General features: G+C 51.1%; 2 protein-coding genes across 2 annotated transcripts in view; both read right to left on the bottom strand.

Moving 5' to 3' along the window:
• The window catches only part of P4HTM (prolyl 4-hydroxylase, transmembrane), a 54491-nt gene extending 46983 nt beyond the window's left edge, over nt 1–7508 (bottom strand). Inside the window, exon 1 of the mRNA XM_075321497.1 lies at nt 7103–7508. Within this exon, the coding sequence (XP_075177612.1) occupies nt 7103–7423 (321 nt within the window). The 5' untranslated portion in view covers nt 7424–7508. The remainder of the gene's footprint in view (nt 1–7102) is intronic.
• Nucleotides 7509–26168: 18660 nt separating this feature from the next.
• ARIH2 (ariadne RBR E3 ubiquitin protein ligase 2) lies at nt 26169–100915 on the bottom strand. The gene is made up of 15 exons (XM_075320737.1): nt 100774–100915; nt 90017–90381; nt 77089–77156; nt 75213–75276; nt 74240–74387; nt 74011–74132; nt 41591–41700; nt 40093–40210; nt 39264–39314; nt 30865–30886; nt 30494–30645; nt 30239–30382; nt 29204–29272; nt 29033–29116; nt 26169–26801 (listed from the first exon to the last, which is right to left on the bottom strand). Exons 2-15 carry the CDS (start codon nt 90266–90268, stop codon nt 26730–26732), a joined length of 1476 nt encoding a protein of 491 aa, XP_075176852.1. The 5' UTR covers nt 90269–90381; nt 100774–100915; the 3' UTR covers nt 26169–26729.
• Nucleotides 100916–144179: the final 43264 nt, after the last annotated feature.

The raw sequence follows: 144179 nt of genomic DNA, 5'->3' as shown, positions 1-144179 counted from the left end.
TTAGAAGGGGTTGTCCTACTTTAGGGACAATTTTCTTTGTTACTTAAATGCATGTATTTTTAGCTAAAAATCACTTTGGTTATTGGTTTTTTTTATTGTAGACTGATTCTACAAACTTTGGCTGCAAAATGAGTTAACTGAGAATCCGTCAGCAAGCTCCTTCTGACGGTCCCATTAGAGAGTTTCTAACTTTTGTATGTTTTTTTCTGACCTTCTGATTTAAAGGGAATCTGTCACCAGATGTTTGCCTCCTAATCTGAGAGCAGCATAATGCAGGAGCAAAAACCCTGATTCCAGCGTTGTGTCACTTACTGGGCTGTATACAGTGCCTACAAGTAGTATTCAACCCCCTGCAGATTTAGCAGGTTTGATAAGATGCAAATAAGTTAGAGCCTGCAATCTTCAAACAAGAGCAGGATTTATTAACAGATGCATAAATCTTACAAACCAACAAGTTTTGTTGCTCAGTTAAATTTTAATAAATTTTCAACATAAAAGTGTGGGTCAATTATTATTCAACCCCTAGGTTTAATATTTTGTGGAATAACCCTTGTTTGCAATTACAGCTAATAATCGTCTTTTATAAGACCTGATCAGGCCGGCACAGGTCTCTGGAGTTATCTTGGCCCACTCCTCCATGCAGATCTTCTCCAAGTTATCTAGGTTCTTTGGGTGTCTCATGTGGACTTTAATCTTGAGCTCCTTCCACAAGTTTTCAATTGGGTTAAGGTCAGGAGACTGACTAGGCCACTGCAACACCTTGATTTTTTTCCCTCTTGAACCAGGCCTTGGTTTTCTTGGCTGTGTGCTTTGGGTCGTTGTCTTGTTGGAAGATGAAATGACGACCCATCTTAAGATCCTTGATGGAGGAGCGGAGGTTCTTGGCCAAAATCTCCAGGTAGGCCGTGCTATCCATCTTCCCATGGATGCGGACCAGATAGCCAGGCCCCTTGGCTGAGAAACAGCCCCACAGCATGATGCTGCCACCACCATGCTTGACTATAGGGATGGTATTCTTGGGGTCGTATGCAGTGCCATCCAGTCTCCAAACGTCATGTGTGTGGTTGGCACCAAAGATCTCGATCTTGGTCTCATCAGACCAGAGAACCTTGAACCAGTCTGTCTCAGAGTCCTCCAAGTGATCATGAGCAAACTGTAGACGAGCCTTGACATGACGCTTTGAAAGTAAAGGTACCTTACGGTCTCGTCTGGAACGGAGACCATTGCGGTGGAGTACGTTACTTATGGTATTGACTGTAACCAATGTCCCCACTGCCATGAGATCTTCCCGGAGCTCCTTCCTTGTTGTCCTTGGGTTAGCCTTGACTCTTCGGACAAGCCTGGCCTCGGCACGGGAGGAAACTTTCAAAGGCTGTCCAGGCCGTGGAAGGCTAACAGTAGTTCCATAAGCCTTCCACTTCCGGATGATGCTCCCAACAGTGGAGACAGGTAGGCCCAACTCCTTGGAAAGGGTTTTGTACCCCTTGCCAGCCTTGTGACCCTCCACGATCTTGTCTCTGATGGCCTTGGAATGCTCCTTTGTCTTTCCCATGTTGACCAAGTATGAGTGCTGTTCACAAGTTTGGGGAGGGTCTTAATTAGTCAGAAAAGGCTGGAAAAAGATAATTAATCCAAACATGTGAAGCTCATTGTTCTTTGTGCCTGAAATACTTCTTAATACTTTAGGGGAACCAAACAGAATTCTGGTGGTTTGAGGGGTTGAATAATAAATGACCCTCTGAATAAACTTTTCACAATTTAAAAAAAAAAAATAAAAAAAGAAATAACATTCTTTTTGCTGCATTTCACACTTCCAGGCTGATCTACAGTCCAAATGTCACAATGCCAAGTTACTTCCGAATGTGTAAACCTGCTAAATCTGCAGGGGGTTGAATACTACTTGTAGGCACTGTAGTGTAGTTTTGATAAAATCACTGATTAATTATCAGGAGATTATCATTACAGGACTACTTGGAATGCTGCAGGTAGTCCAGCATATTCATGAGCTCTGTATAACTGCTAGATCTGCAGCAGAGAAAACACTTATTTTATCAAAATGACAGCAAACAGCTCAGTAAGTGACACATCGATGGAATTAGGGTACTCTGTCTCTACATTATGCTGCTCTCAGATGAGGGGGGAGCAAAAACCTGGAGACAGATCCACATCAAAGCAAAATGTGCAGAAAAACAACCTGTGAAAGCCAAACTGGGCAACATTATTAATGAAACCAAAATGGAAAAATTATTTTTTTTTTTAGCTCCAAATACAAGCATTTACATAATGAGAAGTTAAAAAAAATTGTCCCCAGAGGTAGACGACCAATGACTCATCTGTATGTACGATACTGCTGGATATCATCTATTGCTCCCTGTTATCAGCCATTTCAGGATATATTCGTAAGTGGAAGTAATGGCTATTGGTCAAAAGCCAAGTTTTTGGCACCTTCATTCCCAAGATCAGTGGTTATATACTTAAAGCCCAGGTGCACATAAACATTAAAATTATGGGGACGGTAACGTCCATGGATGGCTCTGGCGCCCCTCTGCATTGCTGCTGGGCGCAGGATTACATGCACCGCTCTCATCCGTTTAACGGATGGGAATAGCGCACCTTGCGATTTTCCCCGCGGACTTTAGATCCATGTAGTACAACGCTCATGGGCACTTTTACATTGGCTCGCAGAGCGTTGACTAAAATAAATACAACTGTAGCAAAACCTCAGCTCTGACTAGTCCATCTGTTTGGATCTTTTGGTGTTACCACGAAATACACATAACCACTGCCTCAATGCAAATAGTGTACGGATATACCCTAAAAAAAAAAGGTGACTTCCCATGTTTACAGTGAAAGTTGCAGCACAATCCATGCATAACTGTTACAAAAAGCGCCTATGAACAGATGAAAGGCAGAAAACTGTTCACAAAAGTCATCACACCATGAAGTAAGAATATAAAAATGTGTGTTTTATTAGAATTTTATTTCTTTTTTTTTTTAAAAAGTTTCAATCTTACAATTCTTCCATCATTATTACTGGGAACAAAAGGTGCTTAAAAAGACAGGGTTACTCCAAGAAGGCAAGAACGAGGGAGAGGAAGTCTAAAGGTTGCTTTACACGCTGCGACATCGCTAACGATATATCGTCGAGGTCACGGTGGTTGTGACGCACATCCGGCGCCGGTAGCGACATCGCAGCGTGTGACAGATAGGAGCAACGATTGGAAAAACGGCAAAAATCGTTGATCGTTGCCACGTCGCTCCTTTTCCAAATGTCGTTGCTGCTGCATGCCGCTGGTTGTTCCTCATTCCTGCGGCAGCACACATCGCTGTGTGTGACACTGCAGGAACGACGGCCATCTCCTTACCTGTGTCCACCAGCAATGCGGAAGGAAGGAGGTGGGCGGGATGTTACGGCCGCTCATCTCCGCCCCTCCTCTGCTATTGGGCGGCCGCTTAGTGACGCCGAATGAATCTCCCCCTTGAAGGAGAGATTGTTCGGCGGTCACAGCGACGTCGCTGACCAGGTATGTGCGTGTGACGCTGCCGTAGCAGTAATGTTCGCTACGGCAGCAATCACCACATATCGCACATACGACGGGGGCGGGTGCTATCGCGCACGACATCGCTAGCGATGTCGCAGCATGTAAAGCACCCTTAACGCAACACGAAACGCGCGTCGGGCTGAAGGCTGACGAGTTCCACAGACCCTGTTCTAGGTATTTACCATTCCTTCCCATTGTTTCACTTTGTGACCTCTGGTGCAGTGCCTCTGCATGAGGCATCTAACTGAGCCATATTGCACCTAATTATTACACTGACACTCCCAATCGGAGCCCACATATCAGAATATACCTTGCATCTAATTATTATTCAAGTATTTTGTTTTTTTTCCATATTTCCTGCTCATTGTCATTTTCCATGTTATCATTGCCTTCAGTGATCTCTCTGGTATTTATCTCCCTCGTTCTTGCCTTCTTGGATTAAACGTCACTTAAATACATCACGCGGTATTATCGATTTTTCTTCCTGGTGATTTTTTCTTCTTGGAGTAACCCTGTCTTTTTAAGCACAATTGTTCTCAGTATTAATGATGGAAGAATTGTAATATTAAAACTTTTTACATTTTTTTTTCTAATAAAATACACATTTTTATATTCTTACTTCATGGCGTTATGACTTTTGTGAACAGTTTTACGCCTTTCGTTTGTTCATAGGAGCTTTTTGAGACAGTCAGTATTTTTGGGCACCTTATTAGGGGATCTTTTTGATTATGCAATCCATGGATAGGATCACTTTTGGATTTTGGCATGGAATCACTTTGGGTTTCATCCATTATGTCTGGATGTAGTGGTGTTTGAGTTTACATTCTCTGGATATGAACAAGAAAAGTTTCCATCCACTGACAGCAAGCAATGATCTCCCCATGATAAAAAAAAAAACTGGACAAACCCTTTTAGCTCTGAAACTAAAGGCCAGATGTGGGGCGTTATAACAATTTATTATCAGAAATAGGTCAGGCTAAGAATATGCAGAGCCCTGTGGATACGGCGTATACTGGGGCAGAGACAGCAGCTGCGTCATCCCCCAGCAATACTCTAATGGGGGACAACGCGGCAGTGTCCGCAGCCGCCAAAGTAACAGAAGGGAGACATGAGCGGAGAGTGGGGGAGGCTGCTGTGATAGATGGGGGCGCCATCATTTATACAACTGGAGTTGAGATCATGATACTCGCGGATTGTACAGACGCCATAAAGGGGGTCCCCTGCTCAGGTCTCCAAAAAAGCGGTTCCCGTTCTGAAGGGCTCAAACCATGGACGTCCATTCATCCTATCAGTTGCCATGTAATACTGCATTTCCCCTACAGAGGCTGATATTCTGTAGTTTTCCAACAGTGCCAGTTGTGGGACCTGGTTACCTGCTCTAATGCCTCCATCTGCTGCAGAACTACAACTCTCAGCATGCCCCACGCCTGGAGCGCTTACTATAGAGCAGGATCATATGCACCCAGAGGCTGACCGTGTGCTGCAGACTTGTTACAGTGTAGCAGGGCTCCCCTACATACGCACTTACGTCAATTGTGGGATTTTCAGTTTCTGGGATTGCTTCAATACAGAGGAACTGAACTCCAAGCAGAACAGGCGAGTCTGCTGAAAATACTGCATAGAGCACTTGAGGGGCTTACTGGACCCATGGGGAGGGGGGAAGCTAGAACATATTCTCCATTCCAAAAATAGGGCTGCATGACAACTGTCCTGAATTTTAAATAACTGTATTAATAAAAAATGTTAAACAAAAGAAATCATTATATATATATATCTCTATCGAGTGAGAGGGGGACAGAGAGGGGGACAGAGAGGGGGACAGAGAGGGGGACAGAGAGGGGGACAGAGAGGGGGACAGAGAGGGGGACAGAGAGGGGGACAGAGAGGGGGACAGAGAGGGGGACAGAGAGGGGGACAGAGAGGGGGACAGAGAGGGGGACAGAGAGGGGGACAGAGAGGGGGGCAGAGAGGGGGGCAGAGAGACCCTGGAGCCGAGGACATGAACCTGCAGCTGGGAATAGACACTGGATAGGACCCTGGGGCCAAGAATAGACCCTGGAGCCGGGAATAGACCCTGGACAGGACCCTGGAGCCGGGAATAGACCCTGGACAGGACCCTGGAGTCGGGGCAGGACCCCGGAGCCGGGAAGAGACCCTGGACGGGACCCCGGAGCCGGGAAGAGACCCTGGACGGGACCCCGGAGCCGGGAAGAGACCCTGGACGGGACCCCGGAGCCGGGAAGAGACCCTGGACGGGACCCCGGAGCCGGGAAGAGACCCTGGACGGGACCCCAGAGCCGGGAAGAGACCCTGGACGGGACCCCGGAGCCGGGAAGAGACCCTGGACGGGACCCCGGAGCCCGGAGTAGACCCTGGAGCTGGGAATAGACCCTGGACAGGACCCTGGAACTGGGAATGGACCCCGGAGCCGGGAAGAGACCCTGGACGGGACCCCGGAGCCGGGAAGAGACCCTGGACGGGACCCCGGAGCCCGGAGTAGACCCTGGAGCTGGGAATAGACCCTGGACAGGACCCTGGAACTGGGAATGGACCCCGGAGCCGGGAATAGACGCTGGACAGGACCCTGGAGCCGGGAATAGACCCTGGACAGGACCCTGGAACTGGGAATGGACCCTGGACAGGACCCCGGAGCCGGCAATAGACCCTGGACAGGACCCTGCAGCCCGGAATAGACCCTGGAGCTGGGAATAGACCCTGGACATGACCCTGGAACTGGGAATGGACCCCGGAGCCGGGAATAGACCCTGGACAGGACCCTGGAGCCGGGAATAGACCCCGGACAGGACCCTGGAGCCGGGACTAGACCCCGGACAGGACCCTGGAGCCGGGAATAGACCCCGGACAGGACCCCGGAGCCGGGAATAGACCCTGGACAGGACCCTGGAGCCGGGAATAGACCCTGGACAGGACCCTGCAGCCCGGAATAGACACTGGACAGGACCCTGGAGCAGGGAATAGACCCCGGACAGGACCCTAGAGCCGGGAATAGACCCCGGACAGGACCCTGGAGCAGGGAATAGACCCCGGACAGGACCCTGCAGCCCGGAATAGACACTGGACAGGACCCTGCAGCCCGGAATAGACACTGGACAGGACCCTGCAGCCCGGAATAGACACTGGACAGGACCCTGGAGCCGGGAATAGACCCGGACAGGACCCTGGAGCCGGGAATAGACACTGGACAGGACCCTGGAGCCGGGAGTTGCACCTCCCTAGTTTTTGTAAGTAGGGGGTACAGCTCCCGTTCCACTCTCTTCTCTGGGGACCCCCAGCCATTTATCACTTCACCTTAGTGTGTAACACTTACCAGGGGCCACAGGTGTCAGTCATAAGGGGGCGCATTCACGCATCTAAACTAGCTACCTAATAGCAACCAATCAACAGACTGCTTTCATTTTGCAGGCAGCCTGGTGGTAAGTAAGTAACGTTCTGATTGGTCGATATCGGTAACTCCTCCCCTATGCGTCCCACTTTTTAGCCTTTGCAGCAAAAGCCACGTGACCTCCCCGACCACTGACAGCTGCAGTCACGTGACCCACCTTGATGCCCTCCAGCCGGGGCAGGTAGCTGTACGGTCCGCTGCCGTCCTCCTGCCGGAGCGGCGCTCTGTGCTCCGGGGCCGGGGTGGCGGGGCTCGGTCCTCCTGCGGTGTCCTCTCCGTTCCCGCTGCCGTTGCTGTAGTAGACGTAGAGCAGCAGCGCGATGACATTCAGGATGTAGACGTGCACGAACACCATCACCACCACGAAGTAGGAGCGCGAGCACACGCTGTTCCCCTTCTGGATGCCGGCGAGCCGGTCCCTGATCGGCGGCTCCTCGTCGGGTTCCGGGGAGCTGCCCCCGAGCCCCGCGGCCTCCATCCCGGCCTGACCGACACGAGCCGGGGCCGCGCGTCACCCGGGCAACCGCGCGTGCTACCTGCTAGCGACACCTGGAGGCGGAGCCGATGACGTCACGCAAGGACCAGGAGGGCGGTTGCTAGGAGACGGAGGATTCCACTGGTGATTGACACGTTCTAATTTTCCCGGAATAGAACTTCACCAATTTTTCACTAATATCAAGACACTTTATTTTTCCTTCCTTAAATTTTAAGCTAAATTTATTTTTTTGCAATTAGATTTAATCCAAAACGTTATACCATTTGCTGCTATAGCCTTATTGCTGGCTACAGCTCGAGTTAACTGAGAATCCATCAGTAAGCTCATGCAAAGTCTTTCTGAGCTCTTCACAGCTAATTTGTCCACTGATCCCAGCAAAGTTGAATATATAATGCTAGCGCCTGTAAACCCCAACATTTTAATTGAAAAATTGCAATTTATATTTTTTTTTTTAGCCCTAAATACATTCATTTAAGAAAAAAAAGGTCCCTTTTAGGCCTAGAAACTTTTTGGGGTTAAGGTTACTAATGTTGGAGGGTTGTAAACTTCATACTAAATGTAGTGCTTATAAATAAAAGCAATTTATCACTTATGAGAATGGTCAGCCATTCTGGAGATATTAACACCTTTCTTTTGATATAGCTCGTTGCCTTGGAAACCGACCACCGCTGCTCAGCAGCAAAACATGTGCAGCACTTAGGCTATGTGCGCACTAGAAAGTGACTTTTTAAGAAAAATCCAGACTCTCTTAAAGAATCCCGCACCCGTGGTAAAAAAAACGCAACGAAATCCGCATGCAGTTTTGCTGTAGATTTACTGCAGGTTGGTCCCTGCGGATTTTTACTATTATCTATGGCAAAAACCGCAGATACCTGCAGAAAAGAAGGGACATGCTCATTAATTCTGCAGGGGGGGAGGGGCAGTGTGCGCACAGCATTTTCTAAAACCCATAGGATTTGCTGCGGAATGACTGCAGCAATGTTAGACACATTTTCTGCATCAAAATCTGCTGTAAATCCGCAGCGTGCGCACAGGGCCTTGCAGCTCTTTATCTAGTAGGCAGTTTTGAACCTGCCAGGATCGGTAAAGTACATTATCTCCTAATCCCAGCCAGATTCAGCACATTATTTACAAGCTATTCGCTACATCGGTAGTTGGTTTCATAGGCAATAAGGTGAAAGAAAAAGGGTTACTATCTCAAGAATGGATGCAAATTTTAATAAACAAATGACAAAAGTGCTCATTTCTACAAGCTCTGACCCTTTCCTGCAAAGATGGGAATAAGCCTTCAAAATCTCATGCATATTGCCATATTGATGGTCACCCAACTTTCCAGGATCCCTGATTGGTAATACAAGCTCTGCTCTCACATTACTTAATCAATCCCCTTAGAGATATAAGGCTGTGTGTCCACGGGAGAAAATACCTGTGGATATGTCTGCAGGTTTCCCGCAGCAGCTCCCTGGATTCCAGAGAATATTTGCGGTAAACCTGCAGACATTCATGCGACTTAGCTTCGGAAGTCCCACCCTGTATCTCCATAGTGGAGAGGCGGGATTTCCGCAGCTATTTCCGGAGGAATAATTGACATGCTGTGGGACATCCGCAGCCGCACATACCGCAGCATTGATACAGCACTCCCCAAATCCCATAGGATAACATGAGGAGTGTCTGTACTTGTATAAACCTGCGGCTTTATCTGGAAAATCCACAGGTATTTTCTCCTGTGGCCACATAGCCTTAAGGGGGTGTTACACGCAGCGATATCGCTGGTGAAAGCAGCCCCCGTCGTTTGTGCGTCACGGGCAAATCGCTGCCTGTGGCGCACAAAATAGTTTGGAGCCATCACATGGACTTACCTGCCTAGCGACGTCGCTGTTGCCGGTGAACCGCCTCCTTTCGAAGGGGGCAGTTTGTGCGGCGTCACAGCGACATCACTACGTGGCCGCCCAATAGAAGCGGAGGGGCGGAGATGAGCGGGATGTAACATCCCGCCCACCACCTTCCTTCCGCATTGCCGGCGGCCGCAGGTAAGCTGTAGTTCGTCGTTCCCGAGGTGTCACACGTAGCGATGTATGCTGCCTCAGGAACGACGAACAACCTGCGTCCTCAACAATCACCGATATTTTAAAAAGGAACGATGTGTCAACGATTGACGATAAGGTGAGTATTTTCCATCATTAACGCTCGTTCTTTGCTGTCACACGCAACAATGTCAGATGTGCGTCACGGAATCCGTGACCCCGGCGATATATCGTTTATGGAATCGGTGGTTGGATTGTTAGCAGCTCTAGCATGTGTCACTTACGACTTTCCCAGACTCCAGAACGGCACATTTGCAGAAACAAACCTTGCGGATGAGGCTACACATTACTTCCACATAGAGAATCTTGTGGAAAGTCACCCAGCTTTTCCAGATGCAGATATAACTTGGAAAAGGACGGACGGGGCATAAGCTGCATCCAAAAATATCTGCTCGCCCAGGAAGAAACGCATTCCCCCCTGAGATAACAGAGCGAGGAGCTGGTTTTTGTCAAATCCCACACAGTTTTCATCTTGGCGGTGGCACGACCCTCTGGGTATTTATAGCCACACATTCGGAGATATGTCGTACGCCCCCCTCCTAATCCCAGCGCCTTCAGCGGGGCAGACGTCTCATTCATCTACAATAAGACTGGCACAGAGCGGCTGGAGGCATGCGGTTGTTATTAGAAGTGGGGCACTGGCACCAAGGAGTGAGACCAAAGTGGTAAGACCTGTGATAAATAGCGGACCAGATTAACCTTCTGGGACGGTGCTGCGTAAGGGGGACGGTTTGTATACACAAAAATGGAGGGTGTCTCGGGACTGTGAGTGCGTTACTTCAGCAACTGATGGTCTTAATCCAGAAACTTGGAAAGGATCTGGTAGATCAGAAGTGATCGGGGTTCTCTATGCCTCCTAAGCCGCCCCCATAACAAGTCATGCCCCAAACGGTTATTCACATGACGGCTTTTATTGCTCGTTATTATCTATCTTTTTGTCACAGTCTCCCTCACTATCTAATCAGGCCCCCCTGGGTGTCAGTGACATTCTCCAGCCTGTCTTCTGTCAGGAAGAGACATCTTGACTTCATTGTTTCATCCCCTGCCGCAGGCTGGGCAGGACAATACGTCTCTATTGTGCCTTCATGGGCACGCACAAGGCGCAGATAGAAGCCCGGGAGAATTCACCCGCAGGGATCAATGCAACATTTAGCATTACATGAGAGCAGACGTGGAGAATGCCCGTCACACCCAGGGAGCTGGGATTAGGGAGGTGGAAGCGATTATGCAGCATGTGACGACTTAGACTAAGTTCACATTTCCGTTGTTTTGTATCAGACGCATGTGACTGATGCGTTGTACAACGGATGACAATGAAAAGAATTTCACTGTCGGACTCCGTTGTGCGTGGGAGGGGGCGGAGTCGAGCGGGGGCGGAGCCAGGCGCTGAGGATGTCAGTGGCAGTGCTGCGGTCTGCATGGCTGGGGACAGGTGAGTGTGTGTATACATGCGGAGTGCCGGAGCCGAGCGGGGGGAGGAGCCGAGCGGGGAGAGGCGCTGAGGATGTCAGTGGCAGTGCTGCGGTCTGCAGGGCTGGGGACAGGTGAGTGTGTGTACACACATTTGCGGAGTGCGGGAGGGGGCGGGGCCGAGCGGGGAAGTGTCGGCTCCCTGCACACGTAACCAGACTAAATATCGGGTAAAGCAAAGCACCCGATGTTTACCTTGGTTACACGCGTACACCGCTTAGCGCTGGCTCCTTGCACCGTAACCAGGGTAAATATCGGGTAACCAAGCAAAGCTGGTGACGTGTGCAGGGAGCCAGAGAGCATGCGCAGCGAAATCCGATGGATTGCACTGCTCAAAAAAATGTTACAGGCTGCGTTCCTCCCGCCCGGCGGTCAGTCGTTCCGGGCGGAGGGTACAACGCAGCATCATCAGTCACAATCCGCCGCTCATACAAGTCTATGGGAACAACGGAATCCGCTAAACGGATTCCGTTGTTTACCAGAGCAGCGGATTGTGACTGATACAATTTAACAGAAGTGTGAACCTAGCCTTATAAGGCCCCTTTCACACATCAGTTTTTTGCCATCAGTCACACTTCGTCAAATTTTGAAAAAAACAGATCCAACGACTGATGCCACTGGATCCTTTTTTTTCCTCATTGACTTGTATTAGTAACGGATTGCGACAGATGGCCTCACGTTTCATCCTTCGTTCGACGGATCCGTCGTAAAATGTTTGTCCATTGGACGGACACGATGTCCACCTGAACGTTTTTTGGGTACGTCGAAAAAAAAACGGACAGCAACGGATCAGTCGCCGTCCGTCGTTTGGTAGAATGGAAGCCTATGGGCGCAGGATCAGTCGTCCTCCGTCAAATGACGGATTCCGTTTTTTTTTTTTAACTGAGCATGCTCCAAATATTATTTAACCCCCAGCTAGTTGGATCTGTCGAAAAACGGATCCGTCTTGCCACAATCTGCTACGGAGCCATCGAAAGAACAGATTGTGACTGATGGCAAAAAACTGATGTGTGAAAGGGGCCTTCATGTGCACAGGTTCTGGGGAGCTACATGGCGGTCTTGGGTCACATCCAGGAACTGGTCACATCCAGGGACTGGTCACAGGTCTCCCAATCCGCATTAGACAGTTTCATGTGAGGTGGTCGCAGCCGGTCCCTCCTGCATCACAGCCCCATGACACAAATCCATTACAAAGTGTATTATCACCTCAAAGTGGTTTTCAGGAACATAAAAGTTGGTTGCTGGATGAATGCGAAATTCCACAACTTCCTATAAAGACTTGTTTCAATTCGTCACCATTTTCAAGTTGATTGTTTGCTGTCAGTGAATGAGAACACTTTCCATTCAGAGGGAGCAATCCTGGATATAGCTGAGACCAGCTCAAATGCTGAACCGCTGTGACCCCTGTTTTCGTAACTGATGAGAGCTCCAGTGATAAGCCCCCCCTTTCTCCAAAGATATAGCGGTTATCACCTATCCTATACGGTCTATAAATCGCCCTTTAAAAGGGAACCTGTCAGCAGATTTGGGGACTAGAAGCTGCGGATACCACCAGTGAGCTCTTATATACAGTATTCTAGAATGCTGTATATTAGAGCCCAGGCCGCTGTGTAGAGCGTAAAGAAGGGAATTTTGTTACTTACCGTAAATTCCTTTTCTTCTAGCTCTTATTGGGAGACCCAGACGATTGGGTGTATAGCTACTGCCTCCGGAGGCCACACAAAGCATTACACTAAAAAGTGTAAGGCCCCTCCCCTTCTGGCTATACACCCCCCGTGGGATCACGGGCTGCTCAGTTTTAGTGCTAAAGCAAGAAGGAGGAAAGCCAATAACTGGTTTAAACAAATTCACTCCGAGTAACATCGGAGAACTGAAAACCGTTCAACATGAACAACATGTGTACCCGCAAACAAACCAAAAATCCCGAAGGACAACAGGGCGGGTGCTGGGTCTCCCAATAAGAGCTAGAAGAAAAGGAATTTACGGTAAGTAACAAAATTCCCTTCTTCTTCGGCGCTCTATTGGGAGACCCAGACGATTGGGACGTCCAAAAGCAGTCCCTGGGTGGGTAACAAAATACCTCAAGTTAGAGCTGCAAGACAGCCCTCCTCTACGAGGAGGCCACTGCCGCCTGCAGGACTCTTCTACCTAGGCTGGCGTCCGCCGAAGCATAGGTATGCACCTGATAATGTTTGGTGAAAGTGTGCAAACTCGACCAGGTAGCTGCCTGGCACACTTGTTGAGCCGAAGCCTGGTGTCGTAATGCCCAGGACGCACCCACGGCTCTGGTTGAATGGGCCTTCAGCCCTGAAGGAACCGGAAGCCCCGCAGAACGGTAGGCTTCCAGAATTGGTTCTTTGATCCATCGAGCCAGGGTGGCTTTAGAAGCCTGCGACCCCTTGCGCTGGCCAGCGACAAGGACAAAGAGTGCATCAGAGCGGCGCAGGGGCGCCGTGCGGGAAATGTAGATTCTGAGTGCTCTCACCAGATCTAACAAATGTAAATCCTTTTCATACCGGTGAACCGGATGAGGACAAAAGGAAGGTAAGGAGATATCCTGATTAATATGAAACGAGGATACTACCTTAGGGAGAAACTCCTGAATGGGGCGCAGCACTACCTTGTCCTGGTGGACCACCAGGAAGGGAGCCTTGGATGACAGCGCTGCTAGCTCAGACACTCTCCGAAGAGACGTGATCGCTACCAGAAAGGCCACTTTCCGTGATAGTCGAGAGAGTGAAACATCCGTCAGAGACTCGAAAGGCGGCTTCTGGAGAGCAACTAGTACCCTGTTCAGATCCCATGGATCTAACGGCCGCTCGTACGGGGGGACGATATGACAAACCCCCTGCAGGAACGTGCGTACCTGCGGACGTCGTGCTAGACGCTTCTGAAAAAACACCAATAGCGCCGAGACTTGCCCTTTAAAGGGAGCCGAGCGACAAGCCCTTTTCCAACCCAGATTGCAGGAAGGAAAGAAAAGTAGGCAATGCCAATGGCCAGGGGGACACGCCTTGTACAGAGCACCAGTAAAAGAAAATCTTCCACTTCCGTGGTAGATCTTAGCAGACGTGTGCTTCATAGCCTGTCTCATGGTGGCAACGACCCCTTGGGATAATCCTGAGGACACTAGGATCTAGGACGCAATGGCCACACAGTAGGTTCAGGGCCGTAGAATTCAGATGGAAAAACGGCCCTTGGGACAGTAAGTCTGGCCGGTCTGGTAGTGCCCACGGTTGACCGACCGTGAGATGCCTGTCGCCAGAGCTCTTTGATCGTCATGAAAACCGGGACCTTGCTGTTGTGCCGATTCGTGAAACCCGTCCGGGTGCAGAGACCATTCTCCTGCGTCCACGCCCTGGTGACTGAGGAAGTCTGCTTCCCAGTTTTCTACGCCCGGGATGTGAACTGCGGATATGGTGTGTGCTCTGTCTTCCACCCCTAGCAGAATCCGGCGGACTTCCTGGGAGGCTCGCCGACTGCGTAGTCCGCCTTGGTGGTTGATGTATGCCACCGCTGTGGATTGTCCGACTGAATTCGGATCTGTTTGCCTTCCAGCCACTGCAGGAAGTCTTGCAGGGCAATATACACTGCCCAGAGCTCCAGACAATTGATCTGAAGAGTGGACTCCTCTGAAGAGAGTCCTTGATCGTCTGAGAAAGGGGGACGTTCCTGTGTAGGGACATCGACTTCCCCTCCCATTAGCGAAGAATGTTCTATTGAAGTGGACGCAGATGAAACTGCGTGAAAGGGACTGCCTCTGGATGAGGTGTCTCCTTGAAGGAGAGACTGCACCCCCGTCTGTAGTGACCGCTGTTTGTCCAGTGGAAGCTTCACCATCGCTGAGAGAGTGTGAAACCCCAAGCTAAGATATGCCAGCGATTGGGTTTAACTTTGAAAAGTTGAGGACCCACCCGAAACTCTGGGAAGTCTCCAGCGTCATGTTCAGGCTGTGTTCGCATGCCTCTTAAAAGAGTGCCTTGACAAGTAGATGGTCTAAGTAAGGGATCACAGGGTGACCCTGAGAGTGCGGGAGTGGTCCCACTGCTGCCATGAACTTGGTGAAAACCCGTGGGGCTGTCGCCAGACCGAAGGGTAGGGCTACGAACCAAAGATGCTCGTCTTTAATAACGAATCGTAGCAAACGCCGGTGCTCTGGAGCAATCGGCACGTGGAGATAAGCATCCTGATGTCTATTGATGCTAGGAAATCTCCTTGAGACATTGAGGCAATGACGGAGCGGAGGGATTCCATCTGGAACCGCCTGGTTTTCACGTGCTTGTTGAGCAGTTTAAGGTCCAGAACGGAACGGAAGGAGTCGTCCTATTTTGTCACCCCGACCAGATCGGAGTAAAAAGTGTCTCTTGTTCCTGAGGAGGAACCGGGATTACGACTCCTACTGCCTGCAGAAGAGCCTCGGCTCGGCCGGTGAGGAAGTTTTTGCGACAAACTGTCTCTCACCCACCGGCCATTGACCTGTGGCAGTTAAATGTCGCTAAAGCGGGGGAGTCTGCCACCGACCGCGGACGCGGAGAGAGAGGGCTGAAAGTCATGAGGAAACCGCCTTGGTAGCGGTTCCTCCGGCTGCCTTCTCCGGGCGTGATTGAGCCCGCCAGGAACCTGCGCCCCTCTGAGCCTTTTGAGTCCTGTTGGACGAGGGCAATTGGGACGTGCCCGAGCCTGGGAAGGACCGAAACCTCGACTGTCCCTTCTCCTGATGGGTCTTGTTTGATAGCTGGGGTAAGGAAGAATCCGTACCCTTGGACAGTTGAATGATTTAATCCAACCGCTCACGAAACAGTCTGTCACCAGATAAAGGCAATCTGGTTAAGCACTTTTGTGGAAGCAGCATCTGCTCCAATCCCTTAGGAGCGTAACAACACGGAGTTGGCGGACGCCACTGACGTACGGCTCGTAGAGTCCAGGACAGCATAAACAGCTTGAGTCGCAATGCCGACATTGCGAGGTGAAGGACGCTACTGCGGCCAAGATGTACATGTGACCGCGTCCCTCTGCGCAATACTAGCTGAAATAGCTTGGAGTGCCTCTATGGCTGCGAATGCCGGGGCAACCGACCCGCCGATAGCTTCATAGACAGATTGCAACCAGAGGGCTATCTGTCTGTCAATGGCATCTTTAAGTGAAGTCCCATCTTCCACTGCAACTATAGATCTAGCCGCAAGCCTGGAGATTGGGGGATCCACCCTTGGAGCGCTTGAGCACGTCAGGGGGGGAAGAGACAACGCGTATCCTCAATACGGTTGGAGAAACGCTTATCGGGATAAGCGTGGTGTTCCTGGACTGCTTCTCTGGAGTCAGAGTGACCAGAAAAGTACTCAATATACGCTTGAGATACCGAAATAGGGATTTCTTCTGCTGTGAAGCTGACCCCTCCACTGGAGGAGTTGAGGGAGAAATACCCAACCTTCCATTGATGGACGCTATAAGATTATTCACTATAGCGTCACCATCCGGTGTATCCGGATTGAGAGCGGTCTCAGGATCAGAGTCCTGAACAGCTACGTCTGCATCATCATACAGAGAGTACTGTGATGAAGTCGAGGGCCGTTCTTAGGGAGCTCGCTTAGGCCGTCTGGGACTGTCGTCCGTGTCAGAGCCTGCACCCTGGGATGCATGGGACCCTCCTGGAGCCATGATTTGTTTCGAAATCAGGGTGGCCAGGGGCATTGAATCAACATTGCCCAAGGTCTGTCTGGACTGCAAAGTCTGTAAGATGTTAGTCATAGTCACAGACAATATATCAGCGGAAACTGCAACTCCGTCCCTGTCCCTGGACAGGGATCACAGGTGGTTCTTTTGGCCACCTGTAGCAGAGACCCCGTTGAGTAATTGCACACACTGGGGGTCCTGGAACAGTATCGCATGCAGTACAAGCAGCATAGAAAGCCTGTGCCTTGGCACCCATGCTTTTTTTTTTTTTTTTTTGCTGTTGCTGTCTAGCCATCTAGGAGCATTAGCCAAGAATAGCGACCGTACAGTGCAATGTATAGCATACAAGCATGAAGTACAATAAACACTTCAGCACATGCAGTACAAGGAGCATAGAAAGCCTGTGCCTTGGCACCTTTGCTTTTCTGCTGCCGTTGTCTAGTTATTCAGGAGCATTAGCCAAGAAAAGCGACATACAGTGAATGTATAGCATACAAGCATGAAAATAACCACTGCAGCACATGCAATCCAAGCAGCATTGAAAGCTTGTGCCTTAGCACCCTTGCTTTTCTGCTGCTGTTGTCTAGTCATCAAGGAGCATTAGCCAAGAATAGCGACATGCAGTGAATGTACAAGCATGAAAACAAACTCTGCAGTACATGCAATCCAAGCAGCATTGAAAGCTTGTGCCTTAGCACCATTGCTGTTTGCTGCCGCTGTCTAGCAATCTAGGCGGGTAGACAGCCAAGAATAGCCCTTACAGTGCAATGTAAAGCATACAAGCATAAAGGACACATGACACTGCAGCACATGCAAGACAAGCAGCATATAGAGTCTGTGCTTTAGCACCCCTGATCTTTTGCTGCTGTTTCTAGGTCTGCATCCTGAATAGCGACCGTACAAAAGTACAACAGGACACTTCGGCATTAGTGGGTCAGCACTTTAGTTGCCGCTTACCGCCCGCACAAAAGCGGGCGTGTGGCGCCGGAATCCTGTGCTTCAGCGCTTGTCTCAGTTTTCCCGCTCTGCGTGCCGGAATGGCTGCCGGCGTCCAGAGGAGAGGGGCGGGCCGAGGGCGTGCCCGAGACAAGAGCGGGAACCCGGCGCCCACTGTGTCTAGTGAAGGGGGCTGGAGAATGCAAATAAGGCTCCAGCCCTCGGCGCTGCTATAGAACAGCATCTCTCCCTTTCCCTGAGTGACAGGGTGGGGGCGGGAACGAAGCGGTGCCAGGCTGCAAAAGCCGGGGACCAAAGTTAGAAGCGCCGCCGCCGTAAAAGCGCGGTCGGCGCGTCCCCGGCGCACTACAAGTCGCAGCTGCGCCGCCGCTCCAGGGGCGGTCGGCGCGGCGGTCCCCACACGTAAAGTCCCCCAGTAATCTGCAGGGACTATAAGCCCAGCGCACAGCGCTACAGTCCCCGGCGCACTAGCACACCCAGCAAGCCTGGAGTGTGCGTGGCCTGCCATACGGGGACACAGAGTACCTGAAAGTTGCAGGGCCTTGTCCCTGAACGGCACTCCCGCTCCACATCCAGCAGGTTCTATGGGTCTGTGGATGGAGCCCGGCCTCAGGGCTTGGTGGCCGGAAAGATCCCACTTCCTCAGAGCCCCTCAGGGGGATGGGGAAGGAAAACAGCATGTGGGCTCCAGCCTCCGTACCAGCAATAGGTACCTCAACCTTACAAACCGCAAGTGGGGTGAGAAGGGAGCATGCTGGGGGCCCTAGTATGGGCCCTCTTTTCTTCCATCCGATATAGTCAGCAGCTACTGCTGACTAAACAGTGGAGCTTATGCATGGATGTGTGCCTCCTTCGCACAAAGCTTGAAAACTGAGCAGCCCGTGATCCCACGGGGGGTGTATAGCCAGAAGGGGAGGGGCCTTACACTTTTTAGTGTAATGCTTTGTGTGGCCTCCGGAGGCAGTAGCTATACACCCAATCGTCTGGGTCTCCCAATAGAGCGCCGAAGAAACACACCTTTATAATACTCACCTAGCGAGGGCGGTCCGGTCCAATGGGCATTGCTGCTCTCCAGTCCGGCACCTCCTCTCTACAGTCCAATGGGCATTGCTTCTCTCCACTGTCCAATGGGCATTGCTGCTCTCCAGTCCGGCACCTCCTCTCCACTGTCCAATGGGCATTGCTGCTCTCCACTGTCCAATGGGCATTGCTGCTATCCGGTCTGGCACCTCCTCTCTACAGTCCAATGGGCATTGCTTCTCTCCACTGTCCAATGGGCGTTGCTGCTCTCCGGTCTGGCGCCTCCTCTCTACGGTCCAATGGGCGTTGCTGCTCTCCATTCCGGCGCCTCCTCTCTACGGTCCAATGGGCGTTGCTGCTCTCCAGTCCGGCACCTCCTCTCCACTGTCCAATGGGCATTGCTGCTCTCCGGTCTGGCGCCTCCTCTCTATGGTCCAATGGGCGTTGCTGCTCTCCATTCCGGCGCCTCCTCTCTCCGGTCCAATGGGCGTTGCTGCTCTCCATTCCGGCGCCTCCTCTCTACGGTCCAATGGGCGTTGCTGCTCTCCATTCCGGCGCCTCCTCTCTACGGTCCAATGGGCATTGCTGCTCTCCATTCCGGCGCCTCCTCTCTACGGTCCAATGGGCATTGCTGCTCTCCATTCCGGCGCCTCCTCTCTACGGTCCAATGGGCGTTGCTGCTCTCCGGTCCGGCGTCTCCTCTCTGCAGCAATCTCAGTCTTCCTTCTTCTGAGGTCCATGTGCATGACACGTTCTTGTCAGCTACACAGGCCGCCATTACAGTTCTGCGCAGGCGCACCTTGATCTGCCCTACTCAGGGCAGATCAAAGTAATGTAGTGCACATGTGCAGGCGGTCTTTAACGTTTCCAAGCATATCAAGGTGCGCCTGCGCAGGCCTGCAATGCCGGCCTGTGTAGATGACATAGAACACATCATCCACACGAGGCTGAGTAGGAGGAGGAGGATGGAGATTGCAACAGAGAGGAGGCGCCGGATAGGAGAGCAGAGACACCCATCCGATTGTCCCCTAGGTGAGTATAATCAAAGTGTTTACGTTATACTGAGCAGCCTGGGCTCTTATATACAGTATTCTGGAATGTTGTATCTAAGAGCTCAGTGGTGGTGCCACAGCTTATAGTTGCCAAATCTGGTGACAGGTTCCCTTTAAGAGTGAATTCACACATAGCAGGTCTGTTCCTGAAATCTTTATGACTGGGTCTTGCATAGATCTATGCGCATGCTGCAGAACCATCCCCAGCCAGGTAAACGCAACCAATTTGATGCTGAAATATTCCCTAATATTACTTACAGCTGAGCATTTGCTTCAATGATCTTTCAAAAAGCTTCAGCGGGGACTGGAGCCGAAACCACCAGGTACCCGGGGACTGGAGCCGAAACCACCAGGTACCCGGGGACTGGAGCCGAAACCACCAGGTACCCGGGGACTGGAGCCGAAACCACCAGGTACCCGGGGACTGGAGCCGAAACCACCAGGTACCCGGGGACTGGAGCCGAAACCACCAGGTACCCGGGGACTGGAGCCGAAACCACCAGGTACCCGGGGACTGGAGCCGAAACCACCAGGTTCTGCAGCCGAAACCACCAGGTACCCGGGGACTGCAGCCGAAACCACCGGGGACTGCAGCCGAAACCACCGGGGACTGCAGCCGAAACCACCGGGGACTGCAGCCGAAACCACCAGGTACCCGGGGGACTGCAGCCGAAACCACCGGGGACTGCAGTCGAAATCAGATACCTGGACTGATCCAGGAAGGGACAGCGGAAAGACGTGTGCTCCTGAACCTGTGTATTATTATTCTTGTGAATGGACAGTCTAGGAAAAGAAGACTCCATATTGCAGGGTACATAGACCGAAAGCAAAAAATGTAAATAAAAAAAGAAGGGAATTTTGTTTACTTACCGTAAATTCCTTTTCTTCTAGCTCCAATTGGGAGACCCAGACAATTGGGTGTATAGCTACTGCCTCCGGAGGCCACACAAAGTATTACACTTAAAAGTGTAAACCCCTCCCCTCTGCCTATACACCCTCCCGTGCATCACGGGCTCCTCAGTTTTGGTGCAAAAGCAGGAAGGAGGAAACTTATAAATTGGTCTAAGGTAAATTCAATCCGAAGGATGTTCGGAGAACTGAAACCATGACCAAGAACAATTCAATCTGAACAACATGTGTACACAAGAAATAATAGCCCGAAGGGAACAGGGGCGGGTGCTGGGTCTCCCAATTGGAGCTAGAAGAAAAGGAATTTACGGTAAGTAAACAAAATTCCCTTCTTCTTTGTCGCTCCATTGGGAGACCCAGACAATTGGGACGTCCAAAAGCAGTCCCTGGGTGGGTAAAAGAATACCTCGGTAAAAGCCGTAAAAAGGCTCCTTCCTACAGGTGGACAACCGCCGCCTGAAGGACTCGCCTACCTAAGCTGGCATCTGCCGAGCGTAGGTATGCACTAGATAGTGCTCCGTGAAGGCGTGCAGACTCAACCAGGTAGTCGCCTGACACACCTGCTGAGCCGTAGCCTGGTGCAGTAACGCCCAGGACGCACCCACGGCTCTGGCAGAATGGGCCTTCAGCCTTGAAGGAACCGGAAGCCCAGCAGAACGGTAGGCTTCAAGAATTGATTCCTTGCTCCACCGAGCCAAGTTGACTTGGGAGCTTGCGACCCTTTACGCTGGCCAGCGACAAGGACAAAGAGCGCATCCGAGCGGCGCAGGGGCGCCGTACGAGAAATGTAGAGTCTGAGTGCTCTCACCAGACCTAACAAGTGCAAATCCTTTTCACATTGGTGAACCGGATGAGAACAAAAAGAAGGTAAGAAGATATCCTGATTGAGATGAACAGAGGATACCACCTTCGGGAGAAATTCCGGAACCGGACGCAGAACCACCTTGTCCTGGTGAAACACCAGGAAGGGGGGCTTTGCATGGCAGCGCTGCTATGTCAGACACTCTGCGGAGTGACGTGACTGCCACTAGGAAGACCACCTTCTGCGAAGTCGTGGAAAAGAATATCAATCATTGGCTCGAAGGGTGGTTTCTGAAGAGCCGGTATCACCCTGTTCCGATCCCAGGGTTCTAGCCGACGCTTGTAAGGAGGGACTATGTGGCAAACCCCCTGCAGGAACGTGCGTACCTGAGGGAGTTTGGCTAGACGCTTTTGGACACAACACAAAGCGCCGAAACTTGTCCCTTGAGGGAACCGAGAGACAACCCCTTTTCCATTCCGGATTGAAGGAAGGACAGAAAGTGGGCAAGGCGAATGGCCAGAGAGTAAAACTCTGATCAGAGCACCAGGATAAGAAGATCTTCCACGTCCTGTGGTAGATCTTGGCGGACGTTGGTTTCCTGGCTTGTCTCATAGCGGCAATGACCTCTTGAGATAACCCTGAAGACGCTAGGATCCAGGACTCAATGGCTACGCAGTCAGGTTGAGGCTAATGCGTCTGCCGCCAGAGCTCTGTGATCTTGAGAACGTGCCATGAATGCCGGGACCTTGTTGTTGTGCCGGGACGCCAATAGGTCGACGTCCGGCTTCCCCCAGCGGCAACAAATCTCTTGAAACACGTCCGGTCGAAGAGACCATTCCCCTGCGTCCATGCCCTGGCGACTGAGAAAGTCTGCTTCCCAGTTTTCTACGCCCGGGATGTGAACTGCGGAGATGGTGGAGGCTGTGGCTTCCACCCACAGCAGAATCCGCCGGACTTGCTGGAAGGCTTGCCGACTGGTTGTGCCGCCTTGGTGGTTGATGTATGCCACCGCCGTGGCGTTGTCCGACTGAATTCGGATCTGCCTGCCTTCCAGCCATGGCTGGAACGCTTTTAGGGCTAGAACACTGCCCTTACCTCCAGAACATTGATCTGGAGGGAGGACTCTGCTGAGTCCATGTACCCTGAGCCCTGTGGCGGAGGAAGACTCCCTGACAGACTCGCGTCCGCCGTGACCACAGCCCAGGATGTGGGCAGGAAGGATTTTTCCTTCGACAAGAGTGGGAAGAAGCCACCACTGAAGGGAGGCCATGGCTGCCCGAGAAGGAGCAACGTTCTTGTCGAGGGACGTCGATTTGCTGTCCCATGTGCGGAGACAGTCCCAATAAAGTGGGCGCAGATGAATCTGCGCAAACGGAGCTGCCTCCATTGCTGCCACCAACTTCTCTAGGAAGTGCATGAGGCGCCTCAAAGGGTGTGACTGGGCTCGAAGGAACGATTGCACCCCTGTCTGTAGTGAACGCTGTTTGTCCAGCGGAAGCTTCACTATCGCTGAGAGAGTATGAAACTCCCTCCGAGATATGTCAGTGATTGGGCCGGTGTCAATTTTGACTTTAGGAAAAATTGATGAACCACCCGAATCTCTGGAGAGTCTCTAGGGCAATGTTCAGGCTGTGTTGGAATGCCACCCGAGAGGGGGCCTTGACCAGCAGATTGCCTGAGAGAGTAGGACCGCTACCACCGTTGTCATGACCTTGGTGAAGGCCCGTAGGGCTGTCACCAGGCCGGCAGTTAGTGCCACGAACTGAAAGTGTTCGTTCCCTATGGCGAAGCGCAGGAAGCGCTGATATTCTGGTACAATCGGCACGTGGAGATAAACATCCCTGATGTCGATTGATGCTAGGAAGCCTCCTTGGGCCATCAAAGGCGATGGCAAGCGGAGAGATTCCATCCGGAACCGTCAGGTTCTCTGTCCGTTGAGCAGTGTGAAGTCCAGAACAGGGCGGAGTGATCCGTCCTATCTGGTACCACGAACAAGCTGGAGTAAAAAGCCGCGACTACGTTCTTGAATGGGAACGAGGATCGCAACTCCTCCTGCCTTCGGAGTGTTCACCGCCTGGAAACGTGCATCGGCTCGTTCGGGGGACGGAGATGCTCTGAAGCAACGAGTCGGAGGACGAGAACTGAGCTCTATCCTGTGACCGTAAGACAGAATGTCTCCCCTGACCTGGACCGCCATGCAGAAAAGGTTCTCTGTGCACGGCGGAGGATGAAAATACCACCGCCTGAGACGTCAAAGACGCTATTGCGAAGCACAGGATGACCGCATTGATCTGAGCAGAGCAGCTGAAATAGCCTGGAGTGCCCACCCCTGCAAAGGCTGGGGCAACGGACGCGCCTATGGCTTCATAGATGGATCTCATTAGGAATTCTGTCTGTCTGTGGCATTCTTGAGCGTGGGCCCGCCAGCCACTGCTACTACAGATCTAGCCGCCGGTCAAGAGACTGGAGGGCACTTTATGACACTGAGCCCAAACCTGAACAACGTCAGAGGGGAAGGGACAACGTGTGTTATAAGGCGTTCTGTGCTTCTGGACAGTATCTGTGAAGCCTTGAGAGCCACGTCCGGACAGAGTCCTGGATTGCGACCTCCGCCCCATCCTCTAGAGGGTCCTCAAGCTGAGACCCTTGAAGAAGTCGGGGAAGATTCCAAGCAAGGCTGCTTAGCCGGACTGGGACTGCGGTTCGTGCTGGAGTTCACCACGTAAAAACTAGAGGCCACCCCAGGAACACGCTTCGTCGCAGACCGATAGAGGCCTGGGGCGATCCCGCAGTGCCCGGGGCCTGTGTAAGGGGCCGGGCTTGACTGCAAACTCCTAGTCTCTTAGCCGACCATTTGTCCATAGCCTGAGACATGGATAGTGAAAATGACCCAGAGAGTTTCTCAGCAAGCTGTAACTCTGTCCCTGCCGCCTGGACAGGGAACGCCGGCGAAGCTCCACAGTGCCCCCGACACCGGCTGAGCGAGAGCCACATGGCCCGAGCAATGTTCACAGTGATCACTGAGGATACATATGTACCGCCGAACTGTGAAACTGCATACAAACATTATATATCCATATATACAGTGCATCACATATACAGTTCATCACTCTAGGGGGCCCAGCATCGAGAAGAAGCCCCCTGGTGTACCGACCCTGAAGCATGAAAACATGGCTGTCGGCGTACAGTGGATGGGAGAGCCGTGGGCGTAACCCCAAAAGTGCGGGAATCTGGTGCCCTGAGTGAAACGTGAGGGAGGCGGAGGACAGCCAAGTGTGCTCCAGCCGTCACTGCTAGCCTCCGACTGACCGTCCCGCCCTTCCCCCTAACTGGCAGGGCCAGGGGCGGGAGTTTAAGGCGCTAGGCCGCAAAAGCCGGGATCTAAAGTTACAGACCGCGGCCGGCAAGCAGGCGCGGTCGGCGCGGTAGTCGCCAAGTCTGAGGCGAAGGTGCTCTCTGCACCGTCCCCAAGGGGACACTGAGTACCTTGCGGGGATCAGTGCCGTAGCGTGAATAGTGAGGGGGGCGGAGGACAGCGAAGTGTGCTCCGGCCCTCACTGTCGGCGTCAACCCGACTGTCCCGCCCTTCCCCCTGACTGGCAGGTCCGGGGGCGGTAATGATTGAACAGTGCCCGGGAGGACTGTAAGGCTTCTCCTGGAGTAGCCAAAATTCAACAGTGCGACCATACATGTACAGCATACAAGCATATATATATAGATATGTGTGATCACCAGAATCCCTGCCTGGGCCTCCCTGGTGTCTCTCCTCTCCAGCGTCAGAAGTGCTGACAGTAATGGCTGCCGGCGTTCTGTGGGGAGGAGGGGGCCGTGGGCGTGCCCTAGAAAGTGCGGGAATCCAGTGCCCCACTGTGCTGAGTGAGGGGGGAGGAGGATACAGAGTATGCTCCAGCCCTCAGCGCTGACGTCCTGTGCAGCGTCCCGCCCTTCCCCTGACTGGCAGGCCTGTGGGCGGGAATATGCGATACTAGGCCGCAAAAGCCGGGGACTAAATTTATAAGCGCGGCCCGCAAATAAGCGCGGCCGGCGCGGTAGTCCCCGGCGCACTAACACACCCAGCAGTGCTGCAGTGTGTATGGCACAAGCGCTCCATGCGCGGTCCCCACGGGGACACAGAGTACCTCACAGCGTGGCCGGCGTGGTGGTCCCCCGGCGCACTAACACACCCAGCAGTGCTGCAGTGTATATGGCACCAGCGCTCCATGCGCGGTCCCCACGGGGACACAGAGTACCTCACAGTAGCAGGGCCTTGTCCCTGACGATACCCGGCTCCTGTCCAGCAGATTCCCCAGGGGCTGCGGAGGGAGCACGGTCCCCTGTGCCTGGAGACCGATTAGGATCCCACTTCACCCAGAGCCCTAAAGGGATGGGGAAGGAAAACAGCATGTGGGCTCCAGCCTCTGTACCCGCAATGGGTACCTCAACCTTAACACCGCCGACCAGAGTGGGGTGAGAAGGGAGCATGCTGGGGGCCCTAATATGGGCCCTCTTTTCTTCCATCCGACATAGTCAGCAGCTGCTGCTGACTAAGATGTGGAGCTATGCGTGCATGTGTGCCTCCTTCGCACAAAGCATAAAAACTGAGGAGCCCGTGATGCACGGGAGGGTGTATAGCAGAGGGGAGGGGTTTACACTTTTAAGTGTAATACTTTGTGTGGCCTCCGGAGGCAGTAGCTATACACCCAATTGTCTGGGTCTCCCAATGGAGCGACAAAGAAATATATAATAATAATTCTGAAACTGAATGTTTTTAAAAAGTGTTTTGTTTTTTTTGTAATTCTATTTTTTTTCTGTATAATTGTACAACAGTTCAAAATGACAGTTTTGCATAATAATCTAATTCTATTAACAGCCATTCAAAAAATTGAACTACTTTTCCAACACTTGCCATCCGGAACAAAAAGGAGAAAAGAAAAAGAAAAAGAAAAAAAAAGAAAAGAAAAAATAATGAAGATCAACCCTTTCACTGCCTACACAATTCTCTGCAGGTTGGTGGAGCGCTGAAAGGGTTAAACAAGAAAAAAGCAAAAAAAATAAAAACAAACATGGAAAAGAGCAAAGTCTGGAACGATCTGCCTCTTATGGCATCTACTAGGAGAAAGGAAGGAGCCTGGGACTTAAGAAAAACGTATTAAAAGGAGGAGGAAAAAATACGAACGGGCCACGTTCCAAAATTAACGAGCGGGGTATTAAAAGTGGATTCTCTGATTTTCTTCACATTCTTCAGAGCTACTGGGTTTCTTTGCAGCATCGGTTCCTCCTCGCTCCACAACATGCGCTCACTCCTGCGGACAACGCGTCACCGTTTATGTATCATGGAAGTCCTTTAACAAAGTTCTTCTTCGCTGCTCGGCTATATGCATCTGATTCTCCAGGTCCTGCGGAAGAACAGATAGGGCTGAATTATTAAAGAAAAAGATGGCAAGTTTCCCCCTAACAGTGCCATCTGTCTATAGAATGTGTCTCGCATTACAGCTCATCTACATTGAAATGAATGGGGATTAAAGCAATACCAGACATGACCTCTGGACAGGTGTGGCACTGTCTTTCTAGAAGGAAACCTTTCTAATATTTTGCGACCACATACAAAGTCCACCCTTGAAAACGTCTGTCCAAATTATGTTTTTTTTTTAATGCAAATCACCCACAGTGCCTAGATCCACCACTAGGGGGAGCTTAATGTTTACTACTTATATATTGAGCTTATAGAATGTTTTTCCTAATTTCTAAGGGGATTTACGTTTTCATGAAAGTTGTGTTCCCAGGCGCAGTTGTTTAAAGGGGGAGGGGGGGGGGGGAAGAGTTACGAGCCGCTGAGCTCCCCGATTGGCAGCAGCATTGACAAGATGTCAGCGCTACAGACACCAGGAAGGGCAGGGGAGAATAGTGTGTGTATATATGTGTGTGTGTGTGTATATATGTGTGTGTATATATGTGTGTGTATATGTGTGTGTGTATATAATATATATATATATATATATATATATGTATGTGTGTGTATGTGTGTGTGTATGTGTGTGTGTGTGTGTGTGTGTGTGTGTGTATGTGTATATATATATATATATATATATATATATATATATACACATATACATACGTGTATGTATATATATATACACACACACATATATATACATATATATATACATACATATATGTATATTTTTTTTAATCTGGGGACACAATTTGTTATCCATGCCAATTTTATTATAGAATAGTTTTACTAAGTGGCTAGAAGGACCTGTGCTGATGTCATACCCATGTGACCAGAAGGGGCAGGGCCTCAGCCAACAGTCAAATAACGTTGCTTCCAGATTTCAGCTATGGTGGCTGAGGCCCCGCCCCTTCTGGTCACATGGGTATGATATCAGCACAGGTCCTAACCACTTAGCAAAACTATTCTATAATAGAATTAGCATAAATACCAGATAAGGGGAGGACAGACAGGCAGGTGGGCGGGAATCACTATCAAAACCCCACCCCAGCTATCAGCAGTTGTGGTCATTCAAAAAGCTGCTCATTTTACAAACTTTACTTTACTTGTGTTTCAAAACCTATTCAACCTAGCTGACAACTAAGGCTGCTTTCACACCTCCGGTTTTAGCAGAGCCGGCCAATCCGGCTCTAAAACCTATGCAACGGATGCGGCGACAATACCGCATCCTTTGCATACGTTTTTGACATGCGGCCCGTCCAGTTTTTGCCGCTTGCGGCACGCTACTGAACATGCGGAGTGGAAAAAAACTGCATGCGGCAGCCGGATGCAATGTTTGCCGCAGGACGCCGCATGCGGCGTCCATAGGCATGCATTGCAAATTGCGCCGCATCGGTCGGATACGGCGCGATGCAGTTTTTTTTGGCGGACAAAAAAGGTGCCAGGCAGCGTTCCATCCGGCCGCCGTATCGGCTAAATCTGCCGCATGCGGCAAAAACCGGACTGAACGCAAGTCCATGCGGCACAATCCGGCACTAATGAAAGTCTATGCAAAAAAAACGCAACCGGCAGCAAAAACCAAAAACGGTTGCGTTTTTTCTGCAAAGAGCCGGATTGTGCCTCACAGCAAAAACCGGATGTGTGAAAGCAGCCTAAAGGTATATATAGAATCAGGCTGTATAGCACTGGCTTTAGTTTATATAAGAAAATCCTGGTGATTGGTGCGCTTTAATACATTTATAACAGGTGTAGATACACCGTAAATCTCTGATCAATGGGACCTACATCTGTCTCTAGTATGGCGGCACCCAACTCCCCCATCCCATCTCAAGACCACCATGAATAAAGAGGCAGCCATCCACATCTATGAGAGATCAGGCATGCTGGTCTGTTTTTGAAACTCCCATAGAAGTGAATGGGGGAACAAAACACATGCACATCCTCTCCATTAATAGTGACCTCAAGAAGGGGAATAGAGTCCCAGAGGTGTGATATACATTAATTTAGATGAGTCATTATGAAGGGATCCTAAATCTACTGTTTTAAGACGCCGTTCTGTAAAACATTCCCTAAACACTGGAAATCCGCACATAAAACAGCCGTCACTCCAACTGCATCGCAAACCTTATGGTTCCCATGTAAATTGAAGAGTTGGAAATAAAAGCCAATACTCACCCCCCTGTCGTAGCTGTCGGCCCTTTCCACCTTCCAGGAAAGGTTCTCGATCTCTGCCTCCAGCTGGGCCTGCTGATACTCAAACTAAGGGAGGAAATCAGCAATATGTGAACACGGGCGTACATATGGTACCATATAAGACTAAAGATCGGACCGCGCGTGGGAACTTACCAGCTTCTTGCGTGGGCCGGACTCCATGTAGTAAGCGTAGGGATATGTGTATTGCAGAGTGTATCGGCACTGAATGTAGAGGGAAGAGAAAAACAAAAACTGGCATCAATGTTGGCAATAACCCTTTAAATCTGCCCGAAGCAACTTCCTATGGCACATTAGTGAATACATTGTCTCCTGCAGCCTGCCTGCTCAGATCTGTAAAGGTCTCAGGCAAGTGCTAGGATTGACCTGCCCAGGAACCTGTATAGGAAATACAGAGTGAGAACCATCGTATTTTTTGAATTTTTAAAATGCACTTTTCTTCCCAAAAATTTGGGAGGAAAATGAAGGGTGTGTCTTATAAGCCAAATGTAGCTTACCAGGAGGTGGTGGAGAGGGGTCACAGTAAGCAGGGCTGATGCTACGGGCGCTGCCATCCTGAAATGTCGGCGGTGCAGACTTAAAAAAAAAAAAGGCGCCCGGAGTCTGCGTGTGTGCAGATGGCGTTCTCGGCTCAAGATCTCATCTGCGCACGCGCTGCTTCAGCCCACTGATCTCCCAGGAGCGGATGTAAGAAAAATCGCGCCCGGAGGTGGCGCGTGTGCGCAGATATGATCTCGGCTTGTCATTGAGCCGATAGCTCAACCTGCGCCATTTCTTTGAAGCCCGCACCGCCGACAGTCTCTGGAAGTTCCTCCTGCCTCACAGCGCCCGCATCGACCATCTGGGACACCGCCGCAGCATCGCCCCTGTCTCCTGTAACTCTGCTCCAACACCGCTGCTGCCCCCCGGTAAGACACCACCGGATTATAAGACGGACCCTTTTTTCTTTTCTCTAAAGTTGGGGTGCGTCTTATAAAACGAAAAATACAGTATTTCCTATTTAGGCTCCTGGGAGGGTGATAACCACTGCTGGAAAGAAGAAAATGGTGGAAGAACAATGGGAAGAATAAAGTGAGCGGAGGCGAAAAACGGAAAAAATGGGCACCATACTGTGCAGCCAGTGACTGAGGTCTGACCCGTGCATCGGCTAATCAGGCCGGAACGTCTCACCTTTGCCAGCAGCTTTGCAGCATTTTGCAGGTACTGCCAATCAATCCAGGTGCCGAGGTTGTTCATTACCCGTTCCTGAATCTTCTCCTGAATTTGCTGGTAGGTCTGAGCTTCCAATTGCAGACTCTTATTATGATTTTCCCACTGCCGGACAATCAAACAAGAGAGGATACATTATAAGCTTTCTTTATACGAGCATCCCTACGATAGGCGGTTACGCTTTTTTGGAAATCACTGTCTTTCGGCGGATCTTACCCTCTCAAAGTAAAAGAGGTATTTCTTGAGGGCCTCTCTGGCCTGAGCCTGCTGACTCTGGTTTACAATATCGGGGTTTTCTTTATATCGGCTGCACTCGTAGTATTCGCTTCCATGTGTTTTCCAGTCACCAAGGCACATCCAGCAGAAATCTGACAACACAGTCACTGGATTATTACATAAACAGAAACATTTTGCACCCTGTGGCTGTCAGTGCATGCTGGGAGTTGTAGTTGTGTAACAGCAGAATGCAACCAATGGCCTACAGTAATGGGCAGCGCTAACCCTTGATGCACCTGAGGGTCATGTGTCCGTACAGATACATAAATCTAATGTTCTCCATCACCGTGATATGAGCTGAAGACACTTACCATGCTTGCATTTCGAACATTGCTGTAAGAGATTAAATATAGTGTTACATGAGGTTCATCCAAACACTCGGGTCATGTGCAATGTTCAATGGGGGATGCGGTCAATCGATATCCATGCAATGAATGTCTAAGAAAAGGGGTCCGACAAGACGGAGAACAAAGCATCCAACTTTTCAGATATTTTTGGCATGTAAGAGGTAGGAGCCACAAACATCTAAGTCCACTTTCACACTGCGTTGTGATCTCCGTTCAGTGGTCCCCTCCGAACGCCCTTGCAAAAAGGATCCTGGACGCATGCTCTGTTGTGCACCATTTTCGGGAGTATACGCTTTCTGAAGGTGGATACCCAGACGTAGTAGACTGTATCTGGGTGTCATATGTTTTCTAGAGGCAGACACCCAGATACACTCTACTATGTCCGGGTGTCTGTCCCCAGAAAGAGTATACTCCAGAAAATGGTGCACAACACAGCACACGGTGACTGTACCATTATAGTTAATGGCCCCATCGGCAAATGCCGCCGAAACCAGTTTTGCAGGGGGTTCGGACACAAGCACCGATAAGACCACTGAATGGAGGTCAGAACGCAATGTGAAAAGGGCCCAAGGGGATTTTCCCTTGTGCTAGGATATGATCAGTGAAGGTCTGACCTCTAGGACCCCCACTGATCCTGAGAGCAAAGGAACTACAGTGTTGATGCTCCTGGCACAGTCTTGCCATTCCAGTCACCTACTTTGCAGGGGGAACATCAGAACAACTCATTGATAGTCAATGGTGACATTCTGAAGTTCCCTGGTGGTCAGGTGTACCAATGCAGTGAACAACAAACTGTACACCCACTGAACATAAAGTGATGGCATATCGTAGCAATATGACATCACTTTGAGCCAAGAATACCCCTTTAAAGGCCCTGTGCATACGCTGTTGTTTTTGACACTTTTTTTTTTTTTAAATCTGCTTGCCTCTCCTGAAGCCAGCAAAGTCTATGGGATTTTGGACTTGGGCTATGTGCGCACGTGTGCGTATTGCATGGAGTTAAGCTGCGTTCTGCACCGCAGCGTAACTGCATGCATCCTGAGTCCCCAGCATAATCTATGAAGATTGTGCATGAGACGAGCGCACGTGGCGTATTAGAGCGCAGCGATTCGGCTGCTGTCCGAAGCGTGCGTTCTAAGAAGTGACATGTCACTTCTTTGGTGCGCTTTCCATGCTGTCTATAGGGAGAGGCAGCATGCAGAGCGCACAAATTCTGCAGGCACCATGCGCTTCAGAACGGAGCTTTTCAGCTGCGCTCTGAAGCGGACCTTTTGTGTGCGGTGCAGAGCGCACACAGCCTTACTGTGCATAGAGTGCGGTGTTTTTCCATGCGGTTTTGGTGCAGATTTTGAAGCAGAAAAAAAAAAATCCGCAGCATGTCAATTATTGCTCAGGTTTAGCTGCGTTTTTTCACCCATTGACTTAAATTCATTGACTTTCTTCATGGGCCCAAAAAAAAAAAAAAATCAAAACCACACCTGGTTTTGACAGCGTTTTTTGCCACAGCGTGCAGATCTGGAGCAGAAAATGTCTGCACCAAATCTGCAGAATGTGCACTTAGCCTTATAGAAAACCACAATACTGAACAGTCCGCCTAATAAATCATAGAGGGGGAGCCAGCACTGCCTATGACCGGCATGCTACAAATAAAAAGTGTAAAATTCACAAATTCATTCCTACTGTACTATAATGCAAAATGAGATTTATAGCAAACAACTGATCAATAATTTGAGCCGCCCCTGCCACGTCACGGCAAATCTCAACAGGGGGTATATTATATGATTTACCATTGTGCCATACGGCCTCCTAAATATTTTAATAAGCAGAACCATATAAAAGCAAAACTATATAAAAAGCACCATTTACTTGGGCCTGCTCCGCCTTTATCCATGGCTGCTGGTCAGACACTGAGGACTAGTTCTGACATTGTGCTAGTGTGTGTGGCCTCGCTGCATATACTGGCACCTGGACTGCATTTATTCGCAGTTATCTGTCTTTGAAACATGGGAGCGGATCTGAGATGTCACAAGTATATGTGTTGCTTTTATATGGTTCTGCTTATTAAAATATTTAGGAGGCCGCATGGCACAATGGTAAATTATATTATATAGAGTAGGACCCCCCCTATTGAGATTTGCCGTGACGTGGCAGGGGTGGCTCAAATTATTGATCAATTGTTTGCTAAAAATCTCATTTTGCATTATAGTACAGTAGGAATGAATTTGTGAATTTTACACTTTTTATTTGTTGCATGCCATTCATAGGCAGTGCTGGCTCCCCCCTCTCTATAATGAACAGTCCGGCAAAGGCTACTTTCACACATCAGTTTTTTTCCCCATCAGGCACAATCCGGAAAAAAAACGGATAAAACGGATCCGGCGCCGGATCCGTTTTATCCCCATTGATTTGTATTAGTGCCTGATGGCCTTGTGTTGCATCCGGCTTTTGCCGGATCCCTCATGTTTGGCTAATGCGGCAACCGGATGGAACGTCTCTGCCAAAAAAACGCATCGCGCCGGATCCGGCACGATACGGCGTGATTTACAGTAAAAGCCTATGGACGCCGGATCCAGTGTAATGCAGCAAAAAAAGAGAATTTTGTTACCGTAAATTCTTTCTTATAGTTCCATATTGGGAGACCCAGACCATGGGTGTTTAGCTTCTGCCTCCGGAGGACACACAAAGTAATACACTTAAAAGTGTAGCTCCTCCCTCTGAACTTATACACCCCCTGATAGCCAGTCCTAGCCAGTTTAGTGCAAAAGCTGAAGGAGAATAGCCACCCACAAGTAGAACAGAGTAAGAACCGGAACAACCGGAGACTCTGTCCACGACAACAGCCGGTGATAACACGCGGAACAAGAAAATTGCCAACAGGCAACAGGGAGGGTGCTGGGTCTCCCAATACGGAACTATAAGAAAAAATTTACGGTAAGTAACAAAATTCTCTTTCTTTATCGTTCCTTTGGGAGACCCAGACATTGGGACGTCTCAAAGCTGTCCCTGGGTGGGAATAAACAGAAAAAACTAAGAAGTAGGCGGAGCCTAACTTCACAAGCGGGCGACAGCCGCCTGAAGAATGCGTCTGCCCAAGCTCGCATCTGCCGAAGCATGAGCATGCACTTTGTAGTGCTTCGAAAAGGTATGCAGGCTAGTCCAAGTGGCAGCCTGACAGACTTGTTGAGCCGTAGCCTGGTGCCTGAAAGCCCAAGAGGCACCGACAGCTCTGGTCGAGTGTGCTTTGATCCCCGGCGGGGGAGGCACCTGAGTACTCTGGTAGGCGTCCGAAATGGTCGATCTAATCCAACGGGCCAAGGTCGGCTTAGAAGCAGAGAGACCCTTGCGCCGCCCTGTGGTTAGCACAAAAAGAGGTGCACCGCCTAAGCGCAGCGGTGCGAGACACATAGATCCGGGAGAGCACGCACCAGATCTAGAGTATGCAGCGCTTTCTCAAAGCGATGAACAGGGGCCGGACAGAAGGAAGGCAAGGAGATATCCTGGTTAAGGTGGAAGGGAGAGACCACCTTAGGAAGAAAGTCCGGGGTCGGACGGAGAACTACCTTGTCTTGGTGAAAAAACAAAAAAGGTGACTCCGAGGAGAGCGCAGCCAAATCAGAGACTCTCCTGAGAGAAGTTATGGCCACTAGAAAGGCCACCTTTTGAGAAAGACTATACAAAGAAACCTCCCTAAGGGGCTCGAAAGGGGGTTTCTGCAATACCGTGAGGACCAAGTTAAGGTCCCAGGGATCCAAGGGCCGCCGATAAGGCGGAAGGATGCGAGACGCACCTTGCATGAAGGTGCGGACCTGAGCCAGCCGGGCGAGACGCCGCTGGAACAACACTGATAGAGCTGAGACTTGTCCCTTGAGAGAGTTGAGGGACAGTCCTAGCTGCAGACCGGACTGTAAAAAAGACAGAAGGGTCGGCAAAGAGAATGGCCAAGGAGGATGGCCGGAAGAGCGACACCAGGACAGGAAAATTTTCCAAGTCCTGTGATAGATCTTAGCGGAGGAAGACTTACGGGCCCGAGTCATAGTGGAGATGACTTCAGGAGGAATACCAGAAGCCGTAAAAATCCAGGACTCAAGAGCCACGCCGTCAATTTGCGTGCCGCAGAATTCGGGCGGAAAACCGGACCTTGCGAGAGCAGGTCTGGACGGTCCAGAAGATGCCACGGCATCTCCACGGACAGTTGGAGCAGGTCCGGATACCAAGCTCGCCTGGGCCAGTCCGGGGCAATGAGGATGACTCGACGGCCCTCCATTCTGATCTTGCGCAGGACTCTGGGCAAGAGAGCTAGAGGGGGAAACACGTAGGACAGACGAAACTGGGATCAGTCTTGAACCAGAGCATCCGCGGCGAAGGCCTGAGGATCGTGGGAGCGAGCCACGTAAACCGGAACCTTGTTGTTGTGACGGGATGCAATTAGGTCCACGTCCGGAGTGCCCCACTTGCGGCAGATTGACTGAAACACTGCTGGGTGCAGGGACCACTCGCCACCGTCCACGGATTGACGGCTGAGATAATCTGCCTCCCAGTTTTCTACGCCAGGGATGTGGACTGCGGATAAGGTGGACTTGGAGTCCTCCGCCCATTGAAGAATGCGTTGGACCTCCAACATTGCCAGGCGGCTGCGTGTCCCGCCTTGGTGATTGATGTAGGCAACCGCTGTCGCGTTGTCTGACTGGACTCGAATGTGCCTGCCCGCCAACAGGTGGTGAAAAGCTAGAAGAGCTAGAAGCACGGCTCTGGTTTCCAGCACATTGATTGAAAGGGCTGACTCGGACGGAGTCCAAGTGCCCTGTGCTCTGTGGTGGAGATGTACCGCTCCCCAGCCGGATAGGCTGGCATCCATGGTGAGAATCACCCAGGACGGAGTCAGGAAGGAGCGCCCTTGGGACAGGGAGAGGGGTCGAAGCCACCACTGAAGAGAGCTCCTGGTCCGTGGCGACAGAGCCACTAACCTGTGTAAGGAGGAAGGCCGCTTGTCCCAACAGCGGAGGATGTCCAGCTGCAGAGGACGCAGATGGAACTGGGCAAAGGGAACCGCCTCCATGGAGGCCACCATTTGACCCAGCACCTGCATCAGACGCCTGAGGGTATAACGGCGGGGCCTCAGGAGAGAGCGCACCGCCAACCGGAGTGACAGCTGTTTGTCTAAGGGCAACTTCACAAGTGCCGGCAAAGTCTCAACCTGCATCACTAGGTACGTGAGACTCTGGGTCGGAGTCAGAGTGGATTTGGGAAGATTGACAATCCACCCGAATTGGGCTAGGGTGGCGAGAGTGAGGGAAACACTCTGCTGACAGTCTGCGCTGGATGAAGCCTTGACTAGAAGGTCGTCCAGGTAAGGGAGCACTGCCAACCCCTGGAGGTGCAGAACCGCAACCACTGCTGCCATGACCTTGGTGAATACCCGAGGGGCCGTGGCTAACCCGAAGGGGAGAGCCACGAATTGGAAATGATCCTCTCCTATCGCAAAACGTAACCAACGCTGATGTGACACTGCGATTGGCACATGCAGATAGGCATCTCTGATGTTGATGGATGCCAGGAACTCCCCTTGGGTCATAGAGGCAATGACTAATCGCAGAGACTCCATGCGAAAATGCCGCACCCGGACATGCTTGTTGAGAAGCTTGAGATCCAGGATGGGCCGGAAGGTACCGTCCTTTTTTGGAACTAGGAAGAGATTTGAGTAAAAACCTCTGAACCGTTCCTGAGCGGGAACTGGGACAATCACTCCGTTTGCCTGCAAGGACGCCACGGCCTGCGAGAAGGCGGCGGCCTTGGAGCAGGGGGAAGTTGAGAGACAAAATCTGTTTGGAGGGCTGGAAGAGAATTCTATCCTGTAGCCGTGAGATATGATATCTCTCACCCACTGATCGGAGCCTTGCTTTAACCAAGCGTCGCCAAAGTGGGAGAGCCTGCCACCGACTAAGGACGTGGCTGGAGCGGGCCGAGAGTCATGAGGAAGCTGCCTTAGTGGCAGAACCTCCTGCGGTCTTCTGCGGACGCGCTTTTGGGCGCCAGTTGGATTTCTGATCCTTGGCTGAGTTAGCGGACGAGGCGGAAGGCTTAGAGGATGACCAGTTGGAGGAACGAAACCTCGATTGATTCCTACCCTGGGCGGGTTTCCTGGTCTTGGTTTGTGGCATGGAAGTACTCTTCCCGCCAGTAGCTTCTTTAATGATTTCATCCAGCTGTTCACCAAACAGCCGTGAACCAGCAAAAGGGAGCCCAGCAAGAAACTTCTTGGAAGAAGCATCTGCCTTCCACTCTCGAAGCCACAAAATCCTGCGGATAACAAGAGAATTAGCTGAAGCCACCGCAGTGCGGTGAGAAGCCTCCAGCATGGCAGACATGGCATAGGATGAAAAAGCTGAAGCCTGAGCAGTTAAGGTAACCATCTCATGCATAGATTCCTTGGTGAGGGAATGCATCTCCTCTAGAGAAGCAGAGATGGCTTTGAGAGCCCACACTGCTGCAAAAGTCGGGGAAAACGCGGCCCCCGCAGCTTCATACACAGATTTGGCCAGAAGGTCAATCTGACGGTCAGTGGAATCCTTAAGTGAGGTGCCGTCAGCCACCGACACAACGGTCCGGGCTGATAGCCTAGACACCGGAGGGTCTACCTTTGGGGAGTGAGACCACTCCTTGACCACCTCAGGTGGAAATGGAAACCGGTCATCAGAACCACGCTTTGGAAAGCGTTTGTCAGGGCAGGCCCTGGGCTTGGTCACAGCAGTCTGAAAACTGGAGTGGTTAAAGAACACACTCTTCACTCTCTTAGGCGAGGTAAACTGATGTTTTTCTGCCAAAGAGAGTTGCTCCTCTGACACTGGCGGATTGAGATCCAGCACAGAATTAATAGAAGCAATCAAATCACTAAGATCTGAGTCACCCTCAGAGAAATCGATGGGATACATAGCCTCCGAGCCCCCAGTGAGGGCATCCTCCTCATCTTGAGAGTCAGCTCTTGAGACAGAGCCGTGGGATGGGGAGGGGGAGGAAACCCTGCGCCTTCTCTTAGAAGGACGGGGTCATCAGATGATGAATCCTCCGTGAGCTCCGATGGACGGAGGTCAGAGGATAGGAGTCCTCTGTCAAGAGTATTAGAGGCACCCTGTGAGGGGGGCTGATGCATAGTCATCAACGTCCTGGACAAAAGCCCCATGGACTCAGCAAATGACTGGGATATGGACCTAGAAAAGGACTCTACCCAGGCCGGGGGTTCAGTCACAGGTGCAGCAGCAGCCTGAGAGACCACTGGGGGTGAGACTCCAGGCTGTGGCACCGCCAAGTTAGAGCAGACATCACAATGTGGATAGGTGCTCGGCTCAGGCAGCAGGAGCTTACATGCAGTGCATGCAGAATAAAGCTTTGGAGCCTTGCTCCTTGTGTGAGACATGCTGCTGGAGTGGGGGCTTTGCAGAGAATGAACCCCAGGGAGAATATACAGAGGTCCACAACCGGAGACCGGCTGTGGCTTACCAGACCGCTGAGCGCGGTGTTGTGTGCCCTCCAGATCACGAAGCCCGGTCCCCCAGTCGCAGCACCTCAGCAGAGATGCAGAATGCAGGATGTCCCAGAGCAGAGTGAACTCTGCCTGAGAAGAGGGCGTTCCTATAAAAGAGCGGGAACTGGAGGGCTATAGGTACTTAGCTGCTGAGACGCAGGGCCATGTCCCTGGGGATGAGTGCTCCGGTCCAACAGAATCCTCAAGGGGCTGTGGATGGAGACCGGACTCCTGCCAGGCATGGAGACCGTGCTGGCTCCCACTTCAAGCCAGAGCCCAGGAGGGATGGTGAAGGAGTGCGGCTTGTAAGGCTGCAGCCCTGTAAATCAACCTTAACAACACCGCCGACACAGTGGGGTGAGAAGGGACATGCCGGGAGTCCAGACAGACCCGCTTTTCTTCAAACTCTTTCCAAAAGTCAAACAAATCAGATGAGAATGCATGTGTGGATGTATGCCTCCTGACACAAAGCAATAAACTGGCTAGGACTGGCTACCAGGGGGTGTATAAGCTCAGAGGGAGGAGCTACACTTTTAAGTGTAGTACTTTGTGTGTCCTCCGGAGGCAGAAGCTAAACACCCATGGTCTGGGTCTCCCAAAGGAACGATAAAGAAAAACGGATGCAGCTGCCGGTTCTGTTTTAAACTGAGCATGCTCCAATTTATTGTAAAAAAAACGGATGCAAAAACGGATGCGCCGGATCAGTTTTTGACAGATCAGGTATACCGGATCCGTCAAAAAACGGATCCGTTGTATCAGGCACACGCCGGATTGTGCCTGATGCCAAAAAACTGATGTGTGAAAGTAGCCTAACAAGTTAAATGCATTTTTCCTTATTACTTACCATGTGGTTGCAACCTCCATTTTTTTCAATACAGATATTGCACTTGGGGCACTAAAAAATAAAATAAATAAAATTAAAATACATAAATAAAAATTTCATACATATTTTAACAGGAGTACTAGGCCCCTCCCCATAATAAAATACAGCACTCGATTGCTTGAGTATTGCATTTATCCAAGGCCCCATTTATACAGGTCTGTCACTGGCTATATGCTGACCACTCGTGGGTCTCCTGATCTGAACTAGATGGCCTGATCTATATCTTGGGGGTCAGCAGAGCAGCGCCCGGTCTGTGCATGGTGGTCCATACTTGGACCGTGATGCATGGTTGTCTGCATGAGGTCTTACGGAGCTAGCTTCAGCCATTATCTTTCCCCCTTCAGAACAGAGTCAATCTGAATTAAGAGGTTAAATAAGATTTTCTAGTACGTGATGATGTTTTACAATACAGGGAGCCGTCATTACTGCTGACATGAAGCTGGATCGCTGACCGGGAGCACTGACACAGCAAACAGCTGCTGGAAATGCCAGTCTCTTAAAGAGACATTGCACCTTGTCCCAGTGACTATATTCTCCCTATCAGGATGAGGGCAGATGGAGGACACTTTTTAGGCCACGTTTGGCGATAAGCATTGATCGCTGTGTGTCTCACCAATATGATCCCACAGAGCACTCTACTGCTGCTCCATTTAAATGGAGAAGGGGGTCCCTGTGGGACCCCCCCCTAAGCTATCAGACACTGATTATCGGTTTTGATTGCGGGACAAATACCCCAACCCCAAACCCCCCCCCCCCAAATTTCGCACGTCTTCTACACTCCCCATCTTACGTCTTTAGTGTGAGCACTGATGTAGTTTGCCGTTTCGGAGTCGTCCGCACATTTCGTTAGCCACTTCCGGATGGTGGCGCAGTCTGTGGGGGCGTGGTACATTTGGCGGCACCGGAAGCTGATTACATTAGAAGATATAGAGAAATTATAAAAAAAAAAAAAAGTACGGAAGGTGATAACTGCATATACAATAGCAGAACCTGCCCCATCAGATCTATATTGCTGAAGGGAAGGTTATAAAAACACAACAGCCCAGCACGTGAAGGGTCAAAGTAAATGGCAGGAGATTGATAGATGCGGAGTAGCTGGCCGCCCTTTATAAATAGCCCTGGAAGATGATGCAAGTTTACAGATTTTTCCTGACAGTAACCCATTTGTGTCTGAAGGCTTCATGCCGGATATTTCAGATCCGTGCAGAACGATTTATTCAGACCACAACAGTCTCCCAAAGGCGCATTACCGGCCAATGCTATAGATGGGGTGGTGCGCCCCAATAAACTGATCTGAACCCACTAATAACACAACCTTACTAATTGTTTAAAGGGAACCTGTCACCACTTTTCGGCCTTTAAGCTGCGGCCACCACCACTGGGCTCTTATATAAGTATTCTAAGTAGGCCGAAAAAGTGGTGACAGGTTCCCTTTAAACTAAAAGTCTCACCCTTCTGGGCTGCATTCTATGAAGGTGCACCTTGTGCCTTGACTCCCCTTGCAGACCCCAAAAATAACTGTATAAAAGCTATCCGCCACATATGCAAATTACCTCATCTAGTCGGGTGGGCGTCCTCTTTTTCGGCTCCTGTCCCCCCTCCTGCCGCTGTTCGCCGTCCTCCGTCCTTGATTGACGTGATGACGCCTCCGTCATCAACCTCCTTCCTCTTTCAAATCTCGCGCCTGTGCAGTCATGTTTGCTCGCGCTGGCGCAGTTCGCGAGCAGAGCAAAAAAAAAAAAAAACATAGCTGAGCGCGCCGGTGGTGAGCTAAAATGCACAGGCGCGACATTATAGTTGGCGGTGTGCATGACCTCACCAGCATCATCCTCGTACCTGACCATATTCTCGCGCCTGTGCATTTAGCTCACCGGCGCGCGCGAGGGCAGCTATGCTTTCTGCTCTGCCCGCGATATGACAGAGCGAACTGCGCCTGCGCGAGCCAACCTAACTGCACAGGCGCGAGATTTGAAATAGCAAGGAGGATGATGACAGAGGAGTCATCACGTCAATCAAGAAAGGAGGACGGTGAACAGCGGCAGGAGGGGGGACAGGAGCCGAAAAAGAAGATGACCACCTGACTAGATGAGGTAATTTGCATACGTGGCGGACAGGTTTTATAAAGTTATTTTTGGGGTCTGCAAGGGGAGTCAGGGCACAAGGTGCACCGTCATAGAATGCAGCCCAGGAGCTGCAGAAGGTGACACTTTTAGTTTAATAGTGAAAAAACTGGTGACAGGTTCCCTTTAATGTGTCAAGTCTCGAACGAGGGTTGAAGAATCACTTACCAGAAGACCTCACTGCACCTAATGCACTGCACCCGCCGAGCCTTCGGCTCCTGAACCTGTATGACCATTGGGCAGTCAGCACCGGGGCAGAGCTGTAGCTGATAGTGGCTCTGAAGGGGGGAACAAAGGGAGAAATCATTCCTCATTTTCATACTGCAAAAGGAAAGAGCCTAAATCAATGGAAAAGCTGATTTAGGCTGTGTGTGCACAGTACGTTTTGGTGCAGTTGGTTGCCTAAATTTGCAGGTATCTCTTCATGCCACCAAAGTCCATGAGAATTGTTGTGCGCACATTGCTTATTTTTTACTTGCAGATTTGGCGCAGAAAATAAACTGCAGCATGTCAATTGTTGGTGCATTTTTTCCTGCTTTTTTAGTCCTCCTATTCATTAAAAAAAACGCATGCGTTCCGTTCTTTAAATAATAATTTTATTAATTTATATAGTGCTATTAATTCCACAGCGCTTTACATACATTGACACCACTGTCCCCATTGGGGCTCACAATCTAGAGTCCCTATCAGTATGTCTTTCGAGTGTGGGAGGAAACCGGAGAACCCGGGAGGAAACCCACGCAAATACGGGGAGAACATACAAACTCCTTGCAGATGTTGTCCTTGGTGGGATTTGAACCCAGGACCCCAGCGCTGCAAGACTGCAGTGCTAACCACTGAGCCACCATGCCGCTTGGTGCATTTTTGTGCCAGAAGGTGCATATTTCAAGCAAAAAAAATGTCTGCACATACCCTTAGGAGGAAACTGCTCCAGCGTTTTTAAAGACAAATGAGAAACAAAAAAATGGAAGCAGCACTCCTATAATAGTTCAAATTAAAGGACTTTAAACCCTTCATGGCAGGGCGCTTTTCCGTTTTTCGCTCCCCTTCTTCCGAGAATCGTAACTTTTTTTTATTTTTCCGTCACTCTTGCCATATAAAGGGCTTATTTTTTGCGGGACAGGTTTTACTTTTAAATGAAACCATGAGTTTTACCATATAGTGTACTGGAAAACGGCGAAAACAATTTCAAGTGCGGAAAAATTGAAAAAAAGTGCAATGTTTTGGAGATATTTTATTCAGTGTTTACTAGGTGGTAAAACTGATGTGTGGGTGTGATGCCTCACGTTTGTGCGAGTTCGTAGATCCCAAACATGTATGGGTTTACTTTTATTTAAGGGGTTAAAAAAATTCAGGAATTTGTCACAAAAAAAGGGAATTTTGTTTACTTACCGTAAATTCCTTTTCTTCTAGCTCCTATTGGGAGACCCAGACAATTGGGTGTATAGCTTCTGCCTCTGGAGGCCACACAAAGTATTACACTTTAAAAGTGTAACCCCCTCCCCTCTGCCTATACACCCTCCCGTGCATCACGGGCTCCTCAGTTTTGGTGCAAAAGCAAGAAGGAGAAAACTTATAAATTGGTCTAGGGTAAATTCAATCCGGAGGATGTTCGGAGAACTGAAGACCATGAACCAAAAGAACAATTCAACATGAACAACATGTGTACACAAAAGAACAACAGCCCGAAGGGAACAGGGGCGGGTGCTGGGTCTCCCAATAGGAGCTAGAAGAAAAAGAGAATTTTGTTTACTTACCGTAAATTCTTTTTCTTATAGTTCCGACATGGGAGACCCAAACCATGGGTGTATAGCTTCTGCCTCCGGAGGACACACAAAGAACTACACTCAAACGTGTAGCTCCTCCCTCCCAGCATATACACCCCCTGGTAGCCAGTTCTAGCCAGTTTAGTGCAAAAGCTGAAGGAGGACATCCACCCACAAGTAGAGAGAGCAAAACCCGGAACAACCGGAACCTCTGTCTACAACAACAGCCGGTGAAAACACACGGAACAAGAAAGCTGCCAACAGGCAACAGGGAGGGTGCTGGGTCTCCCATGTCGGAACTATAAGAAAAAGAATTTACGGTAAGTAACAAAATTCTCTTTTTCTTTATCGTTCCTTATGGGAGACCCAGACCATGGGACGTCTCAAAGCAGTCCATGGGTGGAAAATAAACAGACACTGAGAAGTAGGCGAAACCTAACTTCACAAATGGGCGACAGCCGTCCGAAGGATGCGTCCGCCCAAGCTCGCATCTGCCAAAGCATGAGCATGCACTTGATAGTGCTTCGAAAAAAAAAAGTGCAGACTAGACCACGTGGCAGCCTGACAGACCTGCTGAGCCGTAGCCCAAGAGGCACCGACGGCTCTGGTCGAGTGCGCCTTAATCCCCAGCGGGGGAGGCATCTGAGAACATTGGTAGGCATCGGATATGGCCGACCTATTCAATGAGCTAGGGTCGCATGAGAAGCCGAGAGACCCTTGCGCTGACGTATGGTCAGCACACGAGAGAGGTGCACCGCCTAAGAAACAGCGGTGCGTGACACATAGATCCGGAGCGTCCGCACCAAATCTAAAGCATGCAACGCTTTCTCAAAGCGATGCACAGGGGCCGAACAAAGGGAAGACAATGAAATGTCCTGGTTAAGGTGGAAAGGGGACACCACCTTAGGGAGAAGGCCCGGAGTTGGACGGAGAACCACCTTGTCTTGGCGAAAAAAACCAAAAAGGGTGACTACGAAGAGAGCACAGTCAAATAAAAGACTCTCCTGAGATAAATTATGGCCACCAGAAAGACCACTTTCTGTGAAAGACTAAACAACGAAACCTCCCTAAGAGGCTCAAAGGGGGGTTTCTGTAAGGCCATGAGGACCCGAGTAAGGTCTCAGGGATCCAGAGACCGCCGGTAAGGCGGAATGATGTAAGATGCGCCCTGCATGAAGGAGCGCACCTGGGCCAGTCGGGCGATATGCCGCTGGAACAATGCTGACAGAGCCGAGACCTGTCCCTTGAGGGAATGAGGGACAGACCTAGCTGCAGGCCGGACTGTAGAAAGGACAGGATGGTCGGCAAGGAAAAAAAACGGCCAAGGAGCATGGCCGGAAGAACGACACCAGGACAGGAAAATTCTCCAAGTCCTGAGGTAAATCCTGGCCGAGGAAGACTTCCGAGCCTGAGTCATAGTGAAGATGACCTCGGAAGGAATGCCTGAAGCCGTAAGGATTCAGGGCTCAAGAGCCACGCCGTCAATCTGAGAGCCGTAGAATTGTTGTGGAAAACGGACCCTCTGAGAGAACGTCTGGCCGGTCCGGGAGATGCCACAGCACCTCTACGAACAGACGGAGCAGGTCTGGAAACCAAGCTCGCCTGGGCCTGGGGCGATAAGTACGACCCGACGGCCCTCCATTTTGATCTTGCGCAGGACTCTGGGCAAGAGAGCTAGAGGGGGAAACACGTAGGCCAGACGGAACTGGGACCAATCTGGAACCAGCTCGTGCCAAGGCCTGAGGATCGTGGGAGCGAGCCACGTAAACCGGGACCTTGTTGTTGTGCCGGGATGCCATAGATCCACTTCCGGAGTGCCCCGCCTGCTAAATTGACCGGAACACTGCCGGATGCAGGGCTCACCCGCCGCTGCCCACGGTTAGACGGCTGGGATAATCTGCCTCCCAGTTTTCTGCGCCTGGGATGTGGACTGCGGATATGGTGGACATGGAGTCCTCCGTCCACTGAAGGATATGTTGAACCTCCAACATTGCTAGGCGGCTGAGAGTCCAAGGACTACAGCCCTGATTACTAGCACATTGATCGAAAGGGCTGATTCGGACGGTGTCCAAGTGCCCTATGCTCGGTGGTGGAGAAACTGCTCCCCAACCGGATAGACTGGCCCGTGGTCAGAATCACCCAGGACGGGGCCAGAAAGGAGCGTCCCTGGTACAGAGAGAGGGGCCGAAGCCACCACTTAAGGAGAGCTCCTGGTCTGTGGCGACAGAGCCACCAGTCTGTGCAAGGAAGAAGTCCCTTGCCCCAACAGCGGAAAATGTCCAGCTGCAGGGGACGCAGATGGAACTGGCAAGGGGAACCGCTTCTATTGACGCCATCATCTGACCCAGCACCTGCATGAGGTGCCTGATGGAATGACGGCGGAGCCTCAGCAGAGAGCGAACCGCCAGATGAAGAGACTGCGGTATGACTAAGGGCAGCTTCGCAAGCGCCAGCAGAGTCTCGAATTGCATCCCTAGGTACGTAAGTTCCTGGGTCGGGGTCAGAGTGGACCTGCAAGCGTGGCGAGAGTGAGCGAGACACTCCGCTGACAGTCTGCACTGGATGAAGCCCTGACTAGAAGGGCGTCCAGGAAGGAATCACTACCAACCCCTGGAGGAGCAGCACCGCAATTGGTGAATACACAAAGGGCCGTGGCTAACCCAAGGGGAGAGCCACGATTGGAAATGTTCCTCTCTGATTACAAAACGTAGCCAACGCTGGTGGGAAACTGCGAATGGCACATGCAGAGAGACATCTCTGATGTCGATGGATGCTAAGAAATCTCCTTGGGTCATTGACTGATCGCAGAGATTTCTGCAAAATTGCCGCACCTGAACATGCTTGTTGAGAAGCTTGAGATCCAGGTCGGAAGCACCGTCCTTTTCGGGGACTAGGAAGAGATTTGAGTAGAAATCTCAGAACCGTTCCCAGTCGGGAACTGGTACAATTACTCCATTGGCCTGCAAGAATGCCACGGCCTGTGAGAAGGCGGCTGCCTTGGAGCAGGGGGAGTTGTCAGAAAAAATCTGTTTTGTAGCCGTGGGAGAGGGTAACCCACACCCACTGATCGAAGACGTGTTGCAACCACACGTCGCCCAAGAGGGAGAGCCTGCCACCGACCAAGGACGTTACTGGCGTGGCCAGATAATCAAGAGGAGGCTGCCCTGGTGGCAGCAGCTCCTGCCGACTTAGGACACGGCTTCATGCGCCAGTTGGTTTACGGACCTTGGCTGAGAAAGTGGACGAGGCCGAGGGCTTAGAGGACGACCAGTTAGAGGAAACGAAAGGAACGAAACCTCGACTGGTTCCTGCCCTGGAAGGTTTCCTGGGTTGTGGCATGGAAGTACTCTTCCTGCCAAAGAAGGGAATTTTGTTACTTACCGTAAATTCCTTTTCTTCTAGCTCTTATTGGGAGACCCAGACGATTGGGTGTATAGCACTGCCTCCGGAGGCCACACAAAGCAATTACACTAAAAAGTGTAAGGCCCCTCCCCTTCTGGCTATACACCCCCAGTGGGATCACTGGCTCACCAGTTTTAGTGCAAAAGCAAGAAGGAGGAAAGCCAATAATTGGTTTAAACAAATTCTCTCCGAGTAACATCGGAGAACTGAAAACCGTTCAACATGAACAACATGTGTACCCGCAAACAAACCAAAAATCCCGAAGGACAACAGGGCGGGTGCTGGGTCTCCCAATAAGAGCTAGAAGAAAAGGAATTTACGGTAAGTAACAAAATTCCCTTCTTCTTCGGCGCTCTATTGGGAGACCCAGACGATTGGGACGTCCAAAAGCTGTCCCTGGGTGGGTAAAGAAATACCTCATGTTAGAGCTGCAAGACAGCCCTCCCCTACGGGGAGGCAACTGCCGCCTGCAGGACTCTTCTACCTAGGCTGGCGTCCGCCGAAGCATAGGTATGCACCTGATAATGTTTGGTGAAAGTGTGCAGACTCGACCAGGTAGCCGCCTGGCACACCTGTTGAGCCGTAGCCTGGTGTCGTAATGCCCAGGATGCACCCACGGCTCTGGTAGAATGGGCCTTCAGCCCTGATGGAACCGGAAGCCCAGCAGAACGGTAGGCTTCAAGAATTGGTTCTTTGATCCATCGAGCCAGGGTGGCCTTAGAAGCCTGCGACCCTTTGCGCTTACCAGCGACAAGGACAAAGAGTGCATCCGAACGGCGCAAGGGCGCCGTGCGGGAAATGTAGATTCTGAGTGCTCTCACCAGATCTAACAAATGTAAATTTTTCTCATACCGATGAACTGCATGAGGACAAAACGAAGGCAAAGAGATATCCTGATTAAGATGAAAAGAGGATACCACCTTCGGGAGAAACTCCTGAATGGGGCGCAGCACAACCTTGTCCTGGTGGAAGACCAGGAAGGGAGCCTTGGATGATAGTGCTGCCAGCTCAGACACTCTCCGAAGAGATGTGATCGCTACCAGAAAAGCCACTTTCTGTGATAGTCTAGAAAGTGAAACCTCCCTCAGAGGCTCGAAGGGCGGCTTCTGGAGGGCAACTAGTACCCTGTTCAGATCCCATGGATCTAACGGCCGCTTGTACGGGGGTACGATATGGCAAACCCCCTGTAGGAACGTGCGCACCTTAGGAAGGCGTGCCAAACGCCTCTGAAAAAAGACGGATAGCGCCGAGACCTGACCTTTAAGGGAGCCGAGCGACAAACCTTTTTCTAACCCAGATTGCAGGAAAGAAAGAAAGGTAGGCAATGCAAATGGCCAGGGAGACACTCCCTGAGCAGAGCACCAGGATAAGAATATCCTCCACGTTCTGTGGTAGATCTTAGCGGACGTGGGCTTCCTAGCCTGTCTCATGGTGGCAACGACCCCTTGGGACAATCCTGAAGACGCTAGGATCCAGGACTCAATGGCCACACAGTCAGGTTCAGGGCCGCAGAATTCCGATGGAAAAACGGCCCTTGGGACAGTAAGTCTGGTCGGTCTGGGAGTGCCCACGGTTGGCCGACCGTGAGCTGCCACAGATCCGGATACCACGCCCTCCTCGGCCAGTCTGGGGCGACAAGTATGACGCGGCTGCAATCGGATCTGATCTTGCGTAGCACTCTGGGCAAGAGTGCCAGAGGTGGAAACACATAAGGGAGCCGGAACTGCGACCAATCTTGCACTAGGGCGTCTGCCGCCAGCGCTCTTTGATCGCGAGACCGTGCCTTGAAGGTTGAGACCTTGTTGTTGTGCCGTGACGCCATTAGGTCGACGTCCGGCACCCCCCAGCGGCGACAGATTTCCTGAAACACGTCTGGGTGAAGGGACCATTCCCCTGCGTCCATGCCCTGGCGACTGAGGAAGTCTGCTTCCCAGTTTTCTACGCCGGGGATGTGAACTGCGGATATGGTGGAGGCTGTGGCTTCCACCCACGTCAGAATCCGCCGGACTTCCTGGAAGGCTTGCCGACTGCGTGTCCCCCCTTGGTGGTTGATGTATGCCACCGCTGTGGAGTTGTCCGACTGAATTCGGATCTGCCTTCCTTCCAGCCACTGCTGGAAGGCTAGTAGGGCAAGATACACTGCTCTGATTTCCAGAACATTGATCTGAAGGGTGGACTCCTGCTGAGTCCACGTACCCTGAGCCCTGTGGTGGAGAAAGACTGCTCCCCACCCTGACAGACTCGCGTCTGTCGTGACCACCGCCCAAGACGGTGGTAGGAAGGATCTTCCCTGTGATAACGAGGTGGGAAGAAGCCACCACTGCAGAGAGTCTTTGGCCGTCTGGGAAAGGGAGACTTTCCTGTCCAGTGATGTTGACTTCCCGTCCCATTGGCGGAGAATGTCCCATTGAAGTGGACGCAGATGAAACTGCGCAAACGGAACCGCCTCTATTGCCGCCACCATCTTCCCGAGGAAGTGCATGAGGCGTCTTAAGGAGTGCGACTGACTTTGAAGGAGAGCCTGCACCCCAGCTTGTAGAGACCGCTGCTTGTCCAGCGGAAGCTTCACTATCGCTGAGAGAGTATGAAACTCCATGCCAAGATACGTTAGTGATTGGGTCGGTGACAGATTTGACTTTGGGAAGTTGATGATCCACCCGAACGCCTGGAGAGTCTCCAGTGCAACATTCAGGCTGAGTTGGCATGCCTCTTGAGAGGGTGCCTTGACCAGTAGATCGTCCAAGTAAGGGATCACAGAGTGTCCGTGAGAGTGCAAGACTGCTACCACTGCCGCCATGATCTTGGTGAACACCCGAGGGGCTGTCGCCAGACCAAATGGCAGCGCTACGAACTGAAGATGGTCGTCTCCTATCACGAAGCGTAGAAAGCGTTGGTGCTCTGTAGCAATCGGCACGTGGAGATAAGCATCTTTGATGTCTATTGATGCTAGGAAATCTCCTTGAGACATTGAGGCAATGACTGAGCGGAGGGATTCCATCCGGAACCGCCTGGCGTTCACATGCTTGTTGAGCAGTTTTAGGTCCAGAACAGGACGGAAGGAGCCGTCCTTTTTTGGAACCACAAAAAGATTGGAGTAAAATCCTCGCCCCCGTTCCTGAGGGGGGACAGGGATCACGACTCCTTCTGCTCTTAGAGAGTCCACCGCCTGCAGCAGGGCATCTGCCCGGTTGGGGTGTGGGGAGGTTCTGAAGAACCGAAGTGGAGGCCGAGAACTGAACTCGATTCTGTACCCGCGAGACAAAATGTCTGTTACCCACCGGTCTTTGACCTGTGACAGCCAAATGTCGCAAAAGCGGGAGAGCCTGCCACCGACCGAGGATGCGGAGGGAGGAGGCCGAAAGTCATGAGGTAGCCGCTTTGGAAGCGGTTCCTCCATTTGCTTTCCTGGGGCGTGAGTGAGCCCGCCAGGAATCTGAGCTCCCTTGTTCTTTCTGAGTCCTTTTGGACGAGGAGAATTGGGCCTTGCCCGAGCCTCGAAAGGACCGAAACCTCGACTGCCACTTTTTCTGTTGAGGTTTACTTGCTCTGGGCTGTGGTAAGGAAGAGTCCTTACCCTTGGACTGTTTTATGATTTCAGCCAATGGCTCACCAAACAGTCTGTCTCTAGATAATGGCAAGCTGGTTAAACATTTTTTGGAACCAGCATCTGCTTTCCAGTCCTTTAACCACAAGGCTCTGCGCAAAACCACAGAATTGGCGGACGCCATAGCGGTACGGCTCGTAGATTCTAGGACAGCATTGATAGCATAGGACGCAAACATTTGCGAAGTTAGGGACGCCACTTGCGGCACTGCTGGATGTATGATAGCATCCACCTGTGCTAAACCAGCTGAAATAGCTTGGAGTGCCCACACGGCCGCGAATGCTGGAGCAAACGACGCGCCGATAGCTTCATAGACAGATTTCAACCAAAGGTCCATCTGTCTGTCGTTGGCATCTTTAAGTGAAGCGCCATCCTCTACTGCGACTATGGATCTAGCCGCAAGCTTGGAAATTGGGGGATCCACCTTTGGACACTGGGTCCAGCGTTTGGCCACCTCAGAGGGAAAAGGATAACGGGTATCCTTAGAACGTTTAGAGAAACGCTTGTCTGGATGAGCGTCGTGTTTCTGGATCGATTCCCTGAAGTCAGAGTGGTCCAAAAAAGCACTTAATTTACGCTTGGGATACAGGAAATGGAACTTCTCCTGCTGTGCAGCTGCCTCCTCTGCAGAAGGGGCTGGGGGAGAAATATCCAACAGTCTATTAATTGCCGATATAAGGTCATTAACCATGGCGTCACCATCAGGGGCATCCAGATTGAGAGGGGCCTCAGGATTAGAATCCTGATCACCGTCCTCAGTCTCATCACAGAGAGACTCTTCTCGTTGAGACCCTGAGCAGTGTGATGACGTGGAGGGTCTTTCCCAGCGAGCTCGCTTAGGCTGCCTGGGACTGTCATCTGAGTCAGAGACTTCAGCCTGTGATGCTTGAGACCCCCTTGGAGCACGGATTAGTTCCAACTGAGGGGGACCGGAGAGCATAGACACAGCAGTGTCCATGGTCTGAGTAACTGTCCTGGCCTGCAAGGTCTCCAGGATCTTTGTCATAGTTACAGACATTTTATCAGCAAAAACTGCAAAGTCTGTCCCCGTCACCGGGGCAGGGTTCACAGGCGTCTCTGCCTGGGCTACCACCACAATAGGCTCTGGCTGACGAAGTGCCACTGGGACTGAACATTGCACACAATGTGAGTCATTGGAGCCTGCCGGTAGATCAGCCCCACATGCAGTACAAACAGTGTACACAGCCCGTGCCTTGGCACCCTTGCGTTTTGCGGATGACATGTTGCTGCCTCCTCAGAGCAGTACAGGGTGTCCAGCCAAGAAGCGACCTTACAGTGCCACTATATATATATATATATATATATATATATATATATATATATATATATATATATATATATATATATATATATATATATATATATATATATATATATATATATATATATATATATATATATATATATATATATATATATATATATATATATATATATATGGTACCAAGAAAAAAGTACACTAATATAACACTGAGGCACTAGTGGGGCCAGCACTAAGTGCTGCTTACCGCCCGCTTAGGAGCGGTGTGTGGGCGCCGAAATCCCTTTAGTCTGGGTCTCCCAGAGCCTGCTGCCTTTCCCCAGCCAGACCGCATGTGTAATGGCTGCCGGCGTCCTTGTGGAGAGGGGGGGGGCGGGCCCTGGGCGTATACAGACGAAGAGCGGGAAGCCTGCTTCCCACTGTGCCTAGTGAGAGGGCTGGAGCATGTAAATAAAGCTCCAGCCCTCGGCGCTGCCTATTGAGCAGCGTCTCTCCCCTACCCTGATTGACAGGGTGGGGGCGGGAACGAAGCGGCACTAGGCCGCAGAAGCCGGGGGCTAAAGTTAGAAGCGCCGCCGCCGTAAAAGCGCGGTCGGCGCAAAGTCCCCGGCGCACCACAAGTCGCAGCTGCGCCGCCGCTCCAGGAGCGGTCGGCGCAGTAGTTCCCAACATGTAACGTCACTTAGCAAAGCTGCAGTGACCTAAGCCCAGCGCACAGCGCTACTGTCCCCGGCGCACTATAACGCTCAGCAAGCCTTGAGAGTGTCCGTGCCTGCCGGGGACACAGTACCTGAAAGTTGCAGGGCCTTGTCCCTGAACGGCACTCCCGCTCCAAATCCAGCAGGTTCTCTGGGTCTGTGGATGGAGCCCGGCCCCAGGGCTTGGGGGCCGGTAAGATCCCACTTCCACAGAGCCCTCCAGGGGATGTGGAAGGAAAACAGCATGTGGGCTCCAGCCTCTGTACCAGCAATAGGTACCTCAACCTTACAAGCACCATCGCGGGTGAGAAGGGAGCATGCTGGGGGCCCCATATGGGCCCTCTTTTCTTCCATCCGATATAGGCAGCAGCTACTGCTGACTACAAACAGTGGAGCTATGCGTGGATGTCTGACCTCCTTCGCACAAAGCAGAAAACAGGTGAGCCAGTGATCCCACTGGGGGTGTATAGCCAGAAGGGGAGGGGCCTTACACTTTTTAGTGTAATTGCTTTGTGTGGCCTCCGGAGGCAGTGCTATACACCCAATCGTCTGGGTCTCCCAATAGAGCGCCGAAGAAAGCTTCCTTAATAATTTCATCCAGTTGTTCACCGAATAGACTGGTCCCAGCAAAAGGGAGTCCAGCAAGGAACCTTTTAAGAAGCATCTGCCTTCCACTCTCGAAGCCACAGGAACCTGCGGATAGCGAGGGAAGTGGCCGAGGCCACCGCAGTGCGGTGACAGTCTCCAGCTATAGGATGAAAAGACTGAAGCCTGGAAGTTAAGGCAACCAATTCGGGCAAAAAGGCCCTGGTGAGGGAATGCATCTCCTCCCAAGAAGCAGAGATGGCTTGAGAGCTCGCACTGCTGCAAAGATGGGGAGAACGAGGCCCAGAAGGACAACCTGGCGGACAGTGGGATCCTCAGAGAGGAGCCGACAACTGTCCGGGCTGAAAATCTAGACCCCGGAGGGTCCACCCTTGGTGAATGAGCCCACTCCTTGACCACCATTGGTGGAAGGGGGAAACAGTCATCAGAACCACGCTCTGGGAAGCGTCTGTCAGGACAAGCTCTGGGCTTGGTCACAGTGACCTGAATGGTGGAGTGGATAAGGAACACACTCCTTGATCTCTTAGGCAAGGTATACTGATGCTTTTCTGCCAAAGAGGGGTGCTCCCCTGATACAGGCGGATTGAGGTCCAGTATAAATATAATGGACGCAATCAAATCATTAGCATCTGCGTCACTTTCAGACAGATCAATAGGGTACATAGAGAGCGTCCGAGCCCCCAGTAAGTCAGAAGTACGCTTAAGAAAGAGTTTGTCAGGACAGGCCCTGGGTTTAGTCACAGTGGCCTGCTCTCTTAGGTGAGATAAACTGATGTTTTCCTACCCAAGAGGCCTGTTCTTCTGACACTGGAGGGTTAAGGTCCAGAACGGAGTTAATGGACGCTATCAAATCGCTAACATCTGCATCACCATCGGTATCAATGGGGTACAGAGACGAAGCATCTGAGCCCACAGTAAGGGTATCCTCCTCGCCTTGTGACTCGGCCCTGAGGCAGAGCCGTGGGGCGAGGAAGGAAAGGAGTCCCTGCGTCTCTGTTTAGGAGGACGGGGTCAGGGATTAGATGAAACAGACTCTGTGAGCTCTGCAGAGCGAGCTGGAGCATCAGAGGCACCCTGAGAAGGGGGCTGATGCATGCTTAGCAGCGTCCGAGACAACTGTCCAATGGAGACTGGGAAATAGCATTGGAAAAAGATGCTACCCAAGACAGGGGTTCAGCCTGGGGAGACTCCAGGCTGAGGCACCACCACATGAGCCTATTACAGTGTGTGGTCTGTGCCGGTTCAGGCAATATGAGCTTACATGCAGAGCATGTAGTGTACAGCCTTGGAGCCTTGCTCCTAGTGTGAGACATGCTGCTGAGGAGGAGATTCTATAATAAAGAATTAACTCAGAATGCCCTGAGAGTGCATAAAAGTGCACAACCAAAGGTTGTGACTTATCAGGCCGCTATTATGTGCGCCCTCCGGATTCCAAGCCTGGACCCCCAGCCAGATATTCACTCCCTCTGCACTGCAGAGCAGCCAGCGCCGACCAGTGTACTAAGAACGCTGAGAAAATGGCGCCAGAGTGAGGGGGGGGGGGGGCGGGGGTTAACCCAGGAGCGGGAATCGGAGGGCTAAGGAGATGTACAGGGGAGGGAATCATCTCCTCAGATAGGAGTGTCCTCCCCTGTGCAGAGCGGCCGGCGCTGCAGTGTCCCCCTGCATGACTGACATGCAGGGGAACGAAACGAAACTAGGCCGCGGCTGAAGCCGGGGCCTAGAGTTATGCATGCGGCCGACAATCAGGCGTCATCGGCGCGGTTCTCAGTAAAAACCGTGGAACCGGCCGGAAACACAGTAAAAAGCAGCATTGTCAAAGTAAATCACTGTCCCCCCCAATAAAAAGTGCCCCACATTGCAGAAGGACCCTCTGAATAACGTCTCTATACTTAGCTTTGAGACGCAGGGCCCAGTCCCTGGTGGGGTGGGGGTTCAGTGCTCCTTCCAGCAGGGTCCTGCACAAGGGCTGCGGATGGAGGCCGGTCTCCTGCAAGGCAGTGAGAACCGTGTTGGCTCCAACTTCAAGCCAGAGCCCCTAAGGGATGGTGAAGGAGCGCGGCATGAAGGGCTCCTGCCCTGAAGTCAACCTTAACAGCACCGCCGCCAGGGGGGTGAGAAGGGACATGCCGGGAGTCCAGTGGACCCGCTTTTCTTCCAAATCTTTAGAAAAAATGAAAAATCAAAATAGGATGCATATGTGTGTGTGATCCTCCTGACACACAAAGCAAAAAACTGGCTAGGACTGGCTAGCAGGGGGTGTATATGCTAGGAGGGAGGAGCTACACGTTTGAGTGTAGTTCTTTGTGTGTCCTCCGGAGGCAGAAGCTATACACCCATGGTTTGGGTCTCCCATAAGGAACGATAAAGAAAAGGAATTTACGGTAAGTAAACAAAATTCCTTTTCTTTGTCGCTCCATTGGGAGACCCAGACAATTGGGACGTCCAAGAGCAGTCCCTGGGTGGGTAAAAGAATACCTCAATAAAAAGAGCCGAAAACGGCCCCCTCTTACAGGTGGGCAACCGCCGCCTGAAGGACTCGCCTACCTAGACTGGCGTCTGCCGAAGCATAGGTATGCACTTTATAGTGCTTCGTGAAAGTGTGCAGACTAGACCACGTAGCTGCCTGACACACCTGCTGAGCCGTCGCCCGGTGCCGCAATGCCCAGGACGCACCTACGGCTCTGGTAGAATGGGCTTTCAGCCCTGAAGGGAGCGGAAGCCCGGAAGAACGGTAGGCCTTGAGAATCGGTTCCTTGATCCACCGAGCCAAGGTTGACTTGGAGGCCTGAGAGCCCTTACGCTGGCCAGCGACAAGGACAAAGAGCGCATCTGAACGGCGCAGGGGCGCCGTGCGAGACACGTAGAACCGGAGTGCTCTCACTAGATCCAAAGAGTGCAAATCCTTTTCACACTGGTGAATTGGATTAGGGCAAAAGGAAGGCAAGGAGATATCCTGATTTAGATGAAAAGGGGATACCACCTTGGGGAGAAATTCCGGGACAGGACGCAGAACCACCTTATCCTGGTGAAAAACCAAAAAGGGGGCTTTGCATGACAGCGCTGCAAGCTCAGACACTCTCCGAAGTGATGTGACTGCCACCAGGAAGGCCACCTTCTGCGAAAGACGTGAGAGAGAGACATCCCGCAGCGGCTCAAAAGGTGGTTTTTGAAGAGCCGTCAGGACCCTGTTAAGATCCCAGGGTTCCAACGGACGTTTGTAAGGTGGGACCATGTGGCAGACCCCCTGCAGGAACGTGCGGAAGCCTGGCTAGACGCTTTTGAAAAAACACGGAGAGCGCCGATACTTGGCCCTTGAGAGAGCCGAGGGACAAACCCTTGTCCATTCCAGATTGTAGGAATGAAAGAAAAGTGGGTAAGGCAAACGGCCATGGAGGAAAACAGTTATCAGCGCACCATGATAGGAAGATTTGCCAAGACCTGTAATAGATCTTGGCGGACGTTGGCTTCCTGGCTTGTCTCATGGTGGCAATGACATCCTGAGATAACCCTGAAGACGCTAGGAGCCAGGACTCAATGGCCACACAGTCAGATTGAGGGCCACAGAATTCAGATGGAAAAACGGGCCTTGTGACAGCACGTTTGGGCGGTCTGGAAGTGCCCACGGTTGACCCACCGTGAGATGCCACAGATCCGGATACCACGACCGCCTCGGCCAGTCTGGAGCGACAAGAATGGCGCGACGGCAGTCGGACCTGATCTTGCGTAGTACTCTGGGCAGCATCGCCAGAGGGGGAATCACATAAGGCAGTCGAAACTGCGACCAATCCTGGACTAAAGCGTCCGCTGCCAGAGCTCTGTGATTCTAAGACCGTGCCATGAAGGCCGGGACCTTGTTGTTGTGCCGTGACGCCATGAGATCGACGTCCGGCGTTCCCCAGCGGCGACAGATCTCTCGAAACACGTCTGGGTGCAGAGACCATTCCCCCACATCCATGCCCTGACGACTGAGAAAATCTGCTTCCCAGTTTTCTACGCCCGGGATGTGAACTGCGGAGATGGTGGAGCCTGTGGCTTCAACCCACTGCAGAATCCGCTGGACTTCCTGGAAGGCTTGACGACTGCGAGTGCCGCCTTGGTGGTTGATGTAGGCGACGGCAGTGGCGTTGTCCGACTGTATTCGGATCTGCCTGCCCTCCAGCCACCGATGGAAAGCCAATAGGGCTAGATATACTGCCCTTATCTCCAGGATATTGATCTGAAGGGACGATTCTATCGGAGTCCAGGTTCCCTGAGCCCTGTGGTGGAGAAAAACCGCTCCCCAACCTGACAGGCTCGCATCCGTGGTGACCATGGCCCAGGTTGGGGGTAGGAAGGATTTTCCCCGAGACAGATGTGGGTAGGAGCCACCACTGAAGTGATGTTTTGGTTGCAAGGGAAAGATGTTCTTGTCGAGGGAAGCCGCACTCTTGTCCCATTTGCGAAGAATGTCCCATTGGAGTGGCCGTAGATGGAATTGCGCGAACGGCACTGCCTCCATAGCTGCAACCATCTTCCCCAGGAAGTGCATGAGGCGCCTTAAGGGGTGTGACTGACTCCGAAGAAGTGACTGCACGCCCGCCTGCAGAGAAAGCTGTTTGTCCCGCGGTAGCTTGACTAACGCTGGCTGGGTATGAAACTCCATCCCGAGGTAAGTCAGTGATTGGGTCGGTGTCAACTTGGATTTCGGGAAATTGATGATCCACCCGAACTGCTGGAGAGTCGCCAGAGCGACGGTAAGGCTTTGTTGACACGCCACCCGAGAAGGGGCCCTGACTAGGAGATCGTTCAAGTAGGGGATCACCGAGTGGCCCTGAGAGTGCAGGACCGCCACGACGGATGCCATGACTTTGGTGAAAACCCGTGGGGCTGTCGCCAAGCCGAAAGGCAATGCCACGAACTGGAGGTGTTCGTCTCCGATGGCGAAACGCAGGAAACATTGATGTTCGGGTGCGATCGGCACATGGAGATAAGCACCCTTGATGTCGATCGATGCTAGGAAGTCTCCTTGTGACATCGAGGCGATAACCGAGCGGAGAGATTCCATCCGAAACCGTCTGGTTCTCACATGTCTGTTGAGTAGCTTGAGGTCCAGAACGGGACGGAATGACCCGTCCTTTGGCACCACGAACAAGATGGAGTAAAATCCGCGACCACGTTCCTGAAGGGGAAGGGGAAACTCCTTCGATCTTTAGAGCGTCCACTGCCTGAAAAAGTGCGTCGGCCTGTGCGGGGGGTGGGGAGGTTCTGAAGAAACGAGCCGTAGATCGGGAGCTGAACTCTATCCTGTAACCATGAGACAGAATGTCTCTCACCCATCGGTCTTGAACATGTGGCCACCAGGCGTCGCCAAAGCGGGAGAGCCTGCCACCGACCGAGGATGTGGCTAGGGGAGGCCGAGAGTCATGAGGAGGCCGTCTTGGAGGCAGTGCCTCCTGCGGCCTTTTGGGGGCGTGACTTGGACCGCCACGCATAGGAGTTCCTCTGGCCTTTCTCCGGCCGGTTGGACGAAGAGGATTGGGGCTTGACGGAGGGACGAAAGGACCGAAACCTCGATTGGATTTTGCTCTGCTGAGGTCTCTTAGGTTTGGACTAGGGTAAGGAGGAGTCCTTTCCCAAGGATTCCTTAATAATCTCATCCAATCGTTCGCCAAATAAACGGTCGCCAGAAAAAGGCAAACCAGTTAAGAACCTTTTGGAAGCAGAGTCTGCTTTCCATTCGCGCAGCCACATGGCCCTGCGGACTGCCATGGAGTTAGCAGATGCTACAGCCGTACAGCTAGTGGAGTCCAGGACGGCGTTCATGGCGTAGGACGAAAAGGCTGATGCCTGAGAGGTCAAAAAAGAAACATGCGGAGCAGAATTCCATGTGACAGCATTAATCTCAGTCAGGCAAGCCGAGATTGCTTGGAGAGCCCACACAGCCGCAAAGGCCGGGGCGAAAGATGCGCCCGTGGCCTCAAATAGACTTCACCAAGAGCTCTGTCTGTCAGTGGCATCCTTCAGGGACGAGCCATCGGCAACAGACAACGGACCTAGCAGCCAATCTAGAGACTGGCGGATCCACCTTGGGAGAGTGTGCCCAGCCCTTAACGACTTCAGATGGAAAGGGATAACGCGTGTCAGTGTGCCGTTTAGCAAAGCGCTTGTTCGGGACCGCTCTGGGCTTCTGGACAGCGTCCCTGAAGTTAGAGTGATCAAAAAACGTATTGCGCGTACGTTTGGGGAACCGAAATTGGTGTTTCTCCTGCTGAGAAGCCGACTCTTCTACAGGAGGAGACGGGGGTGAGAGATCCAACACCTGGTTGATGGACGAGATAAGATCATTTACTAAGGCGCCCCCCTCAGGTGTATCAAGGTTAAGGGCGAAGTCAGGGTCAGAGCCCTGAGCTCCCACGTCCGCCTCGTCTTCCTGAGAGTCCTCAAGCTGGGATCCCGAGCAGCGTGAGGAGGCCGGGGAAGAGTCCCAGCGAGGCCGCTTAGCCGGTCTGGGACTGCGGTCCGGGCAGGAGTCCTCCGCCTGAGACCTAGGGGCTAACCTGGGTGCGCGCTGCGGCGCGGACCGAGAGGGGCCTGGAGGAGACAAGCTAACAGGGGCCGGGGCCTGTGAAGGGCCCGGTCTGGACTGCAATGCCTCAAGGAGCTTAGATGACCATTTGTCCATAGACTGTGCAATGGATTGAGAAAGTGACAGAGTTTCTAAGCGAAAGAGGCCAACACCGGTGACTCTGTCCCTGCAGCCTGCTCAGGGGGGGGCAGGGGGATCTACATGAGCCGAGGGGCCCACAAGTGCCCGAGGCTCCGGCTGAGCAAGCGTGCAGGAGTAGAGCATTGCTCACAGTGAGGGTAGGTGGATCCCGCAGGCAACATAGCCCCACAAGAGGTACAGGCCGCGAAAAAATCCTGTGCCTTAGTAGCTTTGCTCCTTGTGGACGACATGCTGTTGTCTCTTAGGAGAGTGACCACTGAGTGTGTCCTCCAGATTCCCAGTCGTGGATCCCCCGGAGCTGCAGAGCTGTGTCACTGAGAAGCATCCACCGGCAGAATGCCAAAAAAATGGCCGCCGGAGCTCTCAGGGAAGGAGTGAGGCCGAGGGCGGCGCCAGCAAAGAGCGGGAATCTGGGGTCCCCCACAGTGGTCAATGAGGGGGGAGGGAGACATGCAGGATGCTCCAGCCCTCACATCAGACGTCATGTCGGCAATCCCGCCCTTACCCCTGACAGGCAGGCCCGGGGGCGGGATTTTCGCGACTAGGCCGCGGCGAAGCCGGGGACTAAATTTGAGGCCGCGCCCGATAAGCAGGCACGGTCGGCGCGGAAGTCCTCAGTTTTACAACTACCGCGGCTTCCGGGAAGAAGGTGCGCTCCCTGTACAGTCCCCCCCATGGGGACACAGAGTACCTTCAAGTTGCAGGGCCCGGTCCCTGGGGTTGAAGAGGCTCCGGTCCGGCAGGTTCCACCAGGGGCTGCGGATGGAGCACGGTCCCAGCAAATGGATGACCGCTCAGGATCCCACTTCTCCCAGAGCCGCATAAGGGATGGTGAAGGAGACGGCATGTGGCTCCAGCCTCTGTACCCGCAATGGGTACCTCAACCTTAACAACACCGCCGACATAGTGGGGTGAGAAGGGAACATGCCGGGGGCCCCATCGGGGTCCTCTTTTCTTCCATCCGACATAACTATGTATGAGAATGCATGAGTGGATGTGTGCCTCCTTCCACACAAAGCATAAAACTGAGGAGCCAGTGGTCCACGGGAGGGTGTATAGGCAGAGGGGAGGGGTTACACTTTTAAAGTGTAATACTTTGTGTGGCCTCCAGAGGCAGAAGCTATACACCCAATTGTCTGGGTCTCCCAATGGAGCGACAAAGAAAAACAAGTGGCGCCATTTTCCAAAACCCGAAGCACTCTCATTTTTCGGGATCTATGGGCTCAGTGAAGGTTTACTGTTTGCGGCTCGAGCTGACGTTTTTAACGGTACCATTTTTGCGCAGATGCTACGTTTTGATCGCATGTTATTCCATTTTGCTGCGACCAAAAAAAGAAGGGAATTTTGTTTACTTACCGTAAATTCCTTTTCTTCTAGCTCCAATTGGGAGACCCAGACAATTGGGTGTATAGCTACTGCCTCCGGAGGCCACACAAAGTATTACACTCAAAAGTGTAAACCCCTCCCCTCTGCTATACACCCTCCCGTGCATCACGGGCTCCTCAGTTTTGGTGCAAAAGCAGGAAGGAGGAAACTTATAAATTGGTCTAAGGTAAATTCAATCCGAAGGATGTTCGGAGAACTGAAACCATGACCAAGAACAATTCAATCTGAACAACATGTGTACACAAAGAATAACAGCCCGAAGGGAACAGGGGCGGGTGCTGGGTCTCCCAATTGGAGCTAGAAGAAAAGGAATTTACGGTAAGTAAACAAAATTCCCTTCTTCTTTGTCGCTCCATTGGGAGACCCAGACAATTGGGACGTCCAAAAGCAGTCCCTGGGTGGGTAAAAGAATACCTCGATAAAAGCCGTAAAAAGGCTCCTTCCTACAGGTGGGCAACCGCCGCCTGAAGGACTCGCCTACGTAAGCTGGCATCTGCCGAGCGTAGGTATGCACTAGATAGTGCTCCGTGAAGGCGTGGAGACTCAACCAGGTAGTCGCCTGACACACCTGCTGAGCCGTAGCCTGGTGCAGCAACGCCCAGGACGCACCCACGGCTCTGGGAGAATGGGCCTTCAGCCTTGAAGGAACCGGAAGCCCAGCGGAACGGTAGGCTTCAAGAATTGGTTCCTTGATCCACCGAGCCAAGTTGACTTGGGAGCTTGCGACCCTTTACGCTGGTCAGTGACAAGGACAAGAGCGCATCCGAGCGGCGCCGTACAAGAAATGTAGAGCCTGAGTGCTCTCACCAGACCTAACAAGTGCAAATCCGTTCCACGTTGGTGAACTGGATGAGACAAAAAGAAGGTAAGAAGATATCCTGATTGAGATGAACAGAGGATACCACCTTCGGGAGAAATTCCAGAACCGAACACAGAACCAGCTTGTCCTGGTGAAACACCAGGAAGGGGGACTTTACATGACAGCGCTGCTATGTCAGACACTCTGCGGAGTGACGTGACTGCCACTAGGAAGACCACCCTCTGCGAAAGGCGTGAAGAAGGGAATTTTGTTTACTTACCGTAAATTCCTTTTCTTCTAGCTCCAATTGGGAGACCCAGACAATTGGGTGTATAGCTACTGCCTCCGGAGGCCGCACAAAGTACTACACTTAAAAGTGTAAGGCCCCTCCCCTTCTGGCTATACACCCCCCCGTGGGAGCACGGGTCCCTCAGTTTTAGTGCAAAAGCAAGAAGGAGGAAAGCCAATAACCGTTTCAAAAACAAATTCAATCCGATAAACAATATCGGAGAACGTAACTTATCAACATGAACAACATGTGCACCCGAAAAACAAATACCCTAAGAAAAAACAGGGCGGGTGCTGGGTCTCCCAATTGGAGCTAGAAGAAAAGGAATTTACGGTAAGTAAACAAAATTCCCTTCTTTTTCGCTCCTAATTGGGAGACCCAGACAATTGGGACGTCCAAAAGCAGTCCCTGGGTGGGTAAAAGAATACCTCGTGATCGGGCTGTCAGGCAGCCCTTTCTTACAGGTGGGCCACCGCCGCCTGCAGGACTTGTCTACCTAGGCTGGCATCCGCCGAAGCGTAGGTATGCACCTGATAATGCTTGGTAAAAGTGTGCAGACTCGACCAGGTAGCCGCCTGGCACACCTGCTGAGCCGTAGCCTGATGCCGTAATGCCCAGGACGCACCCACGGCTCTGGTAGAATGGGCCTTCAGTCCAGAAGGAGTCGGAAGCCCAGCAGAACGGTAGGCGTGAACAATTGGTTCCTTGATCCACCGCGCAAGGGTGGATTTGGAAGCTTGCGACCCTTTATGCTGACCAGCGACCAGGATAAAGAGTGCATCCGAACGGCGCAGAGGCGCCGTGCGGGAAATGTAGATCCTGAGTGCTCTCACCAGGTCCAACAGATGCAAACCCTTTTCAAATTGGTGAACTGGATGCGGACACAAAGATGGTAAAGTGATATCCTGATTGAGATGAAAGGAAGATACCACCTTGGGAAGAAACTCTGGAATTGGACGCAGTACTACCTTGTCTTGGTGAAACACCAGGAAGGGAGATTTGCAAGATAACGCCGCCAGCTCTGACACTCTCCGAAGAGACGTGACCGCCACCAGAAAAGCCACTTTCTGTGAAAGCCGAGAAAAGGAAATCTCCTTCATAGGCTCGAAAGGTGGCTTCTGGAGAGCAATTAGAACCTTGTTCAGATCCCAGGGTTCCAATGGCCGCTTGTAAGGGGGAACGATATGACAAACCCCTTGCAGGAACGTGCGTACCTTAGGAAGTCGCGCCAGGCGCTTCTGAAAGAATACGGATAGCGCAGAGACTTGTCCTTTAAGGGAGCTAAGCGACAAACCTTTTTCCAACCCAGACTGCAGGAAGGAAAGAAAAATAGGCAATGCAAATGGCCAGGGAGAAACTCCCTGAGCAGAGCACCAAGATAAGAATATCTTCCACGTTCTGTGGTAGATCTTGGTGGAGGTAGGTTTCCTAGCCTGTCTCATGGTGGCAACAACATCATGAGATAAACCTGAGGTCCCTAGGATCCAGGACTCAATGGCCACACAGTCAGGTTCAGGGCCGCAGAATTCAGATGGAAAAACGGCCCTTGAGACAGCAAGTCTGGACGGCCTGGTAGCGCCCACGGTTGTCCAACCGTGAGATGCCACAGATCCGGGTACCACGACCTCCTTGGCCAGTCTGGAGCGACGAGAATGGCGCAACGGCAGTCGGACCTGATTTTGCGGAGCACTCTGGGCAACAATGCCAGAGGTGGGAACACATAAGGTAGTCGGAACTCCGACCAATCCTGAACTAAGGCGTCTGCTGCCAGAGCTCGGTGATCGTGAGACCGTGCCATGAAAACCGGGACCTTGTTGTTGTGCCGTGACGCCATCAGGTCGACGTCCGGCATCCCCCAGCGGCGACAGATCTCCTGAAACACGTCCGGGTGAAGGGACCATTCCCCTGCGTCCATGCCCTGGCGACTGAGAAAGTCTGCTTCCCAGTTTTCCACGCCTGGGATGTGAACTGCGGATATGGTGGATGCTGTGTTTTCCACCCACGTCAGAATCCGCCGGACTTCTTGAAAGGCTTGCCGACTGCGTGTTCCCCCTTGGTGGTTGATGTACGCCACCGCTGTGGAATTGTCCGACTGAATCCGGATCTGCTTGCCCTCCAGCCACTGTTGGAAGGCTCGCAGAGCAAGATAGACTGCTCTGATTTCCAGAACATTGATCTGAAGGGTGGACTCTCTCTGAGTCCACGTACCCTGAGCCCTGTGGTGAAGAAACACTGCTCCCCACCCTGATAGGCTCGCATCTGTCGTGACCACCGCCCAGGATGGGGGTAGGAACGACTTTCCTTTTGACAATGAGGTGGGAAGAAGCCACCATCGGAGAGAGTCCTTGGCTGCCTGAGAGAGGGAGACATCCCTGTCGAGGGACGTCGACTTCCCGTCCCATTGGCGGAGAATGTCCCATTGTAGAGGGCGCAGATGAAACTGCGCGAAAGGGACTGCTTCCATTGCTGCCACCATCTTCCCTAGGAAATGCATGAGGCGCCTCAAGGAGTGGGACTGGTTCTGCAGGAGAGATTGCACCCCTGTCTGCAGAGAGCACTGCTTGTCCAGTGGAAGCTTCACTATCGCTGAGAGAGTATGAAACTCCATGCCAAGATATGTTAGTGATTGGGTCGGGGTTAGATTTGACTTTGAAAAGTGGATAATCCACCCGAAACTCTGGAGAGTCTTCAGTGCCACGTTCAGACTGTGTTGGCATGCCTCTTGAGAGGGTGCCTTTATAAGTAGATCGTCCAAATACGGGATCACGGAGTGACCCTGCGAGTGCAGGACAGCTACTACTGCTGCCATGACCTTGGTGAAGACCCGAGGGGCTGTTGCCAGCCCGAAAGGTAACGCTACGAACTGCAGGTGTTCGCTCTCTATAACGAAGCGTAGAAAACGCTGATGCTCTGGCGCAATCGGCACGTGAAGATAAGCATCTTTGATGTCTATTGATGCTAAGAAATCTCCTTGAGACATTGAGGCTATGACGGAGCGTAGAGATTCCATCCGGAACCTCCTGGTTTTTACGTGTTTGTTGAGCAACTTTAGATCCAGGACGGGCCGAAAGGACCCGTCCTTCTTTGGCACCACAAACAAATTGGAGTAAAAACCGTGACCTTGTTCCTGAAGAGGAACGGAAGTCACCACTCCTTCCGCCTTTAGAGCGGCCACCGCCTGCAGCAGAGCATCGGCTCGGTCGGGCGGTGGGGAAGTTCTGAAGAAACGAGTTGGAGGACGAGAGCTGAACTCCATCCTGTACCCGTGAGACAGAATGTCCCTCACTTAACGGTCTTTGACCTGTGACAGCCAAATGTCGCCAAAGCGGGAGAGCCTGCCACCGACCGAGGATGCGGAGAGAGGAGGCTGAAAGTCATGAGGAAGCCGTCTTGGTAACGGTTCTTCCTGCTGTCTTTTTTGGGCGTGACTGAGTCCGCCAAGAATCTGAGCCTCTCTGATCCTTTTGAGTCCTTTTGGACGAGGAGAATTGGGACCTGCCTGAGCCTCGAAAGGACCGAAAACCAGACTGACCCCTCCTTTGTTGGGGCTTGTTTTGTCTGTGTTGAGGTAAGGATGAGTCCTTACCCTTGGAGTGTTTAATGATTTCATCCAAACGCTCCCCAAACAATCGGTCACGGGAAAAAGGCAAACTGGTTAAGCACTTCTTGGAAGCAGAATCTGCCTTCCATTCTCTCAACCACAGGGCTCTGCGCAAAACCACGGAGTTGGCTGACGCCACCGCCGTACGGCTCGTAGAGTCCAGGACAGCATTAATCGCGTAAGACGCGAATGCAGACATTTGAGAGGTCAATGGTGCCACCTGCGGGGCAGATGTACGTGTGACCGAGTCGACTTGTATAAGCCCAGCTGAAATGGCTTGGAGTGCCCATACGGCTGCAAAAGCTGGCGCCAACGACGCTCCAATAGCTTCATAGATGGATTTCAGCCAGAGCTCCATCTGCCTGTCAGTGGCATCTTTAAGTGCCGCTCCATCTTCTACTGCAACTAAAGATCTAGCTGCAAGCCTGGAGATTGGAGGGTCCACCTTGGGACACTGGGTCCAACCCTTGACCACGTCAGGGGGAAAAGGATAGCGTGTATCTTTAAGCCGTTTAGAAAACCGCTTCTCAGGATAAGCGTGGTGTTTCTGGATTGCATCTCTAAAGTCAGAGTGGTCCAGAAAAGTGCTTAATTTACGCTTGGGATATCTGAAATGGAATTTCTCCTGCTGTGAAGCTGCCTCCTCCGCAGGAGGAGCTGGCGGGGAAATATCTAACATCCTATTGATGGACGCTATAAGATCATTCACTATGGCGTCACCATCCGGTGTGTCCAGATTGAGAGCGGTCCCAGGATCAGAATCTTGATCAGTTACATCCGCCTCATCACCCATAGATTCGTCCCGCTGGGATCCTGACCAGTGAGACGAAGTTGAGGGCCCCTCATAACGAGCCCGCTTAGGTTGTCTGGGACTGTTGTCTGAGTCAGAATCGTCACCCTGGGGTGCATGTGACACCCCCGGAGCTTGGAAGTGTTCCAGCTGAGGGGGACCAGGGAGCAATGATGCCACAGTGTCCATGGTCTGAGTTACTGGTCTAGACTGCAATGTTTCAAGAATCTTTGACATGGTCATAGACAATCTGTCAGCAAAAGCTGCAAACTCCGTTCCTGTCACCTGGACAGCATTCACAGGTGGTACACTCTGGGTCACGTCCAGCAGAGGCCCCGGCTGTGCAAGTTGCACAGGGGCCGAGCACTGCACACAATGGGGGTCAGTGGAACCTGCCGGTAGAGCAGCCCCACATGCGGTACAGGCAGCATATAATGTCTGTGCCTTGGCACCCTTGCGTTTTGCGGACGACATGCTGTTGCCTCCTTGTAATCTAGGAGGGGGTATAGCCGAGAATCACCAGCGACCGTACAGTACAAAGTATTTGCAAACACAAAATACTCAGTATACAAACGGCACAAGTGGGGGTGAGCCCTTGAGGGCTGCTTACCGCCCGCTGAACAGCGGGTATGAGGCCGTAGAATCCCGTGTCTGGGTCTCCCCGTCTCCCCTCTGCAGCTCAGCGTGCAGGCAGGAATGGCTGCCGGCGTTCTGTGAAGAGGGGCGGACCGTGGGCGTGCCACAAACAAAGTGCGGGAAACTGCGTCCTACTGTGCCTGGTGTGAGGGCTGGAGTATGTAAAAAAGACTCCAGCCCTCAGCGCTGATGCTCTGTACAGCGTCCCGCCCTCCTCCTGACTGGCAGGTGCGGAGGCGGGAACGAACGAACTAGGCCGCAAAAGCCGGGGACTGTAGTAATAAGCGCGGCCGTGATATATGCACGGCCAGCGCGGAAGTCCCCGGCGCACCACAAGTCCCAGCCGCGTCGCAGTCCCAGCGGCCGGCGCGACCGTTCTCCCTGAGTCTACCCACTCAGCTAAGCTGAAGTGAGGAAATGGCACAAGCGCAGCAGCGCTGTTGTCCCCGGCGCACTAACACACCCAGCAATGCTGCGGTGTGCGCGCGTATGCACGGGGACACAGAGTACCTTGACGGAGCAGGGCCATGTCCCTGACGATACTCAGCTCCATATTCAGCGGCTTCTCCAGGGGCTGCGGATGGAGCACGGTCTCAGTGCCTGGAGACCGGTAAAATCCCACTTCGCCCAGAGCCCTAATGGGGATGGGGAAGGAATCAGCATGTGGGCTCCAGCCTCCGTACCCGCAATGGGTACCTCAACCTTAACAAGCACCACCGACAGAGAGTGGGGTGAGAAGGGAGCATGCTGGGGGCCCTGTATGGGCCCTCTTTTCTTCCATCCGACATAGTCAGCAGCTGCTGCTGACTAAATAGTGGAGCTATGCGTGCGTGTCTGACCTCCTTCGCACAAAGCAAAAAACTGAGGGACCCGTGCTCCCACGGGGGGGTGTATAGCCAGAAGGGGAGGGGCCTTACACTTTTAAGTGTAGTACTTTGTGCGGCCTCCGGAGGCAGTAGCTATACACCCAATTGTCTGGGTCTCCCAATTAGGAGCGAAAAAGAAAGAGAATATCCCTCATTGGCTCGAAGGGTGGATTCTGAAGAGTCGGTATCACCCTGTTCCGATCCCAGGGTTCTAGCCGACGCTTGTAAGGAGGGACTATGTGGCAAACCCCCTGCAGGAACGAGCGTACCTGAGGGAGTTTGGCTAGACGCTTTTGAAACACAAACACAGAAAGCGCTGAAACTTGTCCCTTAAGGGAACCGAGAGACAACCCCTTCTCCAGTCCGGATTGAAGGAAGGACAGAAAGTGGGCAAGGCGAATGGCCAGAGAGTAAAACTCTGATCAGAGCACCAGGATAAGAAGATCTTCCACGTCCTGTGGTAGATCTTTGGCGGACGTTGGTTGCTTGGCCTGTCTCATAGTGGCAATGACCTCTTGAGATAACCCTGAAGACGCTAGGATCCAGTACTCAATGGCTACGCAGTCAGGTTGAGGGCCGCAGAACTCAGAATGCGTCTGCCGCCAGAGCTCTGTGATCTTGAGAACGTGCCATGAATGCCGGGACCTTGTTGTTGTGCCGGGACGCCAATAGGTCGACGTCCGGCTTCCCCCAGCGGCAACAAATCTCTTGAAACACGTCCGGTCGAAGAGACCATTCCCCTGCGTCCATGCCCTGGCGACTGAGAAAGTCTGCTTCCCAGTTTTCTACGCCCGGGATGTGAACTGCGGAGATGGTGGAGGCTGTGGCTTCCGCCCACAGCAGAATCCGCCGGACTTGCTGGAAGGCTTGCCGACTGCTTGTGCCGCCTTGGTGGTTGATGTATGCCACCGCCGTGGCGTTGTCCGACTGAATTCGGATCTGCCTGCCTTCCAGCCATGGCTGGAACGCTATTAGGGCTAGAACACTGCCCTTCTCTCCAGAACATTGCTCTGGAGGGAGGACTCTGCTGAGTCCATGTACCCTGAGCCCTGTGGTGGGGGAAGACTCCCTGACAGACTCGTGTCCGCCGTGACCACAGCCCAGGATGTGGGCAGGAAGGATTTTTCCTTCGACAAGAGTGAGAAGAAGCCACCACTGAAGGGAGGCCATGGCTGCCCGAGAAGGAGCAACGTTCTTGTCGAGGGACGTCGATTTGCTGTCCCATTTGCGGAGAAAGTCCCATTAAAGTGGGCGCAGATGAATCTGCGCAAACGGAGCTGCCTCTATTGCGGCCACCAACTTCTCTAGGAAGTGCATGAGGCGCCTCAAGGGAGTGACGGGGCTCGAAGGAACGATTGCACCCCTGTCTGTAGTGAACGCTGTTTGTCCAGCGGAAGCTTCACTATCGCTGAGAGAGTATGAAACTCCATGCCGAGATATGTCAGTGATTGGGTCGGTGCCAATTTTGAGTTTAGGAAAAATTGATGAACCACCCGAATCTCTGGAGAGTCTCTAGAGCAATGTTCAGTCTGTGTTGGCATGCCATCCGAGAGGGGGCCTTGACCAGCAGATTGCCTGAGAGAGTAGGACCGCTACCACCGTTGTCATGACCTTGGTGAAGGCCCGTAGGGCTGTCACCAGGCCGAAAGTTAGTGCCACGAACTGAAGGTGTTCGTTCCCTATGGCGAAGCGCAGGAAGCGCTGATATTCTGGTACAAACGGCACGTGGAAATAAGCATCCCTGATGTCGATTGATGCTAGGGAACCTCCTTGGGCCATCAAAGGTGATGGCAAGCGGAGAGCTTCCATCCGGAACCTTCAGGTTCTCCGTCCGTTGAGCCGTGTGAAGTCCAGAACGGGGCGGAGTAATCCGTCCTATCTGGTACCACGAACAAGCTGGAGTAAAAAACCGCGACTACGTTCTTGAAGGGGAACGAGGATCGCAACTCCTCCTGCCTTCGGAGTGTTCACCGACTGGAAACGTGCATCGGCTCGCTCGGGGGACGGAGATGCTGTGAATCAACGAGTCGGAGGACGAGAACTGAGCTCTATCCTGTGACCGTAAGACAGAATGTCTCCTACATCGGTCTTGGACATGTGGGGATCACTCCCCTGACCTGGACCGCCATGCAGAAAAGGTTCTCTGTGCACGGCGGAGGATGAAAATACCACCGCCTGAGACGTCAAAGACGCTAGTTGCGGAGCACAGGATGACCGCATTGATCTGCGACAGAGCAGCTGAGATAGCCTGGAGTGCCCACCCCTGCAAAGGCTGGGGCAACGGACGCGCCTATGGCTTCATAGATGGATCCCATTAGGAGTTCTATCTGTCTGTCCGTGGCATTCTTGAGCGTGGACCCGCCAGCCACTGCTACTACTGATCTAGCCGCCAGTCCGAGACTGGCGGGCACCTTATGACACTGAGCCGAAACCTTAACAACGTCAGAGGGGAAGGGACAACGTGTGTTATAAGGCGTTCAGTAAAACGCTTGTTCGGGAAGGTGTGCTTCTGGACAGAATCTGTGAAGCCTTGAGAGCCACGTCCGGACAGAGTCCTGGGTTGCGACCTCCGCCCCATCCTCTAGAGGGCCCTCAAGCTGAGACCCTAGAAGTCGGGGGAAGATTCCAAGCAAGGCTGCTTAGCCGGACTGGGACTGCGGTTCGTGCTGGAGTTTACCACGTACTAACTAGAGGCCACCCCAGGAACACGCTTCGTCGCAGACCGAGGGAGGCCTGGGGCGATCCCGCAGTGCCCGGGGCCTGTGTAAGGGGCCGGTCTGGACTGCAAACTCCTAGTCTCTTAGCCGACCATTTGTCCATAGCCTGAGACATGGATAATGAAAATGACCCAGAGAGTGTCTCAGCAAAGCTGTAACTCTGTCCCTGCCGCCTGGACAGGGAACGCCGGCGAAGCTCAACCAGTGAAACTGCATTCAAACATTATATAGCCATATATAGAGTGTATCCCATATACAGTTCATCACACTAGGGGGCCCAGCATCGAGAAGAAGCCCCCTGGTGTACCGACCCTGAAGCAGTATGTGCTGCTGAAAACATGGCTGTCTGTCGGCGTGTACAGTGGAGGGGGGAGCCGTTGGCGTAACCCCAAAAGTGCAGGAATCTGGTGCCCTGAGCGAAACATGAGGGAGGCGGAGGACAGCCAAGTGTGCTCCAGCCGTCACTGCTAGCCTCCGACTGACCGTCCCGCCCTTCCCCCTGACTGGCAGGGCCAGGGACGAGAGTTTAAGGCGCTAGGCCGCAAAAGCCGGGAACTAAAGTTACAGACCGCGGCCGGCAAGCAGGCGCGGTCGGCGCGGTAGTCGCCAAGTCTGAGGCGAAGCTGCTCTCTGCACCGTCCCCAAGGGGACACTGAGTCCTTGAGGGGATCAGTTCCGTAGCGTGATTAGTGAGGGGGGCGGAGGACAGCGAAGTGTGCTCCGGCCCTCACTGTCAGCGTCAGCCCGACTGTCCCGCCCTTCCTCCTGACTGGCAGGTCCGGGGGTGGTATAATCATTGAACAGTGCCCGGGGCTGGACTGTAAGGCTTCTCTAGGAGTAGCCAAAAAGCAACAGTGCGACCATACAACAAGTATATATATATATATATATATATATATATATATATATATTCTGGTGATCACACAACCGCTGTGAGCGGTCGGTAAGCAGCACCTGAGGTGCTGGCCCCACTGAGTGCCGAAGTGTATATATGTGTATATATATATATATATATATATATATATATATATATATATATATATATATATATATATATATATATATATATATATATATATATATATATATATATATATATATATACACTTCGGCACTCAGTGGGGCCAGCACCTCAGGTGCTGCTTACCGACCGCTCACAGCGGTTGTGTGATCACCAGAATCCGTGCCCGGGCCCCCCTGATGTTGTCTCTCCTCTCCAGCGCCAGAAGTGCTGACAGTAATGGCTGCCGGCGTTCTGTGGGGAGGATGGGGCCGTGGGCGTGCCCTAAAAAGTGCGGGAATCTAGTGCCCCACTGTGCTGAGTGAGGGGGGAGGAGGATACAGAGTATGCTCCAGCCCTCAGTGCTGCCGTCCTGTGCAGCGTCCCGCCCTTCCCCTGACTGGCAGGCCTGTGGGCGGGAATAAGCGAAACTAGGCCGCAAAAGCCGGGGACTAAAGTTATAAGCGCGGCCGGCAAATAAGCACGGCCGGCGCGGTAGTCCCCGGCGCACTAACACACCCAGCAGTGCTGCAGTGTGTATGGCACAAGCGCTCCATGCGCGGTCCCCACGGGGACACAGAGTACCTCACAGTAGCAGGGCCTTGTCCCTGACGATATGAATCCAAGAGAACACAGTCCTGCACCACCCCTGACGATACCCGGCTCCTGTCCAGCAGATTCCCAGGGGCTGCGGAGGGAGCACCGATTAGGATCCCACTTCACCCAGAGCCCTGAAGGGATGGGGAAGGAAAACAGCATGTGGCTCCTGCCTGTGTACCCGCAATGGGTACCTCAACCTTAACAACACCGCCGACAAGAGTGGGGTGAGAAGGGAGCATGCTGGGGGCCCTGTTATGGGCCCTCTTTTCTTCCATCCGACCTAGTCAGCAGCTGCTGCTGACTAAGATGTGGAGCTATGCGTGGATGTCAGCCTCCTTCGCACAAAGCATAAAAACTGAGGAGCCCGTGATGCACGGGAGGGTGTATAGCAGAGGGGAGGGGTTTACACTTTTGAGTGTAATACTTTGTGTGGCCTCCGGAGGCAGTAGCTATACACCCAATTGTCTGGGTCTCCCAATGGAGCGACAAAGAAAACAAACTTAATTTTGGCGTTTGGAATATTTTTTGCTGCTACACCATTTACTGATCAGATTAATTGAATTTATATTTTGATAGATCAGGCATTTCTGAACCAAAATTTATTTTTTTTAACCCTTTAATTTTCAATGGAGCCAATGTGGTGTGAATTGAACTTAGGTGTTTTTTTTTTAAATTAAAAAAAAAAAAACAAAAACCACTTTTATTTTGCTAGTCCCCCTAGGGGGTTATTAGAATCAGCAGTCTAATCGCTTGTTCATTACTCCTGATCATAGCTACACAGCTCAGACCAGAAGAAATGCTGCGCTCCTCTTACAGCCAGCGCTCTGCCGGCAGTAAGAGGAAAGGAGTCATGATGGCGACAGGAGTCATCATATGACACAATGCTACCTTGCCAACCATCGGCTTCCCCATGACCACGTCACTGGACCTCCGATGGTGGCAGGGAAAGGAGTCTTCCCTGCCAGTGCCATTTACATCGCGCTGTCACATTATGACAGCACGATCTAAGGGTTAACAGGCGCAAGTGGATCGCAGATCCACCTGCGCCTGAAAGCTGCACATGTCAGCTGTTCAAATCAGCTGATGTGTGCGGGACTCGCCGCCAGCTCACTGCAGCAGCTGATGGCGATTAACCCGACATCAGCCATGACGTTCCGACTAGGTCATGTGTCGTAAAGAGGTTAAGGTAAGGGCTTGCTCACATTAGCATTTTAATCGATCGAGTGCAATGTGAGAAAATCTTGCGTTGCACACGGACCAATGTTAATCAGTGATGCAAGTCAGACCTGTGATTTTTTTTTTTTTCTCATGTTTATTTGGCATGGGCAAAAATTTTTTTAATTATGATGCGATTGGCAGCATATCTCAGATCATGCGCACCCATACAAGTCTATGGGCGCGTGTGAAACATCAGACTGTGCAGTCTCATATACACAGAGAAAATGCCAAAAGGAAAAACCACCTGGGACGGCTCCGGACTAATCTCATCTCTGGCTATGGTCCAAGTCAGATCTTTACAGGACCTGGTCCATCGGCTACATTAACATTTCATGTCCACCAGATGGGAACCTTTAACATCTGCAAAAGCCACAGATGCCGGGAGGTAGGAGGCTGCTCCTGAGGCTACCAAGATCACCGACGCAGCCACTGGACCGGGCATTGTCAATCATTTTTTCAGCAATTCTAACAGCAGTTCATTGATGTTAGTATCAGTTTACATTAATTTCATCCTTACTGTAAACATATCAACATGAGTGAAGTACACAGCTGCAGTATAAAGTATGGGGGTAAAGCAGCTTCCATAATCTCAAAAAATGCTAGTTCTGATTAGACATACCTCTACGTAGTCCCTGAAAAGATATCGCTTGTATTTGTCCTTCAGTTCTTCGTTAGGCAGTAAAGGAAAAACAAAATCTTCTGGTGTCCGGAGCAAGCATTCCTGGGCCATGCAAGAAATCCCTTGTGGAAAAAAAAAAAAAAAAGCGGAATGAGATGGAGGGAGGAAACGATACATCAATGCCCCGATCGAGGAGCAGAAAGCGCAACACATTGTGTAATGATCTTACCAACGCCGACTCCATCTTTCACTAGAACTGTGCAATGCTGCTCCCAACAGCTGCGGCAAAACTGGTGCTGACAGGCGAGGGACAGCAGGTTCTCCTTCCGGACAAACTGCATGCAGACCGCGCAGTGATGGGAGGAATGTGCCATAACCTGAGGACGAAGAGGGAAGAGGGCGCTCAGACTGCAGGTCGCACCCTCCATAGGCAAAGACCAGTAGAGACCAGATACATAGGCCGATAATCTACAATAGGTGACAGATCTCACTGGTGACCTGGTCTACTGCCAGATAGAGCCATACTGGACATTAACCGGTTAGTCTCAAGCCCTTTAATGGTTAAATAATTAATGGATAGTTAAAACAAGACAAGACCGGAGGGATTTTTAATTCCATTGTTTACTGCTCTTGGCCACCTCTGCAAGGAGAGCAGCTCTTACAAGTTCTTTTCTCCAGAGCTTGTGAGTGCTGCTCTGAAGTTGGCCAGACCGCTGGATCCGGACAGCTTCAGTCTCCTCCGATGTTGTAGAGTCAATATTGTCCCTGCTTGCAGCACATTGTCCAGGCTAGTGATGTGGTCATGCCGATGGTCGGAGCTGCATCAGCGGCATGTCACTCCCGGCAAGCATGAAGCCAAGAGGCAGGGGAGTGAAGAATTCCTGATTGAGAACAACTCTTTTAAAAGGTTTGGCCAGGGCTCACATACTGATGATCTACGCAAAAGAGGTCACCAATATCAGATCATTAGGGATTTGAGGCGTTGCAGGTCAACCAGTAAGCCAGTCCAGGTCTGGACACCGTGTACAATCAGATGGGGCAGGTTTGTGTTGGTATTGATCATGTTGGTGCCCGGTATTAAACCTCCACCGATCGGTTATTGATGACCTCAGACTACATTAGATTCTACCTCCGCTGTGGTTGAGCAGTAGAAGGATCTGTGTGGAGTACATTCATCAGGACAAAGTACACAAAGAGCTCACATGTTTAGACGATAGCGGCTGTACCCTGGCGTCGACCAACAACTGGACAGAATTCAGTTTATGCCTAGAAAGAGGAAAACAATGAGATCATTAGGAGGCATGCAGCGAGGAAAGCATGCTCGGGAGGAAGGAGTGTGCACGGCCATGAGGATCTGCTCTAAAAAGGCGTCTCCATTCAGCACACACGGGGGTAAAAGCTGTACACACACTAGAGAGTGATAATGGCCAAATATTTTAGGAGTTTTATGGGGTCCCTACCTACATAAAATGACCGGGGAGAGGAGGATTGGACAGCTGGATTTCAACATGTCCAATCCTTTTGTTCTCCAGGGACATAAGCCGCCATCATGGGTAACGGAGTGAATAAAGTATACGTATGTAAAAAGCTGCCCATACATATCAAATGGCTTTCGACCCAGTGTTCATTAGGCAGAAAGCCACCTCACTACCCCCTTCTATAATCATATGACGCACAGCCTGGAGTTCATGTGTTATCAACGGGGAGATAGGAGAAAGTGTCTGGCAGCGGCTTAAACATATTGAGCATTGAAATTCCAAAGTGCCAGAAACTTCTTTTCCGAGAATTCGTCTGTGCCTCCCCCAATGACACGGACAAGAAATCTCCATTATAGGAGGGGGCAGATAGCCAGGGCGACGTACTGAACACGACGAGCTCTGCAGCCGCAAAGGCCAACTATGAAACAGGAGACAATCGGAAAAGCTGATCCTGCAGTCATCTGAGAAAGCACAGACGTCCCCGAGTCAAGACGCGACCTCCCCGTGCAGCCTCGCCCCGGATCTGCCCGAGCAGACAACCTCCCCAGCCCCAAATCATCCCGTGGACTCGCCCTACGTCATGCAGAGGAATCAGCACTTTCAGCTTCTCTCGTATTGATCCATCAAGCCTTCTCCACTCACATCCAAAGCTGCAAGAATTAATATAGAAACAGAGGACTGATGGGCTCATATAGGCTGATGGCAATATTAGTATTAAATCCCAAATGTTGGGGTCAGAAAGAAAAAAAAAAAAAACCTTTAGTGCAAATCGATCCTATAATGGAACATTGATTTCCAGAGGCAATGTACAGAGACCGGGAAATGTCATTAGGAGGCTTAAGAGACCTTAAAGGGGATTTCTGTCTTCAGTAAAGTGTTCTCAAAGTGCAATTCAATGTTACACCAGAAAAAAATAAACCCAAAAACCTCAAGATCCAGTTTTTCTCCACTGCTGTCGTTTGTCTGCAGCGCTGCAAACAATCACTGAGCTCAGTGGTGCTCCTGATTTAGGCGACGCAAGCCACTATGCTCAGTGATTGGCTGCAGCACTGACTGGTCTGAGGAAAGTACTGCCGACACAGAGACCGACACACAGAGACCGACACACAGAGACCGACACACAGAGACCGACACACAGAGACCGACACACAGAGACCGACACACAGAGACCGACACACAGAGACCGACACACAGAGACCGACACACAGAGACCGACACACAGACACCGACACACAGAGACCGACACACAGAGACCGACACACAGAGACCGACACACAGAGACCGACACACAGAGACCGACACACAGAGACCGACACACAGAGACCGACACACAGAGACCGACACACAGAGACCGACACACAGAGACCGACACACAGAGACCGACACACAGAGACCGACACACAGAGACCGACACACAGAGACCGACACACAGAGACCGACACACAGAGACCGACACACAGAGACCGTCACACCATTGAGACTAGATGAGCACAATGGTTAACTGAAAATGGAATACTCCTTTAAATGGGGAAGAGGAAGGGGTGGGGGGGGGGGGGATGAAGCTTCAGCAGACTAACATTGTAAGAGCCTAAAAACTCACCGCTCTAATATCTCTGAGACTTGCCAATGAAAATGAACCAAGATGAGTTTCGCCACTGAATGGGATACCTAAGGGGGAGAGAAAAAAAAACCCCTTAAATTATATACTATGCAATTCCTTAAACCCATCATATTATAATTTAGAAAATCTGAAGTCCAGAGGTACATGATAATCTGGTGCGGAGACTTTTCGGATTACAGCTCTGCTCCCACAGTCATGGCTTCTGTTTGTTTGTGGACTCCCAGTGATTACAATGATCACAGGAACAGGGGTGCTGGGGCTCTTACCTGAATAACCAAACAATCGCACATGCAGCCACTGTTTTATTCACTACTCATGGCTATGATGCTGCTCAAATCAGGCAGCAGACATAGGACCCCCGCGGACCAGACCCTCATCACCGATCAAGTAAATAAGGGAGAAGTTCCAATTATGAAAAATTGAATAAGGGGCTCCGCTATTTTATTTTTGATTGTTCCAGTGCTTCTTCAGTAAGTGCATCGCTGTTATTCTTTTCGAGCGCCCAATAATCCAGGTTCCATTGGTGCTGAATTTTACATGTTCTATTCTACGTGTTCATATGCAGAGAATGCTGACTTCACATCACTGTGCTGCGCGGAACGACACTGCTGCAGAGCACCGGAGGAACGGGAGAGAAGCCAGCATATGGTGGGAAGGGGGGGGGGGGGGGGTTAACATGCGTATGTTGGCTCAAATTATATAGAGGGGAGGGGTCCTATGTGGGGGCTTCATAGTGTATAGAGAGGGTCCATGTGGGGGCTTCATAGTGTATAGAGAGGGTCCTATGTGGGGGCTTCATAGTGTATAGAGAGGGTCCATGTGGGGGCTTCATAGTGTATAGAGAGGGTCCATGTGGGGGCTTCATAGTGTATAGAGAGGGTCCTATGTGGGGGCTTCATAGTGTATAGAGAGGGTCCTATGTGGGGGCTTCATAGTGTATAGAGGGGGTCCTATGTGGAGGCTACATAGTGTATAGAGAGGGTCTATTGGGGGGCTCAGTGTATATAGAGGGTCTATGTGGGGGGCTCACAGTATATAGGAGGGCTATGTTGGAGCTCACACAGTATATAAAGGTTGTGTTGAGGCTCATACTGTATGTAGGGGGATGTGTGGGTACTCATACTGCACATGGGAGGGCTGTGAGGACTCACTGTATGTAGAGGGTCTGTCTGTGAGCTCATAGTATATAGGAGGGCTATGTTGGATCTCATACAGTATATGGGGGGGCTGTGTAAGGGCTCATACTGTATTTAGGAGGCTATACGGGGGCTCAAACTGTATATAAGGGGTTCATACTGTAAATAGGGGGTTATGTGGAGGCTCACTATATAGAGTAGGGTTGTGTATTAGCTCATACTATATAGTGACGACAGCATTCTTAATTCTGCTCAATATTAGGTGATAAAATGAAAATTACTATGAATGAATAATAAATGTTATTAATATTGAGCAGAATTAATTTTAGCCTATTGGTTCGGCCCTCCACATCAAAGGCTCTCACGTGACCCCCTCGGGAAAAAGAGAATTTTGTTACTTACCGTAAATTCTTTTTCTTATAGTTCCGTATTGGGAGACCCAGACATTGGGTGTATAGCTTCTGCCTCCGGAGGCCACACAAAGTACTACACCAAAAAGTGTAGCTCCTCCCTCTGAGCCTATACACCCCCTGGAGAACCAGATCTAGCCAGTTTAGTGCAAAAGCTGAAGGAGAACAGCCACCCACAAGTAAAAACAGAGCAAGAACCGGAACAACCGGAGACTCTGTCCACGACAACAGCCGGTGAAAACACACGGAACAAAAAAGTGCCAACAGGCAACAGGGAGGGAGCTGGGTCTCCCAATACGGAACTATAAGAAAAAGAATTTACAGTAAACAAAATTCTCTTTTTCTTTACGTTCCTATGGGAGACCCAGACATTGGGACGTCTCAAAGCAGTCCATGGGTGGGAATAAACAGAAAAACTGAGAAGTAGGCAGAGCCTAACTTCACAAATGGGCGACAGCCGCCTGAAGGATGCGTCTGCCCAAGCTCGCATCTGCCGAAGCATGAGCATGCACTTGGTAGTGCTTTGAAAAGGTATGCAGGCTAGTCCAAGTGGCAGCCTGACAGACTTGCTGAGCCGTAGCTTGGTGCCTGAAAGCCCAAGAGGCACCGACCGCTCTGGTCGAGTGTGCCTTGATCCCCGGCGGGGGAGGCACCTGAGAACACTGGTAGGCATCCCAAATGGTCGACCTAATCCAACGGGCTAAGGTCGGCTTAGAAGCAGAGAGGCCCTTACGCCGACCTGTGGTTAGCACAAAAAGAGAGGTGCACCGCCTAAGAGCAGCGGTGCGAGACACATAGATCCGGAGCGCCCGCACCAGATCCAGAGTATGCAACGCTTTTTCAAAGCGATGAACAGGAGCCGGACAAAAGGAAGGCAGGGTAATGTCCTGGTTAAGGTGGAAAGGAGAAACCACCTTAGGGAGAAAGTCCGGAGTCGGACGGAGAACCACCTAGTCTTGATGAAAAACCAAAAAAAGGTGACTCCGAAGAGAGCGCAGCCAAATCAGAGACTCTCCTGAGGGAAGTTATGGCCACTAGAAAGACCACTTTCTGTGAAAGACGAAAAAGAAACCTCCCTAAGAGGCTCAAAGGGGGGTTTCTGCAAGGCCGTGAGGACCAAATTGAGGTCCCAGGGATCCAAGGGCCGCCGGTAAGGCGGAATGATGTGAGACGCGCCCTGCATGAAGGTGCGGACCTGAGCCAGCCGGGCGATACGCCTCTGGAACAGCACTGACAGAGCCGAGACTTGTCCCTTGAGAGAATTGAGGGACAGTCCTAGCTGCAGACCGGACTGTAGAAAGGACAGAAGGGTTGGCAAGGAAAAAAGGCCAAGGAGCATGGCCGGAAGAGCGACACCAGGACAGGAAAATTTTCCAAGTCCTGTGATAGATTTTGGCCAAGGAAGACTTCTGGGCCTGAGTCATAGTGGAAATGACTTCAGGAGGAATACCAGAAGCCGTCAAGATCCAGGACTCAAGAGCCACGCCGTCAATCTGAGAGCCTCAGAATTCTGGCGGAAAAACGGACATGTGAGAGAAGGTCTGGACGGTCCGGAAGATGCCACGGCACCTCTACGGACAGATGGAGCAGGTCTGTGTACCAAGCTCGCCTGGGCCAGTCCGGAGCAATGAGGATGACCCGACGGCCCTCCATTCTGATCTTGCGCAGGACTCTGGGCAAGAGAGCTAGAGGGGAAAACACGTAGGACAGACGAAACTGGGACCAATCTTGAACCAGAGCGTCCGCTGCAAAGGCCTGAGGATCGTGGGAGCGAGCCACGTAAACCGGAACCTTGTTGTTGTGACGGGATGCCATTAGGTCCACGTCCGGAGTGCCCCACTTGCGGCAGATTGACTGAAACACTGCCGGGTGCAGGGACCACTCGCCACTGTCCACGGTTTGACGGCTGAGATAATCTGCCTCCCAGTTTTCCACGCCTGGGATGTGGACTGCGGATATGGTGGACTTGGAGTCCTCCGCCCATTGAAGGATGCGTTGTACCTCCAACATTGCCAGGCGGCTGCGTGTCCCGCCCTGGTGATTGATGTAGGCAACCGCTGTCGCGTTGTCTGACTGGACTCGAATGTGCCTGCCCGCCAATAGGTGGTGAAAAGCTAGGAGAGCCAGGAGCACGGCTCTGGTTTCCAGCACATTGATCGAGAGGGCTGACTCGGACGGAGTCCAAGTGCCCTATGCTCGGTGGTGGAGACATACCGCTCCCCAGCCGGATAGACTGACATCCGTGGTGAGGACCACCCAGGACGGAGCCAGGAAGGAGCGTCCCTGAGACAGAGAGAGGGGCCGAAGCCACCACTGAAGAGAGCTCCTGGTCTGTGGCGACAGAGCCACTAGCCTGTGCAAGGAGGAAGGCCGCTTGTCCCAACAGCGGAGAATGTCCAGCTGCAGAGGACGCAGATGGAACTGGGCAAAGGGAACAGCCTCCATTGACGCCACCATCTGACCCAGCACCTGCATCAGGTGCCTGATGGAATAACGGCGGGGCCTCAGCAGAGAGCGCACCGCCAGTTGGAGGGACTGCTGTTTGATCAAGGGCAACTTCACAAGTGCCGGCAGAGTCTCGAACTGCATCCCTAGGTACGTGAGCCTCTGGGTCGGAGTCAGAGTGGATTTGGGCAGATTGACAAGCCACCCGAATTGGGCTAGAGTGGCGAGAGTGAGCGAGACACTCCGCTGACAGTCTGCGCTGGATGAAGCCTTGACAAGAAGGTTGTCCAGGTAAGGAATCACTGCCAACCCCTGGAGGTGCAGAACCGCAATCACTGCTGCCATGACCTTGGTGAATACCCGAGGGGCCGTGGCTAACCCGAAGGGGAGAGCCGCGAATTGGAAATGTTCCTCTCAGATTGCAAAACGTAGCCAACGCTGGTGTGAAACTGCAATTGGCACATGCAGATAGGCATCTCTGATGTCGATGGATGCCAGGAAATCCCCTTGGGTCATTGAGGCAATGACTGACCGCAGAGATTCCATGCGAAAATGCCTGAACATGCTTGTTGAGAAGCTTGAGATCCAGGATGGGCCGGAAGGAACCGTCCTTCTTGGGGACTAGGAAGAGATTTGAGTAGAAACCTCTGAACCGTTCCCGGGCGGGAACCGGTACAATTACTCCGTTGGCCTGCAAGGATGCCACGGCCTGAGAGAAGGCGGCGGCCTTGGAACAGGGGGGAGTGGACAGAAAAAATCTGTTTGGCGGGCTGGAAGAGAATTCTATCCTGTAGCCGTGGGAGATGACATCCCGCTCCCACTGATCGGAGACGTGTTGAAACCACGCGTCGCCAAAGTGGGAGAGCCGGCCACCGACTAAGGACGTTGCTGGCGCGGACAGTCAAGAGGAGGCTGCCTTAGTGGCAGCAGCTCCTGCGGTCTTCTGTGGACGCGCCTTTGTGTGCCAGTTGGATTTTTGGTCCTTGGCTGAGTTAGTGGACGAGGCCGAGGGCTTAGAGGACGACCAGTTGGAGGAACGAAAGGAACGAAACCTCGACTGGTTCCTACCCTGGACAGGTTTCCTGGTTTTGGTTTGTGGCATGGAAGTACTCTTCCCGCCAGTAGCTTCCTTAATAATTTCATCCAGTTGTTCACCGAACAGCCGGGACCCAGCAAAAGGGAGCCCAGCAAGGTACTTCTTTGAAGAAGCATCTGCCTTCCACTCTCGAAGCCACAAGATCCTGCGGATAGCGAGGGAATTAGCCGAAGCCACCGCAGTGCGGTGAGAAGCCTCCAGAATGGCAGACATGACATAGGATGAAAAAGCGGAAGCTTGGGAAGTTAAGGCAACCATTTCGGGCATAGATTCCCTGGCGAGGGAATGCATCTCCTCTAGAGAAGCAGAGATTGCTTTGAGAGCCCACACTGCTGCAAAAGTCGGGGAAAACGCGGCCCCCGCCTCTTCATACACGGATTTGGCCAGAAGGTCAACCTGGCGGTCAGTGGAATCCTTAAGAGGGGTGCCATCAGCCACTGAAACAACGGTCCGGGCTGAGAGTCTAGACACCGGGGGGGGGGGTCTACCTTTGGTGAATGAGCCCACTCCTTGACCACCTCAGGTGGAAAGGGAAAACGGTCATCAGAACCACGCTTTGGGAAGCGTTTGTCAGGACAGGCCCTAGGCTTGGTCACAGCGGCCTGAAAACTGGAGTGGTTAAAGAACACACTCCTAGTCCTCTTAGGCGAGGTAAACTGGTGCTTTTCTGCCAGAGAAAGTTGCTCCTCTGATACTGGCGGATTGAGGTCCAGTACAGAATTAATGGACGCAATCAAATCACTAACATCTGAGTCACTTTCGGACAGATCAATGGGGCACATGGAGGTAGCCTCCGAGCCCCCTGTAAAGGCATCCTCCTCGTCCCACGAGTCAGCTCCTGAAACAGAGCCGCGGGACGAGGAAGGAGAGGGAGCCCTGCGTCTCCATTTAGGAGGACGGGGTCTGGGACCAGATGATGAATCCTCTGTGAGCTCCGCTGAGAGAGCCCTAGCAGCAGAGGCACTCTGTGAAGGGGGCTGATGCATGTTCAGCAAAGTCCGGGACAGCTGTCCCATGGAGTCGGCAAAAGACTGAGAGATTGACCTAGATAAGGATTCTACCCAAGCCGGGAGTTCAGCCACAGGAGCCGGAGCAGCCGGAGAGACCACTGGGGGTGCGATTCCAGGCTGAGGCATTGTCAGGTTAGAGCAGGTATCACAATGTGGATAGGTGCTCGGTTCAGGCAGTAGGAGCTTACATGCAGCGCATACTGAATATAGCTTTGGAGCCTTGCTCCTCGTGTGAGACATGCTGCTGGAGTGGGGGCTCTGCCAGAGTGACCCCCAGAGTGTATATACAGAGGCCCACAACCAGAGGTTGTGGCTTACCAGACCGCTGGAGCGGTGTTGTGTGCCCTCCAGATCCCGAAGCCCGGACCCCCAAGCACCTCAGCAGGGATGCTGCAGCCAGTGCTGATCGCAGAGAAAACGCTGATAAAATGGCGCCGGAGCGAGGAGAGGGGGCGGGACCTGCTCTGAGAGCGGGATCTGGAGGGCCAAAGAGACTTACAGGGGAGGAGACATGTACCCAGTGAGGAGTGTCCCTCCCCTGTGCAGAACGGCCGCTGGGCGGAGCCGCACTGTCCCTCTGCATGAATGACATGCGAGGGCAGTGAAACCGAAACTAGGCCTCCGGCGAAGCCGGGGCCTAAATTTGAGCGGTGCGGCCGGCGCGCAGGCACCATCGGCGCGGTTCTCAGGCGACAGCCAGAGAACCGGCCGGAAATGTCAGAAAACTCACTCAGCACACTCTCCCACCATAATAAAGTACAGGGACCCCCAGAATATAAACGTCTCAGGTACTTAGCTTGGTGAGACGCAGGGTTCCAAGTCCCTGGGGATGAGTGCTCCGTCCAGCAGGATCCTGAAGGGCTGCGGATGGAGACCGGTCTCCTGCCAAGCATGGAGAACCGTGCTGGCTCCCACTTCAAGCCAGAGCCCGAGGGATGGTGAAGGAGCGCGGCATGCAAGTCTCCAGCCTTGGAATCAACCTTAACAGCACCGCCGACACAGTGGGGTGAGAAGGGACATGCCGGGGGTCCAGGCTTGGACCCGCTTTTCTTCAAACTCTTTCCAAAAATGAAAAATCAGATGAGAATGCATGTGTGGATGTATGCCTCCTGAACACAAAGCAATGAACTGGCTAGATCTGGTTCTCCAGGGGGTGTATAGGCTCAGAGGGAGGAGCTACACTTTTTAGTGTAGTACTTTGTGTGTCCTCCGGAGGCAGAAGCTATACACCCAATGTCTGGGTCTCCCATAGGAACGATAAAGAAATTGCCCACTCCTGGCCTACATCCTAGAGAAGAAATATGAACAATGGAGAAAGAACATAAGCTCCATACAGACGTTATATAGTATTCAGGAAAAGCAATCTGCTGATCCCTCCGGAGTCGGCAGCCATTGTTACTGGGGCTCACGGTGATGACAAGCCCCTCGGGGAGAATACTTTGGGGGTGTACATAAGTAATTCTAGGTCTATGGTAACAGACTGAGGAGTCAGCGATCGGGCAGGATCATACTACCTGCAGCCGCTGCCCTATCACATTGCACAGGCAGACGCTGCATTAGCCCTTCCCTGGCACAGAAATAAGAGCTGAAGGCACGGACCCCGGTGACATGACAGCAGCGATGCACAATGCTGTGCGGCTGCACGAGGTGCAGGCACTGGAGGATTTTCTCCGGCCTCGAGGACTTGTACACGGCTAATAGGCCGTTATGTAACCTCATAATGCGGCACATAATGTCTCTGCTGCCACTGAGCTTTATGTATGAGATCCGAAGAGGTGGCCATATTAAGGGAGGTTAAGCCTAATCATGCAGTAGTGACACCCAGCTATTAAGGGATCCCATAACTGCCCTACAAGACTTCATTCCATCAGGCAAGGGAATTTGGAAGTAACGGGGCGAGAGGAAGGAGTTCTTTAAAGGGAACCGGTCAAGTCAAGATGCACCCAGGACTGCTCGCGGTTCTGGGTACATATTGCTAATCTCTCCCTAACCATCCCTGTATTTAGTAGCATAAATAAAGTCATCTTTAGAAAAAGTATTTCTGAAGAGCCTTTATGATATGCTAATGAGGCCAGGGACTAGTCACAAGGACGTTACTTCCCCCGACTAGTCCACCCTCTTAGCATGTTAGCACACCCACAGGGGTGTGCAAACATGCTATTTAATGCCAATTGACCAGTGTCATTGGCAGTGACAAGCATACCTGTGTCTGTTGTCACCGCCTAGACACTGGGTTTAGGCTCAGTGTACATGATCAGAAGTCACCGCACTTCCGGTCATGCGCACTAGACCTCTCTGAAGCCGGGACGTGTACATGACCGGAAGTGCCGGGTCTTCTGATCATGTGCAGAGCCTAAACCCGATGTCTGAAGTGGTGACAACGAACACCGGTACATGCGTCACCGCTGATGATGCTGGGCAATGAATAGCATATTAGCACACCCCTGTGGGCGTGTTAACATGCTAAGAGGGCGGACTAGTCGAGGGAACTAACGCCCTTGCAACTAGTCCCTGCTCACATTAGCATATCATAAAGGATCTTTAGAAACACTTTCTACAGATCATTTTATCTATGCTACTAGATGCTGGGACAATTAGGCAGGGATTAGCAATATACACTCAGAACTGCTCGTGGCTCTGGGTGCATATTGCACCTGACAGGTTCCCTTTAATAGGGTTGCGCTAAAGCTATAAATTAGCCCCTATCATTAGGAGATACTTCATTAAACGCTGCAGGTTTAACCACTGGGACCCAGAGTTTGAGAGAAGATAATATATACTGTACTTGTGGAAACTCCTTTAATAAGGGACGTTTCTGCAAAAGGGATACCTTTATGCAATTGTTCTACAGCTTATAATTCCACCCATACGCAGAGGATGAACATCAGACATTGCCCCAGGACTTCAGGATCTACAAATAATCTGGTGTATTAAAAGAGTGTTCACACCACGGTTAAAGGCTCGTGTGTCCAATAGCCATCACATGCATAGCTTACTGATTGTATAATGACAAGTTTGGCAGGTTTGGAATATACTTTGATTTTCAAGTTTCACCACTTTATGATGCTTACTTGCTGCCAGTAAATTAAGACATTCTTGCTTGCATGTCAAGGCCGATCATGTCGTGCTGGCCCCATATGTTTAAAGGGAACCTGTCAGGTGCAACGTGCACCCAAAACCACGAGCAGTTCTGGGTGCATATTGCTAATCCCTGCCTAACCGTCCCTGTATACACTAGCATAGATGAAGAGATCTTTAGAAAAAGTATTGCTTAAGATCATTATTTTATAATAATAAATATATTATTCTTATGCTAATGAGCGTGGGGACTAGCCCCAAGGGCGTTTTTCACCTTAGCTAGTCGACCCAGACACCATGCACTAGCATGCCCCTGTGGGCGTACTAACGTGCTAATGAACACACAGCGACGCCGCACATACTCACTATTCATTGTGGCTGGCAGAGGTCGGATGTGCACCGGGCATCAGTCCATCAGTCCTCAGCACTTCCGGTCATGCGCACTGTACCTCACTGAAGCTGGAAAGCTTACACCTGGCATCAGTTTAGTGCGCATGATCGGAAGCGCATCCATCCTCCGCAGGCCGCCATAAACAGTGAGGTGTGTGCGGCGTCACTGCATATTCATTAGCATGTTAGTACGCACACGGACGTGCTAGCATGCTATGTGAGCCGACTAAGGGGAGAAACGCCCTTGTGACTAGTCCCCATGCTCATTAGCATAAGAATAAAGATCTTTAAAAACACTTTTATCTATGCTAGTGTATACAGGGACGGTTAGGCAGGGTTTAGCAATATGCATCCAGAACTGCTCATGCTTCTGGGTGATTATTGCACCTGACAGGTTCCCTTTAAGAAGATGTTCAGCAAAGAAACTACTGAGAATTGGTGTACAAAAAGGGCAACAATGCCCCGCTGCTCTTATCCAGCTTCCGATAGGTCTTTACTCCTTCCTGCAGTGCTAGCCTGCGTGAGAACGGGTGCAGGGGGATCGGAGAGCGCAAGAACGGGGTGCAGGGGGATCGGAGAGCGCAAGAACGGGGTGCAGGGGGATCGGAGAGCGCAAGAACGGGGTGCAGGGGGATCGGAGAGCGCAAGAACGGGGTGCAGGGGGATCGGAGAGCGCAAGAACGGGGTGCAGGGGATCGGAGAGCGCAAGAACGGGGTGCAGGGGATCAGAGAGCGCAAGAAGGGGGTGCAGGGGATCAGAGAGCGCAAGAACGGGGTGCAGGGGATCAGAGAGCGCAAGAACGGGGTGCAGGGGATCAGAGAGCGCAAGAACGGGGTGCAGGGGATCAGAGAGCGCAAGAACGGGGTGCAGGGGATCAGAGAGCGCAAGAACGGGGTGCAGGGGATCAGAGAGCGCAAGAACGGGGTGCAGGGGATCAGAGAGCGCAAGAACGGGGTGCAGGGGATCAGAGAGCGCAAGAACGGGGTGCAGGGGATCAGAGAGCGCAAGAACGGGGTGCAGGGGATCAGAGAGCGCAAGAACGGGGTGCAGGGGATCAGAGAGCGCAAGAACGGGGTGCAGGGGATCAGAGAGCGCAAGAACGGGGTGCAGGGGATCAGAGAGCGCAAGAACGGGGTGCAGGGGATCAGAGAGCGCAAGAACGGGGTGCAGGGGATCAGAGAGCGCAAGAACGGGGTGCAGGGGATCAGAGAGCGCAAGAACGGGGTGCAGGGGATCAGAGAGCGCAAGAACGGGGTGCAGGGGATCAGAGAGCGCAAGAACGGGGTGCAGGGGATCAGAGAGCGCAAGAACGGGGTGCAGGGGATCAGAGAGCGCAAGAACGGGGTGCAGGGGATCAGAGAGCGCAAGAACGGGGTGCAGGGGATCAGAGAGCGCAAGAACGGGGTGCAGGGGATCAGAGAGCGCAAGAACGGGGTGCAGGGGATCAGAGAGCGCAAGAACGGGGTGCAGGGGATCAGAGAGCGCAAGAACGGGGTGCAGGGGATCAGAGAGCGCAAGAACGGGGTGCAGGGGATCAGAGAGCGCAAGAACGGGGTGCAGGGGATCAGAGAGCGCAAGAACGGGGTGCAGGGGATCAGAGAGCGCAAGAACGGGGTGCAGGGGATCAGAGAGCGCAAGAACGGGGTGCAGGGGATCAGAGAGCGCAAGAACGGGGTGCAGGGGATCAGAGAGCGCAAGAACGGGGTGCAGGGGATCAGAGAGCGCAAGAACGGGGTGCAGGGGATCAGAGAGCGCAAGAACGGGGTGCAGGGGATCAGAGAGCGCAAGAACGGGGTGCAGGGGATCAGAGAGCGCAAGAACGGGGTGCAGGGGATCAGAGAGCGCAAGAACGGGGTGCAGGGGATCAGAGAGCGCAAGAACGGGGTGCAGGGGATCAGAGAGCGCAAGAACGGGGTGCAGGGGATCAGAGAGCGCAAGAACGGGGTGCAGGGGATCAGAGAGCGCAAGAACGGGGTGCAGGGGATCAGAGAGCGCAAGAACGGGGTGCAGGGGATCAGAGAGCGCAAGAACGGGGTGCAGGGGATCAGAGAGCGCAAGAACGGGGTGCAGGGGATCAGAGAGCGCAAGAACGGGGTGCAGGGGATCAGAGAGCGCAAGAACGGGGTGCAGGGGATCAGAGAGCGCAAGAACGGGGTGCAGGGGATCAGAGAGCGCAAGAACGGGGTGCAGGGGATCAGAGAGCGCAAGAACGGGGTGCAGGGGATCAGAGAGCGCAAGAACGGGGTGCAGGGGATCAGAGAGCGCAAGAACGGGGTGCAGGGGATCAGAGAGCGCAAGAACGGGGTGCAGGGGATCAGAGAGCGCAAGAACGGGGTGCAGGGGATCAGAGAGCGCAAGAACGGGGTGCAGGGGATCAGAGAGCGCAAGAACGGGGTGCAGGGGATCAGAGAGCGCAAGAACGGGGTGCAGGGGATCAGAGAGCGCAAGAACGGGGTGCAGGGGATCAGAGAGCGCAAGAACGGGGTGCAGGGGATCAGAGAGCGCAAGAACGGGGTGCAGGGGATCAGAGAGCGCAAGAACGGGGTGCAGGGGATCAGAGAGCGCAAGAACGGGGTGCAGGGGATCAGAGAGCGCAAGAACGGGGTGCAGGGGATCAGAGAGCGCAAGAACGGGGTGCAGGGGATCAGAGAGCGCAAGAACGGGGTGCAGGGGATCAGAGAGCGCAAGAACGGGGTGCAGGGGATCAGAGAGCGCAAGAACGGGGTGCAGGGGATCAGAGAGCGCAAGAACGGGGTGCAGGGGATCAGAGAGCGCAAGAACGGGGTGCAGGGGATCAGAGAGCGCAAGAACGGGGTGCAGGGGATCAGAGAGCGCAAGAACGGGGTGCAGGGGATCAGAGAGCGCAAGAACGGGGTGCAGGGGATCAGAGAGCGCAAGAACGGGGTGCAGGGGATCAGAGAGCGCAAGAACGGGGTGCAGGGGATCAGAGAGCGCAAGAACGGGGTGCAGGGGATCAGAGAGCGCAAGAACGGGGTGCAGGGGATCAGAGAGCGCAAGAACGGGGTGCAGGGGATCAGAGAGCGCAAGAACGGGGTGCAGCAGTGGGGCTGTGAGGTGAAGGTGCTTTTTTTGGACAATTCTGAACTCTTAAAATGTGTTTTACCACCTTTAAATCCATCCACGAATATTTCCATTCACTTACAGCAAACAAAAGGTAGTGTAAATGATGCAGAGTTAAAACATAGAAGTTGCAAAACTCTTATTAATGTACGAGAAGCAAAGAATAGTGACAGTACCTGCGCGCGCCCCCCCCCCCTCACCCTCACCCTACCCCCCCCCCCCCCCCCCCTGGCAGGCGATGACCAGGGACGACCACTCACCTTTATCAGAGATGCCAGACTAGCCATCTGCTCATTGAGTGCACTCTCAGATTCCCTATAGGTGAGGCAGGTAAACTGATATTCCTCAGGGTCAAAAGAGTCTGCACCCTGCTGCTCCACGTCATAAGCAACTCCCACATAGTAATCCTCTATGTCTCCCGGGTCGTCTTCTTCCTCTTCATCCTCCTCCTCGCAATTAGGGTCGTAGTCGTCATTGCTATCTGATCCTTGACTGTTCATATCTACAGACATTTTACCATCAGGGGTAGGAGGGGTCAAAACTAAAGCTACAAAATCCTGTGCATGACCCCCCTCACAGCAGGACGCAGGGCTGGTGTCTGGCACCCATCTGGGGTTGTAGTAGTCTGAAAAATGTAAAAAAGGACAAAAGTAGTCAGTAAATCATTGGATGACGCCATAAAGGCACGGACTATTGACAACTACCTACGCATGATGAGCCCTTTAAAACTTACAGAACGGAAAGTGGCCTACAGTAATGGTCTCCAGATGTTGCGGCACACAGGTCATGCTGGGAGTTGTAGTTTAGTGACCTCTAGAGACCTCACAACTACTCCCTAATTTTCTAAAAACTATTGATCAAATGATCCTGGCTGCACTTTATAATCTTAAAGAAGAGATGGCCTCCATCAACAAAGAATGATCAAATTCTTGAAGGTCTTATCCATCCAGAGCAGCGCTCACAATTCAGCTGGTTAATATTAGAAAGTCAGCAGACACACATGGATAAACAATGTCAGAGGACAATGTGCACTGTCAGCCGCTGAACAAGCAGGGTACATACAGTCTGCAGGGGGCACAACATCTTCAATCAGGCAGGGAAAGGACAAGTCAGCAATTTATCACTTTTTTGCTTCTTACCAATGGAAGACGTACAGGGGGAACAACAGCCCCCCAAAAATGTGCAAAGTTAACAGATCCATTTCATTGTGGGCTGGGAAACCTTACAAAGCTTGGCCCCTTTGGACAATTCTTTATTGGGGTGAAGAGGTCCAGAAACCTCCGAGCCGCCGATCACACATCTACACTGCGAGTGGAAGAAAAGCGATTCCGGCAGCGGAATGGGAAAGGGTTCTTTACAGTTAGAGCAGTCAGACTGTGGAATGCCGACCACAAGAGGTAGTAATGGCAGATACTATAACTGCTTTTAAAAAAGGGCTGGATGATTTCCTCAGTACTTACAACATTGTTGGTTATAAGTGACGTAGGGAGAAAATGTAGATCGGGTGGAGGAAGGGTGAACTAGATGGAACGAGGTCTTTTTTTTAACCTAAGTAACTACAGTCATGGCTGAAAGCCCCTAAAAGTGGTCCAGACAAAAGTGTTGGCACCTTTACAAAATTGTGTGTAAACCACATTTCTTTCAAGCATGTGATGCTAATTCAAACTCACATGTGGCAAGTAACAGGTGTGGGCAAGATGAAAATCTCACCTGAAACCCAATAAAAAAGGGGAGAAGTTCACTCAATTTTTGCACTGTGTACCTGAGTGTGCCACACTAAACAGATAAAAGAAAGAGAAATGCACTGCTGGGGTCCTGGGTTCAAATCCCACCAAGAACACCAACTGCAAGGAGTTTGTATGTTCTCCCCGTGTTTGCGTGGGTTTCCTCCCACATTCCAAAGACATACAGATAGGGACCTTAGATTGTGAGCCCCAATGGGGACAGTGTTGCCAATGTATGTAAAGAGCTGAGGAATTAATAGCGCTATATAAATGAATAAAATTATATTATTATAATCTCCAGAGATCTTGATGTCCCTTTGTCAACGGTGCTAACATAATCAAGGAGTTTACAACCCATGGCACTGTAGCTAATCTCCCTGGACAGCAGAGAAAAATTGATGAAAGGTTAAAACGCAGGATAGCCAGGATGGTGGATAAGCCCCAATCAAGGTCCAAAGAAATTCAAGCAGTCCTGCAGGCTCAAGGGGCATCAGTGTCAGTGAAACTAGCCATCCACATCTGAATGAAATGCTATGGAGGAGACCCAGGAGGACCCCACTGCTGACAGAGAGACAAAAGAGATAGACTGCAGTTTCCCACAAATGTACATGACTAACCAAAATCCTTCTGGTCAAGCGTCTTGTGGACAGATGAGACCAGAATAGAGCTTTTTGGTAAAGCACAAAATTTTACTGTTTACCGAAAACTGAATGAGGCCTACAAAGAAAAGAACAGTACCTACAGTCAAATATGGTGGAGGCTTAAAGATGTTTTGGGGTTGTTTTGCTGCCTCTGGCACTGGGCGCCTTGACTGTTGGAAGAAGGCACCCTTCATATGAGAGGCCTGCAGCAGTTTGCAAAAGAAGAGTTGTGCACAATTCCATGGGACAGGAGTAAGAGGCATGTTGATGGTTATAGGAAGCTACTGATTGTAGTTATTTATTTCAAAGGGTGTGCAACCAAATATTAAGCTGAGGGTGCCAACAATTTTGTCCAGCCTATTTTTGGAGGTTTTTGAGAATGTATGTACAATTTGCCTTTTTCTCAGATTTTTTTTGTGTTGTTCCAATACACACAAAGGAAATAAATGCGAGTACAACAAAACGTGTAATTGCAATAATTTTAAAAGGGTGCCAACACTTTTGGCCATGGCTGTATGTGTGACTGGAATCAGCAGCTGATAGCTTTTTAAATGGATATTCCCAAGTTATCTCAAAGCAATAGCTGACCAGTAGGATATGCCAGGACCACAGCATCGCTGGGGGGGTCCAAAACATAATCAGCTGTTATGTTATTATTGCACCTCTGCCCAAAGAGTAAGTGAAGGGACCACTGCAATAAATCAGCAGCAAGCCCCCTTGTTTTCAGGATTAGCGAAGGAGGGAGGGAGGGTTCCCATAAACAATGTTTATCCATAGGATAGCTAATCAATATATAATCACTGGGGATTAGACCATAGGTTCTCAAGGAGGGGTACTAACGTCATCTGTGTGAATGAAGGGTTGTGTGACCTCCGGTCCAGTCACTTCAATGGACCTAAAGGAATTGTAGTTGAGAGTACGACCGCCGCTGCCCGCCATAGAAAGTGTAAGGAGTAGTCGTCTTGTAGGCTTCATTCACGCCGGAGACATTGGGACCCTTGTCCTCACAATTTTTGGCAGTCCAGTAATCTAGCCATGTTTACAGCAAAACCTCTTTAGAGTATATTCACATATTTTTGGAGCATTTTTCATCAATAAAAACACCATTAATGAACAGACCTTTTAAATAGTTTTTAATATCAGACACTTTGCTGACCTATTCTCCATGTGGATCCACCACGTGGCACAGCCACCGATCATCTCTTCTCTGCTCCAGCTATATACACAGCAAAAGGGGCTGGAGGAGCACAGCGCCACACAGAATAGTGGCCGCTGCAGGTAGTGCAGCTCAGCGTCTATTCCAAGCGAATGATCTGACCTGTAGGAGCAGACACTACACAGAGTGTGGAGCTGGGCTGTTCCGATCCAGTGTGCACATTTGTCTGGCACCGGAGAAGAGAACAGCTGATCGCTGGTGGTGCTGGTTGTAAGATCTAAGGATCGGTCACCAATTTGACAATCCCTTCAATGCTCTTGTACAGTGGACGTCTTTGAAACTACTTACCCAACTTTACTTGAGATATGCAAATGATTCTGTCAGAGACAGCTCCTCTCTCCCACAATATGAGCCATAAGTCAATTTCAGCTCTGCCCACACCATCAATGTGACAGCTCGTTATCACTGCCACACGGATCATGAGGCTTCCACATAGCTTTTTTTATACAGACCGTATATACAGGGGTGAATCATGATGATGAGGGTCTGACACTACATTTGTATCCCCTTAGAGGGGATATCCATAGGTCATGCTGCATATCTAAGTCCATACCTCACACCCCAAGGTTTCCATTATCAGAGACACATAGTAAAATCCAAATCACCATCCACATCAATGTCTACTTGCAAACTAGATACAAACTGTTTAGGCTACTTTCACACATCAGTTTTTTGCCATCAGGCACGATACGGCGAAAAAAACTGATGCGACGGATCCGGCGAAAAACCTGATCAGTTTTTTCCATGCGTTCCTTCCGTTTTTGACGGATCTGTTTGAAATGAGCATGCTTAGTATCACAAAAAACGGATCTGTCGTTGCATCCTTCATATGCCGGATGACGACGGATCCGGCACTGCGCCAAAGGCTTCCATTATACAACATGCCGGACGGTGCCGGATCCGGCGTGGTCCGTATTTTTTGCCGGAGACAAAAAACATTCCATGCTGCGTCCTTTCTGGAAGCTGGACGAAGAAAGTTCGCCGGATCTGGCGGACAACGCATGCAACGCAAGGCCATCCGGCGCTAATACAAGTAAATAGGGAATAAAACGGATCCGCCGCCAGATCAGTTTTATCCGCATTTCGCCGGATTGTGTCTGACGGCAAAAACTGGATGTGTGAAAGCAGCCTTAGCCCCCACACGCAGAATAGATAGTGGCTGATGGTTTGGCCGATCGTTCGCCGACAATTGTGTCTCCAGCCTGGCCACACAAGGGAGAGCTGCTGCCAGACTTTTCCAGAGGTGACTTAGGCTACTTTCACACTTGCGTTGGACGGCTTCCGTTGCTATCCTCAGCCTTGAGGAATTACGGTAACCGTTGCAGGAAACAGTTATATGCCTCATAGACTTCTATTAGCTACGGATAGCAACGGATGGTCTTGCATTGCATCCGCCCCGCGGCGCATCAGTTGTTTTGTCGCTGACCGTCAGGCGGATGGAGCGCTGCATGTAGCGTTTTTCTGCACTTCAAAAAACCGCAACCTGCAGGATTCCGTCAGCGTCCGTTGTTTTTATAAGGGACGCCTATGGTGGCGGATTCCGTTAACGCATCCGTCTTTACACAACTGTGCATGCTCAGATGTGTAAAGTGAAGGGAAAAAAAAACCTACGGATTGCGTTATTTTGTACGATCCATAGCATCCGTTGTGCCACTATATACAACGCATCTGTTGCATCCGTCACACAACGCAATGCTACGGATCCCGTCCAAGTGTGAAACTAGCCTTATCTTCAAAAGAATGAAACTGGACTTCCTGGATGCTTCACCTCCCCAGGAGGCCCCCATAGACTACAGACTGTAAGCCTGTGCCACTGATCTGGGCAAGATTGCTGACATTAGTCTTATGTGTATGGGGGCCTTTAGGAAGCACAAAGAGGGTCCCAGCATCAGGAGCAAAACTGCTGCCTGCTCTTTGGCCTCTAATTATTTGGTGGTACACTATGGTGTGGTGGGAGGTGCGCAAGATCAGAGCTACAATTATGATCAGTAGGAGTTTGCTATCTGTCAGCACTGTACAGTGGTCACACATGTGCACTGCCTTCTCCATCCGCACAGGGAGCTGCTCCCAGACTTATATTCTCAAGAGGTCCCAGTGGCCATCCACATAGCAAAGATGTCAGACGAGAGAGTGTTCCGCAGACAGTTCTCTCCAGACTACCCCTAAACAGCAGAGGTGACTGAGGTGAGTAGAAAGCCGCTGCCACCCATCTGTCTATAGATCTACTCCAAAAACAAAAACGATGGGCGACAAAATTTGACTTGCCCAATCCTTCTCACCCCCGACATTATACATAGGGGAAAGAGTTGTGAGGACCCATACATATAAAAAGGTACGCACTGGTCTGGGTCTGGCCAACTTTTATCCAATGACCCTAAGGGTAACCAGGACCCAAGCACCGAGTAAAAAAAGATTCACCACTTATTGCTTCCAAAGACCATACTAAGGATCAGGGGGCACTCACTCCAAGTAGAAGAAAGGCTAAATAGGAAAGGGTTCTTTACAGTTAGAGCAATCAGACTGTGGAATACCCTACCACAAAGGGTAGTAACGGTAGACACGAGAACTGCTTTTAAAGGGAACCAGTCACGAGGATTTTCGTGTATAAGCTAAAGCCAGTGCTATACTGGCACTATCAGGCTGAGTCTATACATACCTGTAGTGGTCAGCTCAGATATTCAGGTTTTAAAATCCAAAAAAGGAAAATTTATAAAATTAGCTGCTTGTTGAGTGACCGCAGCAAAGGAGCAGATAATATATTCATAGTTAGCCCCTCCCCCTGTTAGAATTAGAATAAGTAATATACAAACAATTCACTGTCTCTTGCAGGACCTGTGGTGAGGTCATACCCATGTGACCAGAAGGGGTGGGGCCTCAGCCAACAAATCTAGATACCAGTTCACATGAGTATGACCTCACACAGGTCCTGCAAGAGACAAAATGAATTGTTTGTATAATACTTATGCTAATTCTAACAGGGGGAGGGGATAACTATGAATACCCCCCCCCCTAGATATTATCTGATCCTCAGCTGCTGTCACTCAAAAAGCAGCTAATTTTATAAACTTTACTTTTTTTGGATTTCAAAACCTAAACATCCGAGCTGACCACTACAGGTATGTATAGAATCCGCCGGATAGTGCCAGTATAGCACTGGCATTAGGTTATATACGAAAATCCTGGTGATTGGTTCCCTCTAACGGGCTGGATGATTTCCTCAGTATACAGTGCCTACAAGTAGTATTCAACCCCCTGCAGATTTAGCAGGTTTACACATTTGGAATTAACTTGGCATTGTGACATTTGGACTGTAGATCAGCCTGGAAGTGTGAAATGCAGCAAAAAAGAATGTTATTTCTTTTTTTTATTTTTTTTTTTTAAATTGAGAAAAGTTTATTCAGAGGGTCATTTATTATTCAACCCCTCAAACCACCGGAATTCTGTTTGGTTCCCCTAAAGTATTAAGAAGTATTTCAGGCACAAAGAACAATGAGCTTCACATGTTTGGATTAATTATCTCTTTTTCCAGCCTTTTCTGACTAATTAAGACCCTCCCCAAACTTATGAACAGCACTCATACTTGGTCAACATGGGAAAGACAAAGGAGCATTCCAAGGCCATCAGAGACAAGATCGTGGAGGGTCACAAGGCTGGCAAGGGGTACAAAACCCTTTCCAAGGAGTTGGGCCTACCTGTCTCCACTGTTGGGAGCATCATCCGGAAGTGGAAGGCTTATGGAACTACTGTTAGCCTTCCACGACCTGGACATACTTTGAAAGTCTCCTCCCGTGCCGAGGCCAGGCTTGTCCGAAGAGTCAAGGCTAACCCAAGGACAACAAGGAAGGAGCTCCGGGAAGATCTCATGGCAGTGGGGACATTGGTTTCAGTCAATACCATAAGTAACGTACTCCACCGCAATGGTCTCCGTTCCAGACGAGCCCGTAAGGTACCTTTACTTTCAAAGCGTCATGTCAAGGCTCGTCTACAGTTTGCTCATGATCACTTGGAGGACTCTGAGACAGACTGGTTAAAGGTTCTCTGGTCTGATGAGACCAAGATCGAGATCTTTGGTGCCAGCCACAGACGTGACGTTTGGAGACTGGATGGCACTGCATACGACCCCAAGAATACCATCCCTACAGTCAAGCATGGTGGTGGCAGCATCATGCTGTGGGGCTGTTTCTCAGCCAAGGGGCCTGGCCATCTGGTCCGCATCCATGGGAAGTTGGATAGCACGGCCTACCTGGAGATTTTGGCCAAGAACCTCCGCTCCTCCATCAAGGATCTTAAGATGGGTCGTCATTTCATCTTCCAACAAGACAACGACCCAAAGCACACAGCCAAGAAAACCAAGGCCTGGTTCAAGAGGGAAAAAAATCAAGGTGTTGCAGTGGCCTAGTCAGTCTCCTGACCTTAACCCAATTGAAAACTTGTGGAAGGAGCTCAAGATTAAAGTCCACATGAGACACCCAAAGAACCTAGCTAACTTGGAGAAGATCTGCATGGAGGAGTGGGCCAAGATAACTCCAGAGACCTGGGCCGGCCTGATCAGGTCTTATAAAAGACGATTATTAGCTGTAATTGCAAACAAGGGTTATTCCACAAAATATTAAACCTAGGGGTTGAATAATAATTGACCCACACTTCTATGTTGAAAATTTATTCAAATTTAACTGAGCAACAAAACTTGTTGGTTTGTAAGATTTATGCATCTGTTAATAAATCCTGCTCTTGTTTGAAGTTTGCAGGCTCTAACTTATTTGCATCTAATCAAACCTGCTAAATCTGCAGGGGGTTGAATACTACTTGTAGGCACTGTATATTCCATTTCTGGTTAGTGACAAAAATGTATAATTGATGGAGGAAAGTTGAACTAGATGGACCTAGGTCTTTCTTCAACCTATGTAACTAAAGCAAATATCATTAGAGATCACAGGGTACTGTTGTACAGTAGGCAGAAACCTTGCCAATTGTGTAGGGAACACAAATGGCTACCAAAGCTGGGGCCATAATAACACACTGGTCAGTGGCATGATTGAGTTTTGCTGGATCCCCTGAGGGTCTTCAATAAACTCCACCTCGTTTTGTGCCTCAATCACCGCAATGAGCAAGTGCTACAAGTCCACAGAATAAAGATGTCATGCAGGAAGTATCCTCTAAAGGTTCTGCCACGAGTAGACACAGACGGATGAGCAGTTCCCCACGTTACTATTAATCACATCCTCAGGAGGTCACAGATTCTTGGAAGGAAGCCTCATCCTAGTGTCCTCAATTTTGTTACAAAAACCCCAGTGTACAGACATTGTGTCAGTGAGGTGTGCCGCTCCTCTGGTCAGTTGGGGGCAAATTCTCTGCATTCTATACCGTAGACCGAACCCCAATAATTTAATCTACCGCTAAAGCAAATTCTGCTTGCAGGTTTTAGCCAGTCATAAAGCAGGACGGCTTCTGCAATTAGCATTTTATTCTTCATATGTTGGCGACCCTGTAGATTGGTGGGGATCCAGGTCTTGAGACCACCGCTGATTGTGCAAAATTCTAGAAGCGTCGAGCGCCTGCATGAGCACGTACAGGATCATTAAAGGGTCCATATATGTGGGAGTAGAGTGCTTCAGTATCTGCAGCAACTGGAGAGGGGTCTTATGACCTGGATGGCCAGCAATCAAAAAAAATAAATTACATTTAGAGGGAATAATATCCGATTTAGAAAACCCATTATACCTATAAGGAACTAGTGGAGGTAGGACCATTTAAGACAGTTAAAAAGAAGTAACCCCTTCTCTGATACATCCGTGCACTTATTCAGATGTGTGATTCTATAGGCTCAGTGTAGTACACAATTTGCCCTGTGGAGGCGCTGCAGAATCACCAAGCACAGGCAGACAGGTGACCTACAGATCATAGATGAAACCTGTGATCAGAAGAGGAGCCGTTGGGGGCTGCTGAGCTTTACCAAGTCGTCACCCATCTGTCAGACATTTGGGGTATATCAAATTGATTCCCCATCGCTGCAGAAATTCAGTACAGCCCTTTAAATGGAGACCTGCCTGATTAGTCATCACACTCTTTAAAAGGGAACCTGTCACCAGTTTTTCGTCCTATAAGCTGCGGCCAGCACCATTGGTCTCTTATATACAGCATGTTAGAATGCTTTGTAAGAGCCCAGGCCGCTCTGTAGAATGTAAAAAACACTTTATGATACTCACCTAACAGTCACGCTGCGGTGGATGTAGGTTAGATAGGCGTCTCAGTTTTCCGGTGCCGGTGCCTCCTCTTTCGGCCATCTTCGTCCTCCTTCTGAAGACTGTGTGCATGAAGCATCCTATGTCATACACACTCGCCGGTCCTCAATGCCAGTGAGTGTGGATGACGTAGGACACATCATGCACCCCGGTTTCAGAAGAAGGACGACAAAGATGGCCAAAAGAGGCAGTGCTGGAACCGGACAACGGAGACGCCCATCTGACCCACATCCACCGCAGCATGACCGTTAGGCGAGTATCATAAAGTGATTTTTACGTTCTACACAGCGGCCTGGGCTCTTATATACAGCATGTTAGAATGCTGTATATAAGAGCCCGAAGGTGGTGGCCGCAGCTTATACGCCAAAAAAGTGGTGACAGGTTCCCTTTAAAAGGAGCTGCCCAGAAGTTATATATTAAAAAAAATTAAACTATAAAAAAATAAATAAAACACAATTCACCTAATAAATCCCCCGCAGCTCCAGCGCCACCACCGCCCATCTTTGTTTACATTATTGCAACATTTGTGTTACATAATCATGTGACCACTGCAGCCAATCATTGTTCTCAATAGCCATGCCCACATGTTTGTCTGTGAGGCCAGTGATTGGCTGCAATGGTCACATGATTATACCACACATGATCACTACATTAAAGCAAACAGACAGCGGCGGAAAGAAGTGCAGCAGCGCCGAAAGCTGCAAGGGACTAAGGTCAGTGACCTATGAATACGCCTGGTGATAGACATATTTCTTTAAGTCCTGGACAATCCCTTTAAGTGGCGCACTTACACCTCGCAGCAAAATACAAGACCCCTCTGGACCCTGCTGTGCGGCATCGAATGATGGGACTATATCTTGCACTCGGAATAAACTTTTGCGCCATCTGAAACTTCTGGGAATTTGGCGCAGTCCTGCTTGCCTACATAAGGTGTTGTGTGACCTATTCGCCAGCACACTGGTCATGTGACAGGATTTTAGGTGGGAACGTGCCCCCCACCCATGAAGGTGAGGCCTGACCACCGTGCTGTGACAGGGCAGCCCCATCCCCCCTGCAGAGCTGGAGCCTGGCCAGTGGGGGCACAGCTCCTCACATCCCCTCCCTGCCCCCCAGCACTGACCAGTCACTTCTATGTCACCCCCTCCCCCATTATGTATTCCCGTCATTCCCACCACACCCCGTTATCAGGCTCACCGAACCGGGACGAAACTGTGTCCCTCAGACAGCTGCGCCGCACGGTCCCGGGGGTAGGCGGCGCTAATCACGGCGACCGCTCCACCTCCGCCAGCCTCTTCACCGACTGCCTACACAGGAAGTGCTTCGCTCCTTCTTACGTCACTTCCTCTAGGCAGTGCGGACGCTATGACAACATTCGAAGGCGGGGCTTGTGCGATGATGGGCGCGTCTCTGATTCCTTCACCACGCCTCCCAGTTTATAGGCGTGGAATGCCTACTGGTCACGTGGTGTCGTGCAAACAACTGTCTGCGCCTGCGCAATTGTGCTACTACAAGACCTAGCAAATCTAACCGTGGAGAAATCTGCAGATTCTGTGTCCTAACCCCTTAGAACCGGACATTATCGGCTTAGGACGTTTTTCCTCATTTTTTTTCTCATTCCAAACTTTTTAGAGCCACAACTTTCACCATTCACATGGATAATTTTCGTTTCTGCCTATGGATAGCTTCTCAGAGCACAGCATCCTGCCCACAGAAAGCCCCTAAGAGCGCGGCATCCTGCCCACAGAAAGCCCCTCAGAGCGCAGCATCCAGCCCACAGAAAGCCCCTCAGAGCGCAGCATCCAGCCCACAGAAAGCCCCTCAGAGCGCAGCATCCAGCCCACAGAAAGCCCCTAATAGCGCGGCATCCTACCCACAGAAAGCCCCTCAGAGCGCAGCATCCTGCCCACAGAAAGCCCCTCAGAGCGCAGCATCCTGCCCACAGAAAGCCCCTCAGAGCGCAGCATCCTGCCCACAGAAAGCCCCTCAGAGCGCAGCATTCAGCCCACAGAAAGCCCCTCAGAGCGCGGCATCCTGCCCACAGAAAGCCCCTCAGAGCGCGGCATCCTGCCCACAGAAAGCTCCTCAGAGCGCGGCATCCTGCCCACAGAAAACTTCTCAGAGCACGGCATCCTGCCCATGGATAGATTCTCAGAGCGCGGCATCCTGCCCACAGAGAGCTTCTCAGAGTGCGGCATCCTGCCCACAGAAAACTTCTCAGAGCACAGCATCCTACCCACGGATAAATTCTGAGAGCGCGGCATCCTGCCCAAAGAAAGATTCTCAGAGCGCAGCATCCTACCCACGGATAAATTCTCAGAGCGCGGCATCCTGCCCACGGATAGATTCTCAGAGCGCGGCATCCTGCTCACGGAAAGATTCTCAGAGCACGGCATCCTGCCCACAGAAAGCCCCTGAGAGCGCGGCATCCTGCCCACAGAAAGCCCCTCAGAGCACGGCATCCTGCCCACAGAAAACCCCTCAGAGCACGGCATCCTGCCCACAGAAAGCCCCTCAGAGCACAGCATCCTGCCCACAGAAAGCCCCTCAGAGCACAGCATCCTGCCTACAGAAAGCCCCTCAGAGCACAGCATCCTGCCCACAGAAAGCCTCTCGGAGCGCAGCATCCTGCCCACAGAAAGCCTCTCAGAGCGCAGCATCCTGCCCACAGAAAGCCCCTCAGAGCGCAGCATCATGCTCACAGAAAGCCCCTCAGAGCACAGCATCATGCTCACAGAAAGCCCCTCAGAGCGCGGCATCCTGCCAACAGAAAGCCCCTTAGAGCGCGGCATCCTGCCCACGGATAGCTTCTCAGAGCGCGGCATCCTGCCCACAGAAAGCTTCTCAGAACGCAGCATCCTGCCCACAAAAAGCTCAGAGCGTGGCATCCTGACCATAGAAAGCCCCTCAGAGCGCGGCATCCTGCCCACAGAAAGCCCCTCAGAGCGCGGCATCCTGCCCACAGAAAGCCCCTCAGAGCGCGGCATCCTGCCCAGAGAAAGCCCCTCAGAGCGCGGCATCCTGCCCACAGAAAGCCCCTCAGAGCACGGCATCCTGCACACAGAAAGCCCCTCAGAGCACGGCATCCTGCCCACAGAAAGCCCCTCAGAGTGCGGCATCCTGCCCACAGAAAACTTCTCAGAGCACAGCATCCTACCCACGGATAAATTCTGAGAGCGCGGCATCCTTCCCAAAGAAAGATTCTCAGAGCGCAGCATCCTACCCACGGATAAATTCTCAGAGCGCGGCATCCTGCCCACGGATAGATTCTCAGAGCGCGGCATCCTGCTCACGGAAAGATTCTCAGAGCACGGCATCCTGCCCACAGAAAGCCCCTGAGAGCGCGGCATCCTGCCCACAGAAAGCCCCTCAGAGCACGGCATCCTGCCCACAGAAAGCCCCTCAGAGCACGGCATCCTGCCCACAGAAAGCCCCTCAGAGCACGGCATCCTTCTCACAGAAAGCCTCTCAGAGCGCGGCATCCTGCCCACAGAAAGCTCCTCAGAGCGCGGCATCCTGCCCACAGAAAACTTCTCAGAGCACGGCATCCTGCCCACGGATAGATTCTCAGAGCGCGGCATCCTGCCCACAGAAAGCTTCTCAGAGTGCGGCATCCTGCCCACAGAAAGCTTCTCATAGTGCGGCATCCTGCACACAGAAAGTTTCTCAGAGCTCAGCATCCTAACCACAGAAAGCCCCTCAGAGCGCGGCATCCTGACCATGGGTAGCTTCTCAGAGCGCGGCATCCTGCCCACAGAAAGCCCCTCAGAGCGCGGCATCCTGCCCACAGAAAGCCCCTCAGAGCACAGCATCCTGCCCACAGAAAGCCCCTCAGAGCACAGCATCCTGCCTACAGAAAGCCCCTCAGAGCACAGCATCCTGCCCACAGAAAGCCTCTCAGAGCGCAGCATCCTGCCCACAGAAAGCCTCTCAGAGCGCAGCATCCTGCCCACAGAAAGCCCCTCAGAGCGCAGCATCCTGCTCACAGAAAGCCCCTCAGAGCGCGGCATCCTGCCAACAGAAAGCCCCTCAGAGCGCGGCATCCTGCCTACGGATAGCTTCTCAGAGCGCGGCATCCTGCCCACAGAAAGCTTCTCAGAACGCAGCATCCTGCCCACAAAAAGCTCAGAGCGTGGCATCCTGCCCACAGAAAGCTCCTCAGAGCGCGGCATCCTGCCCACGGAAAGATTCTCAGAGCGCAGCATCCTGCCCACAAAAAGCTTCTCAGAGCGCAGCATCCTGCCCACAGAAAGCTTCTCAGAGCACGGCATCCTACCCACGGATACATTCTGAGAGCGCAGCATCCTGCCCACAGAAAGCTCCTCAGAGCGCAGCATCCTGCTCACAGAAAGCTCCTCAGTGCGCGGCATCCTGACCATAGAAAGCCCCTCAGAGCGCGGCATCCTGCCCACAGAATGCCCCTCAGAGTGCGGCATCCTGTCCACAAAAAGCCCCTTAGAGCACGGCATCCTGCCCATCGATAGCTTCTCAGAGCACGGCATCCTGCCCACAGAAAGCTTCTCAGAACGCAGCATCCTGCCCATAAAAAGCTCAGAGCGCAGCATCCTGCCCATGGGTAGCTTCTCAGAGCTCGGCATCCTGCCCACAGAAAGCTTCTCAGAGCGCGGCATCCTACTCACGGATAAATTCTCAGAGCGCGGCATCCTGCCCACAGAAAGCCCCTCAGAGCGCGGTATCCTGGCCACAGAAAGCCCCTCAGAGCGCGGCATCCTGCCCACAGAAAGCCTCTCAGAGCGCAGCATCCAGCCCACATAAAGCCCCTCAGAGTGCGGCATCCTTCCCACAGAAAGCCCCTCAGAGCGCGGTATCTTGCCCATGGGTAGCTTCTCAGAACGCAGTATCCTGCCCACAAAAAGCTCAGAACGTGGCATCCTGCCCACAGAAAGCCCCTCAGAGCGCAGCATCCTGCCCATGGGTAGCTTCTCAGAACGCAGCATCCTCCCCACAAAAAGCTCAGAGCGTGGCATCCTGCCCACAGAAAGCTCAGAGCGCAGCATCCTGCCCACAGAAAACTTCTCAGAGCACGGCATCCTGCCCATGGATAGATTCTCAGAGCGCGGCATCCTGCCCACAGAGAGCTTCTCAGAGTGCGGCATCCTGCCCACAGAAAACTTCTCAGAGCACAGCATCCTACCCACGGATAAATTCTGAGAGCGCGGCATCCTGCCCAAAGAAAGATTCTCAGAGCGCAGCATCCTACCCACGGATAAATTCTCAGAGCGCGGCATCCTGCCCACGGATAGATTCTCAGAGCGCGGCATCCTGCTCACGGAAAGATTCTCAGAGCACGGCATCCTGCCCACAGAAAGCCCCTGAGAGCGCGGCATCCTGCCCACAGAAAGCCCCTCAGAGCACGGCATCCTGCCCACAGAAAGCCCCTCAGAGCACGGCATCCTGCCCACAGAAAGCCCCTCAGAGCACAGCATCCTGCCCACAGAAAGCCCCTCAGAGCACAGCATCCTGCCTACAGAAAGCCCCTCAGAGCACAGCATCCTGCCCACAGAAAGCCTCTCGGAGCGCAGCATCCTGCCCACAGAAAGCCTCTCAGAGCGCAGCATCCTGCCCACAGAAAGCCCCTCAGAGCGCAGCATCATGCTCACAGAAAGCCCCTCAGAGCACAGCATCATGCTCACAGAAAGCCCCTCAGAGCGCGGCATCCTGCCAACAGAAAGCCCCTTAGAGCGCGGCATCCTGCCCACGGATAGCTTCTCAGAGCGCGGCATCCTGCCCACAGAAAGCTTCTCAGAACGCAGCATCCTGCCCACAAAAAGCTCAGAGCATGGCATCCTGACCATAGAAAGCCCCTCAGAGCGCGGCATCCTGCCCACAGAAAGCCCCTCAGAGCGCGGCATCCTGCCCACAGAAAGCCCCTCAGAGCGCGGCATCCTGCCCAGAGAAAGCCCCTCAGAGCGCGGCATCCTGCCCACAGAAAGCCCCTCAGAGCACGGCATCCTGCACACAGAAAGCCCCTCAGAGCACGGCATCCTGCCCACAGAAAGCCCCTCAGAGTGCGGCATCCTGCCCACAGAAAACTTCTCAGAGCACAGCATCCTACCCACGGATAAATTCTGAGAGCGCGGCATCCTTCCCAAAGAAAGATTCTCAGAGCGCAGCATCCTACCCACGGATAAATTCTCAGAGCGCGGCATCCTGCCCACGGATAGATTCTCAGAGCGCGGCATCCTGCTCACGGAAAGATTCTCAGAGCACGGCATCCTGCCCACAGAAAGCCCCTGAGAGCGCGGCATCCTGCCCACAGAAAGCCCCTCAGAGCACGGCATCCTGCCCACAGAAAGCCCCTCAGAGCACGGCATCCTGCCCACAGAAAGCCCCTCAGAGCACGGCATCCTTCTCACAGAAAGCCTCTCAGAGCGCGGCATCCTGCCCACAGAAAGCTCCTCAGAGCGCGGCATCCTGCCCACAGAAAACTTCTCAGAGCACGGCATCCTGCCCACGGATAGATTCTCAGAGCGCGGCATCCTGCCCACAGAAAGCTTCTCAGAGTGCGGCATCCTGCCCACAGAAAGCTTCTCATAGTGCGGCATCCTGCACACAGAAAGTTTCTCAGAGCTCAGCATCCTAACCACAGAAAGCCCCTCAGAGCGCGGCATCCTGACCATGGGTAGCTTCTCAGAGCGCGGCATCCTGCCCACAGAAAGCCCCTCAGAGCGCGGCATCCTGCCCACAGAAAGCCCCTCAGAGCACAGCATCCTGCCCACAGAAAGCCCCTCAGAGCACAGCATCCTGCCTACAGAAAGCCCCTCAGAGCACAGCATCCTGCCCACAGAAAGCCTCTCAGAGCGCAGCATCCTGCCCACAGAAAGCCTCTCAGAGCGCAGCATCCTGCCCACAGAAAGCCCCTCAGAGCGCAGCATCCTGCTCACAGAAAGCCCCTCAGAGCGCGGCATCCTGCCAACAGAAAGCCCCTCAGAGCGCGGCATCCTGCCTACGGATAGCTTCTCAGAGCGCGGCATCCTGCCCACAGAAAGCTTCTCAGAACGCAGCATCCTGCCCACAAAAAGCTCAGAGCGTGGCATCCTGCCCACAGAAAGCTCCTCAGAGCGCGGCATCCTGCCCACGGAAAGATTCTCAGAGCGCAGCATCCTGCCCACAAAAAGCTTCTCAGAGCGCAGCATCCTGCCCACAGAAAGCTTCTCAGAGCACGGCATCCTACCCACGGATACATTCTGAGAGCGCAGCATCCTGCCCACAGAAAGCTCCTCAGAGCGCAGCATCCTGCCCACAGAAAGCTCCTCAGTGCGCGGCATCCTGACCATAGAAAGCCCCTCAGAGCGCGGCATCCTGCCCACAGAATGCCCCTCAGAGTGCGGCATCCTGTCCACAAAAAGCCCCTTAGAGCACGGCATCCTGCCCATCGATAGCTTCTCAGAGCACGGCATCCTGCCCACAGAAAGCTTCTCAGAACGCAGCATCCTGCCCATAAAAAGCTCAGAGCGCAGCATCCTGCCCATGGGTAGCTTCTCAGAGCTCGGCATCCTGCCCACAGAAAGCTTCTCAGAGCGCGGCATCCTACTCACGGATAAATTCTCAGAGCGCGGCATCCTGCCCACAGAAAGCCCCTCAGAGCGCGGTATCCTGGCCACAGAAAGCCCCTCAGAGCGCGGCATCCTGCCCACAGAAAGCCTCTCAGAGCGCAGCATCCAGCCCACATAAAGCCCCTCAGAGTGCGGCATCCTTCCCACAGAAAGCCCCTCAGAGCGCGGTATCTTGCCCATGGGTAGCTTCTCAGAACGCAGTATCCTGCCCACAAAAAGCTCAGAACGTGGCATCCTGCCCACAGAAAGCCCCTCAGAGCGCAGCATCCTGCCCATGGGTAGCTTCTCAGAACGCAGCATCCTCCCCACAAAAAGCTCAGAGCGTGGCATCCTGCCCACAGAAAGCTCAGAGCGCAGCATCCTGCCCACAGAAAGCTCCTCAGAGCGCGGCATCCTGCCCATGGATAGATTCTCAGAGCGCAGCATCCTGCCCACAAAAAGCTTCTCAGAGCGCAGCATCCTGCCCAAAGAAAGCTTCTCAAAGCACAGCATCCTACCCACAAATAAATTCTCAGAGCGCGGCATCCTGCCCACGGATAGATTCTCAGAGCGCGGCATCCTGCCCACAGAAAGTTCCTCAGAGCGCGGCATCCTGCCCACAGAAAGCTTCTCAGAGTGCGGCATCCTGCCCACAGAAAGCTTCTCAGAGTGCGGCATCCTGCCCACAGAAAGCTTCTCAGAGTGCGGCATCCTGCACACAGAATGCTTCTGAGAGCGCAGCATCCTGCCCACAGAAAGCCCCTCAGAGCGCGGCATCCTGCCCACGGGTACCTTCTCAGAGCGCGGCATCCTGCCCATGGATAGCTTCTCAGAGCGCGGCATCCTGCCCACAGAAAGCTTCTCAGAACGCAGCATCCTGCCCATAAAAAGCTCAGAGCGCAGCATCCTGCCCATGGGTAGCTTCTCAGAGCTCGGCATCCTGCCCACAGAAAGCTTCTCAGAGCGCAGCATCCTAACCACAGAAAGCCCCTCAGAGCGCGGCATCCTGACCATGGGTAGCTTCTCAGAGCGCGGCATCCTGCCCACAGAAAGCCCCTCAGAGCGCGGCATCCTGCCCACAGAAAGCCCCTCAGAGCACAGCATCCTGCCCACAGAAAGCCCCTCAGAGCACAGCATCCTGCCCACAGAAAGCCTCTCAGAGCGCAGCATCCTGCCCACAGAAAGCCCCTCAGAGCGCAGCATCCTGCCCACAGAAAGCCCCTCAGAGCGCAGCATCCTGCTCACAGAAAGCCCCTCAGAGCACAGCATCCTGCTCACAGAAAGCCCCTCAGAGCGCGGCATCCTGCCAACAGAAAGCCCCTCAGAGCGCGGCATCCTGCCCACGGATAGCTTCTCAGAGCGCGGCATCCTGCCCACAGAAAGCTTCTCAGAATGCAGCATCCTGCCCACAAAAAGCTCAGAGCGTGGCATCCTGCCCACAGAAAGCTCCTCAGAGCGCGGCATCCTGCCCACAAAATGCTTCTCAGAGCGCAGCATCCTGCCCACAGAAAGCTTCTCAGAGCACGGCATCCTACCCACGGATACATTCTGAGAGCGCAGAATCCTGCCCACAGAAAGCTCCTCAGAGCGCAGCATCCTGCCCACAGAAAGCTCCTCAGTGCGCGGCATCCTGACCATAGAAAGCCCCTCAGAGCGCGGCATCCTGCCCACAGAAAGCCCCTCAGAGCGCGGCATCCTGCCCACAGAAAGCCCCTCAGAGCGCGGCATCCTGCCCACAAAAAGCCCCTCAGAGCACGGCATCCTGCCCACAGAAAGCCCGTCAGAGCGCGGCATCCTGCCCACAGAAAGCCCCTTAGAGCGCGGCATCCTGCCCACAGAAAGCCCCTCAGAGCACGGCATCCTGCCCACAGAAAGCCCCTCAGAGCACGGCATCCTGCCCACAGAAAGCCCCTCAGAGCGCGGCATCCTGCCCACAGAAAACTTCTCAGAGCACAGCATCCTACCCACGGATAAATTCTGAGAGCGCGGCATCCTGCCCAAAGAAAGATTCTCAGAGCGCAGCATCCTACCCACGGATAAATTCTCAGAGCGTGGCATCCTGCCCACGGATAGATTCTCAGAGCGCGGCATCCTGCTCACGGAAAGCTTCTCAGAGTGCGACATCCTGCCCACAGAAAGCTTCTCATAGTGCGGCATCCTGCACACAGAAAGCTTCTCAGAGCATAGCATCCTGCCCACAGAAAGCCCCTCAGAGCGCGGCATCCTGCCCATGGGTAGCTTCTCAGTGCGGCATCCTGCCCACAGAAAGCCTCTCAGAGCACAGTATCCTGCTCACAGAAAGCCCCTCAGAGCGTGGCATCCTGCCCACAGAAAGCCTCTCAGAGCGCGGCATCCTGCCCACAGAAAGCCCCTCAGAGCGCGGCATCCTGCCCACAGAAAGCCCCTCAGAGCGTGGCATCCTGCCCACAGAAAGCCTCTCAGAGCGCGGCATCCTGCCCACAGAAAGCCCCTCAGAGCGTGGCATCCTGCCCACAGAAAGCCCCTAAGTGCGCGGCATCCTACCCACAGAAAGCCTCTCAGAGCGCAGCATCCTGCCCACAGAAAGCCCCTCAGAGCGCGGCATCCAGCCCACAGAAAGCCCCTCAGAGCGCGGCATCCTGCCCACAGAAAGCCCCTCAGAGCGCGGCATCCTGCCCACAGAAAGCCCCTCAGAGCGCGGCATCCTGCCCACAGAAAGCCTCTCAGAGCGCGGCATCCTGCCCACAGAAAGCCCCTCAGCGCGGCATCCTGCCCACAGAAAGCCCCTCAGAGCGCGGTATCCTGCCCACAGAAAACCCCTCAGAGCGCGGCATCCTGCCCACAGAAAGCTTCTCAGAGTGCGACATCCTGCCCACAGAAAGCTTCTCATAGTGCGGCATCCTGCACACAGAAAGATTCTCAGAGCATAGCATCCTGCCCACAGAAAGCCCCTCAGAGCGCGGCATCCTGCCCATGGGTAGCTTCTCAGTGCGGCATCCTGCCCACAGAAAGCCTCTCAGAGCACAGTATCCTGCTCACAGAAAGCCCCTCAGAGCGTGGCATCCTGCCCACAGAAAGCCTCTCAGAGCGCGGCATCCTGCCCACAGAAAGCCCCTCAGAGCGCGGCATCCTGCCCACAGAAAGCCCCTCAGAGCGTGGCATCCTGCCCACAGAAAGCCTCTCAGAGCGCGGCATCCTGCCCACAGAAAGCCCCTCAGAGCGTGGCATCCTGCCCACAGAAAGCCCCTAAGTGCGCGGCATCCTACCCACAGAAAGCCTCTCAGAGCGCAGCATCCTGCCCACAGAAAGCCCCTCAGAGCGCGGCATCCAGCCCACAGAAAGCCCCTCAGAGCGCGGCATCCTGCCCACAGAAAGCCCCTCAGAGCGCGGCATCCTGCCCACAGAAAGCCCCTCAGAGCGCGGCATCCTGCCCACAGAAAGCCTCTCAGAGCGCGGCATCCTGCCCACAGAAAGCCCCTCAGCGCGGCATCCTGCCCACAGAAAGCCCCTCAGAGCGCAGCATCCTGCCCACAGAAAGCCCCTCAGAGCGCGGTATCCTGCCCACAGAAAACCCCTCAGAGCGCGGCATCCTGCCCACAGAAAGCCCCTCAGAGCGCGGCATCCTACCCACAGAAAGCCACTCAGAGCGCAGCATCCTGCCCACAGAAAGCCCCTCAGAACGCGGCATCCAGCCCACAGAAAGCCCCTCAGAGCGCGGCATCCTGCCCACAGAAAGCCCCTCAGAGCGCGGCATCCTGCCCACAGAAAGCCCCTCAGAGCGTGGCATCCTGCCCACAGAAAGCGCCTCAGAGCACGGCATCCTGCCCACAGAAAGCCCCTCAGAGCGCGGCATCCTGCCCACAGAAAGCCCCTCAGAGCGCGGCATCCTGCCCACAGAAAGCCCCTCAGAGCGTGGCATCCTGCCCACAGAAAGCCCCTCAGAGCACGGCATCCTGCCCACAGAAAGCCCCTCAGAGCACGGCATCCTGCCCACAGAAAGCCCCTCAGAGCACGGCATCCTGCCCATGGGTAGCTTCTCAGAACGCAGCATCCTGCCCACAAAAAGCTCAGAGCGTGGCATCCTGCCCACAGAAAGCTCAGAGCGCAGCATCCTGCCCACAAAAAGCTTCTCAGAGCGCAGCATCCTGCCCAAAGAAAGCTTCTCAGAGCACAGCATCCTACCCACAAATAAATTCTCAGAGCGCGGCATCCTGCCCACGGATACATTCTCAGAGCGCGGCATCCTGCCCACAGAAAGTTCCTCAGAGCGCGGCATCCTGCCCACAGAAAGCTTCTCAGAGTGCGGCATCCTGCCCACAGAAAGCTTCTCAGAGTGCGGCATCCTGCACACAGAATGCTTCTCAGAGCGCGGCATCCTGCCCACGGGTACCTTCTCAGAGCGCGGCATCCTGCCCATGGATAGCTTCTCAGAGCGCGGCATCCTGCCCACAGAAAGCTTCTCAGAGCACGGCATCCTGCCCACAGAAAGCCCCTCAGAGCGCGGCATCCTGCCCACAGAAAACTTCTCAGAGCACAGAATCCTACCCACGGATAAATTCTGAGAGTGCGGCATCCTGCCCAAAGAAAGATTCTCAGAGCGCAGCATCCTACCCACGGATAAATTCTCAGAGCGCGGCATCCTGCCCACGGATAGATTCTCAGAGCGCGGCATCCTGCTCACGGAAAGCTTCTCAGAGTGCGACATCCTGCCCACAGAAAGCTTCTCATAGTGCGGCATCCTGCACACAGAAAGCTTCTCAGAGCGTAGCATCCTGCCCACAGAAATCCCCTCAGAGCGCGGCATCCTGCCCATGGGTAGCTTCTCAGTGCGGCATCCTGCCCACAGAAAGCCTCTCAGAGCGCAGTATCCTGCTCACAGAAAGCCCCTCAGAGCGTGGCATCCTGCCCACAGAAAGCCTCTCAGAGCGCGGCATCCTGCCCACAGAAAGCCCCTCAGAGCGTGGCATCTTGCCCACAGAAAGCCCCTCAGAGCGCGGCATCCTGCCCACAGAAAGCCCCTCAGAGCGTGGCATCCTGCCCACAGAAAGCCCCTCAGAGCACGGCATCCTGCCCACAGAAAGCCCCTCAGAGCACGGCATCCTGCCCACAGAAAGCCCCTCAGAGCGCAGCATCCTGCCCATGGGTAGCTTCTCAGAACGCAGCATCCTGCCCACAAAAAGCTCAGAGCGTGGCATCCTGCCCACAGAAAGCTCAGAGCGCAGCATCCTGCCCACAGAAAGCTCCTCAGAGCGCGGCATCCTGCCCATGGATAGATTCTCAGAGCGCAGCATCCTGCCCACAAAAAGCTTCTCAGAGCGCAGCATCCTGCCCAAAGAAAGCTTCTCAGAGCACAGCATCCTACCCACAAATAAATTCTCAGAGCGCGGCATCCTGCCCACGGATAGATTCTCAGAGCGCGGCATCCTGCCCACAGAAAGTTCCTCAGAGCGCGGCATCCTGCCCACAGAAAGCTTCTCAGAGTGCGGCATCCTGCCCACAGAAAGCTTCTCAGAGTGCGGCATCCTGCACACAGAATGCTTCTCAGAGCGCGGCATCCTGCCCACGGGTACCTTCTCAGAGCGCGGCATCCTGCCCATGGATAGCTTCTCAGAGCGCGGCATCCTGCCCACAGAAAGCTTCTCAGAGCACGGCATCCTGCCCACAGAAAGCCCCTCAGAGCGCGGCATCCTGCCCACAGAAAACTTCTCAGAGCACAGCATCCTACCCACGGATAAATTCTGAGAGTGCGGCATCCTGCCCAAAGAAAGATTCTCAGAGCGCAGCATCCTACCCACGGATAAATTCTCAGAGCGCGGCATCCTGCCCACGGATAGATTCTCAGAGCGCGGCATCCTGCTCACGGAAAGCTTCTCAGAGTGCGACATCCTGCCCACAGAAAGCTTCTCATAGTGCGGCATCCTGCACACAGAAAGCTTCTCAGAGCGTAGCATCCTGCCCACAGAAATCCCCTCAGAGCGCGGCATCCTGCCCATGGGTAGCTTCTCAGTGCGGCATCCTGCCCACAGAAAGCCTCTCAGAGCGCAGTATCCTGCTCACAGAAAGCCCCTCAGAGCGTGGCATCCTGCCCACAGAAAGCCTCTCAGAGCGCGGCATCCTGCCCACAGAAAGCCCCTCAGAGCGCGGCATCCTGCCCACAGAAAGCCCCTCAGAGCGTGGCATCCTGCCCACAGAAAGCCTCTCAGAGCGCGGCATCCTGCCCACAGAAAGCCCCTCAGAGCGCGGCATCCTGCCCACAGAAAGCCCCTAAGAGCGCGGCATCCTACCCACAGAAAGCCCCTCAGAGCGCGGCATCCTGCCCACAGAAAGCCCCTCAGAGCGCGGCAACCAGCCCACAGAAAGCCCCTCAGAGCGCGGCATCCTGCACACAGAAAGCCCCTCAGAGCGCGGCATCCTGCCCACAGAAAGCCCCTCAGAGCGCGGCATCCTGCCCACAGAAAGCCCCTCAGAGCGCGGCATCCTGCCCACAGAAAGCCCCTCAGAGCGCGGCATCCTACCCACAGAAAGCCACTCAGAGCGCAGCATCCTGCCCACAGAAAGCCCCTCAGAGCGCGGCATCCAGCCCACAGAAAGCCCCTCAGAGCGCGGCATCCTGCCCACAGAAAGCCCCTCAGAGCGCGGCATCCTGCCCACAGAAAGCCCCTCAGAGCGTGGCATCCTGCCCACAGAAAGCCCCTCAGAGCACGGCATCCTGCCCACAGAAAGCCCCTCAGAGCGCGGCATCCTGCCCACAGAAAGCCTCTCAGAGCGCGGCATCCTGCCCACAGAAAGCCCCTCAGAGCGTGGCATCCTGCCCACAGAAAGCCCCTCAGAGCACGGCATCCTGCCCACAGAAAGCCCCTCAGAGCACGGCATCCTGCCCACAGAAAGCCCCTCAGAGCGCAGCATCCTGCCCATGGGTAGCTTCTCAGAACGCAGCATCCTGCCCACAAAAAGCTCAGAGCGTGGCATCATGCCCACAGAAAGCTCAGAGCGCAGCATCCTGCCCACAGAAAGCTCCTCAGAGCGCGGCATCCTGCCCATGGATAGATTCTCAGAGCGCAGCATCCTGCCCACAAAAAGCTTCTCAGAGCGCGGCATCCTGCCCAAAGAAAGCTTCTCAGAGCACAGCATCCTACCCACAAATAAATTCTCAGAGCGCGGCATCCTGCCCACGGATAGATTCTCAGAGCGCGGCATCCTGCCCACAGAAAGTTCCTCAGAGCGCGGCATCCTGCCCACAGAAAGCTTCTCAGAGTGCGGCATCCTGCCCACAGAAAGCTTCTCAGAGTGCGGCATCCTGCACACAGAATGCTTCTCAGAGCGCAGCATCCTGCCCACAGAAAGCCCCTCAGAGCGCGGCATCCTGCCCACGGGTACCTTCTCAGAGCGCGGCATCCTGCCCATGGATAGCTTCTCAGAGCGCGGCATCCTGCCCACAGAAAGCTTCTCAGAACGCAGCATCCTGCCCATAAAAAGCTCAGAGCGCAGCATCCTGCCCACGGGTAGCTTATCAGAGCTCGGCATCCTACCCACAGAAAGCTTCTCAGAGCGCGGCATCCTACTCACGGATAAATTCTCAGAGCGCGGCATCCTGCCCACAGAAAGCCCCTCAGAGCGCGGTATCCTGGCCACAGAGAGCCCCTCAGAGTGCGGCATCCTATCCACGTATAGTGCCTCAGAGCTCATTCTTTACCCATTAGTGTAAGGAAAGACCATCCCAATCACTTCAATTTTCCATCCCTCTTCTGCTTTCCTTACTTTACGAAGGTCTGGACATGGGTCGGGGGCCTTTGCTGAGTCAAAGTTTATGAGTCACCCCTATCCTTTTCAGTGTCCACTGGCCGCTAAATCACCTTACTTTACCCCCAACCAGAGCCCATTGCATGTTATTCTATTACTCATTGTCCCACAACTTCTCCATTTGAACCCCAGGATGGCATCTTCCTGCGCTTCCGTTCTTATAATGTTTAGTATTTGGTGTCTATTACTTCCAAGATGACGTCGTATTACTCTGCCCTGTTCCATTATTTAGTCAAAAAATTGTATCAGCCTTTTACATTTTTCAGACTATCCTCCCTTAAAGAGTTTTTTTTATGATGGCTTACTGTTCAGAGTCCCTTGACCGCTGCAGCCAATTATAGGCAGCAGCGGTGTGACAGCTGATTGAATAGTAACGTCACCACTTCCAGTAGCAGCTCAGACATTGGAGCAAATTGTGCTTGAGTCTCTTGTTTGTATTTTTCCTAGATGACTCTTATTTTTGTCTTTTTTTTTCCCCCTAAGGAATTGGTCCCTCAACATATTTAAGTTTCCCAAACTTCTTTCTACCAACAATCTGATTCTCAACTTGTGGTTCTAGACGGTCCTAGAAAAGTTCTGGTAGCATCCAGGTCTACCATAGCCCACTAGATTTGGTCGGTTATTGTGAGGCACTCTCTTCTGAGTGATGGACCTCTCGAGGGCAGATCGACACAAAGGTTTAACTTTACAGGTGGTCCGCTACATGCTCCTTACCCTAACCAAAGTCACCAACCGCCTAACCGCCAAAGCCAAGCGACACTACTCTTTCCTCCTCCTGGACCTGTCCTCTGCCTTCGACACAGTAGACCACTGCCTTCTACTACAGATTCTCTCATCTCTGGGCATCACAGACTTGGCCCTATCTTGGATATCCTCATACCTAACCGACCAAACTTTCAGCGTCTCCCATTCTCACACCACTCCCTCATCTCGCCCCATTTCTGTCGGTGTCCCCCAAGGTTCAGTTCTTGGACCCCTGCTGTTCTCCATCTACACCTTCGGCCTGGGACAGCTCATAGAGTCCCACGGCTTCCAGTATCATCTCTATGCCGATAACACACAGATCTACCTCTCTGGACCTGACATTACCTCTCTACTAACCAAAATTCTACAATTTCTGTCTGCTATTTCATCCTTCTTCTTTGCGCGATTCCTAAAGCTTAACATGGACAAAACAGAATTCATTGTCTTTCCTCCTCCTCACTCATCTCCTCCAACAAGCCTTTCCATCAAACTTGATGCTTGCTCACTCTCCCCAGTCTCAGAAGCTCGTTGCCTTGGAGTAACCCTCGACTCTGCTCTATCCTTCAAGCCACACATCCAAGCTCTCTTCACCTCATGCAGACTTCAACTCAAAAATATCTCTCGGATCCGTGCTTTCCTTAACCAAGATTCAGCAAAAACATTAGTGCATGCCCTCATCATCTCCCGCCTCGACTACTGCAACCTCCTGCTCTCTGGCCTCCCTTCCCTTCCAACACTCTTGCACCCCTACAATTTATCCTAAACTCTGCGGCCTGCTTAATCCACCTCTCCCCTCGCTATTACCCAGCCTCGCCACTCTGCCAATCCCTTCACTGGCTTCCCATCGCCCAATGACTCCAGTTAAAAACATTAACCATGACATACAAAGCCATCCACAACCTGTCTCCTCCTTACATCTGTGAGCTAGTTTCCCGGTACCTACCTGCACGCAACCTCAGATCCTCACAAGATCTCCTTCTCTGCTCCTCTCTTATCTCCTCTTCCCACAATCGTGTACAAGACTTCTCCCGTGCCTCCCCCATGCTCTGGAACGCTCTACCTCAGCATATCAGACTCTCCCCTACCGTGTAAAGCTTCAAGAGGAACCTGAAGACCCACCTCTTCTGACAAGCCTACAACCTGCAATAACCCTCAGTCCAGTACACCACTGCGCAACCAGCTCTGTCCTCACCTATTGTACCCTCACCCATTCCTTGTAGACTGTGAGCCCTCGCGGGCAGGGTCCTCTCTCCTCCTATACCAGTCTGTTTTGTATTGTTAATGATTGTTGTATGTATACCCTCTTTCACTTTTAAAGCGCCATGGAATAAATGGCGCTATAATAATAAATAATAATAAATAATAATAATAATACCCTGTCCCCGTTCATGACTATGTCAGGGGAACCTTCCTCTGAATTTCTGAAAACCAGGATTTGACAATGCTATTGTGCCCACCTAAAAAGAAGGGCACCACTGGAAAGGAGACCAAGTGGAGTCCAAAGTTTTTTGTTTTAGATACTGTTCAGCTCATTGAAGTCCTGGGCTCAGATGGGGCTTCTGTCTGAATCCTATTTTACATGGTTTGACAAAAGCTTCCATCTGAGCTATTGACTTCAGTGAGGGAAACAGGTGTCAACCCTGCGTAATAACTGGTTTCTCGGCTTCCCCTCCTGAATTTATACAAAACCATTGTCACGCTGTACTCTAAGATGTACAATAGGAGTACAGCGCAGTAATGTGGGACTGAGAGGATTCCTGAAACTATCTGAGAAGGTAGTTAGCTGGTAAACCACTAGGGGGAGTAAAAGTGGAGGAAGCGTATGAGCAGGGAATTCCCTAGCAGAGGTAATACTAGTCAAGCCCACCAGATGTCAGTAGAATCGTCAGAAAGCCGTGTCACAACATGAGGTCTTGTAAGTACACAAGGGCAAAGTCTAAACTTAGTCAGAGGGAAGCAAATAGTCAGTAGCCGGGAAATCAGAGCCTAGAAGCGAGGGGGAGTGGGAAGACAAGACAAAATTAAGGTATACAGATAAGGAACGAACAGGGAGACAGCGGGAGAGACACTGATGGAAACAGACAACAGAGGAGGTTAACAGGTCAGGTGAACACGGAGGTCAGGAGGGGGCAGGGCAGACAACAGGTCACTCAAGATCAGAACACAGCAGAGCCAGAAGTATCACTGGCGAAGTCCAAGAGAAACAGTGCCCTAATAAAGCAACGTAGAAGGCAAAGGGAGAGAAAGCGATCCGGCACAAATTCTCCTTAAGTTAAAATATTCAAGTCTTTATTTGGACATGGTTAAAAAATACACATCGTGAAGACCAAAAAAATCCATTCAGATGGTGCAAGTTCAGATCATTAAGCCTTCATGATCTGAACTTGCACCATCTGAATGGATTTTTTTGGTCTTCACGATGTGTATTTTTTAACCATGTCCAAATAAAGACTTGAATATTTTAACTTAAGGAGAATTTGTGCCGGATCGCTTTCTCTCCCTTTGCCTTCTACGTTCCTTGTTACCGGTCGGGTTAGACCGAAGGATCCCGGGCACCCGCAAGGCTGAACAGTCCGGGCAGCAGGTGAGCTGAAGAAATCTTTTCTTATTCTCCCTAATAAAGCAGCCTGACCTCCAGAACGAGGCAGAAAGGATTAACCCCTAACGTGACCTGCATCAGAAGTGAAACTAAAAAAAAGGTTCAGCTCCAGCTGAGCCAGGAGTCAATCATGACAACCATGTAATCTAAGAAAAAAAACTGATGGCACATCCTATCTTTCTAATGTGAACAAGTGCAAACTGAATATGAAACTTAGTAACTGTCATGATTCCTCTGTGCAGAGCATCATGCACATTAGGAGATGCTCTGCTGCGCTCTCCTGGACTACTGAGCTGTCAGTGACACGATTCCTCTGTGCAGAGCATCTTGCACATTAGGAGATGCTCTGCTGTGTTTTCCTGGGCTGGCAGGGTTGATTAACAGGTCATGATTCCATGCTGATTCTGGGAAGTGCTGATTACTCAGGTGTTCCATCTTCCTGGTAATTGTTCTGCTTCTTTACTGAGCATGCTCTCCCAGAACCTTGCTAGTCATACATTCTGGTTCTGTAGTTGTGCTGTTGGCCTGTGTTCCTGCTAGTGTTCTGATCTATTGTTTCTTGACCTCAGACTGTTGTTTTGACTCCTCTCTGCCTGCTTCCTGTTCCTGTCGTGACCTCCTGGCTTTAGATCTTGGACCATTACCTGACCACGTCTCAGTTTACTCCCTGAATCTATTACGCGACTTCCTGGAATACTGAGCCCTGAATTGTGACCTGACTTCGCCTCTGTCTACTTCTTTTATCCATATGTGACCTCCTGTTACCAGACCGCGCCTTTCCTGACTACTCTTCTGTTTGCATAACCCATAAGTAATGACTGCATTACATTAACAAAAAGGAGACAGCTGCACTCTGTGGTGCTAAGATATGTGTAACAATGAATATGGGAATATAGACTTGCATAACTACCATGAAAAAACATGTAAAAATCGAGACACTTAGCACACAAAATTGGCCAGATTTTATGTGAGCCCAACAGCAAGCGGCAAGGCGACCTCATTTTTGCTGGGTCCCTATCAAACAAAATTCCTCTGTATGGGTTTAAAAAACATACAATTTATGGGTGGACAGGAACCTGCAAATGGAGAATTAAAATCGCCTGAGGCTTTTGCATGGGTTTGACAGAAGCCACCATCTGAGCCATTGACTTCAATGAGGGAAATAGATGTGAGCCCGGTGTAATACAGTCAGGGCCAGAAATATTTGGACAGTGACACAAGTTTTGTTATTTTAGCTGTTTACAAAAACATGTTCAGAAATACAATTATATATATAATATGGGCTGAAAGTGCACACTCCCAGCTGCAATATGAGAGTTTTCACATCCAAATCGGAGAAAGGGTTTAGGAATCATAGCTCTGTAATGCATAGCCTCTCTCTTTTTCAAGGGACCAAAAGTAATTGGACAAGGGACTCTAAGGGCTGCAATTAACTCTGAAGGCGTCTCCCTCGTTAACCTGTAATCAATGAAGTAGTTAAAAGGTCTGGGGTTGATTACAGGTGTGTGGTTTTGCATTTGGAAGCTGTTGCTGTGACCAGACAACATGCGGTCTAAGGAACTCTCAATTGAGGTAAAGCAGAACATCCTGAGGCTGAAAAAAAAGAAAAAATCCATCAGAGAGATAGCAGACATGCTTGGAATAGCAAAATCAACAGTCGGGTACATTCTGAGAAAAAAGGAATTGACTGGTGAGCTTGGGAACTCAAAAAGGCCTGGGCGTCCACGGATGACAACAGTGGTGGATGATCGCCGCATACTTTCTTTGGTGAAGAAGAACCCGTTCACAACATCAACTGAAGTCCAGAACACTCTCAGTGAAGTAGGTGTATCTGTCTCTAAGTCAACAGTAAAGAGAAGACTCCATGAAAGTAAATACAAAGGGTTCACATCTAGATGCAAACCATCAATTCCAAAAATAGACAGGCCAGAGTTAAATTTGCTGAAAAACACCTCATGAAGCCAGCTCAGTTCTGGAAAAGTATTCTATGGACAGATGAGACAAAGATCAACCTGTACCAGAATGATGGGAAGAAAAAAGTTTGGAGAAGAAAGGGAACGGCACATGATCCAAGGCACACCACATCCTCTGTAAAACATGGTGGAGGCAACGTGATGGCATGGGCATGCATGGCTTTCAATGGCACTGGGTCACTTGTGTTTATTGATGACATAACAGCAGACAAGAGTAGCCGGATAAATTCTGAAGTGTACCGGGATATACTTTCAGCCCAGATTCAGCCAAATGCCGCAAAGTTGATCGGACGGCGCTTCATAGTACAGATGGACAATGACCCCAAGCATACAGCCAAAGCTACCCAGGAGTTCATGAGTGCAAAAAAGTGGAATATTCTGCAGTGGCCAAGTCAATCACCAGATCTTAACCCAATTGAGCATGCATTTCACTTGCTCAAATCCAGACTTAAGACGGACAAACAAGCAAGACCTGAAGGCTGCGGCTATAAAGGCCTGGCAAAGCATTAAGAAGGAGGAAACCGAGACTTCCGGGAGGCGGAGCTACGAGGTAGCTGCTTTTATCATGAGCTCCTGCAGCAGCCTAGGCCAAAAACGTTATCCAGGCCCATCCTAACATCTCAAGGCTGCAGGGATAAGGCCAGGACATGGGGCGCACATCAGGCCCGGCTCTCCTGATACTCCGGAGGTGAAAGGTGTATGCTGCACCACAAAGAAAGGAGTGCTCTGACACAAAGCACCAGGCTGCAGGCTGTGGGCTGTGCTGCACAGAGGAACGCTGCCCATCCTCCCTGCTCCCCCTGCAGCTGTGACACTGCAAATGGAAAGCACCCGGGACCTGGTAAGAGAGGGGTTAAATATCGGGCACTAACATCCAGAAGGAGACAGGGAAGGGGACTGAAGTGCTTCCAGCGGCAGCCATAGTTTTCAGTGAACTCTCACACACTCCCCTCCCTGCCACAAAAGAAATAGTGAAACACTGAGCAGCAGCAAGCTCAGCAAACAGGACTGCACGCTGTGTTTACCTGTCACACAGAGCTCCGTGGACAGGCCCAACGTCTGAGATACTGTGAGTGAGGAGGGAGCTGAGAGCCCTTGGAGACATTCGGCTGTGAGAGCAGGAAACACACTGGATGAAGGGCAATCACCCATTTCTTCACAGCAGAAAATATGCCGTATGCGCAGAAGCGTCATTTACGAGAAAACAAAGAGGGGTAGCTATATTGATGAATAAGCATATTAGTCATGAAGTTCTGGAGGTTTCAGAGGACCCTATGGGGAGATTATTATTGGTGAAAGTGAAGATAGAGGGCACTATCTACAACTTAGCAAACATATATGCACCAAATATTCCTGAAAAAAATTACTGACAACCTACATTCCTTAATAACAATAAATATGGAGGATCTCATCGAAGCCACTCAAAAGGCCACTAACAATTTATATAAAGAAGAAATTACGTGGCTAGGCAGACTCATGTCCTACAAAATGATGATCTTACCCAAGATTCTTTACTACTTTAGGGCTATTCCACTCACCATTCCAATAAAATTCATTGGTAAACTTCAATCAATTCTAAATGGGTTTATTTGGAATCATAAAAAACCAAGACTTTCTAAGTCCATTCTAATGAAACGTAAAATTAGAGGCGGTTATGGTTTGCCAAACCTTGAAAGCTATCACAAAACTAATATAATAAAACAAAGTATTTGTTGGTTAAATAGTGATTTTTCTCCGACATGGTTGGACCTTGAGTCTGCTTTAAACAACTATTCTTCTCTCCGTTCTCTTCTTTTAACCCATATACTTAATCCCAAACTTTCCCTGCCTTACCACCCTACTCTTGCATCTACTATTCTTGTTTGGCAGAGTTTATGTAAGATTAAAACCAAGATGTCGAAATATGATCAAATTAAAAACTTCTCTCTAAATATCTTAACATTCCTAACTGATGTACAGGTTCCTTCCTCATGGCAAAATCTTGGCCTAAAAACAATTAGTAACATACATGATGGAAAAGATTTTATTTCCTTTTTAGATCTAAAAATAAAATATAAGATCACAGACTTGGACTTCAAAACATTGATTTTTCTAAGGGAATCTCTTAATAAATTATTGGTTGGTAAACATCCCCTTCCAGAGATTATAAACCACCTCCTTTGTAATACGGAAAAGAAAACAATCTGGAATACCAAATATATCTATGACCTTGTAAACAATGACACTAAACCTATTCTTTTAAACTACCGTATTTTTCGCTTTATAAGACGCACCTGATTATAAGACGCACCCCCAAATTTGGTGAAGGAAAAGAGAATTTTTTTTTTTAATGTTAAATGGGGTCCATCTTATAATGCCAGTGTCCGTCTAACAAATCATATAGGGTATATGTCCCTCACAGCCCCCCATCCTAAAATTAGCCCCCTTAATCTGGCTATGGCCCCTTATATTGAATATAGCCCCCTTGTGCTGGCACACGTTTCCCTGTGCTGCCTATGGCCCCCTATGGATTGCACACGTTCCCTGTGCTGCCTATGGCCCCCTATGGATTGCACACGTTCCCCTGTGCTGCCTATGGCCCCCTATGGATTGCACACATTCCCCTGGGCTGCCTATGGCCCCCTATGGATTGCACACGTTCCCCTGTGCTGCCTATGGCCCCCTATGGATTGCACACGTTCCCCTGTGCTGCCTATGGCCCCCTATGGATTGCGCACGTTCCCCTGTGCTGCCTATGGCCCCCTATGGATTGCACACATTCCCCTGTGCGGCCTATGGCCCCCTATGGATTGCACACAGTCCCCTGTGCTGCCTATGGCCCCCTATGGATTGCACACATTCCCCTGTGCTGCCTATGGCCCCCTATGGATTGCACACGTTCCCCTGTGCTGCCTATGGCCCCCTATGGATGGCACACATTCCCCTGTGCTACCTATGGCCCCCTATGGATTGCACACTTTCCCCTGTGCTGCCTATGGCCCCCTATGGATTGCACACGTTCCCCTGTGCTGCCTATGGCCCCCTATGAATTGCACACAGTCCCCTGTGCTGCCTATGACCCCCTATGGATTGCACACGTTCCCCTGTGCTGCCTATGGCCCCCTATGAATTGCACACAGTCCCCTGTGCTGCCTATGACCCCCTATGGATTGCACACATTCCCCTGTGCTGCTTATGGCCCCCTATGGATTGCATACGTTCCCCTGTGCTGCCTATCCTATATAAATGTACTCCGGCACACTAGTGAAAATATGAAAAAGAGTCCAATATGGTGCTCAAAAATATTTTTTATTTTTTGTGTGTTCATATACGGTCCAACGTTTCAACCCTGTGGGGGTTTTCTTTAAGGACTATGTACAACAAGAATGACTTTCAAATTAGCACCCAAAGCGGATCAGGTAAGTACAGTAATTCTAGCGTCCACATATCACTGTGGCAGTATTTGATCTAATATCAAATGTTCGGTATCACACCTTATCTATTGTGAAATGTGGTGGAGATGAGGTCCAAGACCGTCTTAAATGGCAAAATTGGAAGGACTTCAAGGCCCCCTATGGATTGCACACGTTCCCCTGTGTTAGATATCGCCCCCATGCTACTGCCCATAGTAAAATAAAACACTCTTTCCTTACCTCCTCCAGCGCTGATCTCCCTCCTGTCTCCCTCCGTGCTTCTCTTCCTCTGTCTACTTCCTGGTTCTTGGTGCGGTCATGTGATCGGTACAGCAGAATGACTTCATCTCTGTGTGCCTGATCACAGTGAAAGCAGGGACACCGGGGAGAAACACTGGAGGGGGTAAGTAAAGCTTTTTTATTTTAGGATGAGCAGCAACATGGGGGCCATATCTAACACAGGGGGGGCATGTGCCATCACAGTGGGGCGCAGGCTCATATAATATGCAGCCCGTCACTGCGGTGCGGTTGCAGCACCACGGTGATGGACAGCGGCTGTGCATATTATATGAGCGGGAGCAGGAGATCTAACGCTGCTGCCCGCAGCGTTCACCTGCCCCCAGCAGCGCTCCAGAGCGGACCCTGCAGTGTATATATATATATATATATATATATATATATATATATATATATATATATACACCCCCCCCGTATATTCGGCTTATAAGACGCACCCCCTACTTTCCCCCAAAATTTGGGGGAACAAAAGTGCGTCTTATAAAGCGAAAAATACGGTACATGGCTAAATGGGGGAAAACTTTAAACAAGGATTTTACAGAAGAAAACTGGCAATTTAGCCTAAAAGCGACTTTTTCCTCTAACATTTCGGCTATTCTACACGAGTCCTTCTATAAGGTCATAACAAATTGGTATTTCACTCCATCTAAGCTACATAACATAGACCCCAAAAATACTCCACTTTGTTGGAGAAATTGTAACGAAAAAGGAACGTTGGTCCACATCTTATGGAATTGCCCAAAGATAAGACATCTCTGGAGGGAAGTGTCAAATCTAATTAATCGAGTTACCAATTCCATCATCAAATTATCGCCCCAAATGGCGCTTCTTTCTATGGGTATGGAAAAACTAGACCAAATGCAGATCCCGATTGTGATTCACATTTTTTTGATCACCAAACAACTTTTATTGGCCAAATGGAAAAGTGATACTGTTCCAAATATTTCTGAAGTAATCAAGATGTTATCCATGCACCACGAATTTGAAAATAAACACGCGATATACAATAACCTGTTCCAACCCTATCAAAAAAGATGGGGTACCTGGCTATCCTACATCGAGCAATCCAAACCATAAGCTTATATAGTAGTAATTTTGAAGCTAAAAACACAAATAGTCCTCTGACAAATCCCAATCAATTTTCTCCTTTATTTCTCCCTTCCTCTTTCTCTTCTTTCCTTTTCCTCTTTTTTTCTTTCTTGTACATATTTCTTAAAAGTAATGATTCTCAATATTTGCAAAGAAGATATAACTAAACTAAGCTATATATATGTTGTACAGAAGTCTTTGCAAATGATTATTATGCATGATAGTTCTCCTTCTAACCATTTTCCGAATGCCATTTCACCTTTCTTTTCCCGGTTTCCCCAATAAAGATCTCTCCTTCAACCTTCCCTCCCCGGCTTACCTCCCCTCAAACAAAAAACGCAAATGTTTGAACTGTTTACAAAGAAATTGTCTAATGTTTCTACTTTGTTCCACTAAACTAATGTAATATATAAATGTTCTAATATGTAATAAAAATATTGTAACCAAAATATTCCTGATCCACAGTTCAGAGCCAGATTGATCGAAAGTATCACAGGTTGGGATATGACTAATTTAATTGTAGGCGGAGATTTCAATGAGGCTCATGATGGAATTTTAGACAGGTCAAGTCCCCATCCATCTCCTCTATTGGCGCTCCATAGTGGTTTGCAATATCTCGTCAATCAATTGGGACTAATAGACACATGGCGCATGCAGCACCCAATAGATAAAGATTATACATTTTATTCACATGTCCATGACTTACATACACGGATTGACTATTGGCTACTAAGCCCAGCACTAGAGTTGAGCGCGGTTCGTGGTTCGTGGTTCTCCAGTTCTAGGCTCGAGTGATTTTGGGGCATGTTCTAGATCGAACTAGAACTCGAGCTTTTTGCAAAAGCTCGATAGTTCTAGAAACGTTCGAGAACGGTTCTAGCAGCCAAAAAACAGCTAAATCATAGCTTGGTTTCTGCTGTAATAGTGTAAGTCACTCTGTGAATCAAACTATTATCACATTTCAGTGTATAGTGTGCGTGAACAGCGCCTTCAGATCACTGCTGTTTCTATAATGGCGATCGCCATTTTTTTTTTTTTTTTCTTGTCTTCCTTCCCTAAGCGCGCGCGTCTTGTGGGGCGGGCCAGCATGTCAGCCAATCACAGACACACACACAGCTAAGTGGACTTTGAGCCAGAGAAGCAACGGCATGTGTGATAGGATCTGCATGTCACATGTCCCTGCATTATAAAACCGGACATTTTCTTCACGGACGCCATTATCTGCCTTCTGCGTCTTTGGTGTCAGACATCACTGTCGCAGCTCCGTCTTGAGTCCTATCGCTGATACAGCTGTATGCGCTGCATACACAGCGTTAGACAGCTTAGGGAGAGCACTTTATAGCAGTCCTTTTAAGGGCTCAAACCGGCAGGGTCAGAGTTAAGGTGACAGGTCCTGAAAACAGCGCCAGCGTCTGTGCAGCCAAGGTCAGGGATTTCCTCCCTGCATTTCACCATTAGGAGGGAATAGAAAGGCAGGCTTCCATTCCTCTACCCAGAGCACCACAATCCTGCCACTGTACCCTCTTGTCCTCTGCACACTCCAACTCATAACTAAGCCATTATACTAGCAAACACTCAGTGTACCTAGTGGCATCCTATACGTGGCTATTGGACTTTGCTATAGTCCCACTAGTGCAAAGACATTTGCAGAGCACGTCTGCCTGCATTGCACACTACAACTAATTATAACTAAGCCATTATACTAGCAAACACTCAGTGTACCTAGTGGCATCCTATACGTGGCTATTGGACTTTGCTATAGTCCCACTAGTGCCAAGACATTTGCAGAGCGCATCTGCCTGCGTTGCACACTCCAACTAATTATAACTAAGCCATTATACTAGCAAACACTCAGTGTACCTAGTGGCATCCTATACAGTTAGGTCCAGAAATATTTGGACAGTGACACAATTTTCGCGAGTTGGGCTCTGCATGCCACCACATTGGATTTGAAATGAAACCTCTACAACAGAATTCAAGTGCAGATTGTAACGTTTAATTTGAAGGTTTGAACAAAAATATCTGATAGAAATTGTAGGAATTGTACACATTTCTTTACAAACACTCCACATTTTAGGAGGTCAAAAGTAATTGGACAAATAAACCAAACCCAAGCAAAATATTTTTATTTTCAATATTTTGTTGCGAATCCTTTGGAGGCAATCACTGCCTTAAGTCTGGAACCCATGGACATCACCAAACGCTGGGTTTCCTCCTTCTTAATGCTTTGCCAGGCCTTTACAGCCGCAGCCTTCAGGTCTTGCTTGTTTGTGGGTCTTTCCGTCTTAAGTCTGGATTTGAGCAAGTGAAATGCATGCTCAATTGGGTTAAGATCTGGTGATTGACTTGGCCATTGCAGAATGTTCCACTTTTTTGCACTCATGAACTCCTGGGTAGCTTTGGCTGTATGCTTGGGGTCATTGTCCATCTGTACTATGAAGCGCCGTCCGATCAACTTTGCGGCATTTGGCTGAATCTGGGCTGAAAGTATATCCCGGTACACTTCAGAATTCATCCGGCTACTCTTGTCTGCTGTTATGTCATCAATAAACACAAGTGACCCAGTGCCATTGAAAGCCATGCATGCCCATGCCATCACGTTGCCTCCACCATGTTTTACAGAGGATGTGGTGTGCCTTTCCCTTGTCATGTGCCGTTCCCTTTCTTCTCCAAACTTTTTTCTTCCCATCATTCTGGTACAGGTTGATCTTTGTCTCATCTGTCCATAGAATACTTTTCCAGAACTGAGCTGGCTTCATGAGGTGTTTTTCAGCAAATTTAACTCTGGCTGTCTATTTTTGGAATTGATGAATGGTTGTGAACCCTTTGTATTTACTTTCATGGAGTCTTCTCTTTACTGTTGACTTAGAGACAGATACACCTACTTCACTGAGAGTGTTCTGGACTTCAGTTGATGTTGTGAACGGGTTCTTCTTCACCAAAGAAAGTATGCGGCGATCATCCACCACTGTTGTCATCCGTGGACGCCCAGGCCTTTTTGAGTTCCCAAGCTCACCAGTCAATTCCTTTTTTCTCAGAATTTACCCAACTGTTGATTTTGCTACTCCAAGCATGTCTGCTATCTCTATGATGGATTTTTTTCTTTTTTTTCAGCCTCAGGATGTTCTGCTTCACCTCAATTGAGAGTTCCTTAGACCGCATGTTGTCTGGTCACAGCAACAGCTTCCAAATGCAAAACCACACACCTGTAATCAACCCCAGACCTTTTAACTACTTCATTGATTACAGGTTAACGAGGGAGACGCCTTCAGAGTTAATTGCAGCCCTTAGAGTCCCTTGTCCAATTACTTTTGGTCCTTTTAAAAAGAGGAGGCTATGCATTACAGAGCTATGATTCCTAAACCCTTTCTCTGATTTTTGGATGTGAAAACTCTCATATTGCAGCCGGGAGTGTGCACTTTCAGCCCATATTATATATATAATTGTATTTCTGAACATGTTTTTGTAAACAGCTAAAATAACAAAACTTGTGTCACTGTCCAAATATTTCTGGACCTAACTGTACGTGGCTATTGGACTTTGCTATAGTCCCACTAGTGCCAAGACATTTGCAGAGCGCATCTGCCTGCGTTGCACACTCCAACTAATTATAACTAAGCCATTATACTAGCAAACACTCAGTGTACCTAGTGGCATCCTATACGTGGCTATTGGACTTTGCTATAGTCCCACTAGTGCCAAGACATTTGCAGAGCGCATCTGCCTGCGTTGCACACTCCAACTAATTATAACTAAGCCATTATACTAGCAAACACTTAGTGTACCTAGTGGCATCCTATACGTGGCTATTGGACTTTGCTTTAGTCCCACTAGTGCCAAGACATTTGCAGAACGCATCTGCCTGCGTTGCACACTCCAACTAATTATAACTAAGCCATTATACTAGCACACACTCAGTGTACCTAGTGGCATCCTATACGTGGCTATTGGACTTTGCTATAGTCCCACTAGTGCCAAGACATTTGCAGAGCGCATCTGCCTGCGTTGCACACTCCAACTAATTATAACTAAGCCATTATACTAGCACACACTCAGTGTACCTAGTGGCATCCTATACGTGGCTATTGGACTTTGCTATAGTCCCACTAGTGCCAAGACATTTGCAGAGCGCATCTGCCTGCGTTGCACACTCCAACTAATTATAACTAAGCCATTATACTAGCACACACTCAGTGTACCTAGTGGCATCCTATACGTGGCTATTGGACTTTGCTATAGTCCCACTAGTGCCAAGACATTTGCAGAGCGCATCTGCCTGCGTTGCACACTCCAACTAATTATAACTAAGCCATTATACTAGCACACACTCAGTGTACCTAGTGGCATCCTATACGTGGCTATTGGACTTTGCTATAGTCCCACTAGTGCCAAGACATTTGCAGAGCGCATCTGCCTGCGTTGCACACTCCAACTAATTATAACTAAGCCATTATACTAGCACACACTCAGTGTACCTAGTGGCATCCTATACGTGGCTATTGGACTTTGCTATAGTCCCACTAGTGCCAAGACATTTGCAGAGCGCATCTGCCTGCGTTGCACACTCCAACTAATTATAACTAAGCCATTATACTAGCAAACACTTAGTGTACCTAGTGGCATCCTATACGTGGCTATTGGATTTTGCTATAGTCCCACTAGTGCCAAGACATTTGCAGAGCGCATCTGCCTGCGTTGCACACTCCAACTAATTATAACTAAGCCATTATACTAGCAAACACTCAGTGTACCTAGTGGCATCCTATACGTGGCTATTGGACTTTGCTATAGTCCCACTAGTGCCAAGACATTTGCAGAGCGCATCTGCCTGCGTTGCACACTCCAACTAATTATAACTAAGCCATTATACTAGCAAACACTTAGTGTACCTAGTGGCATCCTATACGTGGCTATTGGACTTTGCTTTAGTCCCACTAGTGCCAAGACATTTGCAGAACGCATCTGCCTGCGTTGCACACTCCAACTAATTATAACTAAGCCATTATACTAGCACACACTCAGTGTACCTAGTGGCATCCTATACGTGGCTATTGGACTTTGCTATAGTCCCACTAGTGCCAAGACATTTGCAGAGCGCATCTGCCTGCGTTGCACACTCCAACTAATTATAACTAAGCCATTATACTAGCACACACTCAGTGTACCTAGTGGCATCCTATACGTGGCTATTGGACTTTGCTATAGTCCCACTAGTGCCAAGACATTTGCAGAGCGCATCTGCCTGCGTTGCACACTCCAACTAATTATAACTAAGCCATTATACTAGCACACACTCAGTGTACCTAGTGGCATCCTATACGTGGCTATTGGACTTTGCTATAGTCCCACTAGTGCCAAGACATTTGCAGAGCGCATCTGCCTGCGTTGCACACTCCAACTAATTATAACTAAGCCATTATACTAGCAAACACTTAGTGTACCTAGTGGCATCCTATACGTGGCTATTGGACTTTGCTATAGTCCCACTAGTGCCAAGACATTTGCAGAGCGCATCTGCCTGCGTTGCACACTCCAACTAATTATAACTAAGCCATTATACTAGCACACACTCAGTGTACCTAGTGGCATCCTATACGTGGCTATTGGACTTTGCTATAGTCCCACTAGTGCCAAAACATTTGCAGAGCGCATCTGCCTGCGTTGCACACTCCAACTAATTATAACTAAGCCATTATACTAGCACACACTCAGTGTACCTAGTGGCATCCTATACGTGGCTATTGGACTTTGCTATAGTCCCACTAGTGCCAAGACATTTGCAGAGCGCATCTGCCTGCGTTGCACACTCCAACTAATTATAACTAAGCCATTATACTAGCAAACACTCAGTGTACCTAGTGGCATCCTATACGTGGCTATTGGACTTTGCTATAGTCCCACTAGTGCCAAGACATTTGCAGAGCGCATCTGCCTGCGTTGCACACTCCAACTAATTATAACTAAGCCATTATACTAGCAAACACTTAGTGTACCTAGTGGCATCCTATACGTGGCTATTGGACTTTGCTTTAGTCCCACTAGTGCCAAGACATTTGCAGAACGCATCTGCCTGCGTTGCACACTCCAACTAATTATAACTAAGCCATTATACTAGCAAACACTCAGTGTACCTAGTGGCATCCTATACGTGGCTATTGGACTTTGCTATAGTCCCACTAGTGCCAAGACATTTGCAGAGCGCATCTGCCTGCGTTGCACACTCCAACTAATTATAACTAAGCCATTATACTAGCAAACACTTAGTGTACCTAGTGGCATCCTATACGTGGCTATTGGACTTTGCTATAGTCCCACTAGTGCCAAGACATTTGCAGAGCGCATCTGCCTGCGTTGCACACTCCAACTAATTATAACTAAGCCATTATACTAGCAAACACTTAGTGTACCTAGTGGCATCCTATACGTGGCTATTGGACTTTGCTATAGTCCCACTAGTGCCAAGACATTTGCAGAGCGCATCTGCCTGCGTTGCACACTCCAACTAATTATAACTAAGCCATTATACTAGCACACACTCAGTGTACCTAGTGGCATCCTATACGTGGCTATTGGACTTTGCTATAGTCCCACTAGTGCCAAGACATTTGCAGAGCGCATCTGCCTGCGTTGCACACTCCAACTAATTATAACTAAGCCATTATACTAGCACACACTCAGTGTACCTAGTGGCATCCTATACGTGGCTATTGGACTTTGCTATAGTCCCACTAGTGCCAAGACATTTGCAGAGCGCATCTGCCTGCGTTGCACACTCCAACTAATTATAACTAAGCCATTATACTAGCAAACACTCAGTGTACCTAGTGGCATCCTATACGTGGCTATTGGACTTTGCTTTAGTCCCACTAGTGCCAAGACATTTGCAGCACGTCTGCCTGCGTTGCACACTCCAACTAATTATAACTAAGTTACATTGTCAGGGATATTTATTCTTTATTATTCTGCTGTTAATAAAGCTAGACCACCACTGCAATCTTCACCACCTCTCAATTTTTACTACCACATTTTCAGTCCACAATCTTGTCGCAATCAACATGAGTGGCAAAATGACAGATGCTGGTGGAAAGGGGAAGAGGCGTGGTGGAAAAGGCAAAAAAGGTTTTGTCAGTGGGGAAGGTGGCAAAGCTCCATTATCATCTGCTGCAGATAGACCATCTACTAGCAAAAGTAAGATGTCTACTACTTATTGTGGACAATCCGATGTGCTCCCTTTTTTACGGACACGAACAAGAGGAACAAAGGTAGATGATGGGCAAAAAAGGAAAATGCTTGAATGGATCTCAAGTGGTCCAACAAGTGCCCTCTCAGCCACTTCAAGTACCGCATCCAAAAAACACCAGTCCTCTGAGTTGTCATCCCAATCACACTTGATTTCTCCCAGCTCTGAAGTCTCCATCAGCCCTGCACAGTATGGTGGAACTGAGATGGCTGAGTCTGCAGAGCTGTTCAGTCACACTATAGCCTGGGAATCAGAGGTCTGCTCCCAAGCTACAGTGAGTACAGAACAGGAAATGGTCTGCAGTGATGCCCAGAACCTTTGTGACTCTGATTCAGGCCGTGAGGACCAAGTTTCTGAGCATAATGTTGACCCTTTGTCACAAACTGTAACACCTGTGGTTATAGACAATGAGGAACATACTGATGAAGATGAGACGCAGATACCCGATTGGGATGACAACTTAAATATTCGGTCAGGGCAAGAAGAGGCTCGGTCTGAGGGGGAGGGGAGTGCAAACACAACAATTGATGATGACGTTCTAGATCCCACCTACTGTCAACCCCCAGTCAGGCACTCGAGGAGGTCAACAGAGGCGGTGGAGGAGGATGCAACCGACGACGAAGTTACCTTGCGCCTTCCTGGACAGAGTCGGAGCACTGGTAGCACGTCTACAACTGCATCCTCAGCCACCACTCTGCCTATGAGCATTATTCGGGGTGGATCAACAGGTCGCATGGCCTCTAAGCCTTGCCTAGCCTGGTCCTTTTTTCACATCGAAAAAGATCGCCCAACTCATGTGATATGTAACATTTGTCATGATTCTGTTAGTAGAGGTCAAAACCTCAGCAGTTTGACAACTTCTTCCATGAATCGTCACATGACTAAATATCATAAGTCCCGGTGGGAAGCTCACCGTGCTGCAATGCGGCCTAGCGGAGCGAACCATCCACCGCCCGCCCCTTCCAGTGCATCCGCGCGCTCTTCATCTTCTAGGACTGTGGGGACAGCTGTCACACCTGTTTTTCCACGCAAAACTTCCACCACTGTAACCGCAACAGGCAGTTTGCTTGTAAGGTCGTCAGTTGGTTTGGAAGGGGAAACAAGTGAGTGTGTACAGCTCTCTCAGACATCGATAGCACCAACGTTGGATGAAGGCAACATCATGTCTCCGCCTGCACTTTCCTCACAAACCTGCATTTTTCCAGGGACACCCTACTCAACACCGTCTACACACAGCAGCCAGATCTCTGTCCCTCAGATGTGGTCAAATAAAAGGCCACTTCCTCCGACCCATGACAAAGCTAAGAGGTTGACTCTATCCCTCTGTAAGCTGTTGGCTACCGAAATGCTGCCTTTCCGCCTAGTGGACACACAGGATTTTAGAGACCTTATGTCTGTCGCTGTGCCCCAGTACCAGATGCCTAGTCGCCACTACTTCTCTAAGAAAGGTGTGCCCGCGCTACACCAGCATGTCGCACACAACATCACCGCTTCCTTGAGAAACTCTGTGTGTGAACGGGTGCATTTCACCACCGATACTTGGACCAGTAAGCATGGACAGGGACGTTACATGTCGCTGACTGGGCACTGGGTAACTATGGTGATAGATGGTGAAGGGTCTGCTGCACAAGTCTTGCCGTCCCCACGACTTGTGTGTCAATCCTCTGTCTGTCCAAGTTCCGCCACTGCTTCTGCATCCTCCACCTCATCTGGGTCCTCCACCTCCGCCCCAAGCCTGCCTGGTCAGGCCACCAGCGTTCTCACTGCGCAGAAGGAATCATGCACCCCTCATTACTATGCTGGCAGCAGAGCGCAACGGCATCAGGCGGTCTTTAGCTTGACATGTCTTGGTAATAAGAGTCACACAGCTGAGGAGTTGTGGTCAGCTCTGCGGTCCGAGTTTAATAAATGGTTGTCTCCACTCAACCTGCAGCCTGGTAAGGCCGTGTGCGACAATGCTGCAAACCTGGGTGCGGCCCTTCGCCTGGGCAAGGTGACACACGTACCTTGTATGGCTCACGTGTTGAACCTTGTCGTGCAGCAATTTTTAACACACTATCCCGGCCTAGATGGCCTTCTGAACAGGGCACGAAAACTGTCTGCTCACTTCCGCCGTTCAAGCGCCGCAGCTGAGCGACTTGCATCGCTCCAGAAGTCTTTCGGCCTGCCGGTTCATCGCCTGAAATGCGATGTGGCGACACGCTGGAATTCAACTCTCCACATGTTACAGCGACTGTGGCAGCACCGCAGAGCCCTGGTGCAATACGTCATGACGTATAGCCTGGGCCAACGAGATGCAGAGGTGGGGCAGATCACCCTGATGGAGTGGTCTCAGATCAAGGACCTATGCACCCTTCTGCACAGTTTCGACATGGCGACGAATATGTTTAGCGCTGACAATGCCATTATCAGCATGACGATTCCAGTCATTTACATGCTGGAGCACACGCTAAACACTATTCGGAGTCAGGGGGTGGGACAACATGAAGGGGAGGAACTACAGGAGGATTCATATGCGCAAGGGACAACAACATCACCAAGGTCCAGACGTTCATCATCACCAACGCAGCAGGCATGGGACCAAGGGGGACAGGGATCGACAAGGGCGCATAGTAGCAGGCGAAATGTTGAGCAAGGTGCAGGAGAACATGAAGAAATGGAGGACGAACTGTCCATGGACATGGAAGACTCAGCGGATGAGGGAGACCTTGGTCAAATTTCAGTTGAAAGAGGTTGGGGTCAGATGTCAGAGGAAGAAAGAACGGGTAGCACCTCTATGCCACAAACACAGCGTGGACTTGGTCCGCATGGCTGCGCAAGACACATGAGTGCCTTTTTGTTGCACTACCTCCAACATGACAGTCGTATTGTCAAAATTAGAAGTGATGATGACTACTGGATTGCCACACTATTAGATCCCCGGTACAAGTCCAAATTTTGTGACATAATTCCAGCCATAGAAAGGGACGCACGTATGCAGGAGTATCAGCAGAAGCTGTTACTAGATCTTAGCTCGGCTTTTCCACCAAACAACCGTGCAGGTGCAGGGAGTGAATCTCCCAGTTGTAACTTGACAAACATGGGACGGTCTCGTCATCTTCAACAGTCTACCCGTACCAGTAGGACCGTATCTGGTGCCGGTAACAGCAATTTTATGGAATCTTTTCATAATTTTTTTAGACCCTCTTTTGCAAGGCCACCAGAGACAACAAGTCTGACACATAGTCAACGGCTGGAGAGGATGATACAGGAGTATCTCCAAATGAACATCGATGCCATGACTGTGCAACTGGAGCCTTGCTCCTTTTGGGCTTCAAACCTAGAAAAATGGCCAGAGCTCGCAACTTACGCCTTGGAGATTTTGTCGTGTCCAGCTGCCAGCGTTGTCTCTGAACGTGTATTCAGTGCTGCTGGGTGTGTGCTGACAGATAAGCGCACGCGTCTGTCCAGTGACAATGTGGACAGACTGACTTTCATCAAAATGAACAAGTCATGGATCCAGAAGGAATTTACTACCCCTGTGTCATCCTGGGGAGAGTAAATGCTTGTTGATTTGGAATGTGCTTGATGCAAATCAAAACATCCTGTTTGCAACTAGGGCACAAGTGCTGCCACTGAATGGGTGGGTGTGTGGGGCCCAATGTTTGGAAAAAAAGGGAGACTCCGCTTGGAGTAACCCTTGCTTACATTGTTTTTAAAAGAAGCCAAGATGAACAGAGCTGGGATCAGGAAAGACTTTGCTACCTACCCCGGTGTCATCCTGGGGACGGTTAATTATGGCGTATTTTTGAATGTGCTTGATGCAAATGTAGCTGTGAAGTGTACAACTAGGGCACAACTGCTGCCACTGAAGGGGTGGGTGTGTGTGGGGCCCAATTTTTGGAAAAAAGGGAGACTCCGCTTGGAGTAACCCTTGCTTGATGTGTTTTTAAAAGAAGCCAAGATGAACAGAGCTGGGATCAGGAAAGACTTTGCTACCTACCCCGGTGTCATCCTGGGGACGGATAAGAATGACGTATTTTTGAATGTGCTTGATGCAAATCTAGCTGTGAAGTGTACAACTGGGGCACAACTGCTGCCACTGAATGGGTGGGTGTGTGGGGCCCAATTTTTGGAAAAAAAGGGAGACTCCGCTTGGAGTAACCCTTGCTTGCTGTGTTTTTAAAAGAAGCCAAGATGAACAGAGCTGGGATCAGGAAAGACTTTGCTACCTACCCCGGTGTCATCCTGGGGACGGATAAGAATGACGTATTTTTGAATGTGCTTGATGCAAATCTAGCTGTGAAGTGTACAACTGGGGCACAACTGCTGCCACTGAATGGGTGGGTGTGTGGGGCCCAATTTTTGGAAAAAAAGGGAGACTCCGCTTGGAGTAACCCTTGCTTGCTGTGTTTTTAAAAGAAGCCAAGATGAACAGAGCTGGGATCAGGAAAGACTTTGCTACCTACCCCGGTGTCATCCTGGGGACGGATAAGAATGACGTATTTTTGAATGTGCTTGATGCAAATCTAGCTGTGAAGTGTACAACTGGGGCACAACTGCTGCCACTGAATGGGTGGGTGTGTGGGGCCCAATTTTTGGAAAAAAAGGGAGACTCCGCTTGGAGTAACCCTTGCTTGCTGTGTTTTTAAAAGAAGCCAAGATGAACAGAGCTGGGATCAGGAAAGACTTTGCTACCTACCCCGGTGTCATCCTGGGGACGGATAAGAATGGCGTATTTTTGAATGTGCTTGATGCAAATGTAGCTGTGAAGTGTACAACTAGGGCACAACTGCTGCCACTGAAGGGGTGGGTGTGTGTGGGGCCCAATTTTTGGAAAAAAGGGAGACTCCGCTTGGAGTAACCCTTGCTTGATGTGTTTTTAAAAGAAGCCAAGATGAACAGAGCTGGGATCAGGAAAGACTTTGCTACCTACCCCGGTGTCATCCTGGGGACGGATAAGAATGACGTATTTTTGAATGTGCTTGATGCAAATCTAGCTGTGAAGTGTACAACTGGGGCACAACTGCTGCCACTGAATGGGTGGGTGTGTGGGGCCCAATTTTTGGAAAAAAAGGGAGACTCCGCTTGGAGTAACCCTTGCTTGCTGTGTTTTTAAAAGAAGCCAGGATGAACAGAGCTGGGATCAGGAAAGACTTTGCTACCTACCCCGGTGTCATCCTGGGGACGGATAAGAATGACGTATTTTTGAATGTGCTTGATGCAAATCTAGCTGTGAAGTGTACAACTGGGGCACAACTGCTGCCACTGAATGGGTGGGTGTGTGGGGCCCAATTTTTGGAAAAAAAGGGAGACTCCGCTTGGAGTAACCCTTGCTTGCTGTGTTTTTAAAAGAAGCCAAGATGAACAGAGCTGGGATCAGGAAAGACTTTGCTACCTACCCCGGTGTCATCCTGGGGACGGATAAGAATGACGTATTTTTGAATGTGCTTGATGCAAATCTAGCTGTGAAGTGTACAACTGGGGCACAACTGCTGCCACTGAATGGGTGGGTGTGTGGGGCCCAATTTTTGGAAAAAAAGGGAGACTCCGCTTGGAGTAACCCTTGCTTGCTGTGTTTTTAAAAGAAGCCAAGATGAACAGAGCTGGGATCAGGAAAGACTTTGCTACCTACCCCGGTGTCATCCTGGGGACGGATAAGAATGGCGTATTTTTGAATGTGCTTGATGCAAATGTAGCTGTGAAGTGTACAACTAGGGCACAACTGCTGCCACTGAAGGGGTGGGTGTGTGTGGGGCCCAATTTTTGGAAAAAAGGGAGACTCCGCTTGGAGTAACCCTTGCTTACATTGTTTTTAAAAGAAGCCAAGATGAACAAGTCATGGGTCAGCAAAGACTTTGCTACCTACCCCGGTGTCATCCTGGGGATGGATAAGAATGGCGTATTTTTGAATGTGCTTGATGCAAATGTAGCTGTGAAGTGTACAACTAGGGCACAACTGCTGCCACTGAAGGGGTGGGTGTGTGTGGGGCCCAATTTTTGGAAAAAAGGGAGACTCCGCTTGGAGTAACCCTTGCTTGATGTGTTTTTAAAAGAAGCCAAGATGAACAGAGCTGGGATCAGGAAAGACTTTGCTACCTACCCCGGTGTCATCCTGGGGACGGATAAGAATGACGTATTTTTGAATGTGCTTGATGCAAATCTAGCTGTGAAGTGTACAACTGGGGCACAACTGCTGCCACTGAATGGGTGGGTGTGTGGGGCCCAATTTTTGGAAAAAAAGGGAGACTCCGCTTGGAGTAACCCTTGCTTGCTGTGTTTTTAAAAGAAGCCAAGATGAACAGAGCTGGGATCAGGAAAGACTTTGCTACCTACCCCGGTGTCATCCTGGGGACGGATAAGAATGACGTATTTTTGAATGTGCTTGATGCAAATCTAGCTGTGAAGTGTACAACTGGGGCACAACTGCTGCCACTGAATGGGTGGGTGTGTGGGGCCCAATTTTTGGAAAAAAAGGGAGACTCCGCTTGGAGTAACCCTTGCTTGCTGTGTTTTTAAAAGAAGCCAAGATGAACAGAGCTGGGATCAGGAAAGACTTTGCTACCTACCCCGGTGTCATCCTGGGGACGGATAAGAATGACGTATTTTTGAATGTGCTTGATGCAAATCTAGCTGTGAAGTGTACAACTGGGGCACAACTGCTGCCACTGAATGGGTGGGTGTGTGGGGCCCAATTTTTGGAAAAAAAGGGAGACTCCGCTTGGAGTAACCCTTGCTTGCTGTGTTTTTAAAAGAAGCCAAGATGAACAGAGCTGGGATCAGGAAAGACTTTGCTACCTACCCCGGTGTCATCCTGGGGACGGATAAGAATGACGTATTTTTGAATGTGCTTGATGCAAATCTAGCTGTGAAGTGTACAACTGGGGCACAACTGCTGCCACTGAATGGGTGGGTGTGTGGGGCCCAATTTTTGGAAAAAAAGGGAGACTCCGCTTGGAGTAACCCTTGCTTGCTGTGTTTTTAAAAGAAGCCAAGATGAACAGAGCTGGGATCAGGAAAGACTTTGCTACCTACCCCGGTGTCATCCTGGGGACGGATAAGAATGGCGTATTTTTGAATGTGCTTGATGCAAATGTAGCTGTGAAGTGTACAACTAGGGCACAACTGCTGCCACTGAAGGGGTGGGTGTGTGTGGGGCCCAATTTTTGGAAAAAAGGGAGACTCCGCTTGGAGTAACCCTTGCTTGATGTGTTTTTAAAAGAAGCCAAGATGAACAGAGCTGGGATCAGGAAAGACTTTGCTACCTACCCCGGTGTCATCCTGGGGACGGATAAGAATGACGTATTTTTGAATGTGCTTGATGCAAATCTAGCTGTGAAGTGTACAACTGGGGCACAACTGCTGCCACTGAATGGGTGGGTGTGTGGGGCCCAATTTTTGGAAAAAAAGGGAGACTCCGCTTGGAGTAACCCTTGCTTGCTGTGTTTTTAAAAGAAGCCAAGATGAACAGAGCTGGGATCAGGAAAGACTTTGCTACCTACCCCGGTGTCATCCTGGGGACGGATAAGAATGACGTATTTTTGAATGTGCTTGATGCAAATCTAGCTGTGAAGTGTACAACTGGGGCACAACTGCTGCCACTGAATGGGTGGGTGTGTGGGGCCCAATTTTTGGAAAAAAAGGGAGACTCCGCTTGGAGTAACCCTTGCTTGCTGTGTTTTTAAAAGAAGCCAAGATGAACAGAGCTGGGATCAGGAAAGACTTTGCTACCTACCCCGGTGTCATCCTGGGGACGGATAAGAATGACGTATTTTTGAATGTGCTTGATGCAAATCTAGCTGTGAAGTGTACAACTGGGGCACAACTGCTGCCACTGAATGGGTGGGTGTGTGGGGCCCAATTTTTGGAAAAAAAGGGAGACTCCGCTTGGAGTAACCCTTGCTTGCTGTGTTTTTAAAAGAAGCCAAGATGAACAGAGCTGGGATCAGGAAAGACTTTGCTACCTACCCCGGTGTCATCCTGGGGACGGATAAGAATGACGTATTTTTGAATGTGCTTGATGCAAATCTAGCTGTGAAGTGTACAACTGGGGCACAACTGCTGCCACTGAATGGGTGGGTGTGTGGGGCCCAATTTTTGGAAAAAAAGGGAGACTCCGCTTGGAGTAACCCTTGCTTGCTGTGTTTTTAAAAGAAGCCAAGATGAACAGAGCTGGGATCAGGAAAGACTTTGCTACCTACCCCGGTGTCATCCTGGGGACGGATAAGAATGGCGTATTTTTGAATGTGCTTGATGCAAATGTAGCTGTGAAGTGTACAACTAGGGCACAACTGCTGCCACTGAAGGGGTGGGTGTGTGTGGGGCCCAATTTTTGGAAAAAAGGGAGACTCCGCTTGGAGTAACCCTTGCTTGATGTGTTTTTAAAAGAAGCCAAGATGAACAGAGCTGGGATCAGGAAAGACTTTGCTACCTACCCCGGTGTCATCCTGGGGACGGATAAGAATGACGTATTTTTGAATGTGCTTGATGCAAATCTAGCTGTGAAGTGTACAACTGGGGCACAACTGCTGCCACTGAATGGGTGGGTGTGTGGGGCCCAATTTTTGGAAAAAAAGGGAGACTCCGCTTGGAGTAACCCTTGCTTGCTGTGTTTTTAAAAGAAGCCAAGATGAACAGAGCTGGGATCAGGAAAGACTTTGCTACCTACCCCGGTGTCATCCTGGGGACGGATAAGAATGACGTATTTTTGAATGTGCTTGATGCAAATCTAGCTGTGAAGTGTACAACTGGGGCACAACTGCTGCCACTGAATGGGTGGGTGTGTGGGGCCCAATTTTTGGAAAAAAAGGGAGACTCCGCTTGGAGTAACCCTTGCTTGCTGTGTTTTTAAAAGAAGCCAAGATGAACAGAGCTGGGATCAGGAAAGACTTTGCTACCTACCCCGGTGTCATCCTGGGGACGGATAAGAATGACGTATTTTTGAATGTGCTTGATGCAAATCTAGCTGTGAAGTGTACAACTGGGGCACAACTGCTGCCACTGAATGGGTGGGTGTGTGGGGCCCAATTTTTGGAAAAAAAGGGAGACTCCGCTTGGAGTAACCCTTGCTTGCTGTGTTTTTAAAAGAAGCCAAGATGAACAGAGCTGGGATCAGGAAAGACTTTGCTACCTACCCCGGTGTCATCCTGGGGACGGATAAGAATGGCGTATTTTTGAATGTGCTTGATGCAAATGTAGCTGTGAAGTGTACAACTAGGGCACAACTGCTGCCACTGAAGGGGTGGGTGTGTGTGGGGCCCAATTTTTGGAAAAAAGGGAGACTCCGCTTGGAGTAACCCTTGCTTGATGTGTTTTTAAAAGAAGCCAAGATGAACAGAGCTGGGATCAGGAAAGACTTTGCTACCTACCCCGGTGTCATCCTGGGGACGGATAAGAATGACGTATTTTTGAATGTGCTTGATGCAAATCTAGCTGTGAAGTGTACAACTGGGGCACAAGTGCTGCCACTGAATGGGTGGGTGTGTGGGGCCCAATTTTTGGAAAAAAAGGGAGACTCCGCTTGGAGTAACCCTTGCTTACATTGTTTTTAAAAGAAGCCAAGATGAACAGAGCTGGGATCAGGAAAGACTTTGCTACCTACCCTGGTGTCATCCTGGGGACGGTTAATTATGGCGTATTTTTGAATGTGCTTGATGCAAATGTAGCTGTGAAGTGTACAACTAGGGCACAACTGCTGCCACTGAAGGGGTGGGTGTGTGTGGGGCCCAATTTTTGGAAAAAAGGGAGACTCCGCTTGGAGTAACCCTTGCTTACATTGTTTTTAAAAGAAGCCAAGATGAACAAGTCATGGGTCAGCAAAGACTTTGCTACCTACCCCGGTGTCATCCTGGGGATGGATAAGAATGGCGTATTTTTGAATGTGCTTGATGCAAATGTAGCTGTGAAGTGTACAACTAGGGCACAACTGCTGCCACTGAAGGGGTGGGTGTGTGTGGGGCCCAATTTTTGGAAAAAAGGGAGACTCCGCTTGGAGTAACCCTTGCTTGATGTGTTTTTAAAAGAAGCCAAGATGAACAGAGCTGGGATCAGGAAAGACTTTGCTACCTACCCCGGTGTCATCCTGGGGATGGATAAGAATGGCGTATTTTTGAATGTGCTTGATACAAATCTAGCTGTGAAGTGTACAACTAGGGCACAACTGCTGCCACTGAAGGGGTGGGTGTGTGTGGGGCCCAATTTTTGGAAAAAAGGGAGACTCCGCTTGGAGTAACCCTTGCTTACATTGTTTTTAAAAGAAGCCAAGATGAACAAGTCATGGGTCAGCAAAGACTTTGCTACCTACCCCGGTGTCATCCTGGGGATGGATAAGAATGGCGTATTTTTGAATGTGCTTGATGCAAATGTAGCTGTGAAGTGTACAACTAGGGCACAACTGCTGCCACTGAAGGGGTGGGTGTGTGTGGGGCCCAATTTTTGGAAAAAAGGGAGACTCCGCTTGGAGTAACCCTTGCTTGATGTGTTTTTAAAAGAAGCCAAGATGAACAGAGCTGGGATCAGGAAAGACTTTGCTACCTACCCCGGTGTCATCCTGGGGACGGATAAGAATGACGTATTTTTGAATGTGCTTGATGCAAATCTAGCTGTGAAGTGTACAACTAGGGCACAACTGCTGCCACTGAAGGGGTGGGTGTGTGTGGGGCCCAATTTTTGGAAAAAAGGGAGACTCCGCTTGGAGTAACCCTTGCTTACATTGTTTTTAAAAGAAGCCAAGATGAACAGAGCTGGGATCAGGAAAGACTTTGCTACCTACCCCGGTGTCATCCTGGGGACGGATAAGAATGGCGTATTTTTGAATGTGCTTGATGCAAATGTAGCTGTGAAGTGTACAACTAGGGCACAACTGCTGCCACTGAAGGGGTGGGTGTGTGTGGGGCCCAATTTTTGGAAAAAAGGGAGACTCCGCTTGGAGTCACCTTGCGGTGTTTTACATGATTTTAGAAGGGCGTGCCATGCCTATATCTGTGTGTCCTCCTCTTTTTCCTTGTCCAGCTGTTTTGTTTTCGCATGAGTATATGTCCTTGTCACTTTCCAATGTGTTTGAGTTGTTTGTCACCTTTAGGACACCTTTGAGGGTGTTTTCTAGGTGTTTTTCTGTGTTTGTGATTGCCTGCCATTGTTTCCTATGCAGTTCGAGTTCGGTTCGTCGAACGTTCGACGAACCGAACTCGAACGGGAGGTCCGTTCGGCGAACCAACCTCGAGCCGAACCGCGACCGGTTCGCTCATCTCTACCCAGCACTGACGCCACATTTACTTTCCTCCAACATCCTAGACATCTGTATTTCGGATCATGCACCGGTTACTTTTAATTTGTTATTATCTACCACAATACTACGGGAAAGAAGGTGGAGGTTTCCTTCATATTTATATCAATCTGAGGATTTCAAAGCTTCTTTACAAAACTACTGGAGCTTTTATGAGAAGGATAATCACGAGCATAGTGGGGACGCTGGCTTGTATTGGGCTGCCTCCAAGGCAGTAGTAAGAGGTCAGATAATATCATATGTCAGCCATAAGAGAAAAAAGCTCCTGGAACAAACTATATCAGCACAAAAACTTCTCACGCAGGCATATAAAGATTTTAAAAATAACAACACGGATGCGACAAAACAACATTTCTTAGAGGCCAAGGAGGCGGCGGACACCTTGGCCCATGAGATGGCACTTAGTAACCTGGACTACCAGAAACATAAATACTTTAAATGGGGCAACAAACCTGGGAAATTACTAGCTTCTTTAACCAAACCCTTTAGAACCACCACTAAAATCCACAAAATTAAAAAGAAAGATGGTACCATGGTAACAAAAGATGAGGAAATAGTGGAGGAGTTCAGGGCATTCTTTGGCTCGCTGTATGAGGCGGAACCGAGGGAGGTTGACGGGGAAGCTGATTTTATCCATGGTACCGTAGCGCCCATCTTGACAGAGGAACAAA

This window comes from Anomaloglossus baeobatrachus, chromosome 8 (assembly GCF_048569485.1).
Source record: "Anomaloglossus baeobatrachus isolate aAnoBae1 chromosome 8, aAnoBae1.hap1, whole genome shotgun sequence".
Classification (NCBI taxonomy): domain Eukaryota; kingdom Metazoa; phylum Chordata; class Amphibia; order Anura; family Aromobatidae; genus Anomaloglossus; species Anomaloglossus baeobatrachus.
Note: the sequence above shows the minus strand (reverse complement) of the source record. Positions and strands in the feature narration are given on the sequence as shown.

Bases quoted from the DNA above. Each gene is read 5' to 3' on its own strand.
- ARIH2 (XM_075320737.1), bottom strand. From the start codon at position 90,268: ATGTCTGTAGATATGAACAGTCAAGGATCAGATAGCAATGACGACTAC. The intron at 77,157-90,016 runs GTGAGTGGTCGT...TCTCCCCCTTAG, and splicing joins GTCTGGCATCTCTGATAAAG to GTATCCCATTCAGTGGCGAA. The intron at 26,802-29,032 runs GTGAGTATTGGC...GTTCTTCCGCAG, and splicing joins CCGACAGCTACGACAGGGGG to GACCTGGAGAATCAGATGCA.